Here is a 110,469-nt window from a genome sequence, read left to right as displayed (position 1 = left end):
GTTACTGTTTTTCAAATTTCTTCTAGGATACAGGGTTGATAGACATTTGCTTTGAGGGAATAATATCCAATAGTATTATTTGAGCAGACAGATGTTACTTAAAAGGAGCTAGACATGTAACTGTACTGAACACATGCCAAAGTAAGAATTTGCTTTTGTCCTGTGACCTGGAATGCATCCAGATAACTAGGATTGTTAATCCCCATATACATGTTAAAATTTTTTTTAGACAATTTTACAATTTTTTAAGCAATTTTACAATTGCTCTGGGCATGGTTATGGGATCAGTGTCTTTGTGATATTTAAGTGTTCTTTAAAACAGCAAAATTTGTGAAATACATAATTTCCTGAAGGCAGTTAATGATTTCAATCTCAAGTTTGTCATACATATGTCAGTAGATCTCTGAACCCCTGTAATGATAAGTTTTCATTAAATGGTTCTGCAGTATTAGTTTTCCTCTTAGAAAGTGGAATTCTAATAAGTTTTTTCTTCCTGCCATTTCATCTGATAGTTTTCTCAGCTCCAAATCTCAGTTTATAGAGTTGGTTTTTCTCCCCACCAAAAAGTTCCATAAACACCAACTGTGATTATCTATCATGCTCAGATTTTTAAAAATTGGAGTTATCAAGGTGATCTTTTCCCATGGGAAACTTAACTTTGCATATCTTTTCTCAAACAAATGGACTATGTTGGTTCAGTAAACATTTCAACAAGCATTTATATTTGTTAATTGCTAAACTGTTTCTGCTTTAAAATGGGTGTTATTCAAAATTAGATTACGGAAACCATTTTAAATCATCAGATGCCAAATTAATACGTCTATTGAAAGGGAGGTGGAAGATGTCTGGGAAGCAGGGAATATGTACGGGTAAAGAATAATATGTGTAATTTTAAGAATAAGGCAACTTTCATATCAAAAAAGAATATTCCCTTATACAAAACTCTTCTTGTTTCTAGGAAATTTGGGAATGAGAAAAAAATATTTACAATCCCTGCAATACCAGAGGTCTTACCTCTTAAAAATCTGGTTCCTATATTCTCATAACTCAGACACACAGATTATGTCTTGATGATTAATGAATTTGAATTGCATTGTTTGTGAAGAACTGAGCAAAATTAAAGAGCACAAATACTACATAGCAAGTTCAGCATTATAGAATAAGTCTCCTATGTTGTTTTTAAATGAATCTGTTATATAGTTACTCGTTAATTCAGTGCTAAAGGAAGAGGCACTGTACATTCAAAAGGCATTACAGACCCTGGCCTGAATGCAGCTCTCCCTGACAACTAAGTAGTATAGAAACATTAAACTTTGGAAGTCTGGATGTTTTAAAGGTGATTCCTTAACAATTAATACAGCAAGTAAAATTTTGTGGTTACAACATATAGAACAAATACAAATCTGACACCAGAGCCTACACTACCAACACATGGATTAAGATTTACGTCCTTGTGGGTGTCAGTTAAGCGTCCAATTCTTGATTTTGGCTCAGGTCATGATCTCATGGTTCATGGGTTCAAGCCCCATGTCTGGCTCTGCACTGACAGTGCAGAGTCAGCTTGGGATTCTCTCTGTCCCTTCCTCTCCCTCTCCTTCTCTCTCTGAAATAAATATTAAAAAAGGATTTATATCCTTGCAAATTTGCTTAGCCTTCAATTTTAATCTAACAACCTTTTCTTTAAAATTACATTTTACTCTATTTTGTTTTACATTATACCTCTGTCAACATCCTATTTCCCAGAGAGTTTCACCAGCAACAGCCTACTGAAAGCTGATGTTCTCAGGCTTCAAGCATGATTCTGTTAGCCAAAGTTCAATGAGAAAATACAAGGCTTAAGGAAGTATTGGACTAAATAAAGTATAATTGAAAATTATATTTTCTCCATTGAAGGGGTAGTAATTTTCTCTCTACAACATCAAAGGTATTCTTTTCATTGTGTTGCAATATTTAAGAAATCAGAGTCAAATAGGTATAAACTAGCAACAATTAAGGTTGAATAATTGTAGTAATATCCTTGTAATAAAAATAATCATAATAATCTTGTAATAAATTCTGATGCTAATCTATGAAAGTATCAAAGATATTAAAAGGGTGTTTTTGTTGAAGAAAGCTGTTTTTTATCATTCTGTAATTTTTGTCCAATTCTCAAACTTCTATTTTAATTGTAGTGATTGTCTCATGCAATAAAAATATTTAGTATTGCCAATAGTGTTTTAGCCTTGGGAAAAAAGTACTCAAGTAGCTTTGTGTGAGCTTGGCTTAATGCTAAGGTAAACAATTCATTCAGATTTTTAGTTTTTCTCACAATTAAAAGATAGCATATAGCTTATAGTAGTGATTCCCAAACTTTCTGGCTTGGGAGCCCCAAAGAACTTTTGTTTATATTATGCATTATATCTATCAATATATATACTGTGTCCAAAATTATAATAGAACATTTAAAAGTATTAAGTATTTTAAAATAATAAACCCAATACATATTAATAAAAAAAATTTTATGAAAAAATAACCATTTTCCAAAATGAAAATTTAGTGAGAAGAGTGGCACTGTTTTACATTTTTGCAAAACTCTTTGATAGCTAGCCTAGAAGAGAGCTGGCTTTTTATTTCTACTTCTACATTCAATATGTTACATGTTCCCTTCTCATGAAACTGTGTGAATGTTAGTTTTTGATAACTAAATGACTACTGGTATTTTGAGCAGCCTATATACCTTGACTAAGGAAAACAAGTTATGTGAACCTTGGGGAGCCCACTTAATTCGGAGCACCACTTTCCTCATTTACTTATCAAATATGATACCTACCACTTTACAGACAACTGAAGTGAAGAGCAAATGAAATGTGTGTAAAAATGCTTTGTAAAGTCCTAAATAAATATTGTTACATAAAGGCTCTCATCGTCCCAACATACATACATACACACATGTACACACACACATATACACATTCACACTCTCCCTTTTCAAAACCTAAGTTGTAAGGAAACTGGAAATTTGGGGCATTAACACTGAATTTCCATTGGAAAGAATTCACTCAACTAAGAATGGACAATGGAACCTTTAGGTCAGACATGGCAAAAGAAAAACATTGAAGATTAAAACATTAAATAGAATATCATAGTTTCCAATCAAGATTTTAAAATCCTTGGATGGAAACTGGAAAGCAAATACATTTTGACTAATAGATTAATAAATCCATTGCAATGAAAGCTAAAGAGCAAACTATTAGACTGTGGTTCTCAACTTTGCCTGCACATTGAGATCTTTAAAAAACCTGATGCTTTGGGGGTGCCTGAGTGGCTTGGTCTGTTGAGCATCCGGCTTCGGCCCAGGTCATGGTCTCACGGTTTGTGGGTTCAAGCCCTGCGTTGGGCTCTGTGGTGACAGCTCATAGCCTTGGAGCCTGCTTCGGATTCTGTTTCTCTCTCTCTCTCTCTCTCAAATATAAACAACAACAACAAAAAAAAAAACCTGATGCTTTGGCCCTACACCTCAGAGATTCTGTTAGGGCTTTGACCTAAACATCTACAGGTGAATCCAGTAGCAGCTAAGGGTAAGAACTGCTGGTATAAAGAATGCTAAACTTTAAAGCTCCTGGGTGGTTAAGTTGGTTAAATGTCCCACTCTCGATTTTGGCTTAAGTTATGATCTCACAGTCATGGGATCAAGCACCCCATTTGGCTCCATGCTGTGGAGACTGCTTAAGATTCTCTCTCTACCCCTCCCCTGTTGCTCATGCTGTCTCCTCAAAAAAAAAAAAAAAAAAAAAAAAAAAAAAAGGCTACCTTATGTTTAGTTAGTTCTAGAGATAAAAAACAAAACAGAAACAAAAGCAAACAATCATTTCTTTCTAATTGATTTCTACATATTGGCATGGAATTAACTGAAACCTTAAATTCTCCTGCGGTAGTTTATTTTTACTAGTGATGTTTCACAGTTTTTCCCGATGCATAAAAACAATGCCTTTATCTTCTCAATTATTTCTTGTGGGGATGAGGAAGGGAGATGTTATACTTCATGGATGGCCCTAACAGAAGCCTGTTCAGTTCATGTGAAGGCTCTTAAAAAGAGAGAGGGGCGGGGAGGGAGGAAGGAAGGAAGGAAAAGAAAGTGGGATTATTACTTTGCAAGGACTTGGATTACAACTGTTAATAGGGTAAATATTCCCTCCCCCACTTGCGCTTTGTCTCTGTCTTCTCTCTCACAAAAATAAATAAATGTTAAAAATAAAATAAATAAATAAATAAATAAAGGGGGGCACGTGGGTGGCTCAGTCGCTTAAGTGTCTGACTTCGGCTCAGGTCATGATCTCACGGTTCATGAGTTTGAGCCCTGCGTCAGGCTCTGTGCTGACAGCTCAGAGCCTGGAGCCTGCTTTGGATTCTGTCTCTCTCTCTCTCTGCCCCTCCTCCATGTGTGCTCTCTCTCAAAAATAAATAAATAAACATCAAAAAAATACATAAGCAGTGTAGGGCTGAAATGCTTGCTTTAGGTATTCATAATTCAGACTCTCATCTTGTTGCTCCACTGATCCCTAGAGCAGTGTTTCTCAAATTGTGTTGTCCACCCGTCGTCCTCTGCATTGTTGAAGATAGTTCACCACAATCCCCACTGGGTCAGTGCTTCAGCCAGAAGGGAAGGAAACAAGGAGGGGCCTAACTGTTGACTCTAACGTTTGTCCTGGAAGTTGTACATTATCCCTTCCATTCACATTCCCTTGGCCAAAACAGTCACATGACCATACCCTAAGGAGGCTAGGTGTAGTCTTTATCCTGGAACATATCTGCCCAGCAAATTTGGAAATTCTATTACTAAATAAGTGTGGCTATTGGAGTCAGCTGGCAGTCATTGCCACAGAGGAAAAACAATACTTATGTGTTGGCTATGATGATTTTAAGGTGTCAAATGGAGCTTTTGAGTAGGTAGTTGGATAGATTTATAGAGCTAAGTAAGGTTCCATCACAAAGAGAGATATAAATTAAAAGGCAACAGAATATAGATAATATTTGAATCTTTGGCACTGGATAAAATTACTTAAAACAGTAAAGACAGAAGAGAAGAAATCCCAGGACTGCAATATTTAGAACTCTGGTTGAGAAAGAGGAACCAACAAACTGAGAAGGAGCATCCAGTGAAAGGAAACCATTTGAGAGGCTCAGTGACAGCAAATTCTACTGATAAGTCAAATCATGGGGATGGATAATTCAACATTTCAGCAGAAAGGACTCACTGGTGAACTTGATAAAGATGTTTCGGTGGAATGATGGGGATGAAAGCCCAGCTGGAGTAGTTAAGGAAAGAACTGGGGTGCAGAAAGAGAGAAAAAGTACAACTCCTCTTTGGAGGAGTTTTACTATGAATGGGAGCAGAGAAATGGGCAGTAATTTGAGTGGGATAGGAGTCGGATGAGAAGGAGATATTTTTATTGTTTTATTCAGGTGGAAAATATGATTACCTGCAGAGTTGTGAAGAGATACCCACAGAACCCTCTCCACTTCCCCAGTGATGTCACCTCTTTCTTGGCCTCAGCAGTGCTATCATCATGTCTGAAAGGAAAACCCATTGAGATCTACATGTTTTTGCCAAGGCTTCCTCAATCCTGCCTTCCTATACTCTCCCTACACTCATGGCTTCACTATGATAATTGGCTTTACAGACTATCATGAGTAATCTAAACACATCCTATACCCCTGTTTCTATCAGCATCCACTATAAGTCCAAGACTCCCAGGTCATCACTCCACCATCCCCCTTACCTGATTCAATCTTCTACCCTTCCATATGCTTCAAACATCCTAAACTGAGAGGCCATCATAGGCAAAAGCCCCATACCTTCACCCTTTTGTCTGAACACTCCCTTCACCACACTTGGCATCTACTTAAGGGCACTGACTCTCCCATTGCCCTCTCTAATGGGAGCTGTTGTCTTTTCCAGACCCTCTAACCAAAGTATGTCGAGGTAGAGTGAGGTTCTTCCCAGTTTCCCATTTTGGCTGCCCGCCTATCCTTCTCTCCTCACCAAAACTCTTCAACTCTTTAAAAGCTCATACTGGCAGAGCATTCCATATGATACCCTATTTTCCAAAGTCATAGATCCCTAGATCTATGATTTTAGCACTGGACTTTCTACCTGCCTTTTCAGCACTTTTCCTATCATCGTTCTCAGTGGTGTCAATATCCAAGTAGACAATCCTTCCAATACTCAGTCCTTTGACCTCTCCTCCTCCAGCCATCTTGTTTTCCACACAACTGCAGCCAACCACTCCCATTGGTTTATCTTAGAGCAGTAATTTTTTGGTATTTGTTAAATTTTTTTTAATTAAAAAAAAATTTTTTTTTGAGAGAGTATGAGCAGGGGAGTGGGGCAGAGGGATAAAGAGAATCTTAAGCAGGCTCCATGCTCATAGCACAGAGCCCTGACACAGGGCTTGAGCCCACGACCCTGGGATCATGACCTGAGCCAAAATCAAGAGGTGGACACTCAACCGACTGAGCTACCCAGGCTCCCCTAGACCTAGTAATTTCAAACTTTATTGCTTGTATATTCCTAAAAGAATTTTGAAAAACTATGTATTGTCTTGCACATTTTTTTCTTTTAGAAGTGCAATGCAAAAAAAAAAAAAAGTGTGATGCAAAGCAATCTTAATGTTTTCCCTTAACAAAGGTTCATATATGTCTCTCTCATTTCAATCCACTTGCTCAACTAACCATATTGTTGGTGTCATTTAATTCTTTTCTCTATTTGGCTAAAATAGGGAATCTAAGCCTTGACTTGTGCCTTTTCACCTGAACTTACTTGGCTCTGTCAGTGACCAAACCAAGTGGAATCTCTACTCCACATTCAAAATTGCCTCCATTTGTCTTACTCAATTTTTGGGTAAAGACTCTAGTGACAGCAAGATCACAATGCATAAACTACAAGAGGTTTTGCAAGACTTGTACATAAAACTGGATAGTTCCAAAGCATTAAAACAACTACAGTCCTAGGTGCTGTCCAGAGTGCCAGCATCTGTGTGATTAAACAGCTTGGAAATTTTGGAGAATGGCTCTGACTTCAGTCAATGCCTCACACATTTTAAGTTGACACTTAATATGTTCCTAGGTGTGAGTTCTATTTTGTTAATAAAAAGTATTAAGCATCATACAAAATGAAGACTATAAGTGGAAAACTATCTTAAGATTTGATGTAACTATGGGAATGCAAGCTGGTGCAGCCACTCTGGAAAACAGTATGGAGGTTCCTCAAAAAAAAAAAAAAAAAACAACAACAACTAAAAATAGAACTACCCGACGACCCAGCAATTGCACCAATAGGTATTTATCCAAGGGATACAAGTGTGCTGTTTTGAAAGGACACATGCACCCCCATGTTTATAGCAGCACTATCAACAATAGCCAAAGTATGGAAAGAGCCCAAATGTCCATCGATGGATGAATGGATAAAGAAGATGTGGTATACATATATACAATGGAGTATTACTCGGCAATCAAAAAGAATGAAATCTTGCCATTTACAACTATGTGGATGGAACTAGAGGGAATTATGCTAAATGAAATTAGTCAGAGAAAGACAAAAATCATATGACTTCACTCATATGAGGACTTTAAGAGACAAAACAGATGAACATAAGGGAAGGGAAACAAAAATAATATAAAAACAGGGAGGGAGACAAAACAGAAGAGTCTCATAAATATGGAGAACAAACAGAGGGTTACTGGAGGGGGTGAGGGAGGGGGGATGGGCCAAATGGGTAAGGGGCACTAAGGAATCTACTCCTGAAATCATTGTTGCACTATTTGCTAAGTAATTTGGAAATGAATTTTTTGTTTTTTTATTTTTTTAAATGTTTATTTTATTTTTTGAGACAGAGAGAGACACAGCATGAGCAGGGAAGGGGCAGAGAGAGAGGGAGACACAGAATGTGAAGCAGGCTCCAGGCTCTGAGCTGTCAGCACAGAGCCTGACGCGGGGCTCGAACTCACGGACTGTGAGATTGTGACCTGAGCCGAAGTTGGACGCTTAACCGACTGAGCCACCCAGGCGCCCCTGGATGTAAATTTTTTTAAAAATTAGATTAAAAAAAAGATTTGATGTAACTAAGTTAAATAAATATTTATTTAACTGAATAAATACTGTAAAGTTTCTCCATTTTTATTTTATTCAATACCTCTTAAAAAATTTTAGTAGTCCTGGGGTGCCTGGGTGGCTTAGTTGGTTAAGCGTCTGACTTTGGCTCAGGTCATGATCTTGTGGTTTTTGAGTTCGAGCCCCACGTCAGGCTCTGTGTTGACAGCTCAGAGCCTGGAGCCTGCTTCAGATTCTGTGTCTATCTCTCGGCCCCTCCCCTGCTCATGCTCTGTGTCTGTCTGTCTGTCAATAATAAATAAACGTTAAAAAAAATTTTTTTTTTAATTTTAGTAGTCCTGCAAAATAGTCCAGTTGCTTTCAAAAGAATCAAGGTCACTAATTTATATGGTATCTTCTGTTTGGAATTCAGAATACCCTAACATAGGCCAACATGTCCTGTTTCTAACTCTGGACTTCAGCCTCAGCAAAAATAAGTATAAAATGAAGAAAGACAGATTTGAGGTGTCTTGATTAATCACTCTAGGGGACTGCCCCAAAACAAGAATCCAGTTTATTCCTTTGGCACTCAGGAGAATTTCACCCCAGGGTAACGGATCCCAAAAGGTTTCACTTGGGTAAAAGGTAAGCCTTTCTTTTGTAAAATGGACTATTATTCTTAGGCATATTCATTTTGGGAAAGGGTACTTGTGGAAGCTGAAGAGCTGGAAATTGATTCCCTCAAATGTATCTGTGTAAGGCAAAACTAAAATATATTGCCAGACACCAGGATAGTGTCACCTTTGGTGTGGGGGAATGGGGTGGGGTGGAGAATATTACCAAAGTCTTGTTGCTGTTATTCCCTGATCATCTCTTGAGTATCTTTATTTCTCTGAATCTCCATGGCTACTACCCTGGACATACTATTTCTAAATCTTTTTTTTTTTTTAATTAAAAAAAAATGCTTATTTATTTTTGAGAGAGAGAGAGAGAGAGAGAGAGCACGAGTTGGGGAGGGGCACAGAGAGGGAAACACAGAATCCAAAGCAGGCTCCAGGCTGTAAACTGTCAGCACAGATCCTGACGTGGGGTTGGAACTCACGAACTGTGAGATCATGACCTGAGCTGAAGTTGGATGTTTAGCTGACTGAGCCACCCAGGCTGCCCCAGCTAGTATTGATATTCTGATTTAATTTCTGAGATTGTACTGTTTAAAAGATTATGATTATTATCAAAATACTAACAAAGAATGTAAAGTGAATACTAGGTAGAAAAATGATTAATTCAAAACAAAGGGAAGAAATAATATAAAAGTAGTTTTTATCACAAAACTAACTGCAGTGGGAACTTTATTTTTATTTATTTTTTAAATATTTCTTTATTTTGAGAAAGAGAGAGAGAGAAGGAGCATGCAAGTGGGGGAGGGGCAGAGAGAGAGGGAGAGAGAGAATCCCAAGCAGGGTCTACACTCAGCTCAGAGCCCTAGGTGGGCTGGATTTCAGCAACTGTTGAGGTCATGACCTGAGCAGAAATCAAGTCAGATACTGACTGAGCCACCCAGATGCCCCTCTAAAAGGAAATTTAAATCTATTTATATGCCAAGTTCAAAAAGATAACTCTATTATAGTACAGTATTTGTCACATATATTGCAATTACTTATTCACTTATCTCTTCTACTAGCCTGTGAGCTTTGGAAAAAGGAATTGGGTCTTAATCCATTTTGCATCTTTGGTCTCCAGGATAATGTCTAACACACAATAGGCACTAGATATTTGTTGGATAAATGAATCCATACAATATAGAATATTGCATAGAATATACAACACCTACATATCTTATCATACTTTCTACAATCTATAGCAAACTGTTTAAGCAGTATCCATGAGCTTTCTTTTTTTTTTCAATTTTTTAACGCTGATTTTTTTATTATGTGTCTTTATTTTTGAGAGGCAGAGATAGAGCACAAACGGGGGAGGGGCAGAGAGAGAGGGAGACCCAGAATGGAAGCAGGCCCCAAGCTCCGAGCTGTCAGCACAGAGCCTAACGCAGGGCTGGAACGTACAAACTACAAGGTCATGACCTGAGCCGAGGTCGGACACTCAACCCACTGAGCCACCCAGGCGCCCCTAACATTTATTCATTTTTGAGAGACAGAGAGACAGTGCAAGCAGGTCAGAGGCAGAGAGAGAGGGAGACACAGAATCTGAAGCAGGCTCCAGGCTCTGAGTTGTCAATACAGAGCCCAACCTGGGGCTCAACCCACGAACCGTGAGATGAAGTCAGATACTTAACCGACTGAGCCACCTAGACTCAGCCCCTTCATAAGCTTTCTTAAGATCGTCATGATCCTGCCAAGAAAACCATCATCCCAGGGTTCCTAGCTGGCTCAGTTGGAGGAGCATGTGACTCTTGCTGTCCTGTCAGGAGTTGGAACGCCATGTTGAGTATGGAGATTAGAAATAAAACTTAAAAGGGGCACCTGGGTGTCTCAGTTAACTGTGGGACTTCAGCTCAGGTCATGATCTCTGGGTTCAGGAGTCTGAGCCCAGCATGGAGCTCTGTGCTGACAGCTCAGAGCCTGGAACCTGCTTGGAATCTGTGTCTCCCTCTCTCTCAGCCCCTCCCCCGCTCACACTCTGTGTTTCTCTCTCTCAAAAATAAATCAACATTAAAAAAAAAGGAATAAAACTTTTTTTTTTTTTTTTAATTTATTTTATTTTTGAGACAGAGAGAGACAGAGCATGAACGGGGGAGGGTCAGAGAGAGAGGGAGACACAGAATCCGAAACAGGCTCCAGGCTCCGAGCTGTCAGCACAGAGCCCGACGCGGGGCTCGAACTCACGGACCGCGAGATCATGACCTGAGCCGAAGTCGGAGGCTTAACCGACTGAGCCACCCAGGCGCCCCGGGAATAAAACTTTTAAAAAACTTAAAACCCTCATCATCTTTCAGGTATTTTAATGTACCTTTATAAACTAAACACATTCCTTATGACGTTGTATTTAATAATCGCCTTTGACTTCGAGTACAAAAATTATGTCACCTTATGTAATTCTTAGTGAGGAACACACAAGAAAAGTCATAACTTTTTTTCTTCTTAGATTTGAGGTTTAAGATGATTCTGTAAGGGAGAAAGAGAACAGAACTAACCTCATTAAAAACGGGAAGTCTCCACACATTAATTTTAGTCTTCCTGATAGCACGCAACTTGCATGTTGCAAATTATCTGCTACGTATCATGCACAGACATCCCAAATTCCGAATTCGGCAGGAGTATCTCTGGAAAATATGGCTGCGAGGGCGTGGGTGTTATGCTTTTCCTCCCAGGGATCAGGCGGAGGCACTAACTGGTCCAGTCATGACAGGACTCAGCATCCTAGCCCAAGAGATCTGACTAAACCTTGGGCCTCTGGCCCGGAGTACGTGGGAGGGGAGTAAGCCCCGGCTCAGTGGGACCCGCAAAATCTCGGGGGCCGAAAGACTAGACCACCCGTTCGGGCTGCTGCTGAGACCGGAAAGGGGCTGGGACCTTCCGGTCCCCCCGGGCCGCAGCCGGCTGGCTCAGTACCCCCGCAACCCTAGATTATGTCTGACGTGGCGCCCACGCGGCGCCACCTCAGCGCCGGCGGTCAGCGGGGACGAGGACACACAAAGCGAAGCCGGCCTGGCACACTAGCGCCCGGCCCGGCGGTACCTGGAGCCGCAGCCCACGGGCCTCAGCGGCCTTGACGCGCACGCAGCTCCGCCCAGTGCCGCTCGCGGTAGGGGCGGGACAGCTGAGCTGGCCCAAGCGGATTCGCCCAGGTTCGGCTGGGGGCGGAGCCTCCCCTCCTAGCTACGACTAGCCCCTCCCCGTCTCCCCGCCCCTGGGGCCCGCAGGAAATAGGGGCGGGCCCCGGGGCCTAGTGTGGCGGGAGGAGGAGCAGGGATGCGGTGGAGTGCAGAGTCCGGGAGGGCCTGACTGCGGGGGAATGAAGCCTCCGCCTTCTCGGGCAGAAGCTTTTAAATACGGGTTCGGCCCGGGACTCTGGGTGCAGTGCTTGGCAGCCTGAGGGAGGGGCGTGCGGTGAGGGGAGGTCAGGCGGAGCAGAGCGAGAGTGAAGAAGCTGCGGCAGCGCGGCGGGTAGCGAGGAGCTGTCCGAGCCGTCGGGATAGGAGGGGCCGCTGCGCTTGGTGTCTGGAAGTGGGTAAGCGCCTTGCCCGGGCTCGCCCCGCCGCCCCGTCGGGAAAGTCCCGGGTCCCGGCGGGATGTGCAGGGAGCGGGGCGGGGGAGTGCGCGCTGCTCTTGGTCGCGCTGTGCGCTCGGTCCAGGGCTCCCCAGTCTCAACGACCCTGGTCTCCTTTGGGCTCAGGGTGGGAATCGCCTTTTGGTCCTCTGCCCTGAGGATGGAATAGCTTGAGCTTTTTATTCTACACTCGCGAGTCTTCCAGCCGCTTTTCTTTCTGCTTTTCCTCACTTTCTGGCTTGAAACAAATGAGATTTCCCCAGAAAGCCAAACGTCCACCTAAGGAAGTCGTCCTCTGGTTAGGGACCCCATTTTGATCTCAGAGTCATAGTCTTTTGTTTGTGTTTAGTCTGTTCACCTGGGGAGCTGCTTGCTTTCCTTCTGTCACTAGCCTTAAGAAACTACAACGAAAACGAAGCTAGAAAGCCCTTTTGAGGGCGAAATCCTATCTATCCCACGATAGACATTCTATCGTGACATCTGCATGGGCTGTCCTGGAATCCATTGTTGGCAGCCACACCGTATAGTTGCTTTATTTCATGTGGGGGAAGGCCTCCTTGGGTGCTTCAGGAGATAATGTTTTTGTGAGACCTTGAAAAATCATACTTATATATAGGAAGATAGCTGACTAGGCTTGAATATTCTGGTATATAGAAAGGAGGGATTCACCGCTAGGGAGCTTTTCACGGATATACAGAGGAGTAGCTGTCCATTGACTGCCCTCAAAGACACAGTGAGTCTTTGAGTTTCTTCAAACCCCCTAAGAAATGGAGAACAGTAGTCTGGTCTGTTTCTTCAGGGAGGTTCTGGAAATGAAAGAGCTTACTGTCTGTTCTGAGATGTGCTTGTTAGTACCCAGCATCTAGTTTAAGGTAAGTGGTAGACAATCCTGATTGAAAGGATCTCATTTCTTCTCCCATTGCTGTACTCCTTTCTGGGACATAAAATCTGTGACTAATGAGCATACTTCATCTTCCCTCTTATTACTTTCATAGCTTTATATGATGCCCTTTAAATACAATGTTAACATTGCCTTTCTCACTGAAGAAATATTTTTCTTGGGTCAGGCATCTGTTAGTACTTAATTTTTGGAAATGACTAAGGTTGATGTGTGTGTGTGTGTGTGTGTGTGTGTGTGTGTGTGTGTGTGTGTGTGTGAAGTTGATGTATCCAACTATAACGTCCATTGCCTTAGCTACTGGATAATTATGCAGGGTATACTGAAGCGATTATATTCAGCTTAGATTGTAATAGGACCTTCGATATTTGTTAGCCACATCTTCTAGGTTGAAGTATTGATCTGAATTTATAAAATTTTAGGTGAAGAGTAGTTTTGGAACAGCCTAGTTTATTGAGATTTTCCCAAAATACAGAGGTAAAAGCTCATTTCAAATTGATACATTCAGTAAGCAAACATTCCCATTTCCCTGACAGCACAATAGAAGGTCAGAAAGTACACAAAAGTAGAAATGGAATATGGAATCAGAAGACATCTGTGTCAGCCACAGTATATCACTAACACTGTATCAAGCTCCATAATAAAGTTTATTGAAGATTTTATTAAAACTTTCAAGTGACCATTAATGGAGACTTGCACAGATTCTACATCTAGCTTCTTTAGTAATTTCCCCATTGTCATCTACAAGCCATGCTTCATATGAAATAGCAATGCAGGGTTACCCAAAACACATGTAGTTCTATAATATAGGCCCATCAATAGTTTACCCCAGCTGCTGTATGTAAGGCATGGTGAATACAGCCTGGCAATCAAGGTGGATAAGAAGTAACTCTGGAAAGGCATGAAATTCTACATAAAAAAGAGGATGATAGAATTTTGGACAATTTCAGCAAAGATACAATGATTAACCATCTGAGCTAAAGCTATTCAGCTAACAGTCTTCATCTCAGACAGGCTCTCATGGAGAGCTACTCATTCATTCAGTTAGTATTTATTGAGAGCCTACTGTTCTAAGTGCTGAGGTAACAGCAGCAGATAGGAACTGTTAGCCTAGGAGCGTGTTATTAAACTGTGAGCTCCTTGAACCCAAGAGTTGCATCATGTAGACATTCAATCTAGGTTTATATAATAATGTTAACAGAGCCTGTTCTGGTTGAGATTGAGGGCATAGGATGCCCTAATAACCTGTTGGCTATGGGATTAAATGGTAACCCCAAAACATCCTCTGGTCCAAAAATATTTTGAAATTCTTTTTGTGTATTCTAGATATACCGGTTGTGATTAGAGAGGCTGGCTAGCTGTTCAGTAAGGGAGTTACAGTGTGATAGTTCTTTAGGTTCATCACAGTTCAGAACTTGATCTTCTGCCTTGCATATCTGGAAGGTAGATTTATTTTTTCCTCCATGGACCCAGAGTTAATGAGGCTTTAGATGTTAACTTACAATGATTAAACTCATAAAAGACTAATGGATACACTAGAATGAAACTTTGGTATTAGAGTGGGGAAATTTTATTACAGTGCCTGGAATTCTTATGTCTCAAATCTGGGTCATCCCTTGCTAGTGTTATCCTGGGAATCTGAATTCATAAGGGAGAGTGGAATCAGAGCCAAGAATCTAAGGAGAACATTCCATCCAGGCATTGGGAAAGCCTATTCTTGCCCCACCTCTGTGCAACCAGAACACTTCTGACTTCCAGATTCTGTGTCATTCTTCTCTAGACAGTGTTGAAATAAACACCACGTCATTCTTGTTCTTAACTCCCTCTTTCCAGGCTACAGGCTGATCCTCCTTTTTATTTTCCTTCAGTGGAATTTATTAGATTTTAGCTGCACTAATGCCATTGATTGTCATGGCTACTTTCAACTATGTTACTTTAACTTGTTAAATTATAGTCTCCTTAATGTCATGGACATGCTTCCCTGAAAGGGGCACTCGAGACCCACTTTCATTTCTACCCTATGAGACAGTTATTACCTCTGGGGACCTGGCTGTCTTAGTTGGTAGAGCACGCAACTCTTGATCTCAGGGTTGTAAATTCAAGCCCACGTTGAATGTAGAGATTACTTAAAGATAAAAAAAATTACGGAGCCTGGATGGCTCAGTCAGTTAAGCATCTGACTTTGGCTCAGGTTGTGATCTCACGGTTCATGAGTTCGAGCCATGCATCTGGCTCTTTGCTGTCAGCACAGAGCCCACTTGGGATCCTCTGTCTCCCTCCCTATCTGCCCCTGCCCTGCTCAGTGCATGCTTCTCTCTCTAAAATAAATAATAAAAAATAAATAAAATTAAAGAGACAGTTATTACGTCTTACCACTTCTTAATAACCATATTTTTATCCAGCTAGGCAGATCTCACTTCTCTGGACTCCTTTCTGTATATGAGTCCTTATTTATTCCTTTTTTTTTTTTCATCTGGAATGCCCTCCCCCACTTCCCATTTCTTTCTATATCCTACTTACTCTTTTTTTTTTTTTTAAGTTTTTATTTATTTATGTTGAGAGAGAGAGAGAGAGGAAGCAGGGGAGGGACAGAGAGAGGGAGAGAGAATCCCAAGCAGGCTCTACACTATCAGCACAGAGCCTGATGTGGGGCTGGAACTCATGAACCATGAGATCATGAAATCAAGATCATGAGATCATGAAATCAAGAGCCAGACGCCCAACTGACTGAGCTACCCAGGTACCCCTCTCTTTTTTTTTGTTTTTTAATGTTTTTTAAATGTTTATCCATTTTTGAGAGAGAGAGAGAGAGAGAGAGGACACGCACACACACACACACACACACACCCTCCCCCCCCACACAGACATGAGTGTGAGTAGGCGTAGAGAGAGAGGGAGACAGAAACCCAAGCCAACTAACTCCATTGTCAGCACAGAGCCCAGATCAGGGCTTGAACTCACAAACTGTGAGATCATGACCTGAGCCAAAATAAAGAGTCAGATACTTAATGACTGAGCCATCCTGGTGCCCACTATATCCTACTTACTCTTTAGGCCAAGCTTAGATTCTGCATTTCCCTGATGTAGATACCTTCTTATTTTGATTCTCCCCCGCGCGCCCCCCCTGCTTTGGACTTTAGCATTCATTTTGTCATTTAATTGATTATACTGCCTTGTACGTTACTTGGGTGCTATTAACTCCTTTTCATCTTTTAAGTCAGCTTAAGAGTCACCTTCTCACATTAAAAAATTAATAAAACAAAATTAAAAAAGGGCAGTTGGGTGGCTCAGTTGGTTGAGCATCTGACTTCAGCTGAGGTCATGATCTCACCGTTCCTGGGTTTGAGGCCTATATAGGGGTCGGCACAAAGCCCACTTCAGATCCTCTGTCCCCACCCCACCCCTCCTCCAATTGCACATGCTGTCTCTCAAAAACAAATAAACCTTGGGGCGCCTGGGTGGCTCAGTCGGTTAAGCGTCCGACTTCAGCTCAGGTCACGATCTCGCGGTCCGCGAGTTCGAGTCCCGCGTCGGGTTCTGGGCTGATGGCTCGAAGCCTGGAGCCTGCTTCAGATTCTGTGTCTCCCTCTCTCTCTGCCCCTCCCCCGTTCATGCTCTGTCTCTCTCTGTCTCAAAAATAAATAAACGTTAAAAAAAAATTAAAAAAAACAAAAAACAAATAAACCTTAAAAAAAAAGTCATCTTCTAAAGTCCTTCTTTAACTTACCCTATCTAAAGTAGTTCTTTCCCCATAGATAGTGTCTCTGTCTCTCGCCTACCAGTTTATTGCCTTTATATGGAATTATCACAACTGCCATTATTTTGTTTTATAGAATATAACTATGTAAAGAGTAGGAACTGTACCTGTCCTGTTCACTAGTGTATCCACAGTACATAGAACAATAGTGGCTGTAACATAGAAAGGTGTTTAATAAATGTTTTTCAATTGAATTTTTCCCTAAATAAATTGTTAAATTCTTGAATGTCAGGACCTGTGTCTGTGGCCAGATTCTCTGCTGTGCCCACACGGTAGACCCTTATATTGGGAATATGAATTTTTCATGAAGGAGAACAAGGGACTAGGCCTGAAGCAAGTTGAAGCAATATTTCTGAAACTGGATGCCAAGCCGTTTCTACTGTAGGGATACAGACAGTGGCAGTGAATGCCAGAGACACATCTTTGGTAAACCTGTTCCAGGCTCGGCTGTCCCACAGGTGAGAGCTTTTCAGAACATTCCCCTAACCTTTAGCCACTTGGCAGTCCCAGTGCAGTCTTTTCCTCCTAGCAATTTCTCTGTCTCCTGTGTACAGGGCACTTGAGGCCTGGAGAGTAGTAAAAGGCAGAACTGAAGAGTAGAAGAAGGGTGAAGAAATGAAAGATGAATGGTTGCCAGAAGTAAATCTTGTCAGGCTTAGTATTTTTCTTGGGGTGAGTTTTGGAACCATGAAAGTTTAATAGGAATATCATGTTTGTGTGACTTCACAGGTGATAGTAGGGAACTCTTAACTCATTTATTTAGATTATTTTTTAAAAACCAGTATACATAGTATGGTAGCAGTTTATTTGTGAAAGAGGGAGAGAGTGAGTGAGGGAGGGAGGGGCAGAGAGAGAGGGAGAGAGGGAGAGAGAATCCCAAGCAGCCTCTGCACTGTCAGCACAGAGCCCAAATCAGGGCTCAAACTCACAAACTATGAGATCATGACCTGAGCCGAAATAAAGAGTCAGACACTTAATGACTGAGCCACCGAGGTACCACCCCCCTCTCATTTATTTAGGTTATAAAAGAGAAAATCTACCAGGGGCACCTGGCTAGCTCAGTTGGTAGAGTATGTGACTCTTGATCTCAGGGTCATGAGTTCAAGACCCACGTTGGGCATGGATCCTACTTAAAAAATAATGAATAAATATGGGGCACCTGGGTGGCTCAGTCGGTTGGGCATCCAACTTTGGCTTGTGTCATTATCTCACCATTCGTAGATTTGAGCCCTGCATCAGGCTCTGTGCTGATAGCTCAGAGCCTGGAGCCTACTTCAGATTCTGTGTCCCGAACCATGAGATCATGACCTGAGCCGAAGTCAGACTCTCAATTGACTGAGCCACCCAGGCGCCCCAAGAAGGGATTATTAGAATATATATTTGTATTCACTTGTACTGTATAAGAAATACTGGAAGGAGACACAAATAACTAATAAAAGGGTTGCTGGTAGAAGCAAAGTAGTGGATAGCAAAGTAGATAGGAATGAGGTAGACATGAGGCTTCTTACTATATACCTTGTTATATAGATTTAATTTGAACCATATGTATTTATTACCTATTCAAAGCAAAAAATAAATTTAAAAATGTTTTTTGTATGTGTATCACTAAGAATATTGCTTTCTTTTGTAGAATCAATAGATTCCAAGTTTTGCTCATATTTACTGTTTTACCAAATTTCTGTTCTTTTTAAAGTTTTTTAGGGCCACTTAAGTGGCTCAGTTGGTTAAGAGTCCGACTCTTGATTTTGGCTCAGTTCGTGATCTCATAGACTGAGCCCCACGTCCAGCTCCATGCTAGGTGTGCAGCCTGCTTAGGATTCTCTCTCTCTGACCCTCCTCTGCTCATGCCTTCGTGCACTCCCTCTCTCAAAATAAACATTTTTTAAAAAATAAAGTTTTTTAAAGGTCATTAGAGATAGACTCTGAGTTGATATCTTCTAAACATGGCCCCTGAAGATTGATTTATAAACGAGATTGTTTCTTTTTTTTATGTTAATATTTTGGCAATTTGCAAAGCTCAGCTTTAATTGTTTTGTGTTTTTGGTTTTTTTTTTATATATGAAATTTATGGTCAAATTGGTTTCTGTACAACACCCAGTGCTCATCCCAACAGGTGCCCTCCTCAATGACCATCACCCACTTTCCCCTCCCTCCCACCTCCCATCAACCCTCAGTTTATTCTCAGTTTTTAAGAGTCTCTTCTGGTTTGGCTCCCTCCCTCTCTCACCTTTTTTTTTTTCCTTCCCTTACCCTCCCCCAGGGTCTTCTGTTAAGTTTCTCAGGATCCACATAAGAGTGAAAACATATGGTATTTGTCTTTCTCTGTATGCCTTATTTCACTTAGCATAACACTCTCCAGTTCCATTCATGTTGCTACAAAAGGCCATATTTCATTTGTTCTCATTGCCAAGTAGTATTCCGTTGTATATATAAACCACAATTTCTTTATCCATTCATCAGTTGAGGGACATTTAGGCTTTTTCCATAATTTGGCTGTTGTTGAAAGTGCTGCTATAAACATTCAGGATACTTGTATTGGTTGTTCAGCTTATTCTCTTCCAATAAGGAAATGTACCCAGAAAACCAGCAATTAAAACATTGTTTGACTATAGATTTAGATTGAAGAGAGTTGGATCATCTTAATTATGTAGTTTGTGTATCTTTTTTCACGATAGGGTTGTACTTGCCCATCATTATAATGAGATCAGCCTTCCATAGTACCTTCTCTGATCCATGCAGGAGTATACTAACAAATTCTTAAGTTCTCTGATTACCATTTTCCTTCTCCTTGGAATCGGTGAATGGGTTAGATTAGATGATGCCAGAGGTCTTGGCAAGGACTAAAATTCTAAGAATCTGATCAGTTTGACAGTTCTTGTTCTCTTTATAATGAATTAACTGACATTCTTATATGTAAATCAGTACCTTTGTCATTTTGATTAGTGTGAATCAATTCACCTAAATGGCTTTTGAAAACCCATCAAAGTCTGTGTAACAGCTTTGGTAACTACAGAATTACTTTCCTTTAACCATCTCATAGTTTCTGATTAAAGTTGAAATGGAGTTTAAGATCATTGTCAAATACCTAAAAATAAACTGCTGAAGCCAAAATATATAGGGAATATGACCACAGAAACCAATTCTGGACTTTCAGACTAATCTTATTATCTGTCATGTTTCTTAATATCTGTCATGTTAGTCTAAACCTGCCATAAGGCTGACCTTTGTAAACCAGCATTTATTTAAGCGAGAATTGCATTGGTGTGTTTACCCTTGAATTTTCCCTCAGCAATCAAAGTTCCCCTGGTGTAGTAGAGGTCTAAGTAAGGTTTTGTTTTGCTTCTTGAATTTCTAATTATTAGATCATTATAACCTTTGTGGCACTTCAGTAATATCAGTTATATTTTTTTCCATGTTTGATGCTAATGCAGCCGAGAACGAACTAGGTCATCCAACTGGAAGGTTACGTATTATCACTGTTTTAATAATGCTTAATGAGTGTGAATGCAGGAAATATTTCCAGATATTTGTCACCTTGACAGTTTTTATAAAGTGTGATAAATGTGCAGTGTGATTTCTTTAAATTTTCTGTTTTCAATAGAATAGTCTTACCGCTTTCCTTCTAGTTCAATCATGTTTGAAATTAAGAAGATTTGTTGCATTGGTGCGGGCTATGTTGGAGGACCTACATGTAGTGTCATTGCTCATATGTGCCCTGAAATCAGGGTAACGGTTGTTGATGTCAATGAATCAAGAATCAATGCATGGAACTCTCCTACTCTCCCTATTTATGAGGTAAAACCATACTAAACAACTCTTTGTTCTTATGTTCTTTGTTTTCTTACTGTTTTTGTTAAATAAATTACTATTAATGTAGAAATCTATGACTACAGCTGATAAGAAACTAAGTGAGAAATCTAGGTCCACAGTGTTATGGACATTACAATTATAGTTATGTCAAGTATGCCCAGGGAAAATGGGAGGAAATATATTAGAATATTAATAATGGTTGTATTAGTGCAATGAGAATGTGGGTAATTTTTTTCTCTTGTCTTTTTTCTCATTTTGTCTGTTAATATGGTTACCATATTGTAAATAGTAAAATTTTAAAAGGGTATTCTATAAAATTAAAATGGTAGAACTGTGGATGTTTATAATATTAATTCATGTAAGTCTATTATATTTGGGTGTTATTGTACTTAGGTAAACCGTGGGTGGATAAATGATGTCTTTTATATCTAGTACCTAGTATCACAAATTTGTTTAATTGAAATTTCAAAACTTTTGTGAATTTAGATAGTGTATAGTTAGGAAAATATGCTTCTATTTTATTAAGCTATGTGGATCCCATTTTTTAAAATTTCACTGTAAAATGAGTTCATGAATATTATGCTTTTGAAACCCAGCAGAGAAGCATTTGAGAATTTGATGGTAGCATTTTCTTCCCAACATTAATATATTCTCCTTTTTTCCTTCAGGAAAACTTTGTTATTTGTAAGATTGTTATCAACCATAGTCTTTAAATGTATTAGTCCTTTGGAAGGGAAGTCTCAACCAGGTTTATAGGCATATGAAATATAGAAATCCATGAAAAAGCACCCACAGAATAGTAGCTACCCAACATCATGGATTTAATCCCATCGGAATCACACTTAGAACAAAAAAGCAAACCTCTGAATTGTGCCTTCTGTTTGTGCTTTACCCTTTCTTTTTCTACCGAATGAACTACCCATAATAGTTCTATAAGTACTTTAGTGCTGTAGCATTTCTTTCCCTGTTATGACATTACTACTATATTTGGCTTTGGAAAATTTTAAAAAACATTTTGGAAACATAAGAGTTTTAGAATTCTGATAACCATAAAAGGGCTGCAAATCATTTGAAACCCATATTTGTACCCAATCATTCAGTAATCAGTTCTGCCAGCAGCGTACTCTAGTTTTCAGAAACAAAGGGCACCCGTCAGAATGGCTAAAATTACTACTACTGACAATATTAAGAGTCAACAAGGATTTAGAGCAATTGGACGTTTATACATTGCTGGTCAGAATGTAGACTGGTATAGCCACTTTCAAAACTGCTTGGCAGTATTTACTAAAACTGCAAATATGCAGAGTCTGACCCAGCAAATCCACTTGTTGGTGTATATCCAATAGAAATGCGTACATATGTGTGGCCAAAAGACAGATATTAACAGTGCTATTCATAATAGCCCCAAATGGGAAGCAGCCTAAATGTTAATCAGTGTTGGAATGGATACACAAATTATAGCATAATCCTGCAATAAAATACTATACTGCACTGAAAATCAATGAAACTACTCCTACATGCAGGAATATGGTTTGAGGTACCTGGGTGGCCCAGTCAGTTAAGCATCCGACTCTTGGTTTTGGCTTGGGTCATTGTCTCCCGGTTTGTGAGATCGAGCCCTGCACTGGGCTCTGTGCTGCCAGTGCAGAGCCTGCTTGGGATTCTCTCTCCCATCTCTCTCTGACCCTGTCTCACTCACACGTGCTCTCTCCCTCTCTCTCAAAATAAATAAACTTTAAAAAATTTAAGAAAGGATATGGTTAACTTCTCCCAAAGTGTTGTGTTGCCAGACACAAAGTAGTACATACTGTATAATTTCATTTGCATAAAATTTAAATATAAGCAAATTAATCTCTGATTATAGAATTCAGCATGATTATAATTTGAGCAGTGGTAGTGACTAGAAGAGGGCACAGGCATACTGCAGGTTCTGATTTACAGTTAATGTTATAATTCTCATTATAAATAGTGGTTACACAAGTGTGTTCAGTTGTGAAAATTGAGCTATATACTTTTCTATACTAATATATATGCATTTTTATGTATTTTGTTTTACTTCAATACAAATTTTATTTAAAAACAAAAAAAAGGTATCCTGAATTAGAAAAAATATAAGCTATCTATAATGTATTGGAATTTGACATTTTTCTTGGAGAAAACAAAAAAATCAGTTGGCCAGGCATATTTCATGGCCAGATTCTTATTGTAGATGTTACTATTTATATTAATTGAAATCTGAAACTCTTCTTCCTAAGACTTCAGTGCTTGAAATTTAAAATAGGGGCACTTGACTGGCTCAGTTGGTAGAGCATCTGACTTCTCATCTTGAGGTCAGGAGTTCGAGCCCCATGTTGAGCATAAGCCTTCTTTAAAAAAAAAAAAAAAAAGTATGTTGTACATTGACACTGAATCCAGTTGGGATATATAGTTAGATTGAGAGAGTTAAGATCTAAAATTATTTCTTTTCCATATCATACTTGTTTTTTCTCAATAACCTTTTATAAACAAAGAAACAAGCATTTATTATTTTTGTGCTTTTATTTTGTAGATAAAGTTTTTCTTCTTTAAATCTCTTTAAAAAGAATATAAAGGATTTGAAAGTCTAGCTAGAGGTGCTCATTAGAAACTCATTAGAAGCAATGTCTGAGTTCTCAAAACCTTGAAATCTCATAATTGTATTGGCTTAAGTTTTATTTTTATGTCATTTTCTAAAAAATCCATTTATTTATTTTGAGAGAAAGAGAGCACACATGTGCGTGGGGGAGGGATAGACAGAGAGGGAGAGAGAGATTCCTAAGCAGGCTCCGTGCTGTCAGTGCAGAGCCCCACACCAGGCTCGATCTCACAAACTGTGAGATCATGACCTGAGCTGAAACCAAGAATCAAACGCTTAACCAACTGAGCTATCCAGGTGCCTTTTTTATGTCATTTTAATATGTCTATTCCAGAAAATTAGATGATACCATAAGCAGCTATTTTAGTTCTGTGCTATTTAGTGTAGCCTACAAAAGAAATGAAATCTTTTTCCAAAATCCACTGGTTTTGGAGGTTAAAAACATGACACTGCTACTTTAAAATTCTAGAAGGAATTGTCTCAGCAAGTAGAATGATTTTCCTCTTAGCAAGTGAATGACTTCAGGCTTTCTTAGACATCAGTTAAAAGATGCTCACTTAAGGAATTTATAAATCAGAAAATAAAGGTGATTACTGTAAGTTGTGTTTAAAAAAAAAGCAACAACAACTTGGGGAATGAATTGTGTGACCCAATTTTCCATTTTCAAAGATATATTAGGCCTTTGTTCTGTTTTTATTTCTTTATTTTATGTTGTAAAATTATGTATTCCTATACATTTTCTTGGCCATATTGGAGATGTAAAATGTTACGTGAAATGTCAAACAGGAAGAATTATAAAAGAAGAAAAAACAAATGGCGGGTTTAACTGGAATTCACAATGCTCTCTGAATTGCTTTATTGAGTAGCTTATATTTGTTGTTACTAGTTGTAACTTTATACTTACCTACCTTGGACAAGGCAAAAGAATACTTTTATGTCCAGAGCAGCCTTGAACACCTTTGTAATCACCTTGCTGTTGTAAATCTTTATCCTATAATGCATTTAAAAACCAATGACCAAATAAATACTTGTTTTCAAGGATAATTATAAAAATCTGTGGCATTGATTTTTCATTATAAATACTATGTTTTCAGGTCAGAAGTCTCTAATTGTGACTACTGTTTAACTCATGGTCACTGATAGAGAAATACTACAATATGTAATTATAGCATTTAATATGCCCCTTTGAGTACCCAGTCTCCTTGAGAGTTGTTCTGCCATCACTCCATCTACTCTGAGACTAACTAATTAGAGAAATATTTAGAAGGAAAAATGATAGGACTTGATTGTTGATCATAAAAGAAGGATGAAGGGGACACGTGGGTGGCTCAGTTGGTTAAGGTCTGACTCTTGATTTTGGCTCAGATCATGATCTCACGGTTTATGGGGTTGGCATGGAGCCTGCTTGGGATTCTCTCTCTCTCTCTCTCTCTCTCTCTCTCTCTCTGTCCCCCCCCCCCCCAGCCAAATAAATAAAAAGCCTTAAAAATACTTTCTTAAAGAAAGGTGAAGGAGAGGAAGGAATCAAGAATAATATCCAGGTTTCCAATTTGGATGACAGGTGCATGATTGTGCTACTAATTGAGTTCAAGAATGCAGGATGTTGCGGAGGATAGTGGGAGATAAAATGGCAAGTTCTGTTTTGTCCTACTTAGTTATAGAGGCTTTGGGAAATCCAAGTAGAGATGTTCAGGAGGCAGTTGGATATGTATCAGAAGTTTAGGCAAATGATTCAGGGCTGGAAGTGTAAAGTTAGGAATGTACAGGTAGTAGTTGAAATCAGAGTAATTGAACTCTCCCAAGAAGAGTCTGTAGAGAGAACAGAGCATTAGTCAAGAACAGAACCCAGGAAAACGGTAATGTTTGATGGTAGGTGGAGAAGAAAATGCCATAGAGAAGCAATGAAGAGTAGTTCATCGAAGGTGAACCAAAATCAGAAGAGTTTTAGTAGTGCAAGCCCCTATAAAGATGTACAGTTGACCCTGTGGGGGTGTGGGGCGTTGACCCTATTTTGTATACTGCATTCTTAAAGTAAACTACAGAAAAGAAAGTGTTATTAAGAAAATCATAAAAGGGGCACGTGGGTGGCTCATTCGGTTAAATGTCCGACTCTTGGGCTCAGCATGACCTGATCTCATGTCATGATCTCATGGTTCCTGTGTTCAGTCCCTGTGTTGGGCTCTGCGCTGACAAATGTGGAGCCTGCTTGGGATTCTCTGTCTTTCTCTCTGTGCCTCCCCTGCTCACTCTCTCTCTCTCTCTCAAAATAAATAAATATTTAAAAAAAATCATAAGAGGAAATACATTGACAATATGGTACTATATTCATTGAAAAAAAATTCACATATAAGCAGACCGGTGCAGTTCAAATATGTGTTGTAATGTAATTCTGTACACTTAGATTATCTCATATGACTGGTAAACTGTGTGTACAACTCCTTCTTTTTTCTTTTTAGCCAGGGCTAAAAGAAGTGGTAGAATCCTGCCGAGGAAAAAATCTATTTTTTTCTACCGATATTGATGATGCCATTAAAGAAGCTGATCTTGTATTTATTTCTGTAAGTATTTTCTTTTGCTGTGTGAGGTTTTTTAAAAATTTCTTTTTAATGTTTATTTATTTTTGAGAGAGAGAGAGAGAGACAGAGTGTGAGTGGGGAAGGGGCAGAGAGAGAGAGACACACAGAATCTGAAGCAGGCTCCAGGCTCTGAGCTGTCTGCACAGAGCCCAACACGGGCTCAAACCCCACAAGCCATGAGATCATAACCTGAGCCAGAGTGGGACACTGAACCGACTGAGCCACCCAGACGCCCCTTGCTATGTGAGTTTTAATGCATTATTGTCTACATAGAAGTTTTATTGTGTTTTAATAGTAATCCGTTGGTATTAATCCACATCATTGCTTAGTATAGAGTCCAGTTGAATTTAGGTTGTCATTTTGTCCAACACTTCACCATACCCCATAATCATCTGGTCAAATGCATCACTTCCAATCACTGAACAAATAATTGGAGAAAGTTCTAGTCTGGGATCTAGAGTTAGGAAGTGTTGGTAACGTATGAGCCCATGTGGTAATAGTGTATGTATGTCATCATTTCTTGTTTGAACCACTGCTTGGTAGAGGTGAGGTAAAGAGAACCAGGTAAAGTGTGTGTGCAAACTTATGGGACTCTCCTTTCTAGATGACTTATAATTGTTCCAGAAGTCATTTTATTATTATTTTTTATTTTAAAGAGAGAGAGAATGTGTGCATTTAAGTTTATATTTATTTATTTTGAGAACGAAAAAGAGCGCATGAGCGTGCGCTGGGGAGGGGCAGAGAGAGGAGAAAGAATCCCAGTCAGGCTCCATGCTAATCAGTGCAGAGTCCAATTAGTGCAGGGCTTGATTCACGAACAGTAAGATCTTGACCTGAGCCAAAATCAAGAGTTGGATGCTTAACCGACTGAGCCACCCAGGTCCCCCTAAGATTTTATTTTTAAGTAATCTCTATACCCAGTGTGGGGCTTGAACTTAACAACCCTGAGATCAGGGGTTGCATGCTCTACCAATTGAGCCAGCCATGCACCCTACCAGAAGTCATTTTTAATTAACTTTTTGGAACTTGGCTTGGGTTGGTTAGGTTACAGGCTAGTCCACAGGTATCTTAGCTCATGATACGACTAGCCTGTTGTACCTTTGTAATGAAAAAATAGAATCAATGCTTAGGAGTAAACTCCGGTAATGTAATATTTGAACCAAGTATTTTACTTCTTGCTGTCCTGGTAGCCATTTACTCAAATATTCTGTGGCTGATGGTATAGTAATCACCAATTTGTGGCTGAGCTAGGGTGTTACATGACTCAAGACCTTTAGGGCCTTAGAGAATAAAGGGAAAGCCAGTGTTGTAAGCTTTGACTGAGCTCCATGAACTAAGGGAAAGAAATATCATGGGGTCCATAGAGGGTAGATGTTGTCGAATTGATTATGCATATTGTTAATGATTATAAGTTGTTGAATTAAGAGTTTTATGACTGATGAGACAAAAGAAATACTATTAAGATATGTTAACTCCAGAAGAAAGTAGTAATGAAGCCTGTGGTAAAACTGTTATGAATTAAATCTCTCTTTTGGCATTAATTACTTCAGAGAAATTGGTGTCACCTTCTGTGACTTGCCTACCTATCTACTACTTAAGCTTACAGAAGGTTAGGGTAGAGGCATAGAAAATGAGAAAAGATTTTGGAGTAGCTAGGTACTTGGATAAAATTAAGAAGTTATCCTTGGGGCACCTGGGTGGCTAGTCAGTTAAGTATCCGACTTCAGCTCAAGTCATGATCTCATGGTTAGTGAGTTTGAGCCCTGTGTTGGGCTCTGTGCTGACAGCTCAGAGCCTGGGTCCTGCTTCAGATTCTGTGTCTCCTTCTCTCTCTTCCCCTCCCCTTCTCCCTCCCTCTCTCTCAAATAAATAAACATTAAAAAAATATTTTTAAAAAAGAAGTTATGTTAGTCCAACTTTAGGATAACTAGAGCCTCGAGTGAGAGTAGGGGAATTTTCTGTAAAAAATATTCAGAAAGAATATTCTCAAGCAATAGAATCCACCTTAGGGGGTAGTCTGGCCAGATAGCTAATTTATACTTGCCTCTGCAGATCTAGCCTGAGCTGTCCTGAATTTTTGCAAGCTGTTACTGTATATACCCATTATGGTAATTTATTACTGTATAACTCACATTGAGTTCCCATCATTCTCTGGATCAGCTTTTAAAAATTTATTTGTTGTATACTTTTCATTGTAGAAAATATCAAATTTATACAAAAGATGAAGACAATAATAATATTATGAACCCCTATTTACCCTTTGCCCATTGTCAGCAGTTACCATGGCTGATCTTGTTTTGTTTGCTACTTCTCTCCTTTGCCTCCTACCCCATGTTATTTTTAGACAGATTCCAGGTAGGAATAGTTTCATATGAATCAGTTTTCAGTTTTCATCTCCAGAGCACCTTGCCAGGGAAAGCTGTTTGGTCTTCTCTCATCTTTAGCATGTTCCATCTTATCCTGTTAGCTGTCTTGGCTCTTCCATACTCTGGTGCACCCTGACTTCCACGTCTCAGGCTTTTCCTAAGTCATTCCATGCATATAAACAACTTTTGTTCTCCTGCTTTTCACACCTCCACGCAACTTTCAAGTTTTTATTTGTTTTGGCTTGCTTCCTTTATTTAGTCTCCCATTAGGTTATAAGCTTGTCAAGAGAAAAGAATTGGTATACTTACTACTGGTTCAAAAACTATTCCTATATAGAATTTTAGCCTTTTCAGAGTGCTTTGATTTTTACCAAAGCATTATAAAAACCCACTTGCTAGATTTTAGAGAGAGCATAGTATCTTCATTTTCCAATGAGGTAATTGAAGCAAAGGCAGCCACATGTCTCTAAGGTCACATGGTATAGCTAAGCCAAAAGTAAATGCCTAGACTCCCAGTCACATGGTTTATTTTTCTTTCTATTATAGTATTGGAAATCCTAAAGATGCTAGATAATGTCTAGCTTTAATGAGCCAAGAAAACATTTGTGAATGATATTGCAAATATTTGTAAAAAGCTATGGATATAGGTTTATAAACAAGGAGGATAGAAAAGGAACTTAAAATTTGGTTTTGGGGCACCTGGGTGGCTTAGTTGGTTGAGCAACCAATTCTTGATTTCAGTTCAGATCATGAACTTGCAGTTCGTGGCTTCTGCCGCAAGTCAGGCTCTATGCTGGCAATGTGGGGCCTGCTTGGGAATCTCTCTCTCCTTCTGCCACTCCCCTGCTTGTGCTCTCTCTCTGTGAAAATGAATGAATAAACTTTAAAATTTTTTTTAATTAAAAATAAAATTTGGTTTAAAAGACTAGGAAAATGGTATCCAAAATCTATAGAGAACTTATCAAACTCAACACCCAAAAAACAAATAATCCAGTGAAGAAATGGGCAAAAGATATGAATAGGCACTTTTCCAAAGAAGACATTCAGATGGCTAACAGGCACATGAAAAATTTTTCAAAATTACTCATCATCAGGGAAATACATATTAAAACCACGGTGAGATACCACCACCTCACACCTGTCAGAATGGCTAAAATTAACAGGCAACAACAGATGTTGGCAAGGATGCAGAGAGAGAGGAACCCTTTTGCACTGCTGGTGTGAATGCAAACTGGTACAGCCACTCTGGAAAACAGTATGGAGGTTCCTCAAAAAACTAAAAATAGAATTACCCTGTGACCCAGCAATTGCACTGTTGGGTATTTATACAAAGGATACAGGAGTGCTGTTTCAAAGGGGCATATGCACCCCAATGTTTATAGCAGCACTATCAACAATAGCCAAAGTATGGAAGGAGCCCAAATGTCTATCGATGGATGAATGGATAAAGAAGATGTGGTATATATATATACAATGGAATATTACTCAGCAATAAAAAAGAATGAAATCTTGTCATTTGCAACTATGTGGATGGAACTAGAGTGTATTATGCTAAGCGAAAGGAGTCAGAGAAAGACAAATATCATATGACTTCACTCATGTGGAATTTAAGACACAAAACAGATGAACATAAGGGAAGGGAAGCAAAAATAATATAAAAACAGGGAGGGGAACAAAACATAAGAGACTTAAATACAGAGAACAAACTGAGGGTTGCTGGCAGGTTGTTGGGGGGGAGATGGGCTAAACGGGCAAGGGACATTGAGGAGGATATTTGTTGGGATGAGAACTGGGTATTGTATGTACATGATGAATCACTAAATTCTATTCCTGAAATCATTATTACACTATATGTTAACTAACTTGGATGTAAATTATAAACATAAATAATAAAATTTTTTAAATTAAAAAACAAAGACCAGGATAATAGTGGTGCCTAGTGGCTCAGTTGGTTGGGCGTCTGACTTCAGCTCTGGTCATGATCTCATAGTTTGTGAGTTCAAGCCCCACAATCAGGCTCTCTGCTGGGCAGTGCAGAGCCTGCTTGAGATCCTCTGTTCTCCCTCTGTCTCTGCCCCTCCCCAACTTGCGTGCTCTTTCTCTCTCTCTCTCTCTCTCTCTCTCTCTCTCTCTCAAAAATAAATTTAAAACAAAGCATTAAAAAATAAAATAAAATAAAATAAAGACCAGGATAATAATTTATTACGTACAATAAAGAGAGGAAAGAAAACTTACATTTCATTTCAGATTGGGAACTCCTTTAGGACAAGAACAGTCTCATTCATCTTTATGTCTCCAGGGCTTAGCTTGCAACCTGCCTTCCCTGATATCTGTCACTATATAGTAGCTTATCAACAAAAATTTATTGAATGAGTTGATGCTTCAGGCTGTTCTGTCTGGTGATTATATTTATAAAATGTATTATTTCTATGGAATTAATAGAGGGTTAAATTAAAGCTAATGATGATAGTTAACTTCGCATTTAACTAGTTAATTGATGATTCAGGGTTTATCTTGAAATCAGTGAATATCTCACAGATACTTTGTTCTTAATCCCATATGCTTTCATCAGGTGAACACTCCAACCAAAACCTATGGAATGGGGAAAGGCCGTGCGGCAGATCTGAAGTATATTGAGGCTTGTGCCAGACGCATTGTGCAAAACTCACATGGGTACAAAATTGTGACTGAGAAAAGCACAGTTCCAGTGAGGGCAGCAGAAAGTATTCGTCGAATATTTGATGCAAACACAAAACCCAACTTGAATTTACAGGTATAAAAAAAGGAAGCGTTAGAACCTGATACTATGTAAATATTGCTGCTTATAGTTGCCCATGGTTAATTCTAGGCTTACAACTTTGCTTTGCATTGGGATTCTAGGTACTGTCCAACCCTGAGTTCTTGGCGGAAGGAACAGCCATCAAGGACCTGAAGAACCCAGACAGAGTACTGATTGGAGGGGATGAAACGCCAGAGGGCCAGAGAGCTGTGCAGGCACTGTGTGCTGTGTATGAGCACTGGGTTCCCAGAGAAAAGATCCTCACCACTAATACTTGGTCTTCAGAACTTTCCAAACTGGTTGGTATAGAGCATTCAATTCTCCATTTAATTTAAAGCCAAGGACTTATTTCTCTTAAGCCTGATAAGCCACACAGGTACTTTCTTAATATTAAATAAAAGGTATGCTTTTGAAGACAATATTCTTGTCCATTATGAAATAATTTTCACAAGGGAAATCAAATATTGGGGTATAAAATATTTTGGAAAGTGCTAAATTTTAATAAAATATAACATAAAATGAAGGGTTCATTAAAATTGTAGTCTTAAAAATCACTCTTTCCCTTTTTTACTCCCGTTCTTAATCATCTTTCTTCTCGAATTTAAAACATTTTCCTTTACCAACCCATTCATAGCCTCCTCAAATTGAGGCCATCAGTAACTTTTATATCTCCCTCAGTAGTTTGTATCAACTCAGTGAAATATAATCCAGACATTTAAAATTGCCATTTTAACTCATTGTACTTTTCCTTTTTTTCCCCCCCCCGAAGGCAGCAAATGCTTTTCTTGCCCAGAGGATCAGCAGTATTAACTCTATAAGTGCCCTCTGTGAAGCAACAGGGGCTGATGTAGAAGAGGTGGCAACAGCCATTGGAATGGACCAGAGAATTGGAAATAAGTTTCTGAAAGCCAGTGTTGGTAAATTGAAAATTTTTCTGTACATAAAATAGGTTCATTTAGCTGGGTCTCTAACTTTAAGGAAGTCTTTTTTTTTTTTTTTTAATATTTATTTATTTTTGAGAGAGAGAGAGAGAGAGTGTGTAGGGAGGGGTAGAGAGAGAGGGAGACAGAGGATCAGAAGCAGGCTGTGCGCTGACAGCACAGAGATCAAGGAGGGACTCAGACTCTCAAACTGTGAGATCGTGATCTGAGCCGAAGTTGGACGTTTAACCAACTGAGCCACCCGGGCGCCCCAAAGAAATCTTTGTTTAACTTGATGCCCTCAAAATAATGATTCTGTTATTCATGTGACATCTTCAACCTATCTGGAACTTCCCAAGTGCAGCAATAATTTAACTTATATTGTTTAATAATTACTGATTGATTAGGAGGATAAACAGAGTTCACTGTTATAGGAGCATTAATTGGTATTCAGTTCGAACATTTAGGAAGAGTAAGTTCCAGAGACCACATAGGAAATAACTCAATACCTTACTGAAGCAAACAGGAAACAAATTTCCTATCATTTACTTTGCCTACTAATATACTTTTGGAAATGTGGCCTGGGTGAAGTAAGTCGGTCCTTATTAGTTGCCAGTTCTGTACTTCTGAATTATCCTATTTGCTAAAATTTATTTTTAATCCCAAAATCAGTGCTCCTAGTGCTTTCATGGTCGTTTGCAGACACAACACAGCAGCAAAAAATTTGAGTCACCCAACACAGACATTTCCAGCTGAAGTTGCATAAGGCAATGCTCTTGTTTCAGCTCCCATTCTGTAAACAAGTGCTTTTTTTTGTGGTCTATTTAGTGTCACATTTTTTTACATTTTTGTGCTTTTTATTGGTGGTTTCACTTTTCTAAATGGCCCTCAGGCATATTGCAAAGTGCTGCCTAGTGTTTTGAAGTGCCAGGAGACTCTGATGTACCTCACAGAGAAAATATTGTGGTTAGATAAGCTTTATTCAGGCATGAGTTATAGTGCTGTTGGCTATGAATTTAATATTAATGAATCAATAATATATATTAAATAAAGTGTCTTTAAACTCATAAGGGCAAGAACAGGGACACTGGGCCGGCTCAGTTGGTAGAGCATGCAACTCTTGATCTCAGGGTAATGAGTTTGAGCCCCATTTTGGGTATAGAGCTTACTTAAAAGGGGGAGGCAGAAGACATGAGCAGACATTTCTCCAAAGAAGACATACAGATGGCAAACAGACACATGGAAAGATGCCCCGTATCACTCATCATCAGAGAAATGCAAATCAAAACCGTAATGACATATCACCTCACACCTGTCAGAATAGCTAAACTAAAAAATACAAGAAACAACAAATGTTGGCAATGATACAGAGGAAAAGGAACACTCGTGCACTGTTGGGGGGAATAAAAACTATTGCAGCCAGTGTGGAAAACAATATATGGAGATTCCTCAAAAATTAAAAATAGAATTATCATGTGATCCAGTAATTCCACTACTGGGTATTTACCCAAAGAATACAAAAACACTAATTCAAAAAGATATATCGACCCCTATTGTTTATTGCAGCATTATTTACACTAGGCAAGATATGGCGGCAACCCATATATATATATGTGTATATATACATATACACACCACATCTTCCTTATCCATTAATCTATCAATGGACATATACATATGTGTGTGTGTGTGTGTGTATGTATATACATATATATACATATACATATATATATACATATACATACATATATATGTATGTACATATATATGTATATACATGTATATATACACACACACACACGTATATATATATATACACACACATACATATATATACATATACACAGTGGAATATTACTCAGCCATAGAAAAGAATGAACTCTTGCTATTTGCAACAACATGAATGAATCTAGAGAGTATTATGCTAAGTGAAATAAGTCAGTTAAGGAAAGATAAATACCATAAGATTTCACTCATATGTGGAATTTAAGAAATAAAACAAACAAAAGAGAAAAGAGACAAACCAAGAAACAGACTCTTAACTATAGAGAACATACTTATGGCTGCCAGAGGGGAAGTGGATGGGGTGAAATAGATGAAGGGGATTAAGACTACACTTACCATGATGGACAGTGAGTAATGTGTAGAATTGTTGAATCACTGTATTGTAGACCTGAAACTAACATAACACTCTATATATACTATGCTGGAATTAAAATTGAAAATCAAAAAAAATAAAAACATTAAAAAGTCTAAGTATAATAAAATAAAATAAATTTTTAATAAAAGTAAAATGATTATGTATCAATTTGTTGGTGAAATGTGACCATAAGCTCACAGGAACCTAACTCTTTATTTCGCCTAGGAACAATGCTTTAGTATTCATTAATTCCACATTTGTGGCATTTTTGTAGAATGTAACTAGTAGATAATGAGAATTGGTTGTGTTTTTGGATATAAGTTAACATGGTTGATCTAAGGGTAAATAGAGTTTTATAGATTAGGCCATAGGCAGCCCTTCGTGTGTTTCTGGGGCCTAATGCCATTTCCCAATTCTCGTTTCCCTGCCCTTTTCTATCTTTTTAGTATTTTCTTTAAGCTACCGTTTTAAAAAAAATAGCTACTATTTATTGAAGGTCTATTATGCAACAGGTTCTGAACTAGTACTTTATATATCTCATTTATTAATCCTTATAGCCTGTTAAGAAGGTGCTGGTATGTCCTTTATAGAGATGGTTAGGGATCAGGGAAATGTTCACGACTTGCTGTAAGTCACACAACTAGTGAGTGGCTAGGTGTTTTGGGCTCCAAAGCACATGCCAATCCTTACTGTATATTGAATTGTATTAGAACAGGGTGGGCAAACTATTGTCTTCAGGCTAAAATTGGTCCCCAGCTTGTTTTATAAATAAAGTTGTATTGGAACACAGCCATGCCAATTTTATTACATATTGTCTGTGACTGCTTTTGAGCTACAAAGGCAGAGTTGAATATTTGTGCCAGAGATTATGTGGCCCACAAAGGCTAAAATATTTACAATTTGTCCCATAAAACTTTACCAGCCCTGTGCTAAACTAAGTGCTAAACTAAGAGAGGTGGGGCAGTGATACCAGATGAATAAGGAATAAAATAGAAAATGTAACCATAATAAAACATTTACTAGAAGATTATCTAGAAATTATTTATAGAGTTGATTAGTTGCTTGCAAATTTCACACATTATTTAAACCCAATAACTTTCCAACATCTAAATTTTATTATTAGAAATCCTAGCATAGGGTCACCTGACTGGCACAGTAGAGCATGCAACTCTAATACAGTAGAGCATGCAACTCTTGATCTCGGGGTTGTGAGTTTGAGCCCCATGTGTGGGGTGGAGTTTACTTAAAGAAAAAAAAAATTCTAGCTTAGGCCCTCTGATTTAGTGTGACAGATTTGTCACATGATTCAGTTGTGGTTCTTAAATAAAAATACTGTCACTTTTTTCTTCAGGTTTTGGTGGAAGCTGCTTTCAGAAAGATGTTCTGAATTTGGTTTATCTCTGTGAGGCTCTGAATTTGCCTGAAGTAGCTCGGTATTGGCAGCAGGTATCAATCTTTCTAGTCACAACTTTTGCTTAATTTCTGATTAAAACATGTCTCCCTTTGTGAGATGTTTTTGACAGAATTTATTTATTCCAGGAACTCAAACATTATATTCAGTTTCTTTATTTTAGGTTTACTTATTGGGCTTCTGTGTTTTTGTCTATTTTGCTAATCAACTCTGATGGAAATTTCTGATAAACTATCTGTCTTCTAGTTTTATAACACATTTGCTCTCAGGGTAAAGCAAGAACTATTAATTACAACTCTTCTCTATCCTAAAAGGCAGACAATCATAACAAAGGAAGAACCTGTATTGTAATGCTTTCAAGGTGGTTTGTGTGTGTTGATATTTGTTTTGTCCCTTTGAGATTCACAGAGCTAAAATTAAAGACCCTTCCCAAACTGAAAATAGAGTTCACATTAATTGAGTGCTTTCCCTGTGCCAGGCACTTTCTTAGGTACTTTGCATATTTCATTTAGTCCTCATCACTAATATTCCCCATTTCTAGGTGAGGAAACTGAGGCTTAGAGACGTTAAGTAATATGTCCAAGATACCAGCCGGTATACATATCTTTCCCAAATATTTTTTCTGCAACTCTGTAGTTTTTTAGATTTCAGCAGTGGGTGACAGTATAAGGAAATGTACATTTTTAAGGAAAATGTACAATGTAAAAGTTTGTTTCATTCAATCCAGCATGATGAGTTTAGCTTCCTGTCCATCATGGCGAAATGCAGATAAAGTCTTGATTTTCCAACACTGGGCTCATTTCACGAGCTCTCAGGTTTTGAGACAGCCCCTAGAAATTCAGTGTCTTAAAAAAAAAAAACCACATAAAAACTAGTCTCTTTCCTTATATACTGGCCACCAATAGGAAGTCTTGTTTATTTATTTATTTTTACTTTTTTTTAAATGTTTATTATTTTTTTTTGAGAGATGGAGAGAGCGACTGTGAGCGGGGGAGAGGCAGCGAGAGAGGGAGACAAAAGATCCAAAGTGGGCTCTGTGCTGATGCAGAGAGCCCGTATGGGGCTTGAACCCATGAACCGTGAGATCATGACATGAACCGAAGTCAGACATTCAACCCACTGAGCCACCCAGGTGCTCCTGAAGTCTTGTTTATAGACTCTTAGGAGAGTAAAGGGTTAGGCGAGCAGAGACTTTTATTCTTACAATATTTAGTTAAAAACTTAGCCAAGGGTTAGGAGTGCTATGCTTTATCAAGAGGAAGCTATAACTCTGCATTGTTCAACTGTTTTCTGCTCACTTTCTACTTCCACTCAGTTTCGGTGAGGGGTAAGCGTATATGGCAAGGGTGGTGGGGGGGCTTTGGGATTTGATTGCTTACAGCCTTGCTTCCATAGGGTTTGGAGAAGTTGGCAAAGGAGAACTCTGTTTTCTCTGTGCCTTTTTTCAGCTATTATAGCTGGATCTCAAGTGGGGTTGAAACTTAACTGTGCTCCTCATCTTTACATCCATCCCATCTGAGGTTGGTGCATGGAAGCCAAGTGAAAATTTTCAGGATGACTTTAAGTGTGGGATGGTAATTCTTTTTTTTTTTTTTTTTTTTTTTTAATTTTTAATAGATACTGAAGAGGTTGTTTAATCTTTGCCTCCTGTTACTTTATGAGGCTGGTATTCATACAATAGTACTATAAAACTGTGAGCAGTGTGTGGCATAGGCTTCACCTCTTTTAACTGCACTAATTGTACATGTTTACATTGTATAATTGTACATGTAATTTCAGGTCATAGATATGAATGACTACCAGAGAAGGAGATTTGCTTCCCGGATTATAGACAGTCTGTTTAATACAGTAACTGATAAGAAGATAGCTATTTTGGGATTTGCATTCAAAAAGGACACCGGTGATACGAGGTACCAGTTCTTAAAAATATTTCAACCCCTTTGAGAGTACTAACTGCTCATCTTATTTTGATTTTTGATAGTGGATGTGTGTGTGTGAAATATATGTGCATATATATAGTATAAAGAATAAAAGTAAAGTGAACATCTGTATCCTCACAAGAAATAGAATTTTCCCTCTACAAACTCCTTAGGTATTAGAATATATGCCATTTTGTTTCATTATACTCCCTAGCAATACTGATGATTTTTCCTTTAGAGAATCTTCTAGCATATATATCAGCAAATATTTGATGGATGAAGGCGCACATCTCCATATATATGATCCAAAAGTACCAAGGGAACAAATAGTTGTGGATCTTTCTCACCCAGGAGTTTCAGAGGATGACCAAGGTAAGGCTTTGAGTCTTATGAATCACTGAATATGGGCCTAAAACTTGTTTGTTCTCTAGAAACCTTTGGTGGTTCTGTTTTTGTTTTTGTTTTTTAATGAAATGCTGCATTAAAAAAATTTTTTTAGGGGTGCCTGGGTGGCTCAGTTAGGCATCCAACTCTTGATTTTGATTCAGGTCATGGCCTCAACAGTTCATGGGATCAAGCCTTGCATCAGGCTCCATGCTGACAGTACAGAGCCTGCTTGGGATTCTCTCTCTCCCTGTTTCTCTGTCCCTCCCCCTGGCTCTCTCTCTCTCTCTCTCAAAATAAATAAATAAACTTAAAAAAAAATTCCAGTATGGTTAACATACAATGTTGTATTAGTTTCATATGTACAATATAGTGATTCAACAATTCCATACATTACTCAGTGCTCTTTGTGATAAAGTGCAGTCTAAATCCCCTTTATCTATTTCACCCATTCCCCCCACCTGCCCCTCTGGTTTGTTCTCTATAGTTAAGACTGTTTCTTAGTTTGTCTTTCTCTCTCTCTCCCTTTTTTTCCTTTACTTGTTTGGTTTCTTAAATTACACATATGAGTGAAGTCATATGGTATTTGTCTTTCTCTGACTGACTTACTTTACTTAGCATTGTACTCCCTAGCTCCATCCATGTCATTGCAAATGGCAAGATTCCATTCTTTTTGATGGCTGAGTAATATTCTGCTGTATGCATATGTATGTGTGTATGTGTATATATGTGTGTGTGCGTGCGTGTGTGTGTATGGTACAGCTTCCTTATCTATTCATCTGTTGATGGACATTTGTGCTGCTTCCATGGTTGTTCTGTTTTTATCATTGGTAGCCCTTCTTTTCTGCCTCATTTCTCTAAAATTAAACTCTTAGACATTGTTCTATCAACTTTGATTTTATTAGCTGTGTGTTGGTCTGATGATTTTTCCAACATACCCTAAGAAGCCCCAGATGTTCCAAGGAGATGCTTCTAGGGTAAGGTTCAGGTGCTCCAGGCGCCGCCCCCCCCCCCCCCCCCCCCCCCGCATTACTCTCATTCTCACTTCAACCAGACTATTTCACTTCTGTCAGACCGTCCTAGTAACCCTAGTATTAAAATGCGTAATTTCAAATAATTCCCTTCTTATTGCCAATTTTTTGTTGCTGTTGTTATAGTGTCCCGGCTTGTGACCATTTCCAAGGATCCATATGAAGCATGTGATGGTGCCCATGCTGTGGTTATTTGCACTGAGTGGGACATGTTTAAGGTGAGGTGACAAGTACTATGAAAGAAAATTTTAGAAGTATTCTGGTATCAGTAGGGGTTGAGTATGTGTTCATGTATATGTTCTAATTGTTTCATTTCTGTCTTTATAGGAATTGGATTATGAACGCATTCATAAAAAAATGCTGAAGCCAGCCTTTATCTTTGATGGACGACGTGTCTTGGATGGGCTCCACAACGAACTACAAACCATTGGCTTCCAGGTAATTAATTATGATCCTGGACCAGTTTTGTTTTGTTTGTTTGGTCATTTGCTTTTTAGTGGGTTTGAGTTGTAGAATTTTAATATTCCCTTCTTTAGCAATAACATAACAGGGGGGCAACATGTCAGTTCTCTGGAAAATCTCTATGCGATTTGTGTAATTACTCCACTCCCTCCTTAATTTGTAATCTCAAGATCATTCAGTATTGGTCTTCCTTACATGGTATCTAGGAGTCAGTAGTTATCTATTACATAGGGATAGAATGTACCTTGTCTTACTTCATATAAAGATCAAGTAAGAAAATATACAATTTAAAAGAATTTTTTTTTCTTCCCAGAGCCACCCACGCTGCTCTGATGAACTATCTGCACCACACTGACACCCTCAGGGGCCAGACAACTTATTCCTATCTGAATGTTTTGAAAACTGCAAAATGCAGTGTAGTTGTCACATATTGCATAGGATCCTATACCTTTTGAGTGCTCAGCACTGTTCTAGCGCCTGAGAGGTCTGAGCGAGAAGTATGGGAGCTTTAGTGGGACTGGCCCTTTTTTAATTCAAAGTTTGCTACCTAAATGGAGTGTTTAGAGAGCTGACAGAAACCTGAACAGTACCTTTATGTTGCATCTATTTCAATTTTACCAAGGGTCCCAAGAGTATTAATAAGGAGGTACTTTCCATTTCCTCGGAGCAGTGTGTATGTGGGGGTGGGAGGCTTGAGGGGAGGTTGGGAGGGTGAAGAATTACGCCAGGAGATTGTAGTCAGCATAGTCCCATAGTCCCTGGGCAGAGCAGGGAGGGGGGAGTGTTGAGAGCTGGCTCTTGTGCATTTGCTCGGCACCAGCATTCTTGGAAAGGTACCCAGAAGGCTTTATCTGCTGTTCAGAATATTGGATCTGGTTCTCTTAACCTGTCACCGACTTGTTAAAGATCCTTCTTATAGAATTCAGTGCTCATTTCTCATTCGTGAGAGATTCACTTGCAGCAAGAATCAGATGACGTCCTTGTCTGTTAACATTCCATCAGGGACCTTGGGGATTCTTCTACTGCACCCCTCCTTAGTGAGTAACAGCATGACTGCTTTTCCCAGTCATGACTTAAACTGAAGCAATGTTATTTTTTAAAGATTACTTCCAAGGCGTAAACACATTTTCTTGCATTCTTGTGTTACTCATTTAAGGGAGAAGATAGGTAATATAAGTTTGGATTCTTATAAAAGTTAACTTTTCTGAGTACGGATTTTTAAAAAATGGGGAAAAAGTGAGGAATGGAATCACTAAATAAAGGGAATTTGTAAGTCACTAAAATGATTAATACAAAGCAAAAACCCTTTGAGTCAGAATTATATAGTTAATTTTAAAAAGTTTTTTTTACTTTATTTTGAGAAGGAGAGAGCATGAGCAGGGGAGAGGCAGATAGAGAGGGAGAGGAGAATCCCAAGCAGGCTCTACACTGTCAGCACAGAGCCCGACGGAGGGCTCGAACTCACAAACCATGAGATCTTGACCTGAGCCAAAATCAAGAGTCGCACGCTTAACTGACTGAGCCACTCAGGTGCTCTTAATTTTTAATTCAAAAGACATTTGTGAAAATTGTATAGTATATTTTTGCTTTAGAGAAGAGCTAAATTTATGATTGTTAAAGAAGCAGTGTCTTTAAAGATAAGATTAATGATTTTAGATATATGAGGAAAAGTTTAAAATGTAATATGCAAAATAAAAATAGACTACCACTTATTTATTGAAGGCTGACTTGTATGCCGGCCACTGCACTGGGCACTTTATCTAATTTAATCCATAACACAACCTGTTGAAGTAAGTGGTAGTAACACTGTTTACAAATGAGGAAGAAAGATCTAGAGAGCTTAGTTGACACAACAATTATCAATCAGGAATCCAGCTGGGGCCTTTTAGACTCTGAAGCCTGAACTCCTGAAATCTATGCTATTACAGCTGATGTAAATTAAAAAAAAAAAAACAAAACAATTCTTATTTAACACTTATTTAGTTTTGAGAGACAGAGAGACAGGGCACGAACAGGGCCCAATGCGGGGCCCAAACTCACAAACCGTGAGATCATGACCTGAGCCAAAGCCAGCTGCTCAACTGACTGAACCACCCAGGTCCCTCAAGCTGATGTAAATTTTTTTAGAATAAGGGAACAGATGTGAGAATAGTTTGAGAGAGAATTTGATTGCACTGGAATCTTGTCTGTTAGTTGCTTTCATCCATGTTGCTGACACAGTGGTGGCATGTGAGTCTGTCCTCAGTCTGAGGGGGTCTGGTGTTGGGAATGGCAAGAGTAAGAGTGTCTAGCTGTAAATTTGGAGAGTGGAGAGTAGATTGACTCTAGAAACATGAAAAATACAGAAGGAACCAAAAATCTTTCATAACAACCCAGAAAACTTGAGACCCTCTTTTGATTTTAAAAGGAAAAAATAGGTTTTCTTTCTAAAATCTTTCTTTTCCCCCCTAGATTGAAACAATTGGAAAAAAGGTGTCTTCAAAGAGAATTCCATATGCGCCTTCGGGGGAAATTCCAAAGTTTAGCCTTCAGGATCCACCGAACAAGAAACCCAGAGTATAGTCATTGCCATTTTTATTTGTAAATTTTTTGGTACTTTAGGATAGCAGATATCTATCTGATATTAAATGGTAAATGAACCAAGTGTTTTTAAGGAAACAAAACTATTTTTTTAATCAAATTTATACTAGCTATATGGGAATTAGCATATCTGGTATTATGAATCTAGAATATTTTTTACATATTTTTGTAATTTTGTTACCTCAGTGATTGGATGAGTGGTAAATAATCATGTTGGTTTTAATGGTGTCGATCTTTGTAAAATACAGATTAAACCTAAAACACTTTTTACTTTATAAAATGTCCATAGGCAGCACTTTAATATCACATGTACACTCTTCAGTTTTTCTGATCATTGGTTTATTTACTTGTTATTAAATATATATATTTTAAACCGTGAAATTGCTGTCCTAAACTACTGGGCTAAACCTGTTAACCTTTCATAAAATGTCCTGGAGACTTAGAGGTTTCTGGCTTAATTGGGTAAGGTGTTTCCCAAGCCATTTCTTGTCTCTCTGAACCGACAGGGAAAATTCAGTGGATAGAATGGGGCCTTGTGCTTTTTTCTTTTCTTTTCTTCCTTCCTTTCTTCCTTTCTCCTTTCCTCTCCTTTCTTTTTCTTTCTTTCTTTCTTTCTTTCTTTCTTTCTTTCTTTCTTTCTTTCTTTTCTTCCCTTTTCTTTCTGTTTTGGATGTGCTTAGAACATTTTTCCTATGCTTCCATGTTACAAGTGACCCTATAAGTTTGGTTTGGGTAATGTTCCTTTGCTCCTTTTGTTTGAACGAGCTGCGTTGTTGGTTTTTTAGCCCAAGAATGTCATCACTGCTCATTTCCAATCGATCCAAATAAGACTAAAAGGCAATTTTTTTTTTAACATGAAGAAAATATCAGTATTGGTCTAGTTTATTCTTCTTCATGTCTCATTTTTTCTCACTGATCATTATTTTTTTAGTTCAAGAGCCAAAAATATTTGTTACCTTCATTTTGCATTTTTAGTTCTATAACTCATTGAAGTTCCCCTTTTTCTTTAAATAAGAAAATCAATATAATCTCATGTATGAACTTAAAAAAGTAGATTTTACAAATACGTATAGCATTATTCTAAAGTAAGAATTTTTGTATGTTTCCATGTGCTTTTTTATTATGTATCTTATTGACTTTGATTTTGTCTTATGCTTTATCATTATTGAAATATGCCAGATGTCCATCTGATGCTCTGCTCTGCTGAGAGTATACAAATCAAGTTAAACAGATACAAGCCTCATCCTTTAGGAATTTTGAGGTTCAGTTAGAATACAGAAACAAATACAAAGATGAGAGACATCTGTACAGATAGCAAACACATAAATAAAATATTCTGTATCAACAATTGCGTGAGTGTATTTTCTGTCATAGTACAAGTAACAAATGAGTCATGACAGTCTGACATTAGAAAAATATTACTCCTGGGGCGCCTGGGTGGCTCAGTCAGTTGGCTGTCTGACTTCCGCTCAGGTTATGATCTCGTGGTTTGTGAGTTTGAGCCCCACGTCAGGCTCTGTGCTGACAGCTTGGAGCCTGGAGCCTGTTTCAGATTCTGTGTCTCTCTCTCTGCCCCTCCCCTGCTCATGCTCTGTCTCTGTCTCTCTCTCTCCAAAATAAATAAATATTTAAAAAGTTAAAAAAAAAAAAGAAAAATATTGCTCCTTACTTTTTTGAGAAAAGGACATTACATCATTCTTTCAAATGATGTAAGAACAGAAGGGAATTTAGCAAATAGATCTGGTGCCTGCAAATCAAAGCTCATGGGCCAAATCTGGCCAGCCACCTACAAATAAGCTAAGAATGGTTTTATAATTTTATATGATTATATATATTTTTTTTTATTTAAGATTTTATTTTTAAGTAATCTCTACACCTAATGCGGGGCTCAAACTCACAACCCTGAGCTCAAGACTTGCTTGCTCTTCTGACTGAGCCAGCGAGGTGCCCCTCCATGATTATATTTAAAAAGATTTTTTTAATGTTTACTTTTGAGAGAGAGAACACAAGCAGGGAAGGGGCAGAAAGAGAGAGAGGCAGAAGATCTGAAGTGGGGTCCGTGCTGACAGCAGACAGCCTGATGTGAGGCTCAAACTCACAAACTAAGAGATCGTGACCTGAGCCAAAGTCAGACACTTAACCAACTGAATCACCCGGGCGCCCCAATATGATTATATTTGAAATGGTTATGTAAGTCCCCAATTTTGCCCCTTGGCCTGAATAGCCTAAAATATTTGCTATCCAGCTCTTTAAGAAAATGTTTGCAGATAAGAGTGAAAAAACCAAAACTCCAGAAAGAGACAAACATCAGAGTGATTGAACATAAAATGATTCCTTACTCTTAAGATCCTGAAGTGAAAATGAACTTATTCATCAGACTTCAGCTCAGGTTATGATCCCACAGTTGATGGGTTTGAGCCCCACGTCGGGCTCTGTGCTGACAGCTCAGAACCTGGAGCCTACTTCAGAATCTGTGTCTCCCTCTGTCTCTGCCCTGCCCCTGCTCGCACTCTCTCTCTTAAAAAGAACACTTAAAAAAAAGAGTCTGTCTCTTAACCAACTGAGCCACCCAGGCACCCCACATTTGTCTTTTTATGACTGGACTATTTCACTTAGGATAATATCCTCGGATGTTTAACCGACTAAGCCACCCAGGTGCCCCTACAAAACCATTATTAAAAAGACAAAAAGCAGAGCTCTCCGTCAGCATGGTATACTGAGCACACACATCCTCTCCCTTCTTAGGACCCTATTATAGCAAGAGGGGGAAAAGGCATAATCCAATACAACAAAGGGAATAGGAAGGGGCCATCCGTGGTCAAGAGATTTAAAGAAATTTCTGGAAAGCACTGAGTAGATGGATGTGTACTGACAGAGAAGGGCTGCTTCCTGGAGTACCGGCAGAGGAGTGGGTCTATGCAACAGAACAGCAGAAGCTCTGCCCAAAAGGATACGGGAAAAAGAGGAACACACACCTGGGGCTTAACTGAAGGTCTTTAACTTCAACAGTCAACCTTCTCGTCCAGTCTTCCCTCTATAAGCAGAATGACAGGCAGCCTGGCATTTACCCCCATGTGACTACATCTCTCAGTCCCAGGGTCAAAAACAAGCCCCCTAAAACAACCAGGAGGGGTTAGGGACAGGGTTCTTCTGTAAAGAAAATGATTAAAGTGTTGGGGAGAACTAGAGCAATGAGTATTGTCCTGCACCAGAACTAAGCCTTCCTTCTATGTTTTAACTCCAACACCACCTTTGCCATAAGGTAAAGCCATCAAGTCAAAAGACTATCTCAGGACATCTGGGTGGCTCAGTCGTTAAGCATCTGACTTCGGCCCAGGTTTGTGAGCTCCAGCCCTGCTTCGAGCTCCATGGGATTTTCTTTCTCTCTCTTTCTCCCTCTCTCTCTCTGCCCCTTGTGGGATTCTCTCTCTCTGCCTCTTGCTGACTTGCACCCTCTCTCAAAAAATAAAATAATAAAATAAAATAAAATAAGCCTAAAAAAAAAAAAAAAAAAAAAGACTGGACTTCCAGGTACCTGGGTTGAACTAAACATATGTACTATTTTCATTCTCTCCTGAAATGAGAGAATGAGCCCTTACTTGAGCTTACTTACTAAAATGGCAGTAAAGGAATGAGAAAGATATAGACAAAGAGAGTGGGAAAGGAGGCATGGATGGATAAGAGACGTGAACCAACTCTTAGAAGGTAGAAAGCAAGGGGACGCTAAGTAACTTAAAAAGAGCAAGCAGAAACTTCAATGCCCATATAAAAGACTGTTTCTTGGTGTAATTGTCTCCTTAGATCTCAAGAATTGGAAGCACCGGATATCACAAAAATTGGGGTTGCAGTGGGGGGCTGAAAACAGAGGACTTCTATGGAAGATGGTACATATAAGGAAGTTAGGTGCACCCAGTCTCTGTCTTACCTCATGAGAAGAAACTACCTTCCCCACCCCTCACTCGCAGGATAGTAGAGGTTTATTTTTAGGAAGAATAGAATCAGAAAGTTTCAGACTTAGGGAGGGTGTCAGTGAGATGCCAGACTGGAAACAAGGGAACTAAATAAAAACCTGCACTCTCCTGTCCTGCTTGCTTTTTCTCACCTGGTTCTGAGAAGGTCAGCAGTCAGGTTTATAACCCTCAAGGAGGAGACTTGAGGATTATTACTGTCTTTTTAAAGCTTAGATGGCTTTAGAGAAATAATCCTAACATTTGGGAGTCTGTCACTAAGAAATCCAGCTCACCCCCCAAACACTACAGTGAAGCTCCATCAGTTAGATGACTCCCCCCACTCCTGCTTCCCATCAGCTTTACTTTTTTTTTAAGTTTATTTATTTTGAGAGAGAGCGAGAGAGAGAGAGAGAGTGAAGGAGGGGCAGAGAGTGAATCCCAAGCAGGCCCCACACCATCAGTGCAGATTTTGATGTGGGTCTCGAACTCAGGAACCATGAGATCATGACCTGAGCCAAGACCAGGAGTCTGGGCACTTAACCGACTGAACCACCCAGGTGGCCCCACCATCAGCTTTAGACTGGCTCATCACTCAGTATGCATGTACAGCCAACGATCAGCAGACATTTGAGGACAGCCTTCAAGACAAAGGGCAAAGGAATGCCTGGGTGGCTCAGTCGGTTAAGCATCCAGCTCTTGATTTTGGCTCAGGTCATGATCTCATGGTTTGTGGATTTGAGCCTTACTTTGGGCTCTGTGCTGACAGTGTGGAGGCTGCTTGGGATTCTGTTTCCTCTCTCTGCCCCTCCCTCTCTCTTTCTCTCATAAATAATAAACATTAAAAAAAAAAAAAAGTAGAGACTAAAACAAAGGAAATAGAGACAGTGCTCAATGTGGTGAACCACAATGTCAAAAGACTATCCACAGAGAGGAAAATAGAAGAAATCGCAGCTAGGAAACAAGAACAGGATGCTATTTTGAAAAAGGAAAAAGAAAGGAATCATCAGAGAACTCTTGGAAGTTACAATGCAGTGGCCAAAATCTTAGCAAGGGAATCGTTGTCAAAGGAAATTTTCATGGAAGCCCAATGTAAAATAGATTAAAATGGTATTTTTATTAACACAAATGTATGTTAAAGCGTGTGTGGCTGGATCCTCAGGGACATGAAGGGCATGTGCTCACACCGCTCTCACGGCTGCTCCTGCTATTTTGCTCAACTTATATTCTGAACCCTTCTTTGTGATGTTATTCCCATTTTTCCGCCTAAGGCCACTGGTGCTCACGTTTCTGAATGTAGTAATATTGATAAAACCTCTGAGGTTAGATGCTTTCAAGTAAGAGAAACTCCTATTCAAACTGGTTTAATGCATTTATTACCTCACCAAACAGGAAGTGGGTTTGGGGGTTGGCTGATTCAGTGGCTGGAAAAGGGGCTAGGACACTTGTACTAGTTGGTATCTTAAAAACCATGCGCATTTATCACTTTCATTTTCTGAAAAATGCCATTTGTGCTACACAAAGAAAAAGATCAGATATGCTGAAATGGGCATGTACTGAATTTTGACACATTGGAGACCACCGATGCATTTTGTGCTGCTCAATCGAAAATTTTTATACAGACCTCCCGTCATGTCTGTGCATATAAATGCGCTTATTAATGCATCATTGTTTAGGAAGGTCAAAGCTCTGCCCTGGCCTTTTAAGATTCAAGCCTGTCCATTCTTGCAGTTGTGCAAGGCAGTAGATCTCTACACACGGTAACCACACTCAAATGTCCAGCAAGATCCAGGTATTAGGTCACGTTAGTCATGGTAGAATGGTCGGTTATGCAATAAGGAGTGAAGAAACAACAACCCCAGAAGCTACTATTTGTGATTCCACTTTGAAACAAACATTTCCTGCTACTCTTTCAAGTTTTGGGTTTAAGTTTAACTGGAGAGTATCCTGAGATTGCCAAGGGTAGGTGTTTTAACGTAAAAAATTTTTTTTTTTTTTTTTTTTTTTTATTCTGAGAGAGAGAGAGAGAGAGAACGAGAATAAGAGCAGAGAAAGCGGAGTGAGACAGGGAGAGAGACAGAATTCCAAGCAGGCTCCACACTGTCAGTGCAGAGCTCAATGTGGGGCTCAAACCCATGAACCTTGAGATCATGATCTGAGCTGAAACCAAGAGTTGGATGCTTAACTGACTGAACCACCCAGGTGCCCCTTACAATTTTTTAAAATTCACTATTATTTTGCTGTTTGTCGGGTTTTTGACTACTGTGCTGCTCAGGCTGCCAAAAACCTGCAAATGTCATCCATAAGCCCCAATCCCACATTTGTATCAAAATAGCTTCATTATATCATTTGCTGTTTTTATACATAGTTCCAAATCTGGAACTGTAACATACATATGTACTAATAAAATACTATTTTAGTTATTTTATATTGAATCCTATGATAATTTCATTTGACAAAATTATTCTTCTGCTAGAATGTTTTACTATCATTCACCTATATTGTGCAAAATTAGGAAACATCCAGATTACATCATAGAATCAGGGTCTTAAAAGTAATCCAGGTTTCCTGTGAAATAACAGATTTTAAGGATGCTGGTTGCCTGACATGCTTAAAGTTGGGTTAATTTTACACAGCAAAATTTATTAGGATCTATAAAGAAACTAAGCCAAAGTATATATGGCTTCCATGAGTTAAATTAAAATGTAACTAATTTTCAAAGTTATGCATTCCTTTTATAAACAATTCACCTATTTAAAAACTCAGAATTAGTCTTCTACATTACATATTTCACAATATAGCCATCTAAGAACTCCTTTGCAAGAATGTAGTAGGGGCACCTGGTTGGCTCAGTCAGTTAAGCATCCGACCTCAGCTCAGGTCATGATCTCACCATTTGTGAGTTCGAGCCCTGCGTCAGGCTCTGTGCTGACAGCTCAGAGCCTGGAGACTGCTTGGGATTCTGTGTCTCCCTCTCTCTCTCTGCCCCTCCCCTGCTTGTTCTTTCTCTCTCTCGAAAATAAATAAATAAATAAATAAATAAATAAATAAATAAATAAAAACTTAAAAAAAAAAAAAAGAATGTAGTAGAAAAACAAGATTTAAGGTCAAAAGATGAAGTTGAGGGTGCCTGGCTGGCTCAGTCAGTGGAGCATGTGACTCTTGATCTCTGGGTCATGAGTTTGAGCCCCACATTGGGTGTAGAGATTACTTAAATAAATAAACTTTAAAAACAAAAAAAGATGAGGTTGAGTTTTGGTACCCAGGAAAGAAAATCCTCCTTCATGTCATTACCGTCATATACAACCACAGTGGTGTGAAAAATAAAAGGAACAAATGGGATAGTGCATGTAGATGTAGCAAACTACTGCAAAATGACGGTTAATATTCTTTTTCTTAGGTTCTATTTCCCTGTCTTCGATAACATCATGATCTTGGTTTCAAAGAAGTCCTAAACAGGGACACCTGGGTGGCTCAGTCGGTTAAGCGTCCGACTTCGGCTCAGGTCATGATCTCGCGGTCCGTGGGTTCGAGCCCCGCGTCAGGCTCTGTGCTGATAGCTCAGAGCCTGGAGCCTGTTTCAGATTCTGTGTCTCCCTCTTTCTCTGACCCTCCCCTGTTCATGCTCTCTCTCTCTGTCTCAAAAATAAATGTATGTTAAAAAAATTAAAAAAAACAAACAAAGAAGTCCTAAACAAGCAATTAAATGTAAAACTATTTTGCAGGTCTGAAGCAGTCATACCAATGTAAAGAATCAACATTCAAACTCTTAAGCCTTTCTAAATTATTGCAGTGATGCTGCGGAATTCTGTAAAGGACACATGCCAACTGTAAACAGATCGTAGTCTCAACCTGTACTCACCATTTCATCACACTATGTCATTTCTCAGAAATGAAATGCAGTCACGATGTACAGGGAACAGGCTTAAAAGCTTCTCTGAAAGTTTTTTTTAGCGTTTTATTTATTTTTTAGAAAGAGAGAGAGAGTGAGCAAGCACGAATGGTGGAGGGGCAGAGAGAGAGGGACAGGATCTGAAGCAGGCTCTGGGCTGACAGCACAGAGCCTGACGTGGGGCCCAAACTCATGAACTGCAAGATCATCACCTGAGCTGAAGTTGGATGCTCAACCGACTGAACTACCCAGGCACCCCTTTTCCAGAAGTTTTTAATGTATTTTTTAATTATACTGGTAATAGTAACCCTTAAAAGATGTTTCATGATTACATCACAGCAAGCGATTGTTTAATAGGACAAGACATGCAAAAAGACAAGTGAATTAATTAAATATGCACAGCTATTGACATGTTTCTTAAGACAAAGAGACTGAGGTATGTCCACTGAAGTCCAGGCATTCTGGTACCACTTCTATTACCAAATGAAATCGGGTATTAAAAATTCCTGTGGTCTTGAAGGTCTTGTTATGTTTTAGAGGGCTTTTTTCTTTTAGCCACTAGATTTTTCAGGAAAAATTCACCTATTTGGGAAAAATGAAAATACATTAATATTAAATTTCAAAATTACACTTCAGTGTTTTCCTTTTATTCTTTAATTAATTAATTAATTAATTAATTAATTAATGTAAGCTCTATACCCAACGTGGGGGCTTGAACTCACGACCCCAAGATCAAGAGTCACATGTTCTATCAACTGAGCCAGGCAGGTGTCCCATCACCTTTACCATTTTTTTTTTCTGTAGAGTTTTTAAGTAAACTCTACCCCCAATGCTTACAAAAATTTTTTTAGCACTAGTCTCTATTATTCTAGTACCCTACTATTATAAAGGGTGACCCTACTGTACCTATGGGTCTGCTTTAGAACATCTATTCCACTTTATGTGCACGATCTATTCCTCATCACTGACAAAGTATTGCTGTTGGCACAATTCATTTCAGAGAGCAATTCTGCTACATTATTAGCCTGGATCTGATGTTTCTAAAATGGATCTCCATGCAGTTGAGCAGACTTATCTGATGGAATCCCTTTAGCTTATGTCCCTCCAGGGAAGCAAGAGCTCTTCATTTATAATAGGCTTTCTCTCCACCCCCTCAGTTGTGCCTGTGCATTAAGTTAGCTGCTTAGAGGGGGCACATTCCCTTTTCAGGTCATTAGGGTTCCATTTAGTCTATGACTGTTATAGCGCAGCTCAGTTTTTATTGTCAGAGCCCAGCACTGCAGGCCTGATTTTATGAGGAGTCTGATGAACTTCGCTTTGTCATCTTAATATACAACTGCAGTGACCATATCTGTACACAATCACCAGGAATCCCAAGGTTCGTAACCCAGCCATGTAATGGAGAGTTATCCACGCTCCTCCATACCTTACCTAAATGTGGCAGGAGGAGAACCAACATTATCAGACCCAAGCCCATCATCTGAGTCTGATGCTCTACACAGCAGAATTCAAACTTTTACTGATCACTTTAAAAGCATTAAAAAGTTCACAATTCACTAATGCCAGAAATTTTCCTTAAAAAATAAAATAAAAACTTCTCTCAAATAATTTTACTTTAACTACTCTAGAAGCTGATGTTAGTTCTATCCTTTACATATTTCAGCCTGTCAGCACAACCATCTAAAAGATCATTTACAGTAATAATGTAGTTTAGACCTATCCAAAAAATAACTGTTTATTCTTCAAGAAAGTGTAATTGTTAAGTCCAACTGATGGGAAAACTTTATAAACATTTTTTGGATTAAATTCGGGCTTCAGATACGTTCTCATAGACTTTTCATCTCTTAGAAACAGCATTTATTTTTGTAAGTCGGCTCAAGCTGCTGATCAAAATAAGAGCTGCATTACAAAGATGAAGAACTGTACTGTAGCTAGTAAACACACTGAAGATTTCTACATGGAAAATAATCTCACAAATTTTTTTTCTGCTGCCTCTGGGAGGAAAAACACAAAGATATAATGCGATGAGCAGCAATGCAGTCAAACAGACACTTTTTAGGATTTAAATTGATCTGAAATTAGGAGTTTGGAGATGCAGCTGGCATCACTGTCAAATGAATATACATTTTTCAGAAAACCATGTTATGTACTTGACTGGTATCTGTCATTTCTGAATAATCTACTATTGAAATCCACACAAAGAGTGAGCCGATTACTTCTGCTTTCATTCACAGTAGCCAAGTCATAAAGGGGCAGGGGATTCTTTACTTAAGGAAAAAACCAAGCTTAAGAGAAAATTTTCCTTAATAGGACCGCTATGGAGCAAAGTTCCCAAGGACGTTCCAGAAAAAAATGATTTTTCCTACAAAAGATAACCACAGCTATTATAATTTTAACATGAAAGTTATGGTCTAAATAAAAACATCCCCTGTGGTGTAACTTACCTGCTTTATATGAAGAACGCACCAGAGGGCCACTTGCAGTATAATGAAATCCAAGTTCATTTCCTACTTTTTCCCAGTATTTGAACTTTTCAGGAGTAATGTATTCTTCAACCTACATTGAAAGCATTAATTCTAATAGATTAGAATTTCCCTAAATCATTTTGATTCTATAGAAAATCTATGCCCACGCATTCAGGATGGCTTTCACTTCATAATGTATCCAGTTGCCCAGAGGCTTTCCTCCTCACCTTCCTCACAGACTACCTGTCTACTGGTTCCTTGGCCATTCTATCAGGACTTCATTAGAGAGGAGGGGAAACATCAACTCTGTATTACATTAACTATTCCGAAGGCTAAAAAAAATGAGATTATCTATAGAGATTCTGTATCTGTATTACTCCTTCCCTAACAGGTATAAGCAAGAATTAATCACCCCTAGAAGATTCTTGAGGACCAGACTGCCTTACTTGTCTTGTATCTTCTGCTTAGTACTGTGTCTGGCACACAGTCACTACCTGATAAAACTTTCTTGAATGAATGAATGTCCAATGCAGAAAGAGGAAGACTGACTTTTCTTTCTTATTTCTCCTCTGGCTCTCATGTAACTCTAAAAACAAATCCCAAGTGTGGATGAATGCAATTTCCCAACAACTAAATTCTTTTTCTGTACATTCATTTAAGTTGTACAATTTGAGGGCAGCAAAAAAGTGCCAGTGTATCTGCTGGCTTTATGCAGACAATAACATGGAAACTGGCACTTGGAAATATACATGGAACATTACACTAAAAAGCTAGCAGCTTCTTAACTGTACCTATGGACAGCAAAGATTTAATTCAAATTACCAGCGAACATCTGGCAATTCAAGATAATGATACCTTCAGGTGGCGCTTTGTTGGCTGCATATATTGTCCTAAAGTCAAACAGTCCACATCTGCTTCACGAAGTGCTACAGAAAAAGGGCACACATTACATTAGCAGATTTTTTAAAAAGACTCATTTTTCTAAAAAATTTTATTATTTATTTAGTTTATTTTTCTAGTAACCTTTACACCCAATGTGAGCTCAAACTCACAACCCTGAACCAGCCAGGCCCTTTTAAAAATTAAAATATATATATATCTTATTTTTAAATAGTTTCTATGCTCAAAATGGGAGTCGAACTTACAACCCCAACATCGAGTCACATGCTCTACTGAGCCAGCCAGGTGCCCCAAGATTTTTTTGGGCCCCACGTAGGGCTCAAACTCATAACCATGCTCCACTGACTGAGCCAGCCAGGTGCCCCATTAGCAGATGTTTTTATGGTGCTAAAACTGTAGATGTAAGCATAATTTCCCTGAGCATAATTTGACTTTGGAACGGTGTGAACTTTATGCTGGCCTATAATCCTGATGTTGGGGAGTAAGACTAGATCTATCCATTCAAAAGTGCCACGGAATATGAAAGGACTGAAAACACAGAAATGATTAAGACAATCATGAGGGGCTAACAGAAAGGACAAATAACTCGAATACCACTGAATAAATGCTAAAATATGGGTGAAGGGTGTTTTGAGCAGGAGTCTGTTAGACAGAAGAGATGAAGGGAACAGTATATGAAAGTCCTGAAGTCACATATTACAGACCAGATGCACTGTATTAAGTTTTACCAAATGTGCAAGATGTGCTCTAGGGGATGTGATTTAACCACTTACATATTGAAATCTTTCTAGTAAAATCTTTCTAGTTTTACTCTAGTAAAGAGAAGTTTTTAAAAAATTTTTTTCTAAAAAAATTTTTTTTAATGTTTATTTTTGAGAAAGAGAGGGAGGGAGGGGAAGAGAGAGAGGGAGACACAGAATCCAGAGCAGGCTCCAGGCTTTGAGCTTGCTGTCAGCACAGAGCCCAAGGCGGGGCTTGAACCCACGAACCGTGAGATCATGACCTGAGCCGAAGTGATGCTTAACCAACTGAACCACCCAGGTGCCCCAAAGAGAAGCTTTTAATTACTATTTGGATTTGTTACCTTTAGAATCGATACATAACTGCAAGTAGGCAAAGGATCCTCATGTAAATAAGAGGGTTTTTTTTTCTTACAATTTATAAAGCCCAAGAATCACAAAGCAAATGGGCTAATAAAACTAAGAATCAGCAGAGTCCAAAGCACATGATGTTATGTGACAATGTTACCAACAAGCTCTTCCTCAAAGACCTGGTTTCATCTTACTCATCTTTGAATTGTCACTGCCTGTCAGAGCTCCTAGTAGCTGTCTGGCTCTTAAAAACTATTCAATGATTAAACAAGAAAGTGGATAAAATCATATTTTTACTTGATGAAAGAGTAGGGAATAAAATGGGATATAAATTTCATATCCTGAGCTTTCTGCATATCATTCCATAAGGTTCTAAGAAACATACTTCCTTTCCTTTTCATGCTGCTGTTTATAATCATATCCTGTACTTTGTTCTTACTGGCACTTTCACTGAGACTACGGAGGAGGCGTAAGAGGGCCTTCAAAAGAGGGTTCCTGCTATTACTCAAATTAAATGAAAAAGAGTTTTCATTTTCCAACTTCTTTACCTTTCATTGTTGCGTATACTTGCTCATCATTTTCGCCTAAACCCAACATTATGGAGGTTTTAGAAATCACATCAGGCCGAACCTCCTTGGCATGTTGCAGTACGCGCAGAGACTGGTTGAAATTGGCCCGGGGATCACGAACTTTCCTTGAAAACAGCAGGGCTGTTGTTAGCAAGAATAACCACAAGCTCAACTAAGTACATAGTTATGCAAGCTATCTAAAAGACCAGAAAAGTACATTCTGAACATTACGTTAAATCATATGGTTCCATACTACCATTTGTGCACAAATATCTCGCTGTTACTTTTGTAATGAGTATCAGGTTTCATTAGGCCCTCTAGTTCTATCTACTTTTAAGGCCTTTCAAACCTGTGGCAGAGAAAACTAGAATGTAAGTAATTCAGTTTAGGAATTACTCATTGAGAAACCAGAATTTGAAGCTGAAAATGAGTGACTGTAAGGGAGGGTAAGTCAAGAGAGAGGGGAAATGAGTGGAAGTAAGAAAATCTCTGAAGTGAACAAAGGAAAAGCTATTTAACCTGAACCCACATTTCAGGTCTGAAAACTTTTAAGTTCGTTTCTTTTCTAAAGCCCAAGCTGCCCTCTGCTGGTGAGTACATGACATTGACATCTCTTAGGTAAAAAGGCATGATTCTGGAATTTTCACTGGCAAGGATAATGTTTCTTAAGTGAAACCAGGGAAACTGGCACCCACTTGTGGTGGTATCATGAGAAATGACAGGGTTGGAACAGGCTGTGTGCTAGACTTCAACAGCAGCCAAACCATGCTTTAAATGGCGACAAGGCCAAAAGGACAGAGAGTTGCTGATGTTAATCCAGCATTCACTTGAATTCTAATGCACTTTTTTTGTGTGTAACTGACTTGCTGTAGTCATTATTTTTCATCAGGGACCAATACAGAGGGAAGAAAGGAAACCAATTTGTGGATTTAAAAATAACCACAAAACTGACAATACCAAACATAATTACTTTTGAAAGTATTTCTCCAGTGAATTTAAGTTATGCTCCCTAATATTTATTTATGCTGTAGTGGAAATGGTTGTCCACCATACTTTTTTCAAGTTCTTTGATATATGTGATGTGTAGAAGCTAATAAGATCACTGCCAAATACTTTACTAAAATTAAATAAACATATTAATCTTGCCTGAAGGTTAAAATAATTTTCATCATTCTGAAATATGAATATGGTCGTTAATGTGGGATAACAATCTGTAAATACTTCTATCTGCTAACATTAGTAGAAAGAATAGTACCCACTTTTTTTTTTTAGTATATGTGCTGCCGAAGCGAGCACAGTACCCACTTTTTAAAAGAGATTTAAACTACTTCTGAATAATACATCTGGGTATTTCTTTTGTATCGTTTATTGCATATATTAGTGCCAAAAGTATTTTAAAGTCTTTTTTTTTTTAGAATTACAAAGTAATTTGCTTTTATATAATTTTTTTCTTTTTGAAAACTATTTTTTGAAAAAAATCGGCACTGGCAATATGATACTATTAAAAAAAAATTTTTTTTTTAACATTTATTCATTTTTGAGAGACAGAGGGAGACAGAGCATGAGGAAGGAAGGGGCAGAGAGAGGGAGACACAGAATCCGCAGCAGGCTCCAGGCTCTGAGCTGTCAGCACAGAGCCTGACGCGGGACTCGACCCCACGAACTGCGAGATCATGACCTGAGCTGAAGTCGGAAGCTTAACCGATTGAGCCACCCAGGCACCCCAATATGATACTATTTTAAATCAAAAAGATGACCATTATGTGTGCGTGCACCAAAACATACATACATGCATATAAATATATGCCCATATGTATAGGTTATAGTAATCAATATTACTGGGTAGAAATAATATGGGTGATGTTTATGCTGTTTTTGTTGGCTATATTTTCTTTTTCCTGTGATAGATATATGTTGCTTTTGTTAAGAAAAGAAAGAGAGCTCACTTCGTAAAAGTCCAATACAAAGTTCTCTCCTGAAAAAAGAGAAAATATAGCAGATTCTGGCCCCTAAATTTGCCAACATTACTCTGTACATGTAATCACCTCTGCAATTCTGGAACCGTCTCTACGTTATGAGCATATACATCTAATCCCGACAAAGCAACTTTTTCTATTGCTTTAAGATCTCCTCGGAAATCAGGGGTGAGACATTCCACAAGAATTTTTGGATTCCTATAGGGAAAAAAAAAATAAGTATCAAACTGAGGGAAAAAACTGACATCTATTGCTTAAAACAGAAATTACCAGTACTCATTCAGGATCAGTTTCGTTCAACAGTGTAATCTTTAGAATCTTGCCAAGGAAAGCATGAACATACAAATGTTCATAAATAAACTGTTATAGGAAAAAACACCCTGAACATCAAATATTATGTACATAGTGGTTAAAACACAACTGCAGGAAAATGTTCAGAATAAATTTTGAGATTAACAGACATACTTTATTGAGCAGGTATTAATAAAGTTGCTTAAAGGAATTAAAATATAAATATTAAAACATTAAATATATAATATCTTTTTATTTTTTGGAAAGTAAATTGGGACATTTCTTACATGAATGCAAATATTATTTGATTGCTTTAATTTTGATTTCTTTAAAAATTCATCAGATAGTGCCATCCTCTCTTCCTCTAGGCAAATATTTCACAAGTGCTGTGAGTTTTAAAAACTATTTTCTGAATTGCTGAGTCATGCATGAGCTTTGCTTAAATGAAATACAAGTTAAACATTAATCTCCTATTTATATTCTGACTCTATCTATGCATTCAAGCATTAAAATATGAACTAGGTCATAGTGCTGTTCCCTTTGACAGCAGTAGAAATGACTAGGACAGCTGATAAATTTTTTCACAAACCCAGTGGCAGTTTCTGGAGCTATTTCCTGAGAGAACAGATGTGGAAAGGCCCTCTCATGCATATAAGTGATGTTGAAAGAACACAGCCTATAACTTACTGTTTTTATTTTTAATTGTAAAGTTGAGACCCATTAGTAGTTTGTGAAATCAATTTAGTGGGTTGCAAACAGAATTTTTGAAAGTAAACTATTAAAAAACCCCAGAAAACACAGGGGAAATCACTGAAGAAACATTTACTAAATGCTAGGTACTCAACTCGCACTAAGCTGTAGGAAGTAAGCATAACTCCTTTTTTTTAAGGTTTTTTTTTTTACCTTTATTTATTTATTTATTTTGGGAGAGAGACGGGAAGTATGAGTGGGGAGGGGCAGAGAGAGAGGGAGAGAGAATTCCAAGCAGGCTCGGTGCTGTCAGCATGGATATGGGGCTTGATCCTACAAACCACGAGATCATGACCTGAGCCAAAATCAAGCATCAGACCAAATGAAACAAACACCCAGGTGCCCCAACATAACTCCTTTTTAAATTCTTTTTAAATAGATGGGATTAAAATATTAATAAAAATGTAGATTATGGGTAAATTTCCCAGGGCATATAAACATGGATAAAATCTGTATGCTTGCATTTTAACAACGTTGGAGTTTATCTCATCCATATACTTCTAGATGATGATTTATTCAAAATTAGTGTTGGGAAGACTGCAGTTTTATGCTTTTTAAAAAAATTACTCGGGGCGCCTGGGTGGCTCAGTCAGTTAAGTGTCTGACTTCAGCTCAGGTCATGATCTCGTGGTTCATGGGTTTAAGCCCCGTGTCGGGATCTGTGCTGTCAGCTCAGAGCCTGGAGCCTGTTTCAGATTCTGTGTCTCCCTCTCTCTCTCTGCCCCTCCCCCACTTGTGCTCTGTCTCTGTCTCTCAAAGATAAATAAAAACTTCAAAAAAAATTTTTAAAATAAAAATAAATTTAAAAAAAAAATTACTCAAGGAGCATCTGGGTGGCTTGGTCAGTTAAGTGTCTGACTTCAGCTCAGGTCGTGATCTCATGGTTCGTGAGCCTGAGCCAACATTGGGCTCTCTGCTGTCAGTGCAAAGCCCATTTCGGATTCTCTGTCCCCCTCTTTCTCTGCCCCTCCCCCACCGATTCTCATTCTCTCTCTCTCTGTCTCTCCGCCCCCCTCCAAATAAATAAATAAATAAACTTAAAAAAAAAAGAAAGTTAAAAAGAATTACTCAAAGTTTGGGGTGGCTGGGTAGCTCAGTCAGTTAAGCGTCCGACTCTTGACTTTGGCTCAGGTCATGACCTCACGATTCATGGGTTCAAGCCCTGCATCAGACTCTGCACTGACTGTGAGGAGCCTGCTTGGGATTCTCTCTCTCCCTTGCTCTCTGCCCCTCACCTGTGCATGTACACATGCACGTTCTCTTTGTCTCAAATTAATAAACTTAAAAAAAATTAAGTTTACACAAGCAAATGCAAAAACAAGTACCTTTCCTTTAAGTATGATACAGTCTTTGCAAAATGCTCAGCTCCTCCATCAGGCATATCTAGAAACAAAAGAGTCCACTGCTCAAGATGATGTCACAACTTAGTAAGAGCCAATTTCTGGAAGAGCCAATGATGACACACTAACCATCTCGATCCACAGACGTCAGGACAACATAATCCAGACCCCACTCTGCAATTGCCTTTGCAGTATTGTAGGGCTCATTGGCATCAAGCGGACCTGGATTTCTTGCAGTCTTAACAGAACAGAATCTGCAACCTCTTGTACACGTATCACCCATCAACTAGAACAGAGATGATACAATTTAAATCAAATAGAAGGATGACCCTGAAGAACATATGTTGAGAGAATAAAGCAAGTTACAAAAAATGAATACAGTTTAATACTGCTTATAGGAAATTTGAAACATTCAAAGTAAACAAAATACAGTTAAGGAATACGTAAACAAAATACAGTTAAGGAATACAAATACATGTAGTAAAACTGGAAAGAAAAGGGAATAAGCTCAGAATTAAAAATAGCATTAAAGTTAAAAAGGTGACAGGAGCAGGAAAGGATGTACAGTAGGGTTCAAAGATAATGCTAATGCTCTACTCTTAAACTAGAGGTATCAGGCTGTCTATTGTTGTTCTTTGTAACTTACATATAGTCTATAAAGATTCTTTTGTACCTATTTAAACTTTTTGAGAGACAGACAGGGCACAAGAGAGCATGAGTGGGGGAGGGGCAGAGAGAGAGGGAGACACAGGATCCAAAGCAGGCTCTGAGCTCTCAGCAACAGCAGAGAGCTCGACATGGGGCTCAAACTCACGGACCGTGAGATCATGACCTGAGCTGAAGTCGGGACAGTTAAATGACTGAGCCACCCAGATGCCCCTGTACTTATTTAACATTAATAAAAATTATTTAAAGGGAATAAAACATTCAATTAACACATCAACATGCAGGTCTCTGTGGGAATTAAATGGAAGGCATAGCTTCTTCTTGTTAAATAGATGAAAGAGAAAACACATAAAGTTAACAATCTGCTTCCTGTGGGTACTGCTACTGTTCAGGACACTGCTCCTGCTGCTACAGGTCACTACCATGTTCTGACATGCCAAGTACAGCCATTGTGGATGTTTTGGGGCCACTGGAGTTTCAAAGCTGCACAGTAATGGGTTGAGATTTGGAAGAGAAAGATCCTCTTCTCTTTATGTTTAATTTTCTCACAGGGGACTCATAGCTGTGGTCCCAACGTCTCAAACGGATTTATTGAAACACTGACCTCTTTCCGGAAACCAGTCATGAGTCAGTGGGGAAAGGAGCCAGGCAAGGGATGAAACAAGAGATTTCCATAATGGAGTGTTCAAAATCACTCCTTCCTTCAAGAACTGTAACCTGAATAAGCTCCATGGTCAACTTTATTTCATAAGCCTTGGTTCCTCACATAAATAGCCTCCTGCCGGTCCAACTTAGACATTCCCAGTATGTATGAACTTCCAGTTGCACACAATTTAGATTTAACCCTAGCATCTCAACCTCCAAACCCCTCTGGATAAATATGGTAGGTTACACAGTTAATACCAATTCTTACTCTACCATATTAAGATTATATATTTTACCCTTTGCGATGTAACCTGCAGGGCCTCCAACTGGGCAGGGGGCTTATGTCTCTGCCTCCATTGCTGTCTGCTTCGCTATGTGTGACTTACTTTGGCCAAGAGAATAATAGCAGGCATGACCAAGCAGAAGCCTCAAATGGGCATGGATGGTTGGCTTGCCCTCTGGTGCTCTTCCATGCTTCATGATAAGAATATGTCTTAGAGAGCTGCTGGTCTAAAGAGAATAAAGCTCTGTGGAGCGGACCTGAACCCTGAGACCTCAATGTATTGCCTGCAGTCCAATGTAGCCCAGTCAAGAGCAGTTGTACCCCCAGGAAACTGAAGGGACATGGGAGACAAAAATACATGCTTATTATTGTTTAGAGGAGGAAAAGTTAAGCAATCATGAATAACATTTCCAAAAGTTAACAGAAGAGATATTTCAAAGCACCATATGATTAGCTATTACATACATGGAAAAATCATTAATAGATTTATTCAGCGAAGGGTGAGAGCATATCAGCCTAGATTATTCTGTCAGGTTTTTTTTCCTCATATTTTTCATAAATTCACATGTAACACAAAATCTGGTCAGAGATTCATCATGCACATTTTTAGGAGAAAGATAAAATATTCCTTTCAGTTTCCAGACAAAAACTTTATAGTCTGAGGTGTTCTTACCATGATTGTGGCTGTGGCTGTGGCATATTTTCCACCTCCCCAACACTCTCCAATGTTGGGACAGCGAGCTTCCTCACACACCTGTGAGTAAAAGGGAATGGAATACAATCAACTGAAAATATTAACCAATTGAACAAATTAGTGATCAAGCATTTTAAACAGTCTGTTCTTTTCAATGTATTTATGAAGAAATTCACTATTCAAAAACGCTGTTAAACTCACAAACTGTATGTGTACGTGTATACATACATATATACATGTATATTTGTGTGTGTGTATATATATATATATAAAAGGATCCCGTTTTTAAATTAAAAACGATATAAATGTATACATTTTATATGTGCAAAGAAAAGGTCTGGTTGGATATATGCTAAAAAATTAAAGTGGTATAGTTAACATTTGGAATTGCATATATGACATCTCATATTTAATATTATACTCTGTCTAGTAAGCATGTACTTAACTTGTAATATAAAACAAAAAAAAAACACCTAATTTCCTAGGTTGAAGGAAAAAAAATCTTTTTTGTACTATTAATGAGAAATTAAGAAATACAATTACTCTTTGTCTCTTTTGCAGGGAAAATGATTTTTATAAGCTATGTTTTTTGAAAAATTTTTAATGTTTATTTATTCTTGAGAGAAGGAGGAGCGTGACCAGGGGAGAGGCAGAAAGAGAGACACAGGATCCGAAGCAGGCTCCAGACTGTGATCTGTCAGCACAGAGCCCGATGTAGGGCTCAAACCCACGAAGTGTGAGATCATGACCTGAGCTGAAGTCAGACGCTCAACCAACTGAGCCACCCAGGCGCCCCAAGCAGGGAAAATGATTTTTATATGTATTTCCGTTACCGATCATGATGCATCCCTAAACATCTTTATTCACTTTCTTTGCAGTTTGTGTTATGTATGCATGTATGTATTTAATGTTTTTATTTATTTTTGAGAGAGAACGAGAAAGAGAGAGAGAGAGAAAGAGAGCAGGGAATGGTCAGAGAGGGAGACACAAGAATCTGAAGCAGGCTCCAGGCTCCAAGAAGTCAGCACAGAGCCTGATGCAGGGCTGCAACTCACAAATCGTGAGGTCATGACCTGAGCCGAAGTTGGTCGCTTAGCCAACTGAGCCACCCAGGCGCCCCTATTTATTTTTGAGAGAGAGAGACAGAGCGTGAGGGACGGGCAGAGAGAGAGACACACACAGAATTCAAGGCAACCTCCAGGCTCCAACCTGTCAGCACAGAGCCTGATGCAGGACTCGAATTCATAAACCATGAGATCATGACATGAGCCAAGGTGGATGCTTAAATGATTGAACCACCCAGGTGCTCCATATTTTTAAGTTACACATATGTAGAAACATTATGACTTTTACTTAAGAGGGACATTTAACACTGAAACTTACTGTATGAAGATTCAAATTCCGCAATGTATTTTTCAATTTATTGTAATTTTTCCCTGTGGGAATCTCAGTCTTTAGCCATGGAGGTAGTCTTAACCTGAGGAAAGCCAAACATAACTATCCGTTAACAAATATGTTCCCAAATAATCACACAGCTTTGAAGTTAACTTTGCTTTATTACAATTCTTGGTGAAGAAGTTTTTTTTCTCCCCCCCACAATCCTGGGTTAATTCTTACAATTTCTGCCAGAAGAGTAAGAACATAGAATCAAATTTAGACTTGCTCAAACTGCTTCAGAAAACACTCATAACTGTCTAACAGAGCACTATGCTCATGTCTACCTTTTGCAAAGGCAAATCGTCCTAATAAAAAATGAGGAAGTTGTTGAACATCTCATTCCTCACTGAATAACACTGACAAAAATTCAGTATTTGTTCAGAGTAAGGAGAGATCCCACAAGTGTACTTTCTGCTCTACATTCCAAATTTATGATCGTTATTAAATGGAAAAAAGTCTAAAATTTGGAGTGAAGACTACATATCCTGAGGTTGCCTTAGACTTATAACCACTTGTGAACTAGAAGATGTTGCGTAAGGTATGTCCCAAAACAATCTGCACTCTGTACAAAATTCCCTTACCATTATTTTAAATTAAAGCAAGGTATTCACAGGTCATATGTACGTTGAATAGGAGAAGCAACAAGTTAGGTCAACACCCAGTAACAATGAAAAATTTATCAAGGTCAAACCGACTAGTAGCAAGGTGATAATGTTTGTTGTCTGAAGAAATTTGATGCTGAATACAAAATGGGAGATGGTGGTTTAAGATGGCTAAGTCCTAGAAGGACAGAAGAAAAACTGTCAAAGGACACAAAGAAAAGGATTCCAACAATTTCACTTATTTACCTGTTCCAGGTCTGTTATCACTTCTTTCTAATGATTTTTAGTTAAATATACCAAGTGTCATTAAAATTATATCTAAGGATTGGTCATATCTGAAAATAATGCACAATGAAGGAATTTATCTCAGAATTTCAATTACCTTTCTCCTTTCTGGCGTTTTAAGTTTCCTTTATACTCATCCCACTTGCTCTTGTCTGCAAGATCACCAGTTACAAAATCTTGAAGGTCTGGTCCATTCTGTAAGAATTCCTTTTTTTCCTCTGGCAAGGAACTTACTGCTCTGATTGGACTGTATCTTCCAAATACCTAAAGAAAGAGTTCATTATCACACATACTTAGTGGGGTTTGAAATAATTTAGTTTTAACCTATTTCAATACCTAAAAGAAGGGGTAAAGCCAGACAACTGATACAGAAATTAGTCAAACAATTTACAGGCGCTATATAGGAGCTTAAAATCTAGGATTAAAGAAGCCTCAAGGAGAACAGATGAAACCTGAAAGACAATGAGAGCTAACCACTTACTACTAGATGTACAATAGATTTGGAAACTTTTAGAACTGGCTAACATATGTCACTATTTCAAGTAGCCCACCTAAGTGCTAAAATTCTCTTTCAAAAGTTTAAACTGCAATAACTGGAGATGCCACAGCTTTGAATTTTCTACTCCTGAGTTGAGTTAAAGACGTTTAAAAGGAAATTTGCAAGAAGTCTCTCTTATTTGGGCTTTGGATAAGCATTGGTGTTAAAATGCAGAGATAACGTTTAGTTGGTTTCAGAGAACTGAAAGGCGAGAAACAGAACCTAACGTTTTAATTCACGGTAGTCACTCAATATACATTTGCTGACCATAAAAAACAACAACAACAAAACACTTACTTCTAGATCTGAACACGAAACGTGTGCAAGATAGACCAAACACTAAAATTCACGAGTACATGCAACCTTCAACAATTTAAAATGAGTGCTGTTGGAGTGCTGAGATTGCTACTTCACTCCACGACCACTCCCCTGCTAAAGTTAGAGCATAGGCTTGTGTTCTCATCACCTAGACCTGGTGTCTACTAACAAGAGCCCAACACAAAGTAGGAATTTGGGGTGCTCATCGCAGTGCTCCTATAATGCTCCAACCAATACAGAGTACAGATCACTGTGCTAAGCAGAAAGAAAGCCCTCAGTGCCTGCGAGAGAGACCTACAAACAAACCAGTACCAGAGACTCAACCTGACGGTGTGTCGGGAGAATTAAATGGAATACTACAGGAAAAATGATAGCACAGCGCCAGGCTAAAAGTAAACGCTCAGTAAGTGCGGGCCTTATAATTGGGCGCTCTGAAGAGATGGGAGCCCCTCCACCCCAGGGTCGCATCCTGCTCGCCCTGCCGCTCACCCGGGGCCCCAGGGTGCAGGCGGCGCCCCAGCAGCGAAGAGACATCCCTCTCTTTTTTTTTTCTAGCAGAGTCGAAGGATCACTAATTCCCGGGAAAGACAGATCGACAAACCGTCGCTCGGTTTATGACACAAAATCTGAGCTACCACTGACACGGGGGACTTGACCTGCTCCGCGATTGGCTGCTTTAGCCTGGTAGCGTCGCGCTCTCATGACGCCATACGCAGAGCCCTTACGGGCTACAAGAACGTGATGACGAAAGACGCTCTCTCTTTGCCGCATCTACTGCGAGGTGAGGATGTATCAGAGTTTTGTGGGTTTGGGGAATCTGAAGCCATCGGCTCTGGGAAAGCCAGGGGCGCGAATCTGGCGCTCGGAGCCTCTATGCTGGTTGTTTCCCCGCGCGACGAGCGCCATATGGATCTGATGGCGCTGGGATTCGAGCCCTGTACTGGACTCAGAGGCCTACCCCCGCCCCTCAGCCTTGCCGGGATGGCGCCGCCTTAATAGGGCTCCTTGGGTTGCTCTGAGCGGGAATTCGCCCCCTGTGCTTGTAATATCCGTTTGGGAGCTGCTCTCTCCTGGCCAGGCCGCAGCATTCGGCTGCTCTCCTGGTTGGTCCTCCTGTGTCCTCTCCGGGGGTTCAGCTTGCCAGTCTCAGGTAGGAGTGGAGCTCCGCGCTGGGTAGTTTGATCACAAACAGGCCTGAACCGGCCTCATAACCCCAGGTGTTTGTGTTTTAGAATGAAGACCATTCTCAGCAATCAAACTGTCGACATTCCGGAAAATGGTAGGAGACCTGATGTTTGTATTTTCTTAACGTCTTTTATTGCCTGCCTTGTATCTTCTTCGGGGGACTCACAAACCTGTTTTCTTCTTAGTCGACATCACTCTCAAGGGACGTACCGTTATTGTGAAGGGACCCAGAGGAACCCTGCGAAGGGACTTCAATCACATCAATGTAGAACTCAGTCTTCTTGGAAAGAAAAAGAAGAGGGTGAGGCTTTTTTTTTTTTTTGCACATCAATTGCTTGTTTGGAAGGCAGTGATGTAATAGTACCGAATTTGGTTGCTGTAAGTTACGGAATGCAGGTTCAATGTTTTAGCTTAAAATTTGGTGTCCACAAGTGTAGCTAGTTGCAGTGTTACTGCGTTAGTGAAGTTGGGAAAGGAAATTCTGATTATAAAACTCAATACTAGTACCTACTGTCATAGTTATCATGAGCGTCGAGGTTTTAATACTGTTACAAGTTAGGTTTATTTTCCTTGTGATTATTTTGTAGAAATTTTAGGAACCAGGCAGCTCTTGTGAGCCTGGTATTTTAGCTTTCTAGGAATGAAGTAGGATGCAAATTGAAAATTAGTATTTTTGTGATACGTAGTGGTAAAAAAGTTAAATTATTGAGGGCTTTCTGTGTGGGTGCTTTAATTAGGGCTAATACTAGAATCGTGAATAAATGGATTTTCTTCAAGCCAACTTACTACTGGAAAGAATCTTCTAAAGTTTTTGTTCTGTTACAGCTCCGTGTTGACAAATGGTGGGGAAATAGAAAAGAACTGGCTACTGTCCGTACTATCTGTAGTCATGTACAGAACATGATCAAGGGTGTTACATTGGTAAGTAGATTGATCAGACTGCTTTGTTTTGGAAGGGGAAGTTTCTCAGCTGTACTTTATGCATGCAGCATAAATGCTGCAGAGAATCTATTATGTAATTTATTGCGGTACTTGGGAAAGGTGATTTTGGGGAAAAAAAAAATTACTTCTTTTGAGAGAGCAAGTGTGCTGTGAGTAGGGAGGGGAAAGAGAATCCAAAGCAGGCCTCATGCAGTCAGCACAGAGGCTCGATCCCACGAAGTGTGAGATCATGGCATGAGCCAGAATCAAGAGTTAGAGGCTCAATGCCTGAGCCACCCAGGTGCCCCATCTTGGCAGTTTTTAATAGGCTTCTGCAGGTCTTTAGGATTAAGTGATAAATGTGGGTGAAGACCAGATGGTCTTAAAGTAGGTTGATGGTGGTTTTTTTCCCCCCACAAACAAAAGTCAAACCTTCAGGTTGTGGTTTTTTTGTAGGGAATGTATCCTGTAAGGTAGGCTTTGATTTCTTGGTATGCCTCTTACCACCAGGATCCCTTGAAGGGATAGAAAAAAGATGGATGGATCTAATTTCTGAGCTTCCTACAAGTGTGTTTGATGTCACTATTCTCTTTCTAACTCCCTCTCTCAGCCGTTAAGATATATTTCATGTCTTTGCTGAAATGCTTTTCTCTGCATTAAAACTCAGCCTTTTTAAATGGCATCCTGTCCTTCAACTCCCATCACACCCCTTATTGGGTCATGTTTCACATATTTCCTCTTGGTACCAGGCTAAGTTCTTTGAGAGCCTGTCTTAATCCTTGTTGTCATCTGGCATACTTTAGTAACTCAGTAAAAATCTAGTGCCAAAGATGAAGGACTTTGGGGTTCTCATTTTAAAAAGCTGGCATTGTTGGGGGCCTGGGTGGCTCAGTTGATTAGGCATCCAACTTTGGCTCAGGTCATGATGTTGCGGTTCCAGGAGTTCGAGCCCCGCGTTGGGCTCTGTGCTGACAGCTCAGATTTCTTCGGATTCTGGGTGTCCCTCTCTCTGCTCCTCTCCCCGCTCATGCTCTGTTTCTCTCCTTCAAAAATAAATAAAAACATTAAAAAAATTAAGTAAAAAATAAGAAGCTGGCATTGTTTACTGTGGGTATAGGAAGCAGTAAATACGTGCTTCCTTAAAGAGCTTTACAGTCCATTGAAGAGAGAAAACATGTTGATGTATACAGTTTGTAAGGCTTTGGTACAGGTGACTGTTGTTACAAAATCTTGAAAATGAGTGTTATGGGAGGATTGTTGCATTTTTAAATTCTAGTGTAATGTAAGCATCCTACAAAATTTAAAAACTGAATTTCTTGTCTTTCAAATTGCTCAGCTTTGCTAATAGTTTGTTCTAACAGGGCTTCCGTTACAAGATGAGGTCTGTGTATGCCCACTTCCCCATCAACGTTGTTATTCAGGAGAATGGCTCTCTTGTTGAAATCCGAAATTTCTTGGGTGAGAAATACATACGCAGGGTTCGGATGAGGCCAGGTATGTGCATACTTTTAGATATGGTTCAGAAATGTTTTGTTTTACTTGTGAAGACTGGTGTTTGGGGTTGGCTATAAATACAGATTTATTTCAGAATTGTCCATTTTGATTATGCTTGTGATAACTCTTGGTGTTAGTTAAGGCTTGATACCATACTCCTATTGATTGTGATTCCTAAAGGCTTACGCATTAGAGTAGTTTCAGGATGTGTAGCTGTGTTCAGTCTTTGCAAACTGAAATCTTTAAAAATAAAAAATGTTTGAATAGTGGTTAATAGCATACACTGCCTAGGTTTAAGTTTGTCAACCTTGGGCAAATTACCTGCCTCTGTGCAGCTCATTTTACTCATCTGTAAAATTGGAGCCATCTCATGGTTAAATGAGTTAAAATTGAAATACATGTGGAACAGTTTTGGCTTGATACATGGTAAACATAAAAGCATTTAAAAAATTTTTTTTTTTTTACATTAAAGATTTTAGTTTCAAGTAACTACACCAAACATGGGGCTGGAACCCGCAGCCCCGAGATCAAGAGTAACATACTTTACTGACTGAGCTAGCCAGGTGCCACCCCAATGTTAGAAAATTTTAAAATTAGTGCTTTCTTGATGCTTCTTGATTTCATTGGGGTGGGAAGAAGGGATTCTAAATACCAGTTTAATGGGTCTACAAAAACATTACATGGTCAACACATTTAATGGGAACTGTTAATTAAAAAATAAATTTGGCGATATCAAATATATACAGAAGAATTAAGACTTGATAACACAGCTTTGCACAGCTAAATTGCACTAGGTGCATACCGTCTTCTACTCCTTGACCGAATCACTGAAAATCTAACTACTCTGGAACAGGTTCATTCAAGCAGGAACACAAACCAGATTTTGCCTCGGTAAAAGTCAGGTCCTATAAATCAGAATCTCAAGTGTGATTTGAAGTTTGGAATTTTAAATGGAATAAGTTGCTACTGTAAATATTTTGAAAGTAAATATTGTAAAGATTTCATATGTTGACACTATGTGAACACCTTCTCTTTCAGGTGTTGCTTGTTCCGTATCTCAAGCCCAGAAAGATGAGTTAATTCTTGAAGGAAATGACATTGAACTTGTATCAAACTCAGGTTTGTATGTTTTACTATGCCTAATTATGCCTACAGAATTTGGTTTAAATCTTCTAGTTTAATACATGGTAATTCTGTTCAGTTGGTGAGCTTTTTCATTTGCAGAAGTTGAATAAAAAGCTGTCTCAAAGATACATAGGTTTAAGTATAGTATATGATAAAATACTTTTTTACGATGGGTCTGGCTGGTGGTGTAATTGTCTTTATCTTTCTTACTGTTAATAGCTGCTTTGATTCAGCAAGCCACAACAGTTAAAAACAAGGATATCAGGAAATTTTTGGATGGTATCTATGTTTCTGAAAAAGGAACTGTTCAGCAGGCTGATGAATAAAATGTACGGTAGGTTCTTATGTTTATAAGTTTCCTTACTGCTTTAGTTTAGAGGTCTTAATTTACTAGAATCTGAAACTGGAGTTGTAATGACAACACAAGTTTACCGGAACACCGTGAATTTGGCAGAATAAGAATTTTGACATACTTTTTTACTATGAACTAGTAAATCATAATTTTAAATGTTTCAGATTATTTAGAGTAGAACTTGTTTGGGCAAAGGTATTGATGGTAATCGACAGATTTTTTTCATTTCTTTTTACAGTTGTCCAGCTACAGAAACAGCAAGAGGCCGGATGATTTTTCAGACTTACTTGTGATACTTTAAAGATGCAATAAAACTGTACTGATTTGGGGCTTTTTCTTTTTTTCCTTCTTAATTTTTTTTAATTTTTATTTTTGAGAGAGACAGTGCGTGAGCAGGGGGAGGGGCAGAGAGACAGAGGCACAGAATCTGAAGCAGGCTCCAGGCTCTGAGCTGTCAGCACAGAACTTGACATGGGGCTCGAACTCCAGAGCTGTGAGATCATGACCTGAGCAGAAGTCGGGCACTTAACCAACTGAGCCACCCTGTCCACCCCTATTTGGGCTTTTTCTTAAACCGACAATCCTTTTCTACTATTTGGCAATTAAACCATCCAGAAGTAATTGTAGTGTGCTAAGAACAATAACAAGGAATAGGATGGGGGTTTTTTCTAGTAATATTTAATGGGAGAATTGGCTTGAATTTGGTTTTTTGAAGGATTAGTGCGGATATTTCAGGGAAGAAAAACGGTACCAGTAACAGGCAACACCATTTGTTCATCATTGGATGTAGAACTTTTGGGGGGGGGGGGAGGGGTCCTGAAGGTATCTAATTTTGCAGAGGCATAAATTTGAATATTGTGAGGTAAATGTGCTTGAGTCATTTATCTATACCAGTAACTTCATGTGAAAAAGCAGCTGAAGAATGGAACAGTGATACGCCTTAGGTTACTTTGTGTTCATAATAAATACGGTGGTTGTGTCCAAGATCCTCACTCTTAACTCTCTGTCCTACCTCACCCATTTACTCCCATATGCTAGTCCTTGATGTTTTTAGAAACTGATAACCCTTCCATAATCTAATTAATGTTATGTCATGCTTTAAATATGTTACCATATTAGACTAATTTAGCAGGGTTGCCCCCAGCCTCTTCCTGCTGTCTTCCCTATCTCATTTGATAGAAACTCCAACCTTTTGATTTCTCGGGCAAAATAACAGCATTCAACTTTGATTCCTCTTCCCAACTACACGTTAAATCCATCAGAAAAGTGTAGACTCTGCCTTCAAAGTAAGGTATGTTCAAGGACTTTAAGAGGGGCACCTGGCTGAGTTGGTAGAACATGCAACTCTTGATCTTGGGGTTGTGATTTTGAGCCTCATGCTGGGTATACAGATTACTTAAAATGTTTAAAGAGACGTTAAGAAAAGGTAACCATTTGGAATGTATGGGTCTTACTGAGATCTTTATTTTATTAAATGTTTTGCTTATTTTTGAGAGCGCGAGCAGGGGAGGCGCAGAGGGGAGACAGAATTCTAAGCAGGCTATGTATGGCCTCTGAGCTGTCCACAGCCCGACACGGCTTGAATTCAAAAGTGTGACGACATGACGTGAGCCGGTCAGACACTCAACCGACTGAGCCATCTCGGCGCTGTACTGAGATCTTGATTTTATTTTATTTTTGAGAGACAGAATGGGAGTGGGGGAGGGACAGAGAGAGGGAGGCACAGAATCCGAAGCAGGCTCCAGGCTCTGAGCTGTCAGCACAGAGCCCGATTCAGAGCTCCAACTCTAGCTGTGAAATCATGACCTGAGCTGAAGTTGACCGCGCAACAACTAAGCCACCCAGGAGCCCTGAGATCTTGATTTTAAATGAGCCAACTGGATTTTTTATTTTAAGTTAATCTTTAGTTTGGTGCTAAGTTGTTAAGAAATGTAAGTGAAATGTTAAACTGTAGTTTGCTTTGAAATACTTAAAGTGGGGTTGGGGAGGGCATTGGATGAGATTCGAAGTGAAACAGAATGCCTATAAATTGATACTTGTCAAAACTGAACAATGGGGATTCATTGTGTTTACTTACATAAAGTTTGAAATTTTTTATAATGTAGAGAATAAAAAGCCCTGTACATTTTTGGGGAGGTTAGTATAATAGTCTTAACTGGTGAGCTTTGCTCCTCTCATCTTTTCAGCAGTAATCAGAATCCTTTTTTCAAGTTCAACTTCCTCTTAACCTGATACACTGGCTGAACTGACCTTCCTGTTTCTCAGTACCACTGCCTTAAAACTTTCAAGTTGTCTTTCCCCCTGGAAGTTCTTTCCCTTTGGAGTGACAACTTAGCCTTCAAGACTATAGTCAAAATGTTTTCAGGGCACCTGGGTGGCTCAGTTGGTTAAGAGTCTGACCTTCGCTCAGGTCATGATTTCATGGTTTGTGATTTAGAGCCCCATATTGGGTTCTGTGCTGACAGCTCAGAACCTGGAGCCTTCTTCGGATTCTTTGCCTCTCTGTCTTTCTCTCTCTCTGCCTTCCCCAGCTCACAGTCTCTCTCAAAAATAAACATTAAAAATTTTTTTTTATAATCCAGTGTTTTCAGTGAAGCCTGCCTTGATGACCCTGTTGTGCTCACTCCTCATCTCCATCTTATATGTACCTCTGCTTCACTTGTTTTTGTTCATAGCATTTATTATGGATTGTACACTTTTTTTTCCTGTTAGAATGTAACCTTTGTGAAGATGGATCTTTTCTCACTGGGATATTCCAAGCACCTGGAATAATAATGCCTGGCAGATTGCTATTTGCTAAGTACATGGTATCTAGGTTGCCAGGGAGATTAAAGTTACAGACACAGTAATACCAACGGGATTGGAAAGCAATGTTTTGGAAGGTACTGAGGATCTTAAAACTTACTTTGAACTTTGAGGAAGAAGTTTCCGAATGGCTGTATTTTAGAGGGATAGAGGTGTTTATATTGAGAGTGTCTGTGTATAGGCAGTGGTAGCCGCAATGGGAGTAAGTGTAATTTCTCACAAAGTGAAGTGGATTGATAGGGGTGAGACCAGGGGAACAATTGGAGGCTGGTTGTAGCTAAGAAGTGATTTTCACTTAGTAAGTTGTTTTGTTGGTAAAGGAAAGTCTAGTTCTCTCCCCAGGAAGGCTTCCTTGTCTTCTGTGCCTACAGTAGATAAAAGGACTTGTGTGTTACTTTCCCAACTTTGAGGATTAGGTGCCCACATTTTATAATGAGAAAACAAAACTCTGAGGAAGGTTCACCAGTATGCACACAGCTTGGGAGGATGGGCAGGGGCAGTGTTAGGCAGAACCCAATTATACACCAGACCCATTCATATTCTATAGTTCTTAAAATTGATCAGGCTGTTAGCATAAACTGTTTATTTGAAATAAATTACATTGAGAATTAAACAATTAGTCAAAATGTACTGACCACCTTTTTACAGAGGATCTTTTTTATTTTTTTAAATTTACATCCAAATTAGTTAGCATATAGTTCAACAATGATTTCAGGAGTAGATTCCTTAATGCCCCTTACCCATTTAGCCCATCCCCCTTCCCACAACCCTTCCAGTAACCCTCAGTTTTCCATATTTATGAGTCTCTTCTGTTTTTCCCCCTCCCTGTTTTTATATTATTTTTGCTTCCCTTTCCTTATGTTCATCTGTTTTGTCTCATAAAGTCCTCATATGAGTGAAGTCATGATTTTTGTGTTTCTCTGACTAATTTCACTTAGCATGATACCCTCCAGTTCCATCCATGTAGTTGCAAATGGCAAGATTTCATTCTTTTTGATTGCCGAGTAATCCTTCATTGTATATATATATATACGCCACATCTTCTTTATCCATTCATCCATTGATGGACATTTGGGCTCTTTCCATACTCTGGCTATTATCGATAGTGCTGCTATAAACATGGGGGTGCATGTGTCCCTTTGAAACAGCACATCTGTATCCCGTGGATAAATGCCTAGTAGTGCAATTGCTGGGTCATAGGGTCGTTCTATTTTTAGTTTTTTGAGGAACCTCCATACTTTTCCAGAGTGGCTACACCAGCTTGCATTGCCACCAACAAAGCAAAAGAGATCTACAGAGGATCATTAAATATGGTTATGTTGTAATATTTTCCAGATAAACCAGACTTGAGAGACAGTTTGTCACATTGAATACACAAACTACTAGCACGCACGAAATTTAGCACAAGTTAATTAGATTTTAAGATGATTCCCCCTGCCCCCCAGCAAGTCTCAGGCTTAAATTCTGAAGATCTTGTCAAAAGCTACCAGCAGTTTCAAATGATAACTTGACAATTCTTAAATATTTGAGTCTGGGATAAATCTGAAAAGTATAATTGGTCATGATTTAGATTAAATACCTATCTAAGGATTCTTATATGATTGTGGCGTAAAAACTTGTAAGATGATTCCTAGGTGTTAGGACTGCTGTAAGCATTGGTTTAAGGACTTGACTGGGGCTGGGGGGGGGGCAGGGGTTGGTGGTTATGTATGGCAAGGCAACAAATATGCAAAAGGACACAAGTTTTAAGGTGTAAATGTAAAGACCTGAAGTAGTGAAGATTATAAATACAAGGTATCTTTTTAATGTTTATTTTGAGAGAGGGCCCAAGCAAGGTGGGAGAGGCGAGAATCCCAAGCAGGCTCCCCACTGAGCACAGAGCCTGACTCTCATGAACCCTAAGATCGATAGAGCCAAATAGTTTTCAAGGTACTTTTGGATCAAAGAGCACCAAGTAGACCCCAGGAAAGGAAAACCTAAATTTAATTCTTAAATCTTTGTTGTTCCTAATACTGAATGTGCATTTTTTTCAAGATGTTGGATGTTAAGAGAGGTTTAAAAGTTGGTAAGTTGTTCAACTGATAATTAGAATATTCACTGGAACTGTGGGGTCAGTGAAGCCATGTGGCACAAAGGGGAGGGGGAACCAGCCAAGTGATTCTTTTAAATGACATTCTTTACACATAGTGAACATTAGAACAACCAGTTGTAATTGTGGATAGCCTTAGGTCCACTTACTTTTCAAAGAAGAAATTAAAAAAATTATTTGAAAACAAAAAGCATAATCTAAAAATTCCCAAAGGTGGAAGAGTGGGTGCAGAGGGATCAAGAAAAATAAAAAATTTTACTGTTTGAGTTTGGCCAGCCGAAAAGCAAATTTATTTCCCATCAATCACTTGTGCATTTATTTGACCAATTGTGTTCTCTCATTACAGTTATCTTTGAAACACTGCTATTTTCAATTAGAACCTCTGTTCAATATAAAATTTGGCTTCTGACATAGGTGGACCTGGAAAACAATCACAATTGCCTTAATTTAGGGTGATTTCCTAACAAGCGTTTTTGAACAAAAAAACTCCGCTTTGACTCAGGTTCCTGGAGAGCAGGGGACAGGTGGTGATTGAAATGAATGGGTATGAATGGGTTTACATTTCGAGTTTAGCATACACAACAAGTCTTAAGCATGGAGTTTTAAGAAAGTCAAACTCCTGGTTCAGATTTAAGTTACTTAATCCCAGCTTCAAAAGGTACAATGAAAAGTTTTAACTCCTTCAGACCATCAACATGTACACAAAAAGCACAGTTGCAAGGTGCAAGGTCAAAATACACCTGCATTCTACATCTCTGAGAGGTCCCTGTATTCACATGGTATCAGAACAGTGGAGCTCAGGAGAGAACCCAGTCTTACAGACTAATAGGGTCCTTTGATGACTTGATAATAAAACTTGACATCTTTTTAGAATGTTTAGCTTTCCCAAGTATGTAAGATCTCGTTTGTTGCGTCACAAAAATCAAGTGAGGAAAATGCTGTCAATTTGTCTAAAGGAGTTTGCAGTGTTGTGAGGTTGAGCAGGCCGGTGAGTCTAGCTGTCCTTTATCTTAGTCCTGTGACCTTTCCATGAGATGAGTTATGGAAGTTATTTGTTTTTTAAAACTTGGATCTTGTGCAAGGAGAGACCACAAAATCCTATATTTTATAAATGGTAACTTATTACTATTGAAAACTAGGATCAGTGGGCTTAACAGTCTATGCTGTAGCTGATGATAAATGAACACTAATCCTATCGTGTGTTTTCTAAAGGGGAAAAGCACCTCCTTAGAAGTGACAGAATAATCACTGACTATCCAGTGTTAAGAGTTTTAAATTTTCTGTTGTGGAGTCTAACCAAAGTTGCACTTTTTTCAATATAATTTGTTAAATGTAGCTATTGGTATTTAGAGAAGAATGATAGAAAACAGCTCATCAAACTTCATGAAGCAGTGTATCAGATAATCCTAGCTTACTGTCTGGGTAAAGCCTTTACCTTCAGATCCAAGAACTGAATTCACTGATGTCCACACCTTAAGGGAAAATTCATTTGAACCACACAACAGAGACCTTGATTGTCATCACTTGGTTACCACTAGTATTTCAAATTGTCTTTCTACAATATAGGTAATTCTTCTGTAAGTTACCAGTATATGGAACCGGAGTGAATTTTTTAAACTTTCTTTCATACAGAAATAGGATCAGTTTCACTAAGACCTCTCTGTGTCCTTATTTTAGTGGTATGTGCTGTAAGTTCTTTGCTTTCCAAATTTTTTTTCTCTTCCGCTTATGAAAAATAGTAATTGATAAAAGTAGAACCAGGGTGGAGAAGAAGCAACAACCAAAGAATATCAGTGGTTTCTTTTGCACAAGAAATAAGCAGACAATGCACTCTGTGTTTCTTGGAGTCTGACTGCATCTAGGACTAGTGATGTCAGAAGGGAAGCCACTGTTGCTGATCAGTTTGTTGTAAAGCTGAACTGAGGATTTAGCTTTGAATTCAGATGTGAAGAATCCAAATCTGGGTTTAGATTTTTCTTCAGTCAGTTTGAATGCATAATAGCCTTTGATTTTGACTTTATCAATCAGTTGTGCTGAAAAATATCAGAAATGAACATTAATCACATGGACTATAAAGTAAGAATTTAGTTTCCATTGAAATAAAGTCATACCCATAAAAAAGTAGTGATTGTCCTTAAAGGGTTTTTTGACATTCTTTCATGATTGGTAAAAGTGAAAATATGTGTAATTTTAAAAATATGTGTAATTAAGTTTTTAAACATTTGAAGTAAAACTTTGATCCATAATATAAAAACTGGGAGCAGAGCACAGAAGCGCATTTATGAATTGGAGCCATGAAGGTGGAAAAGGACTTACACTGTTCAGTTGATCATAAGCACAAAAGTCTAACCTATTTGGCTGGTTTCAGGTCTCCAATACGTCCTTGGTGCGGCCCAATAACCATACTTGGTTTCCCCTAGTCACTTGCTTGGCTGTTTAACACCTCTCCCTCCTCAAACATAGCACCTCTGTCCTTGCTTTGAAGGGATAACCTTCCTTCCTATTTTACTGAAAAACATACAGGAGAATTCTTCAAACTCCCACAATCCTATCTATCCACCTACTACCATACTTCTGTTGCTGTGGATGTCCTGTCCATGCTCCTGGAAGAGGCTGACTCTTATACACTTTATTCTCTGATTTACTCAAGGACATCTCTCCATCTGTTCTCCTCTCACATTTCCCCTCACTATTGGTTCATTTCCATATAAACATGCTATAACTTTTAGTATCTTATGCAAAAATATCCTTGATTGCACACCCTCTAGTGAAAGCACTGGCTCCTACTCACCCTACTCATTGGTTTCTCATCTCTCTGACGTCTGAATATTGAAGTGTCCCAGGGCTCAGTCCTCTATGCTTGCTCCCTTAGTGATACCATCCAGCCTTACTGTTTCTAAATCCCATTCTTGGTCTTAACTCCCAAGTTTGTATCTCAGCCCCAGACCTGAACCTGAGACTCCAGTTAGCCTATGTGACATCTCTAATTGATTAATAGATGTCTCAAACTTTAACCTGTGCAACACCAAACAACTCTCCAAAAACCTGTTGTCAGTCTCCCTGACCTGGTAAATGGCCGCTCACCCTTTAGTTGCTCAAACCAAAACAGATTTCATTCTTCACTCTTCTAACACTCTCCATCCAAGCCTGATGACTTTACCTTCCAAATCAGTCCAGAAGCTAGCCACTTCTCACTATCTCTACTCTATAACCTAATTCAACCCCCCATTATTTCTTACTTAGACTCCAACCCTCCCTGATTCTGTTGTTGCTCCTTTATAGTGTATTCACTGTAAAAAAGAGTAGCCAGAGTGTTTTTTAAAGACTGTGAGTTAGATCATGTTCCCCTGCTGTTTAAAACCTTAAATAGCCTGTCTCTCACAGTAAGAGCTGCAGTTCTTAACGATGGTTTACTAATGCCTCTTCTACTTCCTTGACCTCATCTTTGATTGCTTTACTCCCTTACTCATTCTTCAACCTTCCTGAACCTCAAACAGGCCAGGCATGCTCCCACATTGGGATTTTTGCATTTGCTGTTCTCTCACCTGGAACACTTCACAGATAACTGCACAGGTTTGCTGCCTTGTTCCTCCAGGTCTTTGAAGACGTCCCTAACTACGCTTTAGAATTGTAACCACTCCTAAACCCCACTCCTGGGCACCCTCTTCCCTCTTTCCTGCTGTGTTTTCTCATAGAACTTTTTGCTTCTGACACTCTGTATCTTACCTGCTGATTCTCATCCCACAAAAATACAGCCTTCATGAGGACAGTAGTCTTTATTTTGGTGAGTGCTGATATGGTGCCTAGAACAGTTTCTGCCCATATTCGGTGCTCAGTAAACATATTTCTGGGATGTTTTTGCTGCTTCAACAAATCTATTATGAATATTTAAAATTAATATTTAAAAATGATAGTAGCAAATGCTGGAAAGAGTAGGAGATAAAGACTCTCAAACACTGCTGTTTGGTCCTATCAAAATAGATAAAATTGAGGAAAATTTTTTACAGTATTAAAAAAATAGCTTACGAGGGGAGGGGGGATAGAAAATGCCTTTATAACATTTGACCCAATAATTCCATAGTGGGCAGTCCTTAGGGAGATAATTAGGAATGAAGACACAGGTTTGTATTCAAAGATACCTACTTTTTAGTATTAAAAAAAAAGAAAAAAGAAAAACCCACAGGGCTGCCTGGGTGGCTGTCTGATCCAGAGCATCAGACTCTGGATTTCTGCTGAGGTCGTGATCTCAGGGTGGTGGCAAGCTTGAGCATGGAGTCTGCTTAAGATTCTCTCTCTGTTCCTCTGGAGTCCCGCATGTGGGGCTCGAACTCACCAAAGCGAGATCATGACCTGAGCCAAAGTCAGACGTTTAACCAACTGAGGCACCCAGGCGCCCCTATGGGTTGTCATTGTTTTTGATTTTTAAAAAAATGCTTTTCTATCCTTGCCAAACTTTCCCTAATGAGCTGGCATTGTCATTAATGCGCCTTCTCCCCTCATTCTTTGGTTCACATTAGCTGGTAATGTCCTATTTCACTGTATCTGATATGGCCCCTCGCCTCACCTTTCAAAGCCTCCTGAATGTACTTCTCTAAGTAGTATTTTCGGAGTTCATCATTCTCCAGAGACTGGTCATCGATGCCATTGGCCGTGATGTAAACATCCACGTCTCCATAGTTCTTCTGGATCCACCTCAGCACCTTGCGCTCCCCCCAGGGCAGGACAGCCAGGCGGCTGGGCGAGCTCAGGCAGGTGATGTCCTGCAGAAACTGGACGTCCCTGTCCGCGTCGTAGCGGCTGCCGTTCTGGCGCGCGTGCATCACGAACCAGGTGGTGAAGTGGTTCAGCGCATAGAAGTCCGCGGCGCCCTTGACCAGCCTCCTCTCCTCCTCGGTGAACCGAGGCAACACGGAGCGCGAGAGCCCCTGCCTGTTCTTGAAGGCGATGTACTCCCTCATGGCCAGCGGGTAGTCCCCGGTCTTGAAGAGGGGTTCTGCGAACCAGGCGATTTCGAACTGCAGGAAGCGCTCAGCGGCCTGCCAGTGGGAGTCGGCGTAGGGGTTGGCGGGCTCCGCCCAATCCGAGTGCAGAGACAGCGACACGGCCCCGTGCTGCGCAGACCTGTACCGCCGGTCGTAGAGGTGCCAGACCAGGGCGTGGGCAATCAGCAGGTTGTGGGCTGCCCGGTAGGTGTCGTTACTAGTGTGGCTGTAGATGTCACTCAGCCTGTTGGGCTCGTTGATGGTGATCCAGAGCCTCACCAGGTCCCCCAGCTCCTGGAAGCACAGCCCGGCGTAGTCCTGGAAGGCCTGGACTGTGGATGGGTTCAGCCATCCCCCGCTGTGCAGCAGGGGTGTGGGGAGACCCAGGTGGGCGTGAGTCGGATAGTACAACGTGACCATTGGGGAGATGTTGAGCTTCAGCCCCTCACTGACCACGCACCTGTAGTACCTCAGAGCTTGACGGTTAACCACGGACAGGTTGCCGGCGGGAAGGATTGAGGGCCAGTCCAGAGCAAACCTGTAGTGAGTGACCTTCATTCTTGCCAACATCTCGAGTTGTCTTTTGATGCTGACAAAATCTGTGCATTGGGCTGGCCGTGTTTTCAGCCTCACCCCTTCCACACGGTGCAACAGTCTGTTGCCTGTCACATTCCACACATACAGGTGAGGGTCGCTGAACTGTGGGGAGGAGGCCACTGCCTTGGGCTGTGAAAACAAGCACATCGAAGTAAGGCACACCCTGGCAGATAGGCTCTTAGCATACATCGTTTAAGAGGAAGAAGGGGGGGGTCTTATTCTGCCTCTCACTGACAACAAAGAACATAAACGAAGAATGTAGCTTCTTCATAACGATCTGAATGTTCTTCTAGTTCTCCTGGTGATGTCATAGAAGAGGCCTGGATGGATCATCCTCTCTTCTAGCTCTTGAAATCTCCCAGGGAGACCAGAAAACAGGGAAAGAAACACACCCAGGGCTTGGCTTGGATAACAAGTTGTTTTTCAGAAAATACTGAGAAACTCCTTTCTTGTCCTAAAAACTCAAGTTATACAGTGGGGTCTCTCATGATTCTGTTCAAATGCATTGGGAAATTTGGGTTGGTACCTTCAGTTAAAAGGAATCATGAAAGATGGACCTTCCAAACCCTGCCATAAGTTGACAGCAAAGTTAAAATTCCAGTTGTAGAGGATTTCACTGAGTTCGGCACTTGGAGTCAACGGTGGCTGGTTAACCCAGCCATAGTTCCTACAAGAGGCTAGTGGGATGGCATAGGGAATGGCCCTTGCATTTACTGAATGCAATTTTCTAGCACCTTATATTTGAAAAGTCCAGGTGATATCACATATGCATCATTATGTTGTCCCTACCCATGTGTCTGTGAGAACACGGCATTTATTCATCCAACAGGAGAATACTGAACACCCTCTTAATGCAAGATACTTGGATTATGACTGGGGAAAACAGGAAAATATCCCCCAGAAACTCCCAAATTGACTCTTGGATCTGATGGTGTGTCATACCCTGCCCCTCCACCAAGGAGATAGTCCTGGACGCCTGTCCTCATTCTCCCTCTTTGAAACTTGGGCTTGGCAACTCTGGATAGTGACAGAGCAATGTCACCCACCCCACAGATGTGCCGTAATGAGCCAATGACTCTGGCAAAGCACTCTGTCAACTCTAAAGCAATCTATAAACCTAAGGTAGTCATGACTTGGGTTTAGTTTTCCATGGTTGCAATAATTGCCTGCTAGGCCCTTGAGTATAAATTAAAAATAAAAAGGCTTAAGAAAAACATCTCCAAATTCAGAATTAATAGGAAAAATAAAAGTTCTTCATTTGTGTTAAAATACCTTTTCTTCCTTTAGCTGAGTTTAAATGCACCCAGAAAAAAAATGATAATTAACCTTTGGTAAATATTTTCCCTCTAATTGTTTTCTTGTGTGTCATCCTTCATAGCCTAATTACAAAACCATAACACTGCCCACTTACCATCTGTCAACCAGTTATCTAGAACATTAAACTGAGAGAACATTGATCATGTGAGCATGAAGTTAAATGTGTATATAATTATTTGAGTACAATCCTTCTAGCTTAGATTGACAGTCTCAGTGTTTTGAAACCTCAGAGCATCAATATTGAAAAGGTGTTTACAAAGAGCAATCTTGCTCTGAAATAAGGCAAGAGCCAATGAGAATGTGTCTTTTAAAAATCTCGAAAAAGCATTAGTTTTAGCAAGTGGGTGTGATTAATCTGCTAAGAGATCTCATTAGAGATGGTGAACCCTGATTTCAACCCTAGCTCCCAAGAGCTTGTTTCTAAAATTCTGTTCTCCACTAAAAGGATCCTGGGCTCCTTGGAGAATGGCTTCTTCCAGTCTGGGGTAGGAAAAGAATGAGGTGATGCTGGTACATCTAATGCCAGAAAAATAAGGATGTGCTTAAAAACTGAAAGGGAAATGTCAAAAAGACACAGGAGCGGTTTGAAGGAGTCCTATTGGCTACTTTGAATGAGATAATTTGAGCATCAAAATGAGTAATGAAACAATGGCAGTAATGAATTATAATGCACTGAAGTTAAGAGAACTACCCAATATATGTTGAAGGAATAATGTAATTAAAAATTTGCCATTTTGCAATCTACAAGGTAATAATTCAGGTGAAGTTTATGAATCAATATTAAGACCATTAGTGACATATTGTTAGGAAGCAGGATATGTATACAGTCTCAAAGTGTCATCAGCAGATTACTTTCTAATTACAAATGGAAAAGTTACCTTTCAATTAAGAGATCTGGCAAATGCTACCTTAATCAAGAAATCTGGTAACTACTACTTCCACACATTAACATCTTTCATAATGAGACAATGACATCATGTGCTTCCTGATGTGATATATATTGAACCTCATCTACATAGTATCATTCCAGAAGTTTATTGAATCCAACAAAGAAACAATCAAAGAAAACCAGAACATGAGACATTCTACAATCAATTGGTCTGGACTCTTCAAAACTGCCAATACCATGAACTTGGGGGAATTATTCTGAATTAAAGGAGGCTAAAGATGAATGACATCCTTGTTTGTATTCTTGATCCAAAAACATTTTTTAAACCAAAAAGGACATTTTTGGAAGATTTAGGATAATTTGAATATGGAATGTGATGATATTGAATCAATATTAAATCTTATGGGTATGATAATATAATAATATAGGAGAATGTTCTTATTTTTAGGAGACACATTTGAATAGATATATTTTGGGGTGAATTGTAATGACATCTGAAACTTTTCACTTTGTTTATCAAACATAAACACTTTATAAAGCATAAAGCAAATGTGGCAAAATGTTAACAATTGGTCAATTTCGATGAAGGGAATATGGGTGTTTATTGTACTTGTCTGAAATATTTCAGAACAAAATGTTGGAGGAGGGGGTGCCTGGGTAGCTCAGTCAGTTGAGCATCCAACTCGGTTTCAGCTCATGTCATGGTCTCATGGTTCATGGGCTCTGGGCTGACAGTGCAGATCCTGCTTGGGATTCTCTCTCTGCCCCTCCCCACGCCCCTATGCGTGCTCTCTCTTTCTCTCTCTCTCAAAATAAACAAACTTAAAAAAATATGTTGGAGAAGAAAAGAATGCGGAGAGGCAGGGGGAAAGTAAGATAGGGATATTTGTAGGTAGGCATACTAATATTTTTAAAATGTTACTTTCATTTTGTCAGTCTTCGTATAGAGGACATTTAGGTTTTTTTGGCATCTATTCATAATCCTCTGGCTGATTTTTCAAAAAGCACCCTAATTTTCCTTGGCAAACAATTTATCCTCATTCTTAGTCCAAGTTCAAGGAAGATCGATGTCTACCAGGCTCCAGGGGTAAGCATGAAACCCAGACGTGGTTGATCCCAGAATTGCTTTCCCCTGACCTAAGTGACTCACTTTCACTCCTAGGAGTAGGAGTAGGGTCCCCAGATGGGGTAGACATTCACAGTGTCAATCACAGGGGTATAGGTGGGTCTTCAGATGAAACAGAAACTTATAGGTTGAGTCATGTGCAGGCAGGAACTCTTGTCTCTTGGGATCTTTCTTTGTGGGTGTGGAATTATAGAAAATATAAACCCATTTGAAATTGTAGGGAAAAGATGGCGTGCCTTTGCCATGTGTAGGAAATAGGAACTGGGTAAGTAGTTGGCTCCATAGGGGACACAAGTGGAAGATAAGTCAGTCCTGTGTTTAAGTTACTCTATATCTTTCCCCCCTTTATTATCTCTGAGCATTTACCAAGTCATGTTTAAGTATCAACAGGGGTTGATATTCATGACCTGTGAACTTTGTTCACTCATGGTTTGAGCCATTTTGTCTGGTCCCATCCCTTGTACATCTTGTTGTCTTTCCATATGCTTCTAGAATACAGGCCATAGTGTGGTATTGTGAGATCTTATAGCGTGGTGTCATGAAACAGATCTTTGTAACCTGAATGAGTTACATAACCTCCCTAAGCCTCAGTTTCCTTGCTTGTAAAATGAGAGTTTTTAAGATTTAATAGAATGTGCATACATACAACAGCTACATGCTTGGCACATAATAAGTGTTTAAAAAATAGTTGCTATTATTTTGAAAAGAGCATTGCAAATATGGGTGCTTGAGAGTTGCCTGTTATAGTTCTGCCTATTTTTGTTACCTTGGGCAAGTCACTTAGGTCTCAGTTATGAACTGATGGGTCTCACTTTCTTAATTCGTAAAATGAAGGATTTGGAATAGGTCTCTAATGTCTCATCTCACCCTAAAAGTTGACCTTGCATTGAGCACTGGCCATGTACCTGACACTGCCCTAGTAAGGCACATAGCAGGCAGCAAAGCCTCAAACATCTCCACCCTTGTGTGGAGAAAGCTTGCATTCTAGTAGGGGGAAGACGTGATAAATAAGAAAAATGTATAGGGGCTCAGTCAGTTAAGCATCTGACTCTAAATTTCCGATCACGTCATGATCTCATGGTTCATGGGATCGAGCCCCTCATTAGGCTCTGTGCTGACAGCCTGGAGCTTGCTTGGGATTCTCTCATCCTCTCTCTCTGCCCTCCCACTTCTTGTGCATGCTCTCTCTCAAAAAAAAAAAATAAACTAGGGGCTCCTGGTGGCTCAGTCGGTTAAGCGTCTGACTTCAGCTTGAGTCATGATCTCACGGTTTGTGAGTTCAAGCCCCGCATCTGGCTCTGTGCTGACAGCTCAGAGCCTAGAACCTGCTTCAGGTTCTCTGTTTCCCTCTTCCTGCCCTCCCTCCCTTGCTCACTCTCTCTCTCTCAAAAATAAACGTAAATAAATAAAAAAATTTAAAAAATTAGAAAAATGCATAAAGTAGTTACCAGGGGCTAGGGGGTGGGATAAATGGAGAGATACTGGTCAAAGGGTACAAACTTCCAGTGATAATATTAACAAGTTCTGAGGATCTGATGTACAGCATAGTGATTGTAGCTAATGACACTGTATTATATATACTTTAAAGTTGCTAAGAGAATAGATCTTAAATGTTCTCCCCACAAAAAGAAATGGGAATTTTGTTATGGTAGCATTTTGCAATATATAAATATATCAAATCAACATGTTGTACACCTTACACTTACACAATGTTGTATGTCAATTGTATCTCAATAAAGCTAGGGGTAAAAAGAAAAATGTGTAAAGTACATAGTGGTATGTTAGTGATGAATAGGATTCACAGAAGAAAAGGGGAATTGAGGAGATAGTGGCTTTTTGGAGTGGATCAAAGCCTTATTGAGAAGGTGGCATTTAAGCAAATAATCTGATGAAGGTGAAGAATGAGACATGAGAGGCTCCACTGGGATACAGAGACCTCATAAGGCAAATTATTCAAATCTATCAGATAACAGGAACCACTTGAATAAAGAGCCACTAATAATTTGCTTTTGGCAAACAAAATCTATAAAAAGCTTTTTCTTATAACTTTGACACTACTGACCAATGCCTCCTTCAAAAGCAACTGTAAATTCCCTCTAGACTGTATACTCCTTGAGGGCAGCCTTTTCATCTCCATCACCAAGGAGAAGTTCTGGCACATGAGAGGCTCTCGGTAAGCATCAATTCTCCTCATTTTCCTTCCTCTTTCCGCAACTCCCCTCCATCACCTCCAAGTAATCATATCTGATATTGTCTGATAGTTGTCACTGAGTAAATGAAATAAAATACTGTGTACTGTTTGCACCAGTTCATAGTTAATTTGTAAGTAGCCGCTTACCTTAAGGACAGATTCAGTGACACCCCAGGAAAAGTCGCAGGGAAACTGACCCTGCACATCTGGCGTGGACTCTTTTAAGGTAAAACCATTTTCTTGTACGATCTGTTTATAGTAATGTGCCGAAGACTTGGGCCTTCTTTCTTTTTGTTTACTATTAAAATCCACATAAAATAATCCTCGGCGAGTGGTGTAAGCATCCTGCCATTCAAAGCCATCCAGGAGAGACCAGGCAGTGTAGCCAAACACTCGTACTTCATCAAACCTTATTGCTGCATAGAGAAAGAAAAGCAGAGATGTTCACTCTGGTTCATGGTTATGATTCACTAACAGTATGCTGGGGGACATGTTGCCAGGAGCATATTGTGAAACCAACTTTTCCCCCTAATTTAAAGGCTCATTATAGAAAATAGAAAATTTATGTTTATACTGGAAAAGTGGCAGTTATTTTCATCCAGAATGGTCCTCCCCCTACCCACAACAAGTGAAAGATACAGTGAAATAATCAAATTTAAAATATTCCTGAGACTTAGTATGCAAATCTGTGTCAGAAGGCATAGAAATTTCCAGAACCCTTTGGGACCAATGCAGATGTCTGCTTGTGACCAAGAGTTTCGCATTTCAAGCTTGGGTTGGTTCCCATTTGTGGAGAAACTATCTCCTAAGTAGCTACCCTTTAAGGACTGAAAAATCAGCTTTGAGAATAAACATAAGTGAATGAGCATCTAAGGAAGAAAACAAGTACAGTGGTGTAAGAGAAGGACTGACCAGCCAAGGGGCAGGAGGTGCAAGGGTGCTCTGGGGCAAGTTTGTTGACCTCAGTTTCCTCATTTGTTAAAAAAGATGGGAAAAGATGATCTCTCAGGACGTTTCTAGCTTTAAAAACTCTGATTAAGGAGTATCTGACTGGCTCAGTCAGTGGAGTGTGCGACTCTGGATCTTGGGGTTGTTGAGTTCAAGCCCCACGGTGGGTGTAGAGATTACTCAAACATAAAACCCTTAAAAATTAAAAAAAAAAAATAAAAGAAACTGATTCAATAACTTCTAGGAATTGGGCAAAAATGAAATATGGAAATCAACAGCAGCAATAAAAGCAACAAATGCCCAAGTCAATCATGAACTTTTTTTTTTTCTTAAGAGCCCTCATTTCTGCATTGTTGGGTTTTTGTCACTGATGTTCTTTTCCTAAAAGGTGGAAAATCCATGCCAAGAGATTCTAGTGAGATAAATATATTTCGGTAGGCCCTGGTGCTAGTCCCTTTGGTGTTGTACAGTCCTCAGGGGAAATGGAATCGTAACATGTAGAGAATGTATAGCCCTTCTGCCCGACCGTAGGTATTTGGCTCAGGCCCTGTAGGCAGAGTCCTGTGTTCTGGCGGTCCCCATATGCACATTCCTGTGACTGGGCATGGCTCTGTAACATGCTGCTCCTTCCCACAGGTTGGGGAAACAAGGTCTTGCTCTCCCAGAGGACCCTCCCTGAAGACTCTCTTGCAGAACCTGGGATTTTCCTTTGGGCTTGTGACTTCTTGTTTGTTTGTTTGTTTGTTTGTTTATTAACTCTATCCCCAACGTGGCACTGGAACTTATGACCCTGACATCCAGAGTCACACACTCTACTGACTGAGCCAACCAGGCACCCTTAGGCTTATGACTTCTAAAGAGAGCTACAGACTTTTAGAAAGATCCACTAAGAATTTCTTTTTTTTTTTTTAATGTTTATTTATTTTTGAGAGAGAAAACAGAGCGACTGGGAGAGAGGCAGAGAGACAGAGACACAGAATCTGAAGCAGGCTCCAGGCTCTAAACTGTCAATACAGAACCCGATGTGGGGCTTGAAGCCACGAGCTGTGACATCATGACCTGAGCTGAAGTCGGATGCTTGACTGACTGAGCCACCCAGGCGCCCCAAGAATTTCTTTGTATTTGGGTGAAATGGAGCCCAATTTTGAAGGGGACAAACCCACCATAATTTGAGCTTATCTTCTGCTCTATTATTTCAATAGTCACCTGTAGATGTCACTACTTGAGTAGTGGAAAAGGTATGAGGGGTCACTAGGGGTCAGAGAACTATCTAGGAGCCATAGAAATTACTCAGCTTTGCCATTCATGGCTCATTCTTTGTCTCCAGGCCTTTTTACTATTTAGTCATGTAATAGAATAAAAACAGCACAGTTTCAAGAAAAGCTTTCAACATCTTAAACCAAGTTACTACTGTCAAAAAACTTTGGGATGTATCTCTTATAGCATGCCTTCTTTTACAAAGAATGATACAGCACCTTGTTACCAATTTAGGATGTATCTATAGTCTAAAACTATTTTGTTCTCAAAATTTTATTAAAAAAGGACATGAGAGTAACATTTAAAAATTCTATCAACATTAGACAATGGGGAAGCCCAACAACAATAATCATATGTTGGAAGATGACTTTAAGTATCCTGTAAGGATTAGTATTCAAAAGTTTTAAAAATTGAGCTAATGTACAACCAACCTTGAAGAACCTGGTTGAGGAAATTCTTCATCATGTAGATGGCTGTGGTATCTTCTGTTTTCACATGACTGTCTGTGAACCAGCCATTCTCAGCAATCAAGATTCGGGGGTTGCCATATTCCAGTTTAATCCAGTTCAGCACTTCTCTTAAATTGAGTGACACATTTTGTCCCATTTTAGCCATGGTGTTCTGGGGCTTGAAATTGTTGGGTCCAAAGGAAAAGGCAAAGAAGTCAGCTGTGCCCCTCACTTCACTCTTCTCTGCTTCAGAGAAAAGGGGTAGAATGGAGAGCAGCTTCTTTTTCATCACCTCTGGGTAGTCTCCATCCCCATGGATAGGATTGGCAAACCATCCGAGCACTGAAACCATGGATTGTTGACACTTGAGTATATCCATCATGTCTTCTGATCTGTTTGGTTCAATCCAATGGGATCCCAACGTGATTGACAACCAACCTTTCTGATGTGGTCGGAAATTTACGTTGTAGTTATGCCAAACTTTAGAATGAGCCTAATAAGAAGAAAATATTATTAATTTTTATTGTCCTTACTCACAAGGATTGTAACTTGGCTGGTAGAAGGTCTTTTCATTGACAAATTAGTGCAGCACAGGGTGATGTAGGGGAAAGCTGTCAGGAAACCCTGATGATCTCAAAGTCTATTCTCTGCTTCTCCTGTGCTTCCAACCTACAGCCTCTCCTATAGGATTACCAAGGGCAGGCAGAGAGCTCTGGTCCAAGCTCCATCGTTCTTCTCCTCTCCCTGACTCCTTTCGTGGGCCCTCTTGGGGCTGGGTGCACATGAGATATTATGTGGATTGTAGGGTTTCTTCCTCTACACAAAAAGACAAAGACAAGTGATCTTTCATCATTCTACAGGATCTCCTTTTAGCCCTAACTTATAAGTCCAAGATAATGCACTCTCAAAATTCTGTAAATGGATAATAATAGAGCCCATCTCCTAGGTTTGTTGTTGGGATTGAATGAAATAATATATGTAAAGGACTTTAGAAGAGTGCCTGGCACAGAGTAACCCCTACATAAGCCATTATTATAATTACTATTATTTTTATAACATTATTATTAATATAACAGTTTTATTTCATAACTATTATTTTATAAAATATTATTAATATAACATAACAGTTATTATTATTACTGTTACTGTTAAAGAGTGATAGGTACTATACAAAACAGGAAACCAGTAGAAAGAATGTGGGCTTTGGGCTCAGCCATCTTGGGCTTGAAGTTTAGGTACTTACTGTGTGGCTTTAGATAATTCACTTAAGCTTTCTGAAATCTCTTAGTATCCTCACCTGTAAAATGAAGTTAATAACAATTCTAATACTAATAATACCCTTTGTAAAGCTGTTAGATGTTGTGCTGATGTATATATTAAATATGTAGCATTGAATAGAGCATCTGGGAGGTACAGCCCAGAGATGCATGTTGTTACTATTGTTTCTCCCACAGTTTACATTTCCAGTTGAGCTTTCGTATAACAGAGCCTCATGATAGGTTTCCAGGCTGGGTTTTGTTTTGTTTTGTTTTGTTTAAGTTTATTTATTCATTTTGAGAGTCGGGGGGTGGTGGAGGGGCAGAGAGAGAGAGAGGGAGAGAATCCCAAGCAGGCTCCACGCAGTCAGCCAAGAGCCCAATGCAGGGCTCAAACTCACAAACTGTGAGATCATGACCTGATCAGAAATTAAGAGTCAGATGCTCAACTGACTGAGCCACCCAGGTGCTCCTCCACTTGTTTAATAGGTACTTACTTAGCAATTACTTAATGCCTGGATTGTCCCCCCCGGAGAGGCTGAAATGTATGGCACAGGAGTGTGCCCTCAGGAGCCAATAATATTATTGGGAAAATAAGATTGAATTTATGAAAATTAAAAATAGAACTACCCTACGACCCAGCAATTGCACTACTAGGTATTTATCCAAGGGATACAGGTGTGCTGTTTCGAAGGGACACATGCACCCCCATGTTTATAGCAGCACTATCAACAATAGCCAAAGTATGGAAAGAGCCCAAATGTCCATCGATGGATGAATGGATAAGGAAGATGTGGTATATATACAATGGATTATTATTCGGCAATCAAAAAGAATGAAATCTTGCCATTTGCAACAAAGTGGATGGAACTAGAGTGTGTTATGCTAAGCGAAATTAGTCAGAGAAAGACAAATATATGACTTCATTCATATGAGGTCTTTAAGACACAGAACAGATGAATATAAGGGAAGGGAAGCAAAAATAATATAAAGACAGGGAGGGGGACAAAACATAAGAGACTCTTAAATATGGAGAACAGACAGAGGATTACTGGGGGGGGGGGGTGGGTAGTGGGAGGGGGGATGGGCTAAATGGGTAAAGGGCATTAAGGAATCTATCCCTGAAATCATTGTTGCACTATATGCTAACTTGGATGTAAATTTAAAAAATAAAATAAATAAATAAATAAAATTTTTAAAAATACTGAATTTATGAAAGAAAACATGTAAAATGGCATAAAATAGGTCATTAAGTGGAAAAGTAATTAGAAGCTTGGTAAAGAGTCATGAGCTATATCAGCAGGAGCAAATGTCAAGGACTACAATTAAGGACTCTGGGCCAGTTAATGCTCAAGGCCACTTCGTGTCCTGGCTAGACTTAGAATTGTCTGTTATCTGTGTGACAGCCACCTCTTCCCGGGGCAATTGATTTGCTTGCTTTCTGATGTCTCTTCCCAGATGTCTCAATTTCTCCTCTGTTTGGGTGTTTCTAAAACAAGTGCACAAAACCTTACTATTTTTAACCCACAATATCTGCTTTCCATTTTATTCCTTAGCTTCTCTTTCACTCATTAGAGGTATTTTATATTGGGTTGAATTATGTGAAATGCCCTTTTAGAAGCCAAAAACAATCAAATATGAGCAATGGTTTGAACTTAATAGATCCTGTGGACACTGAAAATGGTCCATAAATCGTGTTAAGATGAGGAAAGATAGGTGTTACCCTAAGAGGTAAGGATTCTAGAACTGATGCCTCCTTGCTTTATGCAATAATAGCTAATTTAAATAATTCCTTGAAAGACTTTCTGAAGGAGTATTTGCCTCGAAGTATTACCTCCATTCTACCTGTCCTTGATCAGTTTTCACTGGAAGATCCTGGAATCATTTAGCACCCAGACATTCCCAAGGATACTTAAGAATGCTCTCCTCCTAAAGAAATATTCAGGCTGTGGCCTTCTCCCCTACCTGGAACCTGGAAGGTTCCTGGAAGGAATCACAGGAGAGCCTGGGACAGACTTCACCTGAAGTGGTCTTATTCACTCTTTCTGGGATTTTCTGGGGCTGGAATCACAACAGAAAGACTTGAAAACTGTTTTTTGTTTTTTTCTGATTCGATATGAAAGCAATCATGCATGAGTGGAAAGGAAGCATTCTTTGCTTTATTCTGATCTGTCACTTAATCCCTCGGTATCCTCAGTAGTTTCATTCACAAAAGCCGCAGTGATCATCAGTACATCTCTTCAGGGCTGTTGTGCACCTGTGATGTGTAAAGCCCTGAACATGTAAGATTCCAAGTCATAAACTAACTGCCTTGCAAATATGATGTTATCAGACACTAGAGGAAGAGTGAGATGGAATCAGTATACATTCATTAAAACAGTCCTAATGGGAGCAAAAAAAGGAGAGGGGAATTTCTTTAAGATAGAGATGTTCTATTGCAGATTTCAGTGATTATATGAAAGATGGCCTAAGCTGTGATAAAATCTTGGTTGTATCAGCATTTTAATGAGAAATAGAACAGCTTAGAAGACAACAGACACGTACATTGGCAACTCCCTTCCAAGCAAGTTTTCTGGAGATACACACACACACACACACACACACACACACACACACGTGTTGTCATGCCCCAAGGTGACCTTCGTATTCCCCAGTGTCTCTTTCACCTTTGCTGCTATTTGCATAGGCTATCAAGGTATCCAGGGTTATCTTTGCTCAGGACTGAAGACAGCCTCTCCATTCTCATGTGGAGACTGTGGGGGAGGTTCTTTGTGTGGTACTTATGGTTATAACTTGATCCTGTTTGGCAAGTAACAAGGTAAAAAGTATTGCTCCAACATAGTGAGTTTGACATAAATCTTAATGAAATGGGGATATCCATGCATGTCCTTTGGTCTGGCACTCATAAAGGAGGTCTGTTGGGAAAACCGAAATGGGGTTTAGGAGTGTGGCCTGGCCCTGCAGCCTTGCACAACACTCCTTGTGCGATTTTCCAAGGTTACCCTCTATCTTGTACAAGGCCGTCTACCTTTGGAATGATTGATTTAAGGGAGCTTCAACCTTTGTTCTTCAGATTCAGTGGCTTAAAGGGGAAGTCAGCAGCTTTTTCCTTTTGAGCCAGCTATCAGAGCCTGATGTCACTGAGAGACAGCCAGGGGCCAAATATCTTCTTCTGTTCCCTCCTCTAGTCTAACATAGCAGCTTTCTTTGATGCCCCTAGAAGAGCAGATTCAGATAAGTTCTATGAACGATAGGAAGCAAGTAAGATACCGGCACAATTTCAGAAACAAGATGAAGATGGGGTCAGAGATCAGGAAGACATGGTGGGACGCTGGTGGAAGGGAAGGCTGTGGAGGGTACGGGCTGAAGACAGATGAGCAAACGTAGCATATCACCCGTGTCTGTATTTCAGGAACCCACAATCATTTGTCAAAAGCTAAATTTCCAAATATGTGCATGATTTTAGTCACACTTTGGTTGAAATATCTTCATGTGAACTATAAACTTGTTTATTGTTAAAGCTATTTCATAAAGTATTAAGTAAACACTGTTAAAGAAAATTTATTTAAAACCCTACAATCATAGCAAACTGTTTTCATATTTCTGTGATCCCATCCAGCTTTCCCAAATATATTTCCCAGCTAATATCCCTTTGAACAGTTTCCATCTTTTTAATCTTCATAACCATTCACCAATTTGATGAAATATGGCTTACTTAGTCATCTCTCTCTTTTGATAGGAATTAGCTTGGTCCCCTCCTTCCTTTCTTCTTCCCTTCCTTCCTTCCTTCCTTCCTTCCTCTCATTTTTTTTTCCTGTCATAAATAACGTTGCAATAACTAACTTTGGGCATATAGCTTTTAATGTGCTTGATTTATTTCCTTCTATTAATCCCACAAATGGGCTACCTATTTTTAAAATTGTTTTACATATTTCCAAATTACTCTTCACACATTTTGTCCATTGGTGTGAGTATTCTTTGACCATGTCCTTCAAAACATTGCTGTATTTGGGGATACATGGTTATCAAGAGCGACAGGAAACTGCTACTTACCTACATGGTATCATAGGGGAAAGGACCCAGGTCCCGAAAGCAAGAGACCTAGGCTCTAGTACTGGCCCTACTGCTAATTGGCTTTTTTGTCTTGGGTAAATCATTCCCTCCAATAGCCTCAGTTTTCCCTCTCCCTCTGTTATCCTAAGCTAAAAAGAAACACGCTAGACAATTGTAGTGAAGATCGAATGAGGTAAAACATGTGAAGACTGTGAAGACTACACAAATGTAAATTTGAAGTACTGTACTTTAAAAAAGGAAGCTGAAGATAACTTTAACTTTCTGTGGAAAACAATGGTAGGAAGTCTACGTGGGCAGGAAGAGTGTTCTGCAGCCAGCTCTCCCTTACCTCTCGAGTTTCATGGCTAGACATGTGTGTTCTCATTTATTTTTTTGCAGCTGATTGAGTTTTAGTCATTGTCCATTTGGATTGGGATTAATTTCAGCTTGATTGGATGGAGCTAGAGGGTATTATGCTCAGCAAAATAAGTCAGTCAGAGAAATAACAAATACCATACGATTTCACTCATATGTGGAATTTAAGAAACAAAACAGATGAACATAGGGGAAGGAGAAAAAAAAAGAGAGGGGGAGGCAAACGAGAAGAGACTCTCAACTGTAGAGAACAAACTGAGGGTTGCTGGAGGGGAGGGGGGATTGGGCTAAATGGGTGATGGGCACTAAGGAGGGCACTTGTTGGGATGAGCACTGGGTGTTGTATGTTAAGTGATGAATCACTAAATTCTATTCCTGAAACCAAAATAATAATAATAATAATAATAATGATAATAATGATGATAATAATTTCGGTTTGATTCATTGATTCATTTGTTTCATCTACTCAACACTTCTTTATGTTAGCATCCGGTTTTCTGCTAATTATAATTACTGTCCTTCCAGCTTATTTAACATTCATTCATTTTCCACGAATATTTATTGGGTGTTTAAGATATGCAAACTTTACTGTTCATTGCTAAAAAAATATGTAACTATTATTTCATTAAAGTTTATTATGTGACTGCTACTTCTTTAATTTTTTTTTGAATCTTGAAACTCTGGGAAATGATATCCCTCATTAATCTTAGGTGAGAATTTCAATATTAACAAAAGTTCCCACCTTTCATAAAGAAAATTTTTACCTATCCTATTTTTAATGGTTCAAATTCATGTTTTCTATAGTTGGAATAGCTCAGTAATGATAATATTAAAATTTGTTTTAATGAATTTTCCTATTTTCTTTCCAATTGTTATGTTTTCAAATGATTCTGACAAATCTTTGTTCGTTATCAGTTTGTATAGTTTCAGGATTTCCCTGTAGAAATCATGTAAAAGCTAAACTCTACTATATTTGTTCCTTCAAAAAAATGGTTTTAATATTGTTATAGAATTCTAATTTCAATGATAATATTACTAAATTCAACTAATGTTTGAGTCAGGATCTAAACCTGGCAACATAAAAGGAAAAAGGTCTAGAATAAACCTTATAATTAATTAAGCGAAGCATCTGTGGGTTTCCCCAGATATTAGAAGGGGCCTTAGAAGAAATCATTATTAGTAAATTGATGCTTAACTGAAGTTCAATTTCCTTGCCCAAGGAGAACATTTGCATGCCAAGTCTGCAGAGGTTGGAATGATATTTTAAGCTTCCTGTTATTATTACATTAACAATCGTGATCTTGTTAGTAATTTTTTCATGCAAAAGGACCATATCTCAGAGTATAATTGAAGCTAAAATGGTCTGAGTGGATGACCTGAGGCCTTTCCTCAGGATTTAGGAATGAAGACTTAAAGACAGTCAACATAGAAAACACTCTGGAAATTACAAATAATACAATTATTACAATAACAAAAATAAGACAAGACCTTTTGGGCCCTGCAACAAAGGCAGATTTCCCATGAACTAAAGGAAGCTGAAGTTTTAGGGCCACTCACTTATATGGGTCCCTCTCTATAGAATGTGCTAGGTGGGTTGGAAGCCAGGTTGTATTTAGAAGCATTTCTAGGTAAGTATTCCTTATGAATTCCCTGAAGAGACCTTGGAAAAAAAGGAATCTGAATCAAGCCCACAGTAACCTGTTGTAATATTTTTCTCATTCCAAATAAATGTTCACTCTTGTACCAACTTTCATGTCCATAATTTTTTTTCTTACAGAGGGTCCCCCAGATTGTACATTTCAGGCCCATATAGTATAGAACCATGCCTGGCCTCCAAGCATCTTGAATGCAGAGCCTGTACCTATTTTGTTTCCAGTGGTACCTATAGATGCCCAGAGAAAAGCCTGACACAGAATACTTGCTGAATGAGTGCCCAGTATGGGTCAGCTAGTCAGCTGGTCACCTGACACACATTGTCGATAGTACAGCCCCTACAAGGCAGATTTAATTTTTACCATTTTAGAGAAGAAACTGAGGTTCACAGAGGCTGGACATTGGTGAAGCTAGGATTTGAACCCAGGCCTTTCTGGTCACTTTACTAAACCATCCTGCTTTCTATATGTCCGACTAATTCTAAATTTTGAAGCACTTGGGGACCATCTGACATGAACCACAACATACTGCTTTAAAATTATATTTTCTTCCTGCTGTACTTGATTATAATTGATTAAAAGAACTGAACGGTCATAGAATGAAGGTATTGTATCCCACTCTTCCATGCTGAGAGGAAAATATCTATGTATGTGAAATTCAGTATCACCTAGAAAGGTCATGGAAAAAATTTGGAGTTTTCAGAAAACCATGTAGCTGTCCAAGTGCCTGGCCCAGCATGGAACACGTCTGTATAATTCCCTGGGCTCCTTTCCTAGAACCAGCAAAGTTGGCATTAGATATTGTCCTCATTGGTGTCAGAAGCTAAATGAATCCTGAGGGACCACTTCTACACTTGACCGTCTTGATTGAGGATTGAGATCTTTACACCATTGTGAATGTTAGACCAAGAGGGCAGGGATGCTGTGGTTGTATAGCATTCAGCGCAGCACCATTTTCAAACAAATCATAATTAAATGGTCATTAAAGATTAGTGATTTTCATGATCAAATAAACAGTGATTAAATTACAGAACCATAGAAAATCAATAGTGTAAATAGTAATAAGAACCAACATGTATCCAGGGCCAGATATGCTGAGCACTGTTCTAAGTGCTTCCCATGTACTATCTCATTTAATCTTTATTTAGGAGAATTAAGGTAGGTACAATTAGCATTCCCACTTTAGAGGCGAGGAGACCAATGGATGGGGAGGTTAAATGACTTGTCTAGTTTCAGAAACCAAGTCAAGCCCACACTGTGTTTCTCCAAGTTCTGGGCTCTTGCCTGCTAACTAGAGGTAGGGGATGGACCTTACAGGTCACTTGATCCAATCTGCAAATATCTTCTATATAGAAGAGATGCTGAAGCCCAAGATGTAAGTGACTTGCCCAATGTCTCAGTGGCAAAGCTAGGATTGGAACTGAGTCTTTCAGCTTTCTCCATCACTGTCATTTCCAGGACATTACATGCATTAAATTATATGCCTTTGAAGCATACTTTTATGCCTGAGACCCAAAGGTGATTGAACAGGCTGAGACAATGCTAGGGGTATGTAACAGACAAGGCACAAAAACAAGGACCAGTACACTGTGAAACCCATGGGACAGTTTTTGGGTGCCAGTAACACTGTAAGGAAAGAGGCAAACTGGGAGTCGTGGTTTTGATTATACCTTCATCCAGCCTCACCAGCCGGGGCACCATATCAGTACCTAATCAAACAGTGAATTCATTAGCATTACCTTCTGTTTATTTTTTTTTTTCCCTTAGAGAAATCATACACGTTAGCAAAAGCAAATTTCAATAAATCATTTTATCTTTTTCCTTTAACCTACGGCTATTTTATCTTTTTCTTCACTCTCCATTCATTCACATTGATTAATTGCTTAAATTCAAGTCTACAAATACTTATTTAACAAATACAAGGCACCTTGGTGGGCATTTAGAAAAAACATTAACAAGATAACTCCTGCCTTCAGATGAAGTATAACTTCTTTTTTTTTTTTTTTATGTTTTATTTATTTTTGAGAGAGTGCAAGCAGGGGAGGGGCAGAGAGAGAAAGACAGAGGATCAGAAGCGGGCTCTGTGCTGACAGCAGTGAGCCTGATGTGGGGCTTGAACTCACTAACCATGAGATCATGACCTGAGCAGAAGTCAGACGCTCAACGGACTGAGCCACCCAGGTGCCCTGAAGTATAACTTCTAATAGGAAAGAGAAGTACTAAAATAAGTAGATAAAAGCAGTATACTTTTGGGGTGCCTGGGTGGCATAGTTGGTTGGGCATCCAACTTAGGCTCAGGTCATGATCTCACGGTTAGTGGGTTTGAGCCCTGAATCCGGCTCTGTGCTGACGACTCAGAGCCTAGAGCCTGCTTCAGGTTCTGTGTCTCCCTCTCTCACTATCCCTCCCCTACTCGTGCTGTGTTGCTCTCTCTCTCTCTCTCTCTCTCTCAAAAGTAAATAAACATTAAAAAAAAAGCAGTATACTTTTGCATTTCAATTAATCAGAAATGATAACTGAAACTTAGTATAATAATATGATTCCAATTTTGTGAAAAAAATGTGACTTTACATATGTGTTTATATACACCTAGAAAAGTATGTGGATAATGAGCAAGCTGCTAGCAGTTGTTACTTCTGGGGGGTGGGGGTTTAGGGTATAAGAGGAGACTTTCCATTTTTGACTTTGACTTCTGTCTTTCTGTATTGTTTGAATGTTTTGCAGTAAAAATGCATTATATTTCTAAAGTCAAGAGACTTTAAAAGTCATTTAAAAAGTCAAGAGAATTGGTTGAAACAAATGGTTTCTGTCAGTGTATTTAATTGCTCTAAGCTATTACTCTAGTTTCTCCAAAGTTCCAAAACTCTCATGGGAAAAACCGAAACTTATAAAAAGTTCAGTTATTCTGGATTTTATTATCTATTAAATAATGCCTTTTTACTCCATAATAATAAATGTTGATATTCAAAGGTAAGAGCAGAAGACATACAATATATATGTGATTAACATGAAAGAAGAACTGAAAGCAGTAAACCTCAGCCCCCTTTTTTTTAAGACTCAGTCACATAATCAAGATATGACACTATGAAGAACCCATCAATATACTCTCCAAAATACTAAAAGATTTGGTTTTCCCCAGCCTCAAGACTTCCCCCAAACATTTTCAGGCAGATCACCCAGAAACCACTTTAATTACTTCTGTGATTCACTCTTGACTGGTTAGTAAGTTTGGGAGTTCTGATCTATTCTTAGCATTCCTACTGCTTTTCAGCGACGGAATCGCTAATGTCTGTTTAATGACCCTCTTTTCTTTTAACATAGACTAAATGACTTGTCAGTTTTCTCAGTAAGATTTTTTACACTAATGCAAAGCTTTCCTCGGTTCATTTTTTCCATCATATCCAGCACTGTTTCGATCGCTTACAGTATTTTCTGATCTCTGGCTTCCTTTTCCATGTATGAGAGTGTTCACATCAAACCAAGCTGTTTAAATATGATCACAATGTTATTCTCTGAACATTTATAATTACATTTACTTAAACTCTTGTTAATCATTCACTGAACTATAACTTTTTCTACTGAACGATTAGAGAAAGTAAATATTGGGGCGCCTGGGTGGCTCAGTCAGTTAAGCGACCGACTTCGGCTCAGGTCATGATCTTGTGGTCTGTGAGTTCGAGCCCCGCATCAGGTTCTGTGTTGACAGCCTGGAGCCTGCTTCGGATTCTGTGTCTCCCTCTCTCTGTGCCCCTCCTCTGCTCACACTCTGTCTCTCCCTTTTTCTTTCAAAAATAAAAATAAACATTTAAAAGAAAAAGTAAATATTGCTCTCTTGAAGATTTTAGAATACCAATTGTCTTCTACAAATAGGTTTTTTTACATGACTCCTATCTGACAAGGGTATTTTGAGTATAGAAGCTGTCTTTGGCAATTCTTATGTACAAGCAGTTTTCATGTTTGTATTCAAATTTGATTAGAAATGCCTGTAAGAATGCCAGTCTTAACTTGTTTGATCATTATTTCCTCTATTTTGTTAGAAGTGTCTTAGACGCTAATGGAGATGAATTGGGATTATCGTATAGGTACTATGCATTAGCTAATTAAATGAATAATTGTGTTAAAATGTATTAAACTGTACGAGGTTCCTGGGAGGCTCAGACGGTTAAGTGTCCAACTTTGGCCCAGGTCATGATCTCACAGCTCATGAGTTCGAGCCCCGTGACTGTGCTGACAGCTCAGAGCCTGGAGCCTGCTTGGGGTTCTGTGTATGTCTGCCTCTCTGCCCCTCCCCTGCTCGTACTCTGTCTCTCTGTCTCTCTCAAAAATGAATAAACATTAAAAAATTTTTTTATTAAACTTCAAATGGTTTTGCCAAGGGCACACACATGTGATTTAACATTACTTCAATGGGACACTAAAGTTTTGAGAAAATAAAACATTAAAATAATGGAAACACATGGAAAACCTTATGGTTAATGTATGAATCAGGGATAAATTGTTCATAGATTTTGTGGACAAATAAAATATGTGGATGGATGGTTCTGGTCTTTAAAAAGGCAAAGTGAAGTTAAATATCTGTGAGTCAGCATCAACGCAAGTGACTGCCATGGGTTTTAAGACTATAAATTGTTCTTTTCCATTGAAGCCAGGTAGCTGATTCATGTCATCAAACCTTGTTAGCTTGGATTCAGATGGATAAGATTTGAATTTTGGTTCTGTCAATTATTACGGAGTAAAAATCACATACAACCTCAGAGAAACTTGTCTGGGCTTCCGCGTCATCAACTGTAAAATGACTATAAGAGTACCTACCTGGCAGAGTTGACGCACAAATCAAATGAGACAATGTATGAAAAGTACCTAGTATAGTTTCAGACACTACGGTAGGTATGCGGTATTCTTCTTATAATAATGATTAAGAATAGTATGATAGAGCAGTGCCTGGGTGGCTCAGTCAGTTAAATACCTGACTCTTGGTTTTGGCTCAGGTCGTGATCTCACGGTTCATGGGTTTGAGCCCTACATGGGACTCTGTGCTGACAGTATGGAGCCTGCTTGGGATTCTCTCTCCCTCTCTCTCTCTCTCTCTCTCTCTCTCTCTCCCTCTCTCTTTCTCTCTCCCTCTCTCCCCCCTCCCCCCCCCGTCTCTCTGCTCCTCACCCACTCTCTCTCAAAATAAATTAACAAACTTAAAAAAAAAAAAAAGAATAGTATGATAGAGGGGCACCTGGGTGGTTCAGTCAGTCAAACATCCAAATTCAGCTCAGGTCATGATCTCATGGTTCGTGAATTTGAGCCCCACGTTGGGCTCTGCGCTGACAGTGAGAAGCCTGCTTGGGATTCTCTCTCTCCCTGTCTCTCAAAATAAATAAATAAACTTAAAAAAAATAGTAAGATAGAATGTCAAAAACTTATCTGCAATAATTGTCTTAATTCTCCACTTTACTGTAAGAATTAAGACCAACCTCTTCCCCCATTCCTGTGTCCTTTTTTTTGTTCATTTTGTGTGGGACAGGTAAGTGGTGGAAGGTAGCAAGTAACAAGGCTTTTTTCTTTTTAACCTTTTTTTCTGTCCTTCATTGACAGAAAACTTTGGGCTGGTTTTTTAACCATAGATTTCGCAAAAATTAAATAAAAAATTTTTTTTAATGTTTATTTACTTTTGAGAGAGAGAGAGATAGAGGGCGAGTGGGGGAGGGGCAGAGAGAGAGAGGGAGACACAGAATCTGAAGCAGGCTCCAGGTTCCGAGCTGTCAGCACAGAGCCCGAGTTGGGGCTTGAACTCATGAGCTATGAGATCATGACCTGAGCTGAAGTTGGATGCTTAATGGACTGAGCCACCCAGGCGCCCCCAAAATTACTTTTGGTATTTTGTTGTCTTGTAACCCAACTTTAACAAGGGAGTTTTTAAACATTCCTTTATTTTTCTCATGGAAATAAATCATTTCAGATGATCATTAGAGATTTTGTTTCTATCTGACCAACATAAGCTAAAGAAGGCTCCTGCTAGTATTTCCATTTCAAAATATCACACTTAGCCTTCAAGATATTGGTGGGGGTTTGGGCAGAAGAGGCTTAAAAGTGACATTTTTTATCTGTTTAAATATGCCTGTGAAACACTGCAGCTTTCTTGTTCAAGAAAGTAGTTGCCGTGTTCTGTTGGAAAGAAGGCTTAGTTATTAATCGTGTGAATGGTGGCCTTTCATAGCTGTTTTTTGAGTTTTAACACTAAATTTTGGTTAAGAACTGTATTATATAAAGATAATTGTTGTCTTTTAAAATATAAAATAATCTCTTTACTAATAGTGGAAATTTCATAACATATAAAAATAGAAGAATATAGTGAACCCTCATGAGCACATCACTCAGCTTTAAGTGTCATTAATATTCTGCAGCTTGTTTCAAGGTGGGCTTTTAATGTAAAATTTTTTTGATGTTCATTTATTTATTTTTGAGAGATACAGAGAGAGCAGGGCAGGGGCGGAGAGAGATGGAGACAGAGAATCCCAAGTAGTATCCACACTGTCAGCACAGAGCCTGATGTGGGGCTCGAACTCACGAGTTGTGAGATCATGACCTGAGCCCAAACCAAGAGTCAGAGACTTAACCAACTGAGCCACCCAGGCTCCCTTGATGTAAAATTTTTAATAGAAACAAGCATAGATAATTGATTTGCATATTCTGAAAAGACTATGTATTTATGCCAGAATCTGTATTGTTGTGTGTGTATGCATGTGCGTGTGCGTGTGTGTGTGTGTGTGTGTGGTGTGTTTGTGTGTCTGAAATCAACTTTTATTCAATTGCAATTTTAAATCCTTTCTGGGAAAAAAAAAATCCTTTCTGGAACAAGGTAGATCTTCCTTAAATAGAAAATAATCAGTTGAATTATTTATTGATACCTAATGCATACCCAGCCTTGTATGAACTTCTCTGAGGGAACAATGGCCAAGAAATGCTAAGACAATGTTCCTCAAAGAGGTAGAAAAATAGGGACTAAATCAAATCTTATCCCAGGCTCAGAAACAAGTAGGTGAGGCCTTGACCTCGAGCAGAGTTTCCCAACATTTCTTGTCCTGAAAGCCTCTTTCATAGTATTAAGCAATCTCTTGAACCCCTGAGGATTTTAAAAAATAATTTCATCATTTCTGTGTAATATACAAAAAAGTGTTGACATACATTTTATTTTATATAAGCCTATTTTATTAAAAATTGTGTTGGAAAGTATCTCAATTCTGTATCTCAAGGCCAAAGTTGAGTTAATTCTTGAAGGAAATTACATTGAACTTGTATCAAACTCAGCTGCTTTGATTCAGCAAGCCACAACAGTTAAAAAAAAAAGGATATCAGAAAATCTAGGGATACTATCTATGTTTCTGAAAAAGGAACAGTTCAGCAGACTGATGAATAAGATCTAAGTTGTCCAGCTACAGAAATAGCAAGATGTCGGATGATTTTTCAGACTTATTTGTAGTATTTTAAAGATGCAACAAAAGCTGTATTGGTTGGAGCTTTTTCTTAAAGCAATAACATAAAAAAAGAAAGTTTATTTTAAATAAATTGAAAATATTCAAAAATAAATTACAAATATTTAAGATGCTCATGTACATAAACATAAATTTTGGCATTTTCCCATTTAATAATCATACATTATTCAAATTATTTTAATTACACAAGAAAAAGCATTTTATGTCACATTTTTAAATGGCACACTCTGTTTGGTTTTAGGACCAAATGTATTACAGTGGTATTTTCCAAGTCTGGTACACCTACCTCTTTTTGTATGGGAGGTGACATTAGGTGTAACAAAGAAGAAAGTTTTTTGTTTTCAACGTTACATATTTATTTGAAGGGCATTTGAAAATACTTATCTCATGTACAGTAAGAATAAATTTTTCTTTCAAAATAAGCATTTTAAGGAAAAACATTTTAGTAAATAATAGTACATGTGGCACTTGGATATGCAAACAAACAAAAAACAAGCAAAAAAAAAAAAGCCAACATGAAGTGATACACAAAAAAACAAACTTTGTGAAACAAGATGTTGTGGCATCAAAAGTGGATGAAAGTTGCTTACGTAACGTTTGTTTGAATTCTTGAATTTTGCTTTTCAAAAAGTACATTTAATGTTTTGTTTGTAAATAACTATGTAAGAGAAATGGTCTGGGGCAGTTTTTACAAGTATTTCGCAAGTAATGCAAAGCTAGTAGAGATAGTCTCTATTCTCAATGTGTGAAAAGCCAAACTAGACATAAATTAATATAGAGTGTATGTGTGCAACTTACAGTTCTGGTGAAAATCATGAAGCGATTTTATGTCCCTCATACTAATTATATTTCAACGTCCTTGCTCTTTCTGCTTCATGTTTTTAACCAATTGTCTATTACAGGTTTACGGTAGAAGGAAAGGAGAAGAATTTTGCCTCCCACATGTTGGGGACATTTGACAATGTCTGGAGACAAATTTGGTGTCACAACCCTGAGGACAAGGGCACTACTGTCATCTCTCTAGTGGGTAGAGGCCAGGGATACTGCTAAACATTCTACAAAGCACACGAAAGCCCACCACAAAAAGAATTATTTGGCCCCAAATGTCAATAGCACTGAGGTTGAGAAATTGAAAGATAAAAATTTAAGGCAATGAAGTCAAAACTATCATGGAAGCTATTTTGTGGAGTAGTAAACTGAATGACTTGCCATCTTATGAGCAAAGTCATCTTCCCCAACCTCTGGGCATGTTTACTCAGAGGTTCTAGATGTTCCCTTTTAAGGGGGAGAGGGACTTACAAATTTAAATTATTATGCATATTTATTGACTTAAAAGTAGAAAGAAAACAGACACCTTAACCATCTTTACTAATGTGAAACCTTGAAGCTTTGCTGATCTGAGGGATGAGAGCAATAGGCCACACAGGCTGGGATCCGTCTCTGGGACTTTAAAAATTGAACTTGAAAGAGAGAAATCTTTCCTCTACAAAGGAGAGAATGATGCCGAACCCCAAGAAGAGAAGGTTGTGAGAGATCCGAGACAAAGGGCTTCTGACAGTGTCCTCATTACTGGATCCGTTCATCCCTGTGATTTGGTTACTGGGCCAGGAAATTGCTCATTTTTGCTTAAGTCAACTTGAATTAGGTTTCTGTCACTCACAACCAAAAAGTCCTGACTGATATACCAGTGGATTAACATAGGCAATATTTCAAGAATTAGTAATAATGCAACAAAATATGAGTTTTGAACTTGACATTGGCTCTTTGATTACAAGGTTTAAGAAAGAAATCCTAAACTACTCACTCAAAAAACATTTCTACCTCGCATGAACCTAATCCTAATATTCTGTGTTGGGTGCTAGAAACACAAAGACAAATAAAGAATAGCCTCTCCTTTCAAGGAGCTCTCAGGCTCCTTGGGGAGACAGAAGAGTACCACATGCTATGAGTGCTACGGTAGCAGCAAGCACATCTTACTATGGGAGCCCTTAGAAGGGACAACAACCTTAGCAGGTCAAGAATAACTTAGAGGTGGTGACTGCCTAAACTGAGTCTTGAAGGACATTAGATGGGTAAAGTAGAGAGTACAAAGGGCATTCTCACTGGATAGAATGCTAGTAAAGGCTGAATGGGGAGGACTAGTAAGGTATAATCAAAACACTCCTAGTGTATTATCGTGGAGCATGGGGTGGGAGGGGTTGGCGTTAGTGATGGAGATGGGAGAGTGGCCAGGAAGGACGCGGGAATGCAGGCCAGGGGTTGGATGTCTTGGTGGAAAATCAGGACGTTAATCCTAAAAGCTTTGGGGAGCCACTTCCTAGATTTTATGCAGGGGTGCAGCATGATGCATGTTGGAAATAATCACTCTGTGGTAAAACAGGGATAATAACAGGTATCTGGCAAGGTTGCTGCCGAAGTTATACATAATATTTAAAGCCATGACTACCATGCTTAGAGATGGTCAGTCAAAAGACGTACTCTCTTTCTTTTCCAAATATTGTCCAAAACTCAGAATGGAGCGTCCATTAGTAGGTGTGATTACGACAAATTTTTACCCAAGGCTTAGGCTCACTCTAAGGTAATCACCAAATCTGCAATGAAGTTGGAATTTAAATTCCAGGTCAGTCTCAGGACTGACTAGGCCATTCAGGTTCCCTCTAAACCAGGACAATGCAGACTGAAATGGAGTTTCCAATGTTATTCTGGGACTAGAAAACCCCAACAGCCACAGTGAAATCTTTTCAAAGTCTGAGGAGTAGGAAATAAAACGATCTATAACCACCCATGAATTTACTTTCATATTAGGCTTTTTAAAAACTCAGTGAGATGTGTTAACTTGGACTAAAAACTAATCCTCAGGAATACTTCTGGGTCACAGATGGCTGAGTAAGGAAGAAATACTTCATTGCAACATAAAATATCAAATTAATCTTTTTCACGTTAAAGGAAGAACAGAGAAGGAACAGTGGAAAAAATGAGTTCACCTCAGGCTACCAAACCATTGCAAGATTTCTCTCTGGAGCTATATGTCACTGGGTTATGAAGCATATTTCACTTTCTGACTGATTTCAAAGGACCTCTTACCCTCCTTATTTAAGTCAGTGATTTAGAAATTTTAAAGAGATAGAAGAAATTATTTGGAAAACACAATAATTAAAAAATGTAATCCCTCAATTTAAAACAATGAAATTTATTTCACTACCAGAGAGTGCTGATTTTGTGTTTAAGGCAGACTTTGTCTCAAATTAGGGGAAAATGAAAAACATCTGAAAATACAGCATTTTATATGCTAAGTTTGTAAGCAATGCCTGTTTGTTAGTTACAACTTTTCCTGTGTATTTTTTATCAGATAGCCAGTTTTTAAGGCCTTAAATTAACCACCAAAACAGATTTTTCATGAAAATTCCAATTGTTAACATTTTCCAGGCAAACCGAAAACTTTTCAACAACTGAGAACATTTTTCTTTATAAACATGTTAAATAATCATATGTGTGCCTGTATTTGTGTAGAAAACTTTAAAAAGACTATATAAGAAACCATCAACAGTAGCTTCCTCAAGGTTTAGATTGCCAGGTGGAGAGGGAGAGACGAATTTAACTTTTTTCACTTTATAAACTTTGGTACAATCTGATGTTTCTTAATCTTCACAAGCATATAGTATACATGAATGTTTAAATTTTAATAATTTAAAGAACTAGATAAAAGGAATATTTTTCTAACTTATATATGCATAATCTTCATAGTTAATAGCTGTAAGTCTTCTCCCCTTTAAGGTCTTTTTTGCCAAATCACAGTATAGCCTCACAGTAATGTTCTATATACAACCCTAACCAAAGATTTGTAAATGATCTTGAAATCATAATGCAATCAGTTTACTGCCAAGGCAGATGCAACAGAACTATAGTATGACACACATATATAATAGCCCAGAAAGTTCAAAAAGATAAGAAGGGTGGGCAGATATTTTTGTAAGCGCAAATTTAGACACAGAGTAATTTTATGTTCCTAAATATTTTTCTACTTCTATACATTTCACATTTGATTGTTAAAAATCAAAATACTTCTCCTAGCACATTATTAAACACTATTAACAAAGTTGTTTTCATTTTTAAAATGTAACAGGTGTCCAGAGTAATTTATTTTTCCCAAGGAACCCCTTTGACTCAAAAAGTTAAACCTGATTCTAGATGTTAGCCTCAATGTGAGGTGAAGTCTCTTCAAAATCTCCGAAAGATTGCTCTTTTAAAAACATTCTTAATGAAAACATTTCGTGTTTAATTATGTTGTCATTTATAAATTAATTCATTTAATCCCACTAAGCTTCAGTTTCCTCATCTTTAAAATGTGAATACTAATAGGACCTTGTTCATGAAGTTATCACAAGAATTAAATGTGATAATGCATGCAGAATGCTTAATATGGTCTGTGGTACAGAGTAAGCATCCAACCAATATTTGCTATTTTTTTGCTTACATTTTCAGCATTGTTTTAGTAATTTTCAGATTTCCCAACGTTAACTGTAGCTTTTAAAACATACTGAGTAGAGCATAGTCTTCCCAGTTTTTATATTACTAGTTTAATTTTAACTCTTAGAACAGTTAACCTCATCTTTTCTGTAACACAGATAAAACCACTGTGAAGTGCATTTGTCTCAATTCCTGTATTTAATATGTGTCAGTTAGCTAACCTGTATTTAGCTTATTATTGCTAGGTATCACTAAGAATAGCAATACTAACAACAAATATTTATTGGAAATGGTCATGCCTTAAAAGAATCCTGAAATGGTTGCATATTTTCAGAAAAGGTTTCAGCATTTAGATTTCTAAAGTACTGGTTTTTCACAGAATGAAAGTGAACTCATATTCTCACACTGTATACTTGCAGATTTTGAGTTAAAACGTTTTTAAAGGGCAACATTTAGGGAAAATAATCAGCTTAATCCATTACTAAGAGCCTAAATAAATAAAACACGACCTTAAATATGAAATTTGAGGATAGAACTTGTGAGTTAGGCTAAAATTAGTTGAATTGATATTAATGAAAAGAATTAAACAGGAGATACATTTCTTAGTGATTCTCTTTAACTCCTGCTCCTTAACATTCTGAAGCTATAACATGAAGCCAGCCGTACAGTACCTTGATGAGGTTGTGTCCCACAGAGTAGACAGCTGCTAAGTTTCCCTTCTCTCCAGGCGCATGCAGACCTGTCCCATACCCATGCCAAGCAACTAGATATGGATTATGAATTGTAATCCAATATTTGACACGGTCCCCAAACGTCTGGAAACAGTAGGTGGCATAGTCATTGAAAATATCTATTATGGTTTCATTTTTCCACCCCCCATATTTTTCTTGTAGGGCCAAAGGCAAATCCCAATGATACAAAGTAACTATCGGTTGAATGTTTCTAAGTACTAGGGCATCGAGAAGAGCATTGTAATACTGGAGACCTTTCGCATTGGCAACTGCTGCTATTCCATCGGGGAAAAGCCTTGGCCAGGAAATTGAAAATTGATAAAAAGAAACTCCAATAAAATCCAGGGCTGATAAATCTTTTTCCAGAAAAATGTAACTGTCACTGGAACTGTTCGTGTCGTTGACATTTTTAAGGTGTGTTTGAATGAAATGATCCCATATAGAGGGTCCTTTTCCATCTGTCTTCCAATTCCCTTCCACTTGAAATGCTCCAGTCCCAACACCCCAAAAAAAGTTTTTAGGAAAAGTGTCATAGAGAAACAGCTGACTTTCATTTACCGGGCTAAAATGAGGATTTTTAGACCACACAGCTCTGCCGTCTCCAGAGAATCCAGTAACAGCTCGCAGGAGAATAAATGCTGACAGGATAGCAGATCTTTGCAGTCCCCGGTTGCACATTGTTTCCCGATAGTGTATGTTTCTTTCATCGGTGCTGAAGAAAAAAAAAAAAAAAAAAAAAAAAAAAAAAAAAAAAAAAAAAAAAAAAATCCATTCATTCCCTGGAGATCCAGCCGCACAGCCGGACTTCATTTGCCACTAACTGCTTGCCTGTCTTATCAACGCTTCAGTAAAAGCTTGTGATTGTAAACCTCTGTCAATGATTAGCTTGAACTGTGCGACTTAGGAGGGGCCACGGAGAGCAACGTAATTTGAGGGAGGTGGCTCTCCTACGCTCCCCAACACATTTCATTCTCTCTTACTATGGGAAAGATTATATGAAAACACATCACTGACCGTAGTTTGCGTAACAAAAACATGTATAAGCAATAAATAAAAATGCCATATTCTCTTTGTAGCCTTTCATATTGACCCAAATCTTTTCTGAATGTTTTGGACATTACTGAAAAAAATATATACCTTTTCCAGTTTTATATTTTTTGAGTGGTAATTTTATTTTTTCGCGTTTCAAGAGAAGCAATACAAACAAGGAGCATTCCTATAAGCTTATAATGCGGAACTAGAAAATAAAGTAAGATATCACACTTCTACCAAAATTATAACACATTGAAGAATAACCTTATCAGGTGCTACCTATTTTAAGAAAATTATAAAAATGTATCAATACATTTGAAAGAAAACGAATGAAGAAATATATAGCTCTTTCTAGATGGAAACACTGAATACTTTCCAACTTAATTTATAAATTTAATGTACTTTCAACCAATATCCTCTAAACCCCAAATTTTACTTCAACAAAATCATATGAAAGTTTGCTTGAAGAATAAATAGGCAATAATTACAAATAAAGAAAAGAAAAAGAAAATAGCGAAGGCATAGACTACCTTTACATATGAAAACATTTAAAAAAAAGCATAACTTAAATAACATGAATCTGGTATAGGAATAAATAGAAAGAAAATACTGTACAGAATCTATAGTCTCCAGATAAAACTTTTTAAAAAATGTATTCTTTTAAATATTTGAGATATCCCATAATAATGAAAGATAGAGTGGTTAACAGTTTGGCCTCTGGAATCAGACTGCCTGAGTTTAATTATAGCTGTGTGACTAGAAACAAATTATTTAACCTTTCTGCACCCCAGTTTCTTGTTATGTAAGAAAAGGCACAATACTAGTATCTACTGCATGGATAATTGTGAGAATTAAATGAGTTAATACATGTAAAGCACTTAGAAGAGACACTGACACTTAGTAAGTGCTCAATAAACATTATTCTTATTTCTTTGTGAAAAGGAAGGATTATTCAGAAAGTGATGCTAAGATTTAGCATAATAGACACTATGTTCTGGCTCCTGCCCACATTTTAAACTTCATTTCTCTTCAGTTAACTACATGTAGTACCCTGCCCTTCA

General features: G+C 38.8%; 4 protein-coding genes across 7 annotated transcripts; 2 read left to right on the top strand and 2 right to left on the bottom strand.

Moving 5' to 3' along the window:
- Window positions 1-11,959: 11,959 nt before the first annotated feature.
- Window positions 11,960-43,290, top strand: UGDH (UDP-glucose 6-dehydrogenase). Its single transcript, XM_078446191.2, has 12 exons — window positions 11,960-12,256; window positions 20,577-20,745; window positions 25,831-25,932; window positions 30,889-31,089; window positions 31,197-31,394; window positions 31,865-32,012; window positions 35,507-35,601; window positions 37,346-37,476; window positions 37,724-37,857; window positions 39,027-39,118; window positions 39,228-39,338; window positions 41,814-43,290. Exons 2-12 carry the CDS (start codon window positions 20,584-20,586, stop codon window positions 41,922-41,924), a joined length of 1,485 nt encoding a protein of 494 aa, XP_078302317.1. The 5' UTR covers window positions 11,960-12,256; window positions 20,577-20,583; the 3' UTR covers window positions 41,925-43,290.
- A 6,819-nt stretch (window positions 43,291-50,109) lies between these two features.
- Window positions 50,110-65,412, bottom strand: LIAS (lipoic acid synthetase). 3 transcript variants are annotated; one of them, XM_060655210.3, is made up of 11 exons: window positions 65,274-65,412; window positions 63,873-64,039; window positions 62,835-62,928; window positions 61,431-61,511; window positions 59,293-59,449; window positions 59,149-59,206; window positions 56,852-56,980; window positions 54,786-54,931; window positions 53,102-53,172; window positions 52,226-52,337; window positions 50,110-50,363 (listed from the first exon to the last, which is right to left on the bottom strand). In XM_060655210.3, exons 1-11 carry the CDS (start codon window positions 65,400-65,402, stop codon window positions 50,308-50,310), a joined length of 1,200 nt encoding a protein of 399 aa, XP_060511193.2. In that variant the 5' UTR covers window positions 65,403-65,412; the 3' UTR covers window positions 50,110-50,307. The 3 variants fall into 3 exon arrangements, with proteins under 3 accessions (XP_060511193.2, XP_060511194.2, XP_060511195.1); XM_060655211.3 differs by lacking the exon at window positions 65,274-65,412 and adding an exon at window positions 65,121-65,260; XM_060655212.3 differs by lacking the exons at window positions 59,149-59,206; window positions 59,293-59,449; window positions 62,835-62,928; window positions 65,274-65,412 and adding an exon at window positions 65,121-65,263.
- Window positions 65,352-103,124, top strand: RPL9 (ribosomal protein L9). 2 transcript variants are annotated; one of them, XM_060655217.2, is made up of 8 exons: window positions 65,352-65,412; window positions 65,864-65,910; window positions 66,002-66,117; window positions 66,642-66,737; window positions 68,099-68,231; window positions 69,270-69,350; window positions 69,576-69,690; window positions 69,947-70,037. In XM_060655217.2, the coding sequence occupies exons 2-7, from the start codon at window positions 65,865-65,867 to the stop codon at window positions 69,680-69,682; spliced, it is 579 nt and encodes a 192-aa protein (XP_060511200.1). In that variant the 5' UTR covers window positions 65,352-65,412; window position 65,864; the 3' UTR covers window positions 69,683-69,690; window positions 69,947-70,037. The 2 variants fall into 2 exon arrangements, with proteins under 2 accessions (XP_060511200.1, XP_078302319.2); XM_078446193.2 differs by lacking the exons at window positions 69,576-69,690; window positions 69,947-70,037 and adding an exon at window positions 102,994-103,124.
- Window positions 75,607-109,239, bottom strand: KLB (klotho beta). Its single transcript, XM_060655886.3, has 5 exons — window positions 108,317-109,239; window positions 88,341-88,851; window positions 85,852-86,120; window positions 79,167-80,310; window positions 75,607-76,635 (listed from the first exon to the last, which is right to left on the bottom strand). The coding sequence occupies exons 1-5, from the start codon at window positions 109,184-109,186 to the stop codon at window positions 76,271-76,273; spliced, it is 3,159 nt and encodes a 1,052-aa protein (XP_060511869.3). The 5' UTR covers window positions 109,187-109,239; the 3' UTR covers window positions 75,607-76,270.
- Window positions 109,240-110,469: the final 1,230 nt, after the last annotated feature.

Source organism: Panthera onca, chromosome B1 (genome assembly GCF_046562875.1).
Source record: "Panthera onca isolate mPanOnc1 chromosome B1, mPanOnc1 haplotype 2, whole genome shotgun sequence".
NCBI classification, from domain to species: Eukaryota; Metazoa; Chordata; class Mammalia; order Carnivora; family Felidae; genus Panthera; species Panthera onca.
This window is presented reverse-complemented; position numbering and strand designations above follow the sequence as displayed.

Bases quoted from the DNA above. Each gene is read 5' to 3' on its own strand.
- UGDH (XM_078446191.2), top strand. From the start codon at position 20,584: ATGTTTGAAATTAAGAAGATTTGTTGCATTGGTGCGGGCTATGTTGGA. The intron at 20,746-25,830 runs GTAAAACCATAC...TTTTCTTTTTAG, and splicing joins CTACTCTCCCTATTTATGAG to CCAGGGCTAAAAGAAGTGGT. The intron at 37,858-39,026 runs GTAAGGCTTTGA...CTGTTGTTATAG, and splicing joins AGTTTCAGAGGATGACCAAG to TGTCCCGGCTTGTGACCATT.
- LIAS (XM_060655210.3), bottom strand. From the start codon at position 65,402: ATGCGGCAAAGAGAGAGCGTCTTTCGTCATCACGTTCTTGTAGCCCGT. The intron at 59,207-59,292 runs GTTAGTGTGTCA...TTTTGTTTCTAG, and splicing joins GACGTCTGTGGATCGAGATG to ATATGCCTGATGGAGGAGCT. The intron at 54,932-56,851 runs GTGATTACATGT...GCTGTTTTCAAG, and splicing joins ACGGTTCCAGAATTGCAGAG to GAAAGTTCGTGATCCCCGGG.
- RPL9 (XM_078446193.2), top strand. From the start codon at position 65,865: ATGAAGACCATTCTCAGCAATCAAACTGTCGACATTCCGGAAAATG. The intron at 68,232-69,269 runs GTATGTGCATAC...CTTCTCTTTCAG, and splicing joins CAGGGTTCGGATGAGGCCAG to GTGTTGCTTGTTCCGTATCT. The intron at 69,351-102,993 runs GTTTGTATGTTT...TATCAAACTCAG, and splicing joins TGAACTTGTATCAAACTCAG to CTGCTTTGATTCAGCAAGCC.
- KLB (XM_060655886.3), bottom strand. From the start codon at position 109,186: ATGAAGTCCGGCTGTGCGGCTGGATCTCCAGGGAATGAATGGATTTTT. The intron at 88,852-108,316 runs GTACTGTACGGC...TCTTCTTATTAG, and splicing joins TGGGACACAACCTCATCAAG to GCTCATTCTAAAGTTTGGCA. The intron at 76,636-79,166 runs GTGAGGCGAGGG...GATATTTTTCAG, and splicing joins CATTCAGGAGGCTTTGAAAG to CACAACTGATTGATAAAGTC.